Source organism: Taudactylus pleione, unplaced genomic scaffold (genome assembly GCF_031769625.1).
Source record: "Taudactylus pleione unplaced genomic scaffold, aTauple2 ptg000129l, whole genome shotgun sequence".
NCBI lineage: Eukaryota > Metazoa > Chordata > Amphibia > Anura > Myobatrachidae > Taudactylus > Taudactylus pleione.
The window spans coordinates 10,132,744-10,275,061 of record NW_028284531.1 but is presented as its reverse complement, the minus strand read 5'-3'; the positions used below and the strand labels follow the sequence as shown (position 1 = coordinate 10,275,061).

General features: G+C 43.2%; 3 protein-coding genes across 6 annotated transcripts; 2 read left to right on the top strand and 1 right to left on the bottom strand.

Moving 5' to 3' along the window:
• The first annotated feature begins 36,052 nt into the window (after positions 1 to 36,052).
• BTBD1 (BTB domain containing 1) lies at positions 36,053 to 75,304 on the top strand. 4 transcript variants are annotated; one of them, XM_088472841.1, is made up of 10 exons: positions 36,053 to 36,262; positions 36,794 to 36,960; positions 37,068 to 37,170; positions 44,068 to 44,224; positions 55,632 to 55,737; positions 57,435 to 57,632; positions 69,187 to 69,379; positions 70,005 to 70,092; positions 72,827 to 72,973; positions 73,057 to 75,304. In XM_088472841.1, exons 1-10 carry the CDS (start codon positions 36,234 to 36,236, stop codon positions 73,213 to 73,215), a joined length of 1,347 nt encoding a protein of 448 aa, XP_088328967.1. In that variant the 5' UTR covers positions 36,053 to 36,233; the 3' UTR covers positions 73,216 to 75,304. The 4 variants fall into 4 exon arrangements, with proteins under 4 accessions (XP_088328967.1, XP_088328966.1, XP_088328965.1 ...); XM_088472840.1 differs by having other exon boundaries at positions 36,794 to 37,170; positions 69,250 to 69,379; XM_088472839.1 differs by having other exon boundaries at positions 36,794 to 37,170; positions 70,005 to 70,080.
• Positions 75,305 to 83,081: 7,777 nt separating this feature from the next.
• On the top strand, positions 83,082 to 95,257 carry CUNH15orf40 (chromosome unknown C15orf40 homolog). The gene is made up of 5 exons (XM_088472992.1): positions 83,082 to 83,262; positions 83,691 to 84,154; positions 85,961 to 86,087; positions 89,048 to 89,175; positions 94,549 to 95,257. The coding sequence occupies exons 2-5, from the start codon at positions 84,014 to 84,016 to the stop codon at positions 94,642 to 94,644; spliced, it is 492 nt and encodes a 163-aa protein (XP_088329118.1). The 5' UTR covers positions 83,082 to 83,262; positions 83,691 to 84,013; the 3' UTR covers positions 94,645 to 95,257.
• Positions 95,258 to 106,947: 11,690 nt separating this feature from the next.
• Positions 106,948 to 122,629, bottom strand: RAMAC (RNA guanine-7 methyltransferase activating subunit). Its single transcript, XM_088472991.1, has 3 exons — positions 122,502 to 122,629; positions 111,875 to 112,032; positions 106,948 to 108,099 (listed from the first exon to the last, which is right to left on the bottom strand). The coding sequence occupies exons 1-3, from the start codon at positions 122,532 to 122,534 to the stop codon at positions 107,895 to 107,897; spliced, it is 396 nt and encodes a 131-aa protein (XP_088329117.1). The 5' UTR covers positions 122,535 to 122,629; the 3' UTR covers positions 106,948 to 107,894.
• Positions 122,630 to 142,318: the final 19,689 nt, after the last annotated feature.

Genomic DNA, 142,318 nt, shown 5'->3' with positions numbered 1-142,318 from the left:
GGGCCACTCCATCTTCCCGTCTTGAGTCCTTCGCGGCGTGTGACGCCGACAGCATGATGGGCGGGGTTTAAATAGACTGCCACTGGCCTCTTTTCTCGAGAGAGAGAGAGAGAGAGAGAGACTAAGGCAGAGGCAAGACAGAGCTGACAGGCAGCTGGCTGCCTGTGAAAGTCTGTACAGGAGCCGGTGTGTGATGCAAATAAGGGGCGGGGCCTCACAGAAAAGCGGCCCCACAACCATTCGGCCCACCGGGAAATAGCCACCAATCCGTCCCTGCCCACAGGACTTATGCTCTGAGTAGTGCAGGACACTGCAATTAAACAGGAGACTAGAAACAACAGCTAAATTAACTAGATCACAGGTTCTCAAACTTGGTCCTCAGGACCCCAAACAGTGCATGTTTTCCAGATCTCCTCACTGATCACAAGTGAAATAATTATCTCCACCTGTGGATCTTTTAAAATGTGTCAGTGAGTAATGACTACATATGTGCTCCTGCTGGGTGACCTACAAAATGTGAACTATGTGGGGTCCTGAGGACCGACTTTGAGAACCACTGAACTAGATAGATGCAACTGGTAACCAGGAGAAACTGGATAATATGAAGGAATGCTGAGCAGGTTTTCTGGATACCCAAAGCAGCTGGATGCCATAATAATTTTCCCAAACTTCGCCATTACAGTCCAAGTTTTAAGGACATCTATGCTTAAGCACAGGTGACTTAATTAGTACCATCTGGACTCAAGCATGGATATCATTAAAACCTGGACTGTAATGGCAGAGTTTGGGAAACTCTGCTGTACAGGTATTCTGAATGATGCAAGTAGTTGAATGCTGTACCACAGGTAAGCAGGTCTTCTAAGGCACAAGTAGCTGAATGCTATTGCAATGGTGACCAGGTATTCGGGGGTCTATTTACTTAGCCTTGGATGGAGATAAAGTGAATGGAGATAAAGTCCCAACCAATCAGCTCCTATCTTTTTTCAAAGACAGCCGGTGACATAGCAGTTAGGAGCTGATTGGTTGGGACTTTATCACTGTTCACTTTATCTCCTTCCAAGGCTTAGTAAATTGACACTTCAGTATGACACAAGTAGCTGGATGCAGTAGCAATGCTTGAGTAGGTATACAAGTGTTCATTAGGGCAGACAGGAATAGACTGATTACAAACAGCAAAGGTGAGTCAGAGAGGAAACCAATACAGGCTGAGCAGCCAACCACTAATAGCTGAGCACAGCTCTAAACCCGGCTGCAAGAAGCATCCTGAGGAGTCCAGGAGTCAGAATGCAGCCCAGTGTGGCAATGCCTAGTTTGCACAGATAGCTGGTTGCCAGGAGACAGACTGATGCTAATAGACCTAACTTTACCAGGTGTTTCTGAAGTGCTTACTTCTGATTCTAGCACACAGAGAAGTGAAGCAGGGAGGGTGAAAATTAAGGAGACATCTACTTGTGATTGTTCCCAGCGTTCTATAAATATGCCGATAGTCTCTCATATGTGATGTTAATGTTTCTTTGTGGATAGATTGTTTTACTTTAATGTGCATATGTGTGTATATTATAAAGTATATAATATTATTCTTATGTTTTTTTTTACTCACTATATATTTTTATTAGAGATTAGCAGTTTAGATCTCAGAAAGCAGCAAAACAACATCTTTCAAGAACAAAATGTCATCTTTGTCCATGATAGATGACGACCTGCTCATCTATAATTTCGATAGATATCCATTATATGCTTTGGAATACTGATGAGTTAGCTATGGATATACAGATGCGTCCTCTTGCATAATTGCCGATTGCGCTGCAAACGTGCGTACGCATCGCACCATGAGAACGTGCGCTACGCCATGCCGCGCGCTGCCTTTGCACCATGCAATCCTCAGGAGTCACGAGTGCGAACGCAGTGTGGCAAATATGAAAGAGGACACATCTGTAAATATTAATATTCACATAAACTGCAGGATATTTTATTTATTGTATACCTCACAGCAGATTCCTATTTTGCAGTGCATCTCACTAATCTCGGGGCATTAAAAACATTTCTTGGAGGGACATTTTAAGGAAAAGACTAAAAACAGGGGAACACAACATTTTTTTCCCAGCAATTAGGTAAGAATTCTTTGCTAAGTAAATCTCATTGTAAGAAACACTAAGGGCCTGATTTGAGTCAAATGCAATGCCGATGTTCACGGAGTTCAGCGATTATTTGCTACTGTTCAAAAAAACTGTATGCGTTACACTATGGGGCCAATCCAATTAGGTGCGAGTTGGGTCCTGCGAGGCATTCTAATGGTGAACTCACACAGTGAATTTCGGGCCTGATTCAGAGCCGGACGCAATTAGCGCTCGCTCGTCCTAAAAATAGGGGTGGCTATTCAAATGAACCGTTCGCTGTTTGCGGTCTGTTCACGCCTCTAGGTCTGAACGAGCGAACGAAACTTGCGGTCGTTTTTTGGGAAACTACGCCCCCTGGCCGCTCGCATCCTACGTCATGTCCGCTATTTATTAGATTAATCGAGTACATCGACCAGGGTATGAGCTGCTCGCTATTCTTGTGGTTGGTTTTTGCTACCACAATTTTGCGAGCAGTTCTGGCTTACAAAAAACCCAGTGACGTTGTCAATGGCGCTGATGTTTTAATTATGCACACCCATAAAACGCCCGTTTTGACCTTTAAGCACGCCTGCGATCGGATCTCCACTCCCCGTTTTCAAGCACCTTCCCCTGTTACCATCCACATACGCCTCATTCTGTCACTCAAAATAGCAGGCCTTCGCTATTTTGCGAGCACATGAATTTCGGCCGCACTGACTGGTTCGCGCATGCGTATTACGATCCGTACACATGCGCAGTTGGGCAAACATCGCTCGGAGCGAACGAGCGGCCGCTTACGAGTGGCTCTGACTCAGGCCCTTCATTTGCAATCCAATACCAAATTCACATTACTTTTTCAGAGGGAATTCACGTGGGCTATTTTTGTGCACACCCCCTTGAGCAGGTGGAAAGGTAATAAAAATCTTTATTTTAAAGTACAAATGTCAGAACACTGGGCCTAGTTCAGAAATGTACGCAATGGCGATTTTTACGCAGATCAAGCAATTGTTTGCCATTGCGCATGCGTGTGAGCTGCACTACACATGTGCAGCAATTGTTTTGCGATTATGTATGCACAGAGATCCATTCGCAAAGTGATTGACATGTAGTCAGCATTTGGGGATGTAACATGGGTGGCTTGGCAAACGCAGGCGTGTCTGACCGTTTAAACGCTGTTTCATGGGCGTGCATGAATTACTGCGTGTTGGGAGAGACGCAGTGTTTGAGACAGGTCAGACTTGCCGCATATGCTACATGGCTGCCCGATCTGCATCATTGTTACCGATGTTTATACTGTTGTACGACGTCGGACGAATATGAGAAGGCAGCAGTGGGTGTCCCTATGTTCGGCTATGCTTTGGAAGGCATTAGCATATTTCAGCAACTGCGATCCATGAGAGAATCCAGTTGCGAATGCATTAGCATACATCTATGAATCAAGCCCGCAGTGCGGAGTCTCTGGTACACCCCTCTCAATGAATAATCACGCACTTGGAAGGGTTTAAATAGCATAATTTGGCCAATAATGACATGTCAGTTTTCAGGTGAATTTCTCTAAAAAGCTCATTAATAGGTTAAATGATGTGGGACAGGTACGTGGAGGTGTAAATGATGAGGGACAGGTACGTGGAGGTGTAAATGATGAGGGACAGGTATGTGGAGGTGTAAATGATGTAGGACAGGTATGTGTAGGTGTCAATGATGTAGCACAGGTATGTGTAGGTGTAAATGATGTGGGACAGGTATGTGTAGGTGTAAATGATGTGGGACAGGTATGTGGAGGTGTAAATGATGTGGGACAGGTACGTGGAGGTGTAAATGATGTGGGACAGGTACGTGGAGGTGTAAATGATGAGGGACAGGTATGTGGAGGTGTAAATGATGAGGGACAGGTATGTGGAGATGTAAATGATGTGGGACAGGTATGTGTAGGTGTAAATGATGTGGTACAGGCATGTGGAGGTGTAAATGATGTGGGGTAGGTATGTGGAGGTGTAAATGATGTGGTGTAGGTATGTAGAGGTGTAAATGATGTGGTGGAGGTGTAAATGATGTGGCACAGGTATGAGGAAATGTAAATTATGTGGGACAGGTATGTGGAGGTGTAAATGATGTGGCACAGGTATGTGGAGGTGTAAATGATGTGGGACAGGTATGTGGAGGTGTAAATGATGTGGGACAGGTATGTGGAGGTGTAAATGATGTGGCACAGGTATGAGGAAATTAAAATTATGTGGGACAGGTATGTGAAGGTGTAATTGATGTGGGACAGGTATGAAGAAATGTAAATAAGGTGGGACAGGTATGTGGAGATGTAAATGATGTGGGACAGGTATGTGGAGATGTAAATAATGTGGGACAGGTATGTGGAGATGTAAATGATGTGGGACAGGTATGTGGAGATGTAAATGATGTGGGACAGGTATGAGGAAATGTAAATTATGTGGGACAGGTATGTGAAGGTGTAATTGATGTCGGACAGGTATGAGGAAATGTAAATAAGGTGGGACAGGTATGTGGAGATGTAAATGATGTGGGACAGATACGTGGAGGTGTAAATGATGAGGGACAGGTATGTGTAGGTGTCAATGATGTATCACAGGTATGTGTAGGTGTAAATGATGTGGGACAGGTATGTGTAGGTGTAAATGATGTGGGACAAGTATGTGGAGGTGTAAATGATGAGGGACAGGTATGTGGAGGTGTAAATGATGAGGGACAGGTATGTGGAGATGTAAATGATGTGGGACAGGTATGTGTAGGTGTAAATGATGTAGCACATGTATGTGTAGGTGTAAATGATGTGGTACAGGCATGTGGAGGTGTAAATGATGTGGGGTAGGTATGTGGAGGTGTAAATGATGTGGTGTAGGTATGTAGAGGTGTAAATGATGTGGTGGAGGTGTAAATGATGTGGCACAGGTATGAGGAAATGTAAATTATGTGGGACAGGTATGTGGAGGTGTAAATGATGTGGCACAGGTATGTGTAGGTGTAAATGATGTGGGACAGGTATGTGGAGGTGTAAATGATGTGGGACAGGTATGTGGAGATGTAAATGATGTGGGACAGGTACGTGGAGGTGTAAATGATGTGGGACAGGTACGTGGAGGTGTAAATGATGAGGGACAGGTATGTGTAGGTGTCAATGATGTAGCACAGGTATGTGTAGGTGTAAATGATGTGGGACAGGTATGTGTAGGTGTAAATGATGTGGGACAGGTATGTGGAGGTGTAAATGATGAGGGACAGGTATGTGGAGGTGTAAATGATGAGGGACAGGTATGTGGAGATGTAAATGATGTGGGACAGGTATGTGTAGGTGTAAATGATGTAGCACAGGTATGTGTAGGTGCAAATGATGTGGTACAGGCATGTGGAGGTGTAAATGATGTGGGGTAGGTATGTGGAGGTGTAAATTATGTGGTGTAGGTATGTAGAGGTGTAAATGATGTGGTGGAGGTGTAAATGATGTGGCACAGGTATGAGGAAATGTAAATTATGTGGGACAGGTATGTGGAGGTGTAAATGATGTGGCACAGGTATGTGTAGGTGTAAATGATGTGGGACAGGTATGTGGAGGTGTAAATGATGTGGGACAGGTATGTGGAGGTGTAAATGATGTGGCACAGGTATGAGGAAATGTAAATGATGTGGGACAGGTATGTGAAGGTGTAATTGATGTGGGACAGGTATGAGGAAATGTAAATAAGGTGGGACAGGTATGTGGAGATGTAAATGATGTGGGACAGGTATGTGGAGATGTAAATAATGTGGGACAGGTATGTGGAGATGTAAATGATGTGGGACAGGTATGTGGAGGTGTAAATGATGTGGGACAGGTATGTGGAGATGTAAATAATGTGGGACAGGTATGTGGAGATGTAAATGATGTGGGACAGGTATGTGGAGATGTAAATGATGTGGGACAATTATGTGGAGGTGTTGTATTAATGGGAGAAGAGTTTTTGAAGTGGCAAATGAGAGGTAAAATTATTTATTCCACCTTTTTACAAAACGGTATTAAAACACTGAAAAATCACTTTACAGACAGTTTTCTGTACCCCAAAATGCTGGAAAGACTTTAATTTATTGAATAACACTTGCACACTATCAGTTTTTTAACCATTAATAAAAAGTGCATAAATCAGCCATTTGATAAAAACCTCCAGTATGGTCACTTATGGCCACTAACAGCTATTTGGTCCTGCTTTCTCAGTTGTCACTTTTATGGGGTCAAGGATGGTTTTCCCACTTTTTCGTGCATTCCCCCAGGTTGCATTTTGTAGGATAGTCGCACAACCTTACCGCAAGTCATACTTGCTTACTGTCTCGTTACAGCCGGGAGCCTCCCGAAAATCGAGCGGTGCTCCCGGCGCCCCCCCCCCTGAAAAGCCTGCAAGTCTCCCGGCAGGCATCCGACACACCAGGACCTCCGCAACTCCCACACAAACCCCGCAGCAGGGGGTGAGGACGCGATTTGCGCTGAATCATGTCATCTTGACCCTGCCCCCTGCTTTACAATGCCAGTAATCTAGGCATTTTGTAGCGGGGCCAAAATTACGCGATCACGTGGTCATGCCCCCTCTCTGCCCCTAATGTTGGGTAATATCTCTGGCCGCGTCCCCCAAAGCAGCGCCATTCCCCCCCATTATGCCAACCTGGCTGCCCCCTTCCAGAGGGGGCAGCCAGAATGTTGGCAAGCATGCCGCACGTACTACGAATTAGCACTTCTAATTGGATTACACATTTCTCAGGTGCGCAATGTATGCGGCTTTCATGGTACAAACTCAAACCTAATCGAATTGACCTCTATATGTAAGCAGTTGCAATTGAGACGTTTGGTATCAGAAGCGTATTGGAAATGTATTGGGCGTTCCTGGGCAGTGACTGGGAGGTGGCTATTCAGATGCATGAAAATCACCTGTCTTATGGATCTGCTATGGGTGTGTCGCGGACGAGTCTCTGAAGTGGATGCATACACAGATGCTCACACGGGAAGCCATACTCATAAGGAGCATACACACTAGACGATATGCTCCCTGAGCGATGTCGTCTAGTGTGTCCCCGGCAGGGTGTGCTCAGCGTCGGGCTCTCTCCCCCATTCCCCAACATGCAGCAACCTGACGACGTCGTCAGGTTGGCCTGCATGTTTACTTGATGAACGATAATGACAAAAGACCCGCGGGAACGCGCGTCGTCGTTATCGTTCATCATGTTAAATGTTAAAAATGGACGATAAAGTGGACGACTGAACAATAACGATATCGTTATCGTTCAGTCGCCCACTTTAATCGCCCAGTGTGTACGCACCAATACAGAAAATCTGCACATACCATAGAGCTAATGCAAATTTTGATGGTGTGGCCAATAGTGGCGACTAAAGATTCACCAAGCGGTATTACAGTGTGAAAGTTGGCGTATTAGCACTTGCACATACAGACGCACACTTGTACACTAGGGGAAGAGCTGATTCTAGGGTTAACATTTAGTCACAGACACGACTAAGGCAAAAGATGCTAAAGCAATCACAGCCCCTAAAACTAATGAAAGTATCTTGAAATAAACATATTTTGAATGATTTTACTCACTGTGATGAGATGCTGTATTCATGTGAATAATGGAGTTGTTACTTTGACTCCATGATGCACGTGATGTCAGGCGAGAGATTTGTGGTTGCAAGTCACAATACGTGATGGAGATGGGCATCAATTATGTTTGGTCTCAGGCGATTCTTATTAAATTATTACAGTGATATCCACTTATATGATAAACAGTTGGCAGTATACATAGGAGAGAGGCAGTAAGGAGAGGAGACTGGGCATTAGGGATAGGATTTTTGGCAGTATGAAAAATAAACACTATACCTAAGCGCCGTCAGAGAGCAGCTGGAAAAAAAGGGGATGTCAGCCCCTTTAATGTATAAACAAGAAATAGAAAAATAACCATCGCTACTAAGTATAGAAAAATAACCAATGGACAGTAGGTATCACAAATATAAAAAAAAAATTAATATACCATAACACTAATAAAAACACATGCATAGATGCATATACAAAAAAGCAGATAAAATGCTGAAGAAAAAGCCACACATTAATATAAATGAACCATGTTTCTTAAATGATCCTCCTTCCAAATAGTACATAGTCATACTGATTACTGGCTGATGAAATTGTAGACTTAAGTATCCCTTAGGCGAGAATATTACCAGTGTTGGATAATTGTTTGTCCACAGTCCTTGGCAACATTCAGTGGCCGATGCAGATGATAACAGGGCTGTAGTATTCCAACGGAAAGTGACTAGATCGCCAAAGTCAACAGGGGCTCATGAAGTCCAAAAGTAAATATAGTCAGTAAATGGATAGGAGTGTCTCAGTAAATCTGTAGGCTAAACGCATTTCACTGGCTCAAATCGCATCCAGCTTCCTCCTCAGCTGTGTACTATTCGGAAGGAGGATCATTTAAGAAACTATCAGACATGGTTCATTTATATTAATGTGTGGCTTTTTCTTCAGCATTTTATCTGCTTTTTTGTACAGTCAGGTGCATAAATATTGGGACATTGACAGAATTTTCATATTTTGGCCTCTATTCACCACCACAATGGCTTTGAAATGAAACAACAAGATGTGCTTTAACTGCAGACTTTCAGATTTAATTTGAGGGTAATTACATCCAATTCAGGTGAACGGTGTAGGAATTACAACGGTTTCTATATGTGCCTCCCACTTTTTAAGGGGCCAAAAGTAATGGGACAAACTAAACAACCCTAAATCTAACTTTCACTTTTTAATACCATTGGTTATTTTTCTATACTTAGTAGCACTGGTTATTTTTCTGTTTTTTGGCAGTATAGATAGGAGAATGAGGAACCGGTCAGTAGAGTTGGCAGTGAGTGGGCAATAGGGACACATATCTGCTTGAACTGTAAAGCTTTTAGTCCAGACAGGCAGCCTGTCTGTCACCCATGTCACTGCAATAGCTGCACCCTAGACCTCGGTAATAACCCCCACTAAGTGCTCACTTACCGGCAGCAGAGGCACTGTGATGTCCAAACTGAGGTCGGGATTGCAGCAGTTGGCAGGCTGCATTTGGCATTTGTTTACGTTGGACTCCCTTGCCCTAATCAATCCAATTGATTTGGATGGGGAGGTGCAAATCACGTCATCGCAGAACTGCCCCTCACAATATTTTGTTACAATTCACCGCACTACTTAGCTGGGAGCAGGACCACTATGGCGAGATTCCTAGTGAATTATGTCATCACATCACCCCCACAGCCCTGTCCACTTCACCTGAGAAGGGTGGCACTGGCGGGATGCAGGAAAATTGCTCAATATCCAGGGAGCCCACAAACTCTATCCCCAAATCCTGGTGTCTTCTGGAAATTCTAGAAGAGTAGGCATGCAAATAAAATAATTATCTTTTAATAGTTCATGATTACTTTCCAATGTATTAGTGTGCATAGGCTTTTTAGGAGAGCCTTGCCAGTAGTCTTTTCCATTCATGAGGTTACTGCTCTTAATTACACTAAATAGTATTCTAGTGTTAAATTGCAACTTGCATCTCTCTCTCTTTGTGTTACTAGTTGGATGAGATCTGGAAGCCAGAGATGAAATGTTTGTGGAAAACACATGTTGTTTTTCCAGTGCTGGAACCAGCTTGCACCAGACATGATGCTATTTATCTTGTTATTTATATGAGCAGCAATTTTGGGTGCTTGTATTGCTTTCACATATGTATGGCTATTTTATTAACCAGAGGATTATGGGCCCACAAAAAAAAAACCACTGGAAAGTAGGACAAAGGTAACATGTTGGCTTGAAGATTACTGGTGTCCAGGTTTTCAAATGCAAGCTGCTTCTTTATTATTAAATCAAAGTTAATTTATTATTGAGATACATAACATGTGTTGGACAGCAATACCTAACAGAGGACTGCTGCTCTCACTATAATAGAGCCTGGAAAATGATTTTTCACAATAAAATTAATACATTTGTAAGATATAAAATTATAGACAAATCTAGTTAACAAATAAAGGGCGCAAAATTATTGGGGGTCATCCGACTACTAGACTCTGGGCCTGATTCAGAGATGGAACCAATGGCAATATTTACGTAGTACACTGCGCATGCGTCTAAGTCGCACTGTGCATGTGTCAAGGTACATTACCGTCATCACGCACTGAGACTATTGATTGACAGTCAGGGAGCGTTTGGGGGGGTGACAGCAAAAACGCAGGTGTGTTGAGGCCGTTTTTGGGGCATGTCGCAGCCTGTGTCTGCGATCCCATATGCATGTACGCATGTCTCCGGGGTCTCAGTACACGCGGCCATTCTGCATGATCGTAGAGTTACTCAGAAGGCCGATGGAAGCATTTGTGACCGATGCTGCGTCTTTGTACACAGACGTTTGGATTTGTGAAGGCGCCAGCGGGTGTCTCAATACTAATCTAGGCTCCTGCAACATTTACATATATTGTTACAAAATCGCAGCTATGGCAGCATTAGTGTGCATCTCTGAATCATGCCTTTTAAATGATTGCCCCTGTAAAACACCGTGCAGACTCTCTGAGAACTCACAGATTGCCTGCATTGCGCAGACTATTTACATTTACCCTATGGGCTGTCACTGCATACTAACACTTGTAGTTCCCCAAGAGCTTGTACTATATTTTTACTGTTATCCTGGCACTCAACAACCAGGGGTACAAGGAGGGGTACAGTGCTACTGGATATTGGTCTCGCATGTGTTACACAGAGTGTGCACACAAAGTCACTGTTGCCATCTAGATGCACAGTATCAGTTATGTTGTGGAAAAGTTCAGGGCGTTCCTGGGCGGTGACTAGTAATGCATGTAAAAATGGTCCAATCATTGAGCATGTTATGGGAATGTCACAGGCGTGTCATTGAAAGTGACTGCGTGCACAGCCGCAGACCCGCAGACATAGGAGGCCATAGTCAGATGGTGAAACTGCAAGTTTCGATAGTGTGACCGGTGGTGGTGTCTAAGGACACACCAATCAGTATTACTGCATTTACAGATGCTGAAAGTGGGCGTCTCAGTCCTTACACAAGGGAAATGGCATTTGTATAAAGTTGCCCAAGGGAGCCCGCCAATAAATGCTGCTGTGCCCTTCTGTGTCCACCTTTGAATCGGGCCCAATGGGTGTCAGTTTCCAAATTGCTGCTTAGTAAATTGATGAAGCAATTTTCATCAGCTCAACAAATTCTCACCCAACTTGCAGGTAACTTGAAAGCAGGGGCACAGTTAGAGAGGGGGGGCACAGGGCACGTGCCCTAGTTGATGGAGATGGGGGCACCAATTTTTAACATTTGTGGCTGGCCCATTATTGTCTCATTCCAGCCTGCCACAGGACAAAAGCAGTACATAAAAAAAAAATAATAATAATCCTTGACCTCCAATACTGTGTTGCCCACTATTAATGTTCTGAACAGGTACGTGATCTAGATATACCTCCCTTATGTCAACATGTGGTTGTAAAAGTCTGCAGGTTTGGGGTATGCCAACATATTGGAGGAATGAAGTTAGAGGATCATCTCTCCTCTACCCATTCTATTCTAAACTCATGATGGTTTCTATATCTCCCAAATTGGAATCTGCACAACCTTAAGCTGCATTCATCCATATATAACAAGTTTTTTGGTGCAGAAACTGTGTTAGAATAAATAAAAAAAATTATAGCAAGTAAAGATTTATTTCAAATAAATTTGTGATCATTTTAATAATACATTTATCTGGAATATTCCACCGTGATTTCTGTGCATTATCCCTCTGTGAAAAAAATCCTCTATAAAATCCAGGAACATATTAAAGTGCAGTTGTTGCCAGGTTAATAGTCATATGGACTTGAGTGCAAAAGGAGAGTTGCTTTTTAAAAAGTAAGTTTTTTGTTGGCTTGATATATGTCTATATATTCATGACCTACATATGCCACTGGAATAGTGAGGAAAGCCACTCTTATATATTGGTCTCAGAAGATAAGATCACCCAGTACCCATCTCACTTTGCCATATCTTGGTCAGTAGTTTGATACTTTAAGCTTTGTGTGATTAGGGTCAAGGTAGGCGTACATATGCATGGATTATTGTATTTATGTTCCAGGTATTTTTATTCACTGATGGAAGTACGGAGATTATTTAATTAGTGACAAACTACTCTGTATTTTAAGGTGTTCACTGATGGTCTTTGTGTTATATGATAATCACTGATACTATCTATATTATACGGTGGTCACTGTGATGCTCTCTGTATTATACTGCGGTCACTGTGATGCTCTCTGTATTATATGGTGGGCACTGTGATGCTCTCTGTATTATACGGCGGTCACTTCAATGCTCTCTGCTTTATATGGTCACTATGTTGCTCACTGATGCTCTCTGTAGTATATACCAGTCACTGTGATCCTCTACTGTATGTATAGTATGACTATCACTGCAATGCTCTGTGGTGAGTGAGGTAATGTAGCACAGGTAGCAATTCTTACCTTTGAGTCTTGAGTCAGTGGACCCTGCATGTTAAAAGTTAAGACACCCCAGAACCACAAAATAAATGGAGTACAAAGTGTATGACAGGTGAGGCACTGCCTCCCCTGTCTACCTGTTTCGCACATCTCTGATCAAAACTCACCAAATTTCCAGCACTATATAATGCTGCACATTTGTATAATGCCCACATGAATCCTCAGGTTCAAATATGTATCTGTAAATGTGGCTCTGATACTAGCCAGTGCCTCCCCAGCCATTTACCTCACCGCACATCACTGCAATGTTGACATCTGTATTCAAGCAAATCAAGGATGACTACTATTCACTGAAAAGGGGGATGCCGAGCTGAGTCTTTGTCCCGGGTGACAGAAAGCCAAACTTCACCCCTGCTTGCAAGTACACTTATAAGAGAATTACAAGCTCTCTCTGGAATCTGGTATGGTTCCCCATCACCTAGAAGTCTTAAAGATATTCCAGGAGAAAAGGAAACTATGGCCCGTATTCAATTAGCGGCGAAAAGCCGTAATCTGCGGATTACGTCATTTTGCAAGGTGGAAACTTTTCGCCGTATTCAATTGCAAAGACTTTTCACGTACGTGGAATGTCAAAGCAATGTAACAGGCAAAAAAGTTTCGCCTATGAATACCTGGCGGAAAAAAGTGCAGAATTGCGGTTTTGGGGTGCAAAAGTGCGGAAACCACTCTGCACCCTTTGGACAGACCCCCAAAGGATAACTGAATAAAAAATAAAAATAAAAAAAGAACACCACAAAAATGCACTTTGAAAATGGGGGTGAATAAGTACAAAGTGGGGGTACAAACGCAAAAACTAGCGAAATAGACTTTTGGGGGTCTACAAGTATGGGGGAGGGTTTTTTTTTATTGCTGGTGTTTGCTGAAGGTACGTTTTTTGCAGCACTTAAAACTTGACTTTAGTGATTTTTAACTATGCTTGCACCCATTTTCAAGTACCCCAAATTTGACAGGAATACTTATTTTCATCCAAAATACCTTCTTAATGCTATTTTTCACCACTTCTGCAAGGCCGCTATTTTGGAGCAATTGATAGCACTTAAATACCCCAAATTGCTTCAGTAGGGCTAATCGGGGAAATGTACTTTGATCCCCAATGTTAATACATCTTTTGGGAGGTGTCAGGCTGATTTCTCCAATTCTGCCAACACTTTTTGTATGTTAATGTTTTGCCGGGACGCGTTTTCGCATCCTTTGGAATTGAATACGGCGAATAGCGGGGGCGTGCATGATAAGTTCTGCGGCTAAAACATGTGAAAAGTGCGGCATGCGAAAAAGTATCGTGGGTGCTAAATTAATTGAATACGGCTCTCTGTGGTAATCTAATAATTTTTTTTCTTTCTTTTTTTTTTTTAAAGCGTATGATGCAGCATGAAATAGCTAATTTAATAACAGGCCCAGTGGGTTAGGTACAGCTACTCCAGTTCATCTCAAGCACAATGTTGACTTATAGCCAGGATACAGAAACTAGATGAGCACATCTCCTTATGAAGTGGCAGTTTGTTACTGGAGTCACTAAAGCAATTTTAAAGCTGGTGTGAATACCCCCTGGCTCTCACCCAAGGGGTTTCAAAAACAAAAGGCTACAGCAGGGCAATTATCATAAAATTTGTGTACCTGTCATGGGTGGGTTACTACTATAAACTAATAATTGGGAATTAAGCATAGGACGTAAGAAAAATTAATAGAACATAGCAGTCAACTTCAGAGAGCCAGAAATTGCAACAATACAAAAACAGACAAATACGTAATATAACAATGTATTAAGTATTTGCATTTCTATTTATTTCATGTGATTGTTTTGAGGTGTGCTTTTTTAATGGGCACACTGGGGCATGAAGGGTCCACCTTGCGATACAGTGGTAGGGGCCCATGCTTAAGGGGTGTGGTCACCCACCAGAGGGGGTGTGGCTAGCCACCACAGATGCTTGGCTAACCATCAGGCAAATCTTGGTGTAGTTTCTATAGAAAGGAACCAAGCCTCCATGTTGATCAGTGGTCATGCTTCAGCAAGTAACTGACTGTGTAATATAGTAACAATCTATAATTTGAGGTCTGGAAACTGACACCTAGAGGAGGGGGATGGGCCCACAGGCAGTGGGTCCACCGTGGATTTACCCTGTACCCCTGTGGACCAGTCCAACCCTGGTCTGGAGGACTCCTGGATTATAGTGAGCCCTCCAGGGGGTATACGTTTAAGATGCCGGTAGTCACTATGCCGACCGCTGGCATCTAGACTACAGAATCCCGGCGTGGGTTAACTAACCTACACCGGGAGACCGGTGCCCAGCATCCCGATCGAAGGGATGCCGAGCACGGACAGCCGCGGGGGGGGAGGGTTAGGTTTAGGGTTCCCAGGGGGGGACTTAGGGTTAGGCACCCCCCCGGGAGGTTAGGTTTAGGCTAGGGGGAGGGAGTGTTAGGGTTAGGCACCCCCGGGGGGAGGTTAGGGTTAGGCACCCCCCGGGGGACTTAGGTTTAGGCAGCAGGGAAGAGGGGGTTAGGTTTAGGCACTTAGCGGGGGGATTAGGATAAGGCACAGGGGGGGGAGGTTAGGGTTAGGCACCCTAAAGGAGGGTTAGGGTTAGGGGGTATAGTTAGGTTAGTTCATACTTACCTTTCAGACAATCGTGATTTCCTTCCACGTCGGGCTGGCGCTACTGAATCCTTCCAGGGATCTTGGGAAAGCAGATAAGTCTACCAGAAAAGCATGCAAGATACATAGGTAAGGACATCCACCTTTTCTTCTCATACCTTACCTCTGCATCTCTCAGAAGCAAGACAGGAATATATTAGGGTTACTGGATTTCAAGGTTAATTATGATCAATGTAGCAACAACATTCAACACACTAAAATGACATATAATAATGATCAGCCAAGTCTCAGCAGCCAAGTGTCCCTTGAAACTATTTTTAAATATTGGCAACTATGATTTCTGAAGTCAGATTTAGAAAGGGAAACTACAGTGAGAAAGTATGAAAAAGGTACTGTAGATGAGTATCGAAAGCATGAACTCTTGCATGAAGCAGTTCGTGTTTCCATTCCATTTCCAAATATAAGTGTGTAAGCCTGTCTAATAATGGCATATATGATTCTCACAATGAAGGTAAAAATGGTAGTAGTGATAAGCTTCTAACACTTACTTCAGATATAAGAGTATTTAAATCTATCTACAGGGAAAGTCTAATAAGTTTAGGGGTTTTCTGTGTTCAGATTACAAATGTCTTTGCTTCTACATTGCTTTCTTTTATTAATTCATTTACCTTCCCTATATTTCTGTCTTTCATATATGATTTTTAGCCATGACTTTATTTTATCCTAGGTCAAGAAAAATTAAAAACAGTGGCCCTGATTCAGAGCCGGACGCTCTGACAGAGCGTTCGCTCTGAATCAGGGCCGTCCTCTTTTTTTAGAGCGGCCTACAGGTCGCTCGCATAGCTGTGGGTGACCACCCACAGCTATAGCGAGCGGCCAAAAAGATGGTCGCGATGGTCAAGACCATCGCGACCATCGGGCTTGAGATGAGACCCTTGTGGTAGGGTCTCGTTGCCGCAAGCCCTGGAGAGCTTTTGGCTCTATCAGAGCCGAACGCACTCCCACTGACATCACTTGTGATGTCAGTGGGGCTGGCCCAAGACAGTAGGCGTACCCACACCTCGGCACACCCAACAAAGGGGGCGTGCTGTCACTCACCATCGACAGCATGCCCCCTTTGGTACGAGACCCATAGCGACGGCTTGGCCGTCGCTATCCGGGTCTCGCGCATGCGCACGACGGCCCAGTGTCCCTCTGAGGGAATTTACAATCTGTGATTGTCTGTACATTGCAAGAGAGTTCTCCTGACAGGCTAATCGGCTATTACATATCGGAGCTTATCTCATTTTCCATTGCATACTCCTTGGAAGCCGACCATCCTGTCCATAAGGGGTTCATTTCTGTTCAAGTATTACAAAATTCTCAAGGATTACAGGGGAACAAAAAAACCAAAGGCGATTTTAGGTAAGTATTTTAATGGGGGCAACAGGAGCTAATAATGGGAAATAATGATGTACTTTTATTATGTATATTTTATACCACGGGGCACTTTTTTTTTTGACTATTGACGTGCACCATTATTTTAACAATATCGGGGGCACCATTACTTATTTTATTAATACCAGGGTTATCACTATGTATTTTATTAATGTTGGGTGCATTATTATTTTTTGTTATTTTAATAGGGACAAGGGCCGTCATTCAGAGCCAGACGCAATTAGCGCTCGCTCGTCCTGAAAATAGGGGTGGCTATTCAAATGAACCGTTCGCTGTTCACGCCTCTAGGTCTGAACGAGCGAACAAAACTTGCGGTCGTTTTTTGGGAAACTACGCCCCCTGGCCGCTCGCATCCTACGTCATGTCCGCTATTTATTAGATTAATCGAGTACATCGAACAGGGTATGAACTGCTCGCTATTTTTGTGGTCGGTTTTTGCTACCACAATTTTGCAAGCAGTTCTGGCTATAAAATAACCCAGTGACGTGGTTAATGACGCTGCTGTTTTAATTATGCACACCCATAAAACGCCCGTTTTGACCTTTAAGCACGCCTGCGTTGATTTCCACTCCCCGTTTTCAAGCACCTTCCCCTGTTACCACCCACATACGCCTCATTCTGTCACTCAAGTTAGCAGGCATTCGCTATTTTGCGAGCACATGAATTTAGACCGCACTGACTGGTTCGCGCAAGCGTATAACGATCCGTACGCATGCGCAGTTGGCCAAACATCGCTCGGAGCGAACGAGCTGCCGCTTACGAGTGGCTCTGAATCAGGCCCAAGGTGTGTGGACTTTATTAAATCTATACCGCCGAGTATTTACCCTATTATTACACTTTCCAATTAATCAAATTCAAATTTTGGATGGCGTGGGTACGTTCCCATGTTCCCTTCTCTCAGGGGTCCCCTGCACATTGTTACCCTGCACATTACCCGCCACTGACACCCCAAATATATGTCCCACTGTGCTGCATGACATGTAAATAAGAGAACATTCCCATGTCCAGAGCACCGCCCCTCACAGCAACTATCACTCCATGTAAACTTAACTCCACTTTCCACAGAGTCCCACACTCTCACAGTGTTAAAAAAAAAAAAAAGCCAGAAAAATAAGCCCTGATTTCTGTGCTTGGCTGTACGGTGCAAGAAAGTTCTCCTGACAGGCTAACTGGCTATTAAATAATGGAGCTTATCTAATTTTCCATTGCATACTCCTTGGAAGCAGACCACCCAGTGCATAAGGATGGCACATCCCCTTATTATATATATATATATATATGTGTGTGTGTGTGTGCGTCTGTGACCATCGATGATTTCAAACCATCAATGGTTAACCACTGATGGATGATAGTTTTGCCATAGATGGCGGAGATTGCAGGTTATCTTCTATCATTGATGGTTTCATGCCAATGATTACACACCATCAATGTCAACCACCAATGATACCATCGATGGTTAACCCTCCAATGGCCATCGCTCTGTGTGGAAAGTGCCACGATGTGCAGGAAGATCAAGATGGAGGCATGTGTGCCGGAGCTTCCGCTCCTGATGATCATGCTGTCTGTGAGAATGTCCCCGGGGGAGGCCACATCCAGCCTGGCCACAGGGACAGCGCAGGGGCTGGCTGAAGGGGGGGGGGGTGTCTCCACACACTCAGGGCAGATTGTCCTGACACATGGGGTAAGAAGTGGGGCACTTCCCAGACATTGGTTTCTGTGCCTCCCCGCATCCACCTGTCAGCACAGACTCCTCTCCTACTACATAAAATTATCCCAACTCTTACCTATATTGTGGGATTTCCAGCTTGTTGCCCTCATATTACTGTTACATTATTAGATCACTCATTAATGTAGGAAAATATCTGACAGCAGAGTCTGGTGCACAGTTATCTGCTTGGGGACCAATACGAGGTCATTTGATGACATCTATAAAGTCCAGTAGGGTGTCACTCTTCTATCTAGCCTCTTTGTTCCAGGGAATGAGTCCTGTTCTTTATAGCAAAAGAGGGCAAAGAACCCTCTTTGCCACATCCCTTCCCCTTAGCTTTGCCATGCTTGAAGCATACCCTTTTAACTGAATAGAATTTTCCTTTTCCCACCTCCCCCTGACTTAGTTTCACCAACTTTGGCGACTTAGCTGGTCTGTGCAGCACAAACTTCCATGAGCAGGCATCAACATTATTTTGGGGAGCCCCAGTTTTGATTTTCCAATTGAGAGCTTTCTCCTCTCCCAAATACCCCCCTTGTGGTGTACATGGGCCACTGACAATATCAAATGAACATGTACCCGTGGCACCAAGAGCTGTTTAACTCATTTCCCTTGAACCACCACTACCATAGGTCCCCTTATTTTCTAAAGTATGGCTCTCTTTCAGTCAGTCCCTCAGCCTTTCACACTCCATTTATTCTACAACATTTTTATATGCATTTGGCAATGTGTAATCCTTTAATTGGTCTCTAGTAAAGTCTTGGAGTGTTATAGTCCTGGACACAGGAGACCAGTCTATGCCACCAGGTGGCCAGGTTCTGGTTCCTCCCATCCTTTTCTGAGCAGGTCTTTTCCTTCACACCTTCTGGTAGGTGACGCTGGTCTGATTGCAGCTAAAGCCTGGCACTCAGGCTCCAGATCTTGCTGCTTTCTGATTTCTTTCTCCGGTTCCGGAAGTGAGCAACAGGATCATGTAGGGTCGGACGTCCGGCCAGTAATTCAGTTGCCGGCATGTCCGGAACAATCTGGTCGAGTACAATCTCCCGGAACAGGGGAATGTCTCGCCCCAGAATAAGGGAATATGGCAACCTTGGTGCTGTTGCCACTATCACTTGCACCATTTGTCCCCTCACAGTCACGTGAAGACAGACACGGTCATATTCTTCAGTGTCCCTGTTGGCCACACAGGACTATTACTGGCGGCAGCCGGTCCATCAGTCCTTCTGGTACACCAGGGTGACTTCGCTGCTCGAATCCATCAAAGCCAACACTGCCTGTTGCTCTATCAAGACTGGCACTCGGAGCAGCAGTGGGCTACCCAGGGATGAGGACATGGTCACACAGACAGGAAATGTGGAGCCCCATCGCCCCACTGAACAATCCATTGGTTCCTGCCAATTTGGACAACCTCTAAAAGTGCCCCAGTTCGCCACACTTAAAGCACACCTTCTGGGGTCAGCCTCAACACTGTGCCCACATCTTGTGCTGATTCTTTTATGAATATAACCCTGACAACCTTCTTTGCTGTCTGGGCCATATTACCCAGGGCATAATATCGGTCAATGGCTACCGCATGATCCACAAATGACTTTGAATTTCTCTGCAGGACCCATTTTTGCAGCTCCTGCTTAAGGTTCTGCACACAATGGTCAATTGCCAAGATTTCCAGGATCCTGTCTGGTGGGTTTTGTTCGGGCTCTAACCAACTCTGGGTTAACTTTGCCAGTCACCTGTCAAATAAGGAGCCAATTGTGCCACCCAAACCTCCATTGGCCATTTAAGCCGAGTTGCCGTCCTCACAAAGAACAGAAATGCCTCGACATTGTCTAATGGTGTCATCTTCTGCGTTACGACAGGCCTGCATTCACCCAGTCGCAGCTGACTGAGCTCTGCCCGCAACAGTTTGTTGCTCTCCAGCTGGGCCTCTGCGACTGCTAGCATGTGGGGTTGCTGAACCTGTTGTGCAGGAGCTAGATTAGTTAAGGCTCAGAGGATTTCCTCCATCTTGCTGTATGAGCTGACTGAGTAGCAAAATTGGGCTTCTCTAGCCATTGTTTTGGCGCCAATATAAACTAGTTAGCAGCTGAAACAAGCGAATGTGACACCCAGATTGGATAAGCATCTCAGATTGTAGAGCAGGAACTGAACAAGTTATATGTGAGCTTAAAATGGAAAGTTTAGGGGCTCTGAGATTTAAGCATTGGATGGGAACAAGAGAGAGGACTTTAGGGGTTGAGCTTGATATTCAAATGAGAAATCAAGTATCATGGGTGCATTTGCAGACTTCAAGAGAAGGAAAGCTCAAAGTCTTAATTAACCTAATGTTCGAGTCGGATGCCTAAAAGTGTGATGATGAGAAGCTGATGTGAGACTGAGGGGCCTATTTATCAAAAATATTTGCAGGATATCCCCCAAAACCACCAGTTTTCTTGGGGTACCCCCAAATATTAGGGACATACTTGCCTAATCTCCCGGAATAGCTGGAAGGCTCTGGAAATTGGGTGGCGCTCCCAGCCGCCCAGATGAGTGGGCAAGTTTCCAGTCAGCGCCACCCGGCCCCAGGCACCTCTCCTGCCGGTGTCCACTTTCCCCCTGCAGCCACTCATTTATACAAGTGGATGTTCTGGAGGGAGCCGATGACGCTATTTACACTGAATCGTGTCATCATGCCTCCGCACCCTGCTGCACAATGCCGGTAATCTTGTATAGCAGAGATGGGGCCGCTTTGATGCGCAGTCAAAGGGACTCTTGCTTGCCCACCTTGACCCACATGATCCTTCTTGGAGAGATGAAGCTACCATTGGGTGTTGTTGAATTAAGAGTAATATCAGTAGAAGTCACGAATAAAACATTACCACAACTCATCCGTACAAACAGGGCTAATGCTAGACAATTCTCACCACAAACAGCGCCAACAAACAATACAAAATGTATTCAAAATAGAAAATGTATTCAAAATACACAAAGGAACAGACAAGCCCAGTATGAGGTTTGCTTCATGCCAGCACAGATGACAGTGTAAGGTGTGATAAAGCGGCAGTATTATGTTTGGCATCTTTCCTGACTTTTTACTCTGTGCCATATTCAAGCTGTGAAGGAATTGTGATGATTTAAAGCATCATCTAGCAGCAGAGTAACCTTCAAGTATGTCGCTTCACAGCAATTCCTCATGTGTCAGCAGAGGGACGGCCATTCACAAAGAAAGTGTAATGACAGACTGGCCAAGACAACTGTGATACTAAGCGGAGGGATAAGAATAGCAACAAAAGGATTCACAAGGTGAATATTGCAATTTATGTATTTCTAAGTCTCAAATGACATGTTGTTGCTAAGTTGTTTAATGTTTTGGTGGTTTGGCACACGCCTCTTTCAGATGGTTATTTAGGCATATAACCAAAGGAATATGGTCTATAGAGGATCACAAAATAAATAATCCCAAAAAGTGTTTGTTTTTATGTGTCTGTTGTGTATCCACTCCTTCTAATTTCACACTGCAACTATATTTTTGTAAGTGATGGAGTATTTCCTCTTCTATTCACCATAAACTGCAAAGCACACATACGAGTATTATGAATAAACTGAAAGGGGTCAAACAAAAAAGAATAGTCCAAAATATAGAGAGATCATGCCGTATGCCGTATCCTTTAAATAAGTTGAAACTATACATGTCACCTGTTGCCTAGGAGATGGTAATACCAACAATTGAGTCTATGTCACTGTAGGTTTATGTTATCTCCCCCACATTATGGGGGTCATTCAGACCCGCTCGCGAGCGGCAGGACGACCGCAAGCGGGTCGATGTTCCCCACTGCGCATGCGCACGACGGAGGGAGCTCCGTCGTGCGCATGCGCGAGACCCGGCGAGCGACGGGCTCACCATCGCTCCGGGTCTCGCACCCAAGGGGGCGTGCTGTCGATGTTGATTGACAGCACGCCCCCTTTGGTGGGCGTGCCTGCCAGACGGAGGCGTTCCCATGGGAACGCCTACCGTCTCAAGCCGGCCCCACTGACATCACTAGTGATGTCAGTGGGAGTGATTTTGGCTCTGATAGAGCCAAAATCACTCAAGGGCTTGCGGCAGCGAGACCCTACCGCGGGGTCTCCGTCGCAAGCCCGATGGTCGCGATGGACCATCATCATGGACGCTCGCTATAAAAAAAGGTAGCAGGACGCTCCAAAAAAAAGGTAGCAGGGCCCTGATTCAGAGCGAGCGCTCTGGTCAGAGCGTTCAGCTCTATATCCTTATTTTACTGAAGTAACATAAAGAAAATCAAACAAACTAGTACTGTAAATGAAACAATTGCTCATTGTCCTCCCTTTGGTTATCATACCTCATGAGTTACATAGGTTCATGGCCACAACCTTGATGAGAGTGGATGCCAGCTCTGTACCAGCAGGATATAGAATGGCATGTGCAGAATAGTCTGCTGTAAACAGCTCTTCATAGTATACACAAAATGGGTTTGTGAAAGCCCTCCTTCACCAGTACAGTAAATGCTTTGGAGCACGAGTTCCTAAGTTAGAGGCACCTCTATAACACATTGTATTGAGCATCCATGTCACACAAACTGTTGACTTCATATAGGTTTCAACGGGAGGGCATAAATCCAGGATTCTCAATATGGAGGGGCAGGGAATAACTTAGCATCCATATACAATCTAATGTCCAGTTAATCTGCCCAGTGCAAATGTCCAATCTCCTAGCACCGTAGAATTGCACCTTTCAAAAAATTTAACTTTTCTGTGCAAAATGAGTCCTATTAAAGTATAAAACCAGACCCATCAGCTCAAAACTGAGGCAAAATTAAAGCTCTATTGGCAAGTGAAAATGACTATTAACGATACTGCCTTAGAACCTCTATACACTCCATCCTATACCTTCTAATATCCTGCCTATACCTTCTAATATCCTGCCTATACCTTCTAATATCCTGCCTATACCTTCTAAGGATGACGCTAATTTGCGTACACAGTCATACGGTAAATAAAGACTTCAGACCTGGAATCTGTGGTTCCAATGCACAAGTATTATTCAAGTAAAAGTACAGTCAGTTACACGCTATTGATCCAGACACAATTAGGCGCAAAGGAATTATACAGACCCAAGTACAGTATACATACGCAGCGCTTCCGGACCAGATGTTAGGCATCAGCAAGAAACCCCTTGTCAATCAGCATTCAGCACGAAGACCAAGACCCAGTGTTGGAGCACACATATTTATACCCCCCAGAAATAGACAACATAATAGAGAAGATTGTTGCTGATGCCATTGGTTCCCAAGGGGGATACATCTGTTACAGAGCATTTAACAGGCTGATTCAAATAGACCTAACCCAGCCTCTAAAAACTGGGGGTCTCTGGATTCCCGCCTCATGCAACATCCTAACAGTTGTTCATATAATATACATTTTGTTGCTTGAAGTCTCTGCGGTCCATAAGTTGAGAATGCATGATGCGATCTCCACGCCGATGATACCGGAATACTGTGGAAAGAGTACGCATCAGTACAAAACCAAACACGGCTTACTTAGCAAGTATAAAACCATAGTTACCAAATAATCTTTGTTTCACAGCATTTATACTAAATGAACAAACTTAAATCTTATACCTTAAATCTTATGGAACCTTGTATGTGGATATGTAATGTGTGAGTATGCGGGGTTTGGTATAAAGACACTAGTTAACTTGGAGCAGATGCGTGCGCATAAAGCTAATAAACAGCATTTTCATATAGGATCTTATGCATTCGCTAATATGCGACTAGTTAACAGTGCAATTGTGTGTATTAATGTGTATGTGAGAAACAGTGAAAGATGCAATCGTATGGTGCTAATAGTAATATCGCCATATGTACTTAATTGTGAGTTTATCTAAAATGGCGCTTGGACGGCCATTCGCAAAATGGCGTCTTGCAATCTCATTTCCAAGATGTCGTCTTGCGGCCAGTCGCAAGATGGCGTTGCTGCGATCCAATTTTAAACTGATCTTGTCTCAGCCAATCATCCAGCTTCGACAGTCCACCCTTTGATAGCGAACAACATGCTATCACAATTTGATTTTAAAATATATTTTAGGCTTACATTTACATATTATTTAATGTTATTATGGGATGGCACAAGGTGGTTCTTAATCCATCAATAATGTGTCTTTGAGTGGGGACATAAAACTACTATTATACGCACACCGCAGATCTTGGAAGATCATGTGAAAAGTGTGGGGATGCACCAGTCTTATAAAGGCAGTCTTGAAGGGGAATTGAGACTTTACATTATCTGAGGTGTTTTAAAAATAACATTTCAATAATACATTCTATGCACGTCTAAATATAATACATTAAATGATGGTATTTCCTAGTTCAGGGTTGTAATGCAGTTCTATTTACCTTGGTATTCATATTGTCATTACTGACCACCATCATAGTTTCGTTCTTGCATTTTACTCTATTTTTACATTTTCCACACTTCAACACAATTGGAACACACTGGACGCATATGCCAATCATTATGATGACAATCAGTAAAAGGATCAAGAATTTGCCTATGCTGGCGATCACTTCCTGAACCCATTCCCCTAGACCTGAGAACCATTTCACTGGGTTCAGCCATGAAACCCATCCTTCTATCTTTTCCCCTACTTCAGCCACTGAAGCGTTATGGTTCTTACGAAACTCCCATTTTAGCTGCAGAATTTCATCCATCTTCCGGTCTATCACCTCCTTGAGGTCGCTGGTATCATTGGTGACATAGGTGTAAAATTTTACTCCAAATTGGGTGGCTAATGTTACGCAATACCCTTCAGTAACAGCAGTTAAATAATTCAACACAAGCCTTTGTTGCACCAGTTCTTTCTTGTATGCTTGCAATTCTCTCCCTGTATACCTGAATGTGTCATCGTACATCTCGGTTATATTATCTATCAATTTAGCAAGTTCCTGAATATATCTAAAATTTAATGTACCCCGAGCAATCCTGGTGGGATCCAGTGCGACTAAAACTTGAAAGCCAATTGTCTCACTAATTAACTGAGTGGCTTTATGCACGTCACCAGGTATATTTCTTTTGCCTCTGTGTTCATATTGTGTGTGAAGATATGGTGACGGTGTGTTTTTATGTATACCAAGCATTTCAACATGTGTGAGGGTCATAACTTCTGGGACTACTCTTCCCAGGTAACACAAACCTTCGGAACTCGGGGAGAGCCACTTATATGCTTTTCTTCCACATATAAAATATACATTATCAGGGAGAACATAAGGAATAGTATGCATTATTATCATTAAGCACATTTCCCTTGCAAACAATCCTATTTCTGGGTCTTCCATCTGGTTCATGCAAGTCTCTGGCTGTATTATTTTAGCACAATAACCATCTGGCACCTTACCAATAATTTCTTTGGTGGGACTCAATGTATACCGATACCTAAAATGTTTCCCACCAGATTTAATTGAGCGTAACAGATCATGGTTTATGGACTCATTATCAGCTCTTTGTGAGAAGGTCATCGTCTGATTATTCCCCGTCACTTCCCAACTCCCGGGTTTATTGGGGTTGGTTATGTTTAAACACAAAAGTAATCTATCTACTTGGAATTGATAGAGTTTGAAATGAGGTGGTTTGGATAGAGAAATTTTCCATCCAATGTTTTCCCTTTTTGTAATTCTAAAATTTCTGTGATGTTCAGCAGAAATGGCACCAACCCTACATTATGCTGTCCCTGTGGCACATGTGAACACAGCGGAAATGGCACCAACCCTACATTATGCTGTCCCTGTGGCACATGTGAACACACCCAGCAATCAGTTTGATTTAACACTTTGCCTACCATGCTATGATAATCCTCTAAAGGATACCCACCCCAGTACGGGTTATATTTAGGTTGGCACCATTGGATACAGTTCTCATCTACTAGGGACCCACAAAGCTCACAAATATAGGAATCTTCAGACGATAAACCTCCACACCGTCCTCGAGTATCCGGAATGACAGCTCTCTTAACAATAACAGTACTAAGATTGGTCAGACACTCCCCTGATTGGCATTGCACTCCTCCTGACTCCACTCCATCAGCTCCCATTTCCTCAATCGGTCTCCCATCACAAAAACTGGATATTCCCGAACCGACCAGGATGGTGAACACTCTAAAAGAGAATATGAAAATGAACACAGCAGGCCCGTCCATTGTCACAACAAGACCTGCAAATTTCTCTTAGTTCAGGTATCTCACTACGACCTTTTCAATCCTCCCGGAACAAGCTCGCGAGCGACAGGTTCACGCTATCAGCCTTGTCTCCGACTTGTTTCTCCACCGGTTGATTGCCCTTTTTGCAATGAGTGGAATGGACTCAGGTATCTCTCTCAGCCACCTTCAAAGATGTAGTACTTGTCAGCAGCACCTGGTACGGACCTTCCCACCGATCAGTCAAACAACCTGAACGCAAGAAATTTCTGATCATAACATATTCTCCTGGTTCAACATCATGACAGTTAGTTTCAGGCATATCATGGGAGAACAATTTCAGTTTCTGCTGCTGTTGCTTTAACTGCTTACTCATTGATATAAGATACTTTACAGTTACCTCGTTGTTACCCTTCAAGTCTTCCTGTGGACTTATAATCAAATGAGGTTGTCTACCAAACAGTATTTCAAATGGGGACAGATTTAGAGGAGGTCTAGGAGTGGTCCTTATGCTATGTAGGACCAAAGGTAAAGCTTCAGGCCATCCTAGTCCAGTCTCTGCCATGATTTTACTTAACTTATTTTTAATAGTCCCGTTCATCCTCTACCTTGGCACTGGCTTGCGGTCGGTAGGGGGTATGAAGTCGGCTATTAATACCCATCAGCTTACACATATTTTGGAAAACATCATCTGTGAAATGAGTACCCCTGTCACTCTCGATTATTTTAGGGATACCGTACCTGCATACAAATTCCTGAACTATTTTCTTGGCAGTAAACGCAGCAGTATTAGTGGCCGCTGGGTAGGCCTCAACCCAATCAGAAAATACGTCAGTGCACACTAATACATACTTAAGGTTCCTGCAGGGTGGTAATTGGATTAAATCAATTTGTATCACCTGGAAAGGTCCATCGGTCTGTGGAATGTGGGACGGTTCGGTAGGGATCGCTTTCCCTTTGTTCTTCCTCAAGCAGGTCAGACAGGACATTGCTATCTTTTCTGCTTGTGAAGAAAAACCTGGTGCACACCAGAATGCTCTCACCAACTAGCACATACCTTGTTTTCCCAGATGAGTCAGACCGTGTGCTGCCTCAGCCAGGCTGGGGTAATATGCCTTGGGGGCTACTGGTTTACCTTGTCCGTCCCTTCAGAGCCCGGAGGACTCTTGCCCACATCCCTTGGACTTCCAAATGGATTTTTCCTGAATTGAACACAAATTTTGCATCTCAATTAATTTCAGCATATCAATTGTTTGGAAATACATAATTTTTTCAGTTAGGGAAAACATTTTTAACCCTGCTGCCCATTTTGCAGCTTCATCGGCTCTGTTGTTGCCCAGTGACACCGGATCATCCTCACATGTATGGGCTTTACATTTAATTACTGCCACCGCTTTGGGCAGTTGGATTGCTTCTAAAAGATGTTTTATGTGTTGGGAATGTGCAACTGGTGTGCCTGCTGCTGTCATAAAATTTCTCAGACGCCATAGAGCCCCAAAATCGTGCACCACCCCGAACGCATACCTCGAATCAGTGTAAATGTTAGCAGATTTGCTTGCTGCCAGTTCACACGCTCTAGTTAGTGCTACTAACTCTGCCACCTGGGCTGAGTGAGGAGGACCAAGAGGTTTAGCTTCTATGATGTCTGTGTCATTTACAACAGCATAACCTGTACATAATTCACCTGTGTCTCTTCCATCCGTATAAAAAGTCACATCCACATTCTCTAAAGGTGTGTCATGTATGTCAGGTCTAGCAGTAAAGGTCTGATTCAGATATTTCATACAGTGGTGCGTATCATTATGTCCGCTGAACCACCACCAGCAACTCGCCTCCTTCCACCCTTTGTACATCATGTTGTACATATGGTAAATACGTTGCTGGATTTAGTGTGCAGCAACGTTTAACAGTGATGTTTGCGGGTGCGATTAGAACTAGTTCCCATTTGGTAAACCTAGCCGAAGAGACGTGTCTGGTTTGAGCTGAGTTCAACAGAGCAGATACAGCATGGGGAGTGTAGACAATCATATCATGGCCCAGTACTACGTCCTCACTTTTACTCACCAATAGAGCGGTAGCTGCTAAACTTCTCAAACAAGTGGGGAGTGATCTTGTTACAGTGACCAATTGGGCACTGTAGTATGCTTACGGGCCTACTGGCATCACCATGTTTTTGTGTAAGGACACCTGCAGCACAACCATCGGCTTCCATACAATACAAATCAAAAGGTTTTTCATAATCCGGTATTCCCAATGCAGGAGCTTTTGTCAGACTATCCTTAAGATTAAGGAAAGCCTGCTCTGATTCCTCTGTGTGTATGACACGATCGGGCTTTGAGGAAGAGATTAATTCCTGTAAAGGCAAGGCCAAAATAGAAAAACCTGGGATCCACATTCTACAGTATCCACACATTCCCAAGAAGGTACGAATTTGCTGTTGATTCTACGGCAGTGTCATGTCTTGTATGGCCTGGATTCTATCATTTGTAAGATGTTGTAACCCCTGGGTGAGGCAGTGTCCCAAATATTTTACTCTGGATTGGCACGGCTGTAGTTTGTCCTTAGCCACCTTGTGTCCTGTATGCGAGAGATGAAGAAACAAAAGTTTAGTATCATTCAAACATGACATAAACGACTCAGAACATAGCAATAAATCGTCTACATATTGAATTACAACAGATCCATTGACAGGTTGAAAAGATTGTAAACAGTCGTGCAATGCCTGGGAGAAGATACTGGGGCTGTCTATGAAACCTTGGGGTAACCGTGTCCATGTATATTGTACACCTCTGTATGTAAATGCGAATAGATACTGACAGTCAGGGTGGAGAGGCACAGAGAAGAAAGCAGAACAGAGGTCAATGACAGTGAAATGGGTTGCATTTGGTGGGATCTGCATCAGAATGACAGCGGGATTTGGCACTACAGGGAATTGGCTCTCTACCACCTATTAACACCTCTAAGGTCTTGTACCAGCCTATAACCCCTCCCACCACTCTTCTTCACTGGAAAGATGGGACTGTTGGCTACACTAGCTGTACGAACTAAAATTCCCTGTTGCAATAATCGCTCAATTATTGGAAAAACCCCTAACTCTACCTCCTGTTTTAGTGGGTACTGGGGAATATTTGGAGATTGCCTACCGCTTTTCAAATTTACCATTACAGGTCTTACGTTGGCCATTAATCCAGTGTCCTGTCCATCCTGTCCAAAGAGAATCTGGAATTTGGGACAACATTTCATCTAGCTGAGATGGTTTTTCATTTAAACTTGTAGAGTGATACATTATCCTTTTGGGAGTGTCCAACATATCCTGCACCTCATGTGCAACTCTCTCTGGGATATCTAAAAATACACCATCAGGGGTGCAATATATAACACATCCCATTTTCCATAACAAGTCTCTACCCAGCAGATTAGTAGGAGTCGCAGCAGCCAGAAGAAAAGAATGCCTGGTATGCAACGGCCCAATAGTAACCTCTGTGGACTTTGTTAAAGGATAATGTTCCACTTTACCTGTTACACCCATTGTTGGTATTGTCTCTTTGGTCACCTGTAAATTAACGGGAGATTTTATCACTGACCTGGTCGCCCCTGTGTCTACAAGAAAAGGATATTCAGTACCAGCTACATCAACCATCATGACCAGTTCTTCCCTAGTACTTCCCGTTAACTATTCTGTAGACTACAGGTATGACCTGACCCCTAGCGTTGGCTACCATTCTCCAATAAAGCATTTACGGCCACAATTGGAGCTGATGCCTTCTGGACATTTGCTGGTCTCTGTGCATATCCCTTATGGGGATATCCAGGTCTTCCCTGATTTGGGGTTCCTACTCTTTTTACTGTACAGTTTCTACTTAAGTGTCCTGTTTGTTTACAATTTAAACATGTTCGTGGATCGGGTGAAGACATGTGTTGTTGTGAGGTTTGAGCAGAGGGTAAAGGTGGTGGGTATGGGTAAGGATAGGGAGGGTAAGGGTATTGTGGGGCATATGAAGTTTGTGAGTAGTATGGGACCTGTGGTTGTATTGGGTTAGTGGAATAGAGCTCTGCTTGTTGTTGCGTGGGTTTAGTGAGGGCATATAACTGTTCAGGTGTAAGTGTGTGTGTAGGTGCGAGTGTGTCTGTTGGCTGTGATATTACCATCGTTCCCTCCAGAGCTTGGATACTGACAGCCATTCGTTTTTCGCTCTGGGCCTCTCTCTTCTTTGAGATGTTTTTATCATGTTCTATGGCAGATTCTATGAGGGTATCTATTGTGTCCCCTCCAGCCAGTCTGTGAGGTCTGAACCCGGGTCTTTAAATTCTCTTTCAGACCGTCCATGAGTACCGTGACTATCATTCCCCTGTGGTGAGTGCTATCTTTAATATCTTCTATCCCAGTGTACTGGGTGATAGCCTGCAGAGCCCGGTCGCAATAATCTTCTGCAGATTCACTCTCCTTTTGCTTAATGGTGAAATTTTTTTTCCAGTTAACTACTACTGGAAAATATATACCGAATTGAGTTACAATGCGGGAAATGTTAGCTTGGTTTACTTGGTCTGTTAAGGGAACGTCACCATCCAATACACAATCCGTGTTAAATTTTGTCATGTCGGTATTGCGTGATAGACAGGCCCTTAACACCACATGCCAATTTTTATTAGTTGGCTCATGTGAACTACCCAAATTTCTCAAAAATCTTTGACATTTGGCTAGTTCATTTTTGGGATCTGGGAAATCATTTATGATGGAATTTAGTTCTGCTCTTGTCCAAGGACAATGCATTACCACTTCCCTCGTGGGCACTACACCGTTCGCATCTGCATTTCCATTCCGGATGCAGACCGGTAGCGCTGCTACCTTTGACCTTGTTACCTGGCTGGGGGTTTAATCTGTTGCTGCTACGTATGATATTAACAACTTCCTCTATGGGTGCAGAGGGTGTTAACACTTCCCTTGCTGTTACCGATGGAGATGGCGGCACCACTCGTGATTGTGGTGATGCAGCATTTATCATTTGCACAGCATGGGAAATGGCAGACATTACAATAGGCTCATCATCCACATCATTTTCTTTATGGTTGCTTAAGAGAGGGTACAAATTGCTTGTTACATTTTTATGGGTATTTTTGGTAACTGTACTTGCACCTCCATCCACATAAGGTGGGGGAGGTGAGCGTGAACTGCTGGCAATACTCTCCACAGCGCTACCTTGCTGCATGTGCGCGCCATTTTGAGGCCCGCCCGCATTGCAAATTCAGCGTCGCGGATGTATTCTCTGGCAATGCGCTCATAACGGTAGTTTGCGTTGCTTGTGCATTTTTAAGCCAGGCATCTCCTTCATGCTGCCACAACTTTAAACATTCATAATATTTGACCTTTTTCTCTCGGGAGCGCATCAGACTGATGTGATCCCGGACATTATCTAGTACATTTTTATCAAAACTACCAATTCTGGGAAACGGTCTAACTCTTCATCGTCATTTTAAACCATACATCACAATACCTTATCGCATACCGTACTTAGTATGCATTATACGATGGGCCGATCCAATCGGCGCTTCCATTAGCAGCACATCATTGTCTAACATCTCTACTGTTTGTGCAGCTCCCATTCTGAGACAAATCCTACGCTTTTCAATAAAGATTTAAACTGGTGAAAGACAATCAAGATACTTTCACTTACCTGTGGACGATTTAAATCGGCAGCGCCCACACACCTGGATAAGATTTGAAAAAGGCAACTTCCACACTCAGAGAAGATTTAGTAAGGCAACTCCCACATCTATGGAAGTTTATGTCGGCTACTTCCACGCACCTCTCTACAACAAAGACAACATGTACACCTGCTACTGTTTATAGAACGGTAAAGCTGTTTACCGAGCGACTAGCACTTAAAGGTCATACGGTACCTCTAACTGTAGGGAACAAGTTACCCCTACCAACAAATACTCACTGTTACACACTTTTTCCTGCGCAGAAAAATACACGTTAACCCAGATATTGATAACAATTGAAAAATGTAAACCTCAACGGCTTTGTTTAAACACGTGGCAGCACAACCGGAAGTACATTACAGGGCTTACCAGTCACATACACAATAACGCGACTACCACACAACCGTATGACAACTTTTTAGCTGCGTACGCAAAAGTGCATCTTTGCTGTGCGCAAAACTGCGACTCAGCCGAGTACTCAATACTGCGTCACCCCTTTAAACATTAGGTTCCATCAACAAAGGAAAACAAACTTTTTCCTCTCTTGTCCCTGGATTCTAGTCAGCTTCCTTGGCTCACACGAAAGCGGATAGCGAACTTTCAGCACAAAGTGGTTGCAGATAAAACCTGCATGTGGCCACTCCACCCTTTGCTGAAATATCGATAACCGTATGTGCCGTGTGAGTAGGTAAGTGACTTCACAACGAGACCCCAACTAACAATACTGCCTTAGAACCTCTATACACTCCTTCCTATACCTTCTAATATCCTGCCTATACCTTCTAAGGATGACGATAATTTGCGTACGCAGTCATACAGTAAATAAAGACTTCAGACTTGGAATCTGTGGTTCCAAAGCACAAGTATTATTCAAGTAAAAGTACAGTCAGTTACACGCTATTGATCCAGACACAATTAGGCGCAAAGGAATTATACAGACCCAAGTACAGTATACATACGCAGCGCTTCCGGACCAGATGTTAGGCATCAGCAAGAAACCCCTCGTCAATCAGCATTCAGCATGAAGACCAAGACCCAGTGTTGGAGCACACATATTTATACCCCCAGAAATAGACAACACAATAGAGAAGTTAGAAGACGCTAGTTAACTTGGAGCAGATGCGTGCGCATGTAGCTAATAAACAGCGTTTTCATATAGAATCTTATGCATTCGCTAATATGCGACTAGTTAACAGCGCAATTGTGCGTATTAATGTGTATGTGAGAAACGGTGAAAGATGCAATCGCATGGTGCTAATAGTAATATAGCCATATGTACTTAATTGTGAGTTTATCTAAAATGGCGCTTGGGCGGCCATTAGCAAAATGGCGTCTTGCGATCTCATTTCCAAGATGGCGTCTTGCGGCCAGTCGCAAGATGGCGTCACTGCGATCCAATTTTAAACTGATCTTGTCTCAGCCAATAATCCAGCTTCGACACTATGTACCCCTCTGCACAAAAATAAATACTACTAAAAATGTGCCCTATGTCTTTATTTTATCCTGGATATCACAAGATAAAATCTCTTTTCTGTACCACTCTGCAATACTAGGTGTTCGAGTTTGTTTCATGACACTTGCATACATTGCACAAATCCTCAGACCTCAGAAATGCGAGATGCAATTAGAAATGCCAATTTGTAGTAGTCGTGGTAAAGGTGCTCGACTTTTCTATAAAATGCGACCTGGGAGAGGTGCTGAAAAAGTGGGGAAACCACCCTGGACCCCCTCAACTGAGATAGCAGGTTCGCTGTGAGCAGGCAGGACCCTACTGGCACATAACTGGATTGACCCCGATGCTTAGCAAGGATTGGCCACCTTCTCAGGCTTCTTAATTCCTCCCGTCAACTGGTGCAAACTTCTGCTGCACCACAAACACTGCCAGCTTCCTCTGCAATCTGCTTGGTAGTACCGATGGCCATCGATCATCAATGATGCAAAACTATTGATGGTCTATGGCTAATGTTGAAAACCTTTACCATCGATGGCAGAGAACTAGATTGTTTCTTGCTACCGATGGTAGCCGCGGACCTAATGTTTTTTTTTTGCCATTTCCAGAGTGGTGCTGTCAGCCAGCAGCCATGCGCTGCCTCCAGCGCTTACACACAGTGGGCGAGTATGCAGGAAGGGGAGAAATGCGGTCAAACCCCGAAAATGCGGGTTTGACCACATTACTCATATGCCCTGAGCACTGCACTCCTGGACTTAGTTGCTGTGGGTAACGCCATCTTCCAGACAGCGTTACCCATAGAGGCCTATGGGCTTTTTTTCTGCAGAGGGCTGACAGAGGGATCCAATCGGATCCCTCCCAGCACCCCCCCGTGGCATGCACAGAAGGACGCCGGAGGGGCTTCTGGGTCATAGACCCGGAAGTCCCTCCATTTCAAAGGGCCGCTCTTACCAATGGAGCGGTCCTTTGAGGGGATCTTCATGCATAACGACGTTACCAACGCCGGCATGCATCCGATGACTGGTGGAATGCATCGCATCGTGAGTGTGATGCGTCATGCATCCCGCCCACTGTGTTGTGCCGGGAATGGGACGGCCCACCTCCCTGACAGGCTCGGTGTCAATAAAGAGTATGGCGGTAACACCATCTATTTAACATAATGAAATTATAGGTGGTATAGGGAAGTATATATTACATATGTTTACATTTTATGTAATGTTTATACTTTTTTTTTTTTTAAAGAGAGGGAATAACAACAGAGTCAGATGACCAATTAGGGGTATAAATATGGCTTCCTTGGCAATCCTCCTGTACACCTTGAAGAAGGATTGGAATCTGAAACGCGCTAGTGGAGGAGGTGATTGCCTATTCTGTGACCCCTGAAGATTTCGTGAAGGTCCATATTATGAGGAGTTTATGTACCAGGGTGCAGTTGCCATAGCTTCTTATTCATATGTGTGCCTTTCTCAGAAGGCCTCTAGCAGTACAAAGTAATCCTGCTGTTTTTATGGAGTGTATAAATAAAAATTGTTGAACTTTTAACCACTATGAGAGGCATTTTTGTTTAGACTCTATGTGTGGAGGTTTACGTCCACGATCCTGTTAAACAGCGGATTTGATCACCGGTCCAGTTGAAAATCAAAAAAATCTTTCAAGGCACGTTTTCACCTATTAAAGGTGAGCTGTTATACAGGATACACAAGATAATCCACTTTTTCACTTCTTCCATTTCTCAAGAGTTTTAGAAACAGATACCGACGCTTGATGGCCTCCCTGTTTGTTGCTTTATAGGCTCAGCTGTCAGTCATAGCCCAGCCCTGCTCCCAGTTTTTACACAGAACAAAGCAGCAGTGCCAGCCGCCACGCATGCCGACTTTTTTCTGTGCATGTATGAAAACACAGATGGTAAATTCTTTGATGGTACCACACAGAATAGTTACCTAATATCGATGGTCTTTGTCACCATCGCCATTGACGGTAACCATTGATGGAGGCCACACCGATGGCCATCCCTCAACATATCTGTGCAATGAAAGAGTACAACATCACCACTCATGCAATTAGCAAATAAGGCCCAATAAAGTGGAGAAGGATTGGCGTTATGATAGGACAGCACAATTTATCACCAATACAGTCAATGATTTAGAATCTAAACCCTTTTATTAAGTAAAACATTTCAGACACTTCTGATAGCAAATAAGCTATTTAAAGTCAGCCAAGCTAGCAGCTGGTTTACAAGTATCAGGAGCAAAATGTAATAAATCTTAGCCAACCCTCTCCGGCAGATTCCAACATTATAAGACTACGAGGGGTGTTTATGTTGCCTTCTAGTGTAAAATATAGAGTAACCATGTAAGAGGTGAGCCACTGCAACAGCTCATAACGTGTATTTCATAAGCTAGTCATAGTGATTAAGTCTGGAAAACAATACTGCTATCTGCTTCCATGGAAATGAAATATCTGTACCTACATACCCTGCCCTAGTATGTAGCCTGGAGAAATCTTACAAGGTTCTGCTTGCTGAGGATGCCAAAATGCACAGACAAGACAGAAGGGTAAGCACACTGCACTTCTCTGGTGGAAGGCAATAAACAGCTACATACAGAAAATGCAGGCTATCAGCTACCTATCATGAAGTCTATTTAGGTCTGTGCTGTGTGTTACTTATATAGACGTAGGAGACTCAACACATAAGGGTTACAGTATAATCTGGCTTTCATTTGAATGTTCAGGAAGATTAATGATCTGCCCAAAACACACACAGAAAATTATAGAGATAATATAGCATCTATTTATGTTGTATCTTTACTAATGTGATAGCAGTTTCCAAAATTTCACGGAAATTCAGGGATGATTGGTTCATATTGTTTGTGCTGTAGGTATTAATTGTACAGCACATATGAATGTATTGTACAACAGAGTATATTCTTATAACGTGACACAATATGTAGAGAGTGCACATTACATTTGTTGAGGTATTGAAAAATAATTATTACACTTGTATGGGGTAACACATCCCATTTCCCCAATCCTGTATTTTAACTTCCTGTAACAGTGACATGTATTATTTATTTATGTTACCCTAGGACATTATGGCTAAATCAGGAAGTGCTTCCAATGTGTCCATTAATGCTGTGCAGAAAAACATGGAGAGAACGTCTGGACTGCACACCGCAACACCTCCACTGCCCCAGGGCCTGGACCGGAATCCTGCATATAACTGGCAAGCTACTAAGCGCTCCCTTAAAGAGAGGTTTGCTTTCCTCTTCAACAATGAGCTGCTAAGTGATGTGAAATTTGTTGTGGGTAAGGGCATGCAGGCCCAAACGATACCATCCCACAAATTTGTCTTGGCTACAGGGAGTGCTGTGTTTGATGCAATGTTTAATGGTGGGATGGCCACCACCTCGGCAGAGATTGACCTACCAGATGTGGAGCCGGCAGCTTTCCTGGCACTTCTCAGGTACCCAATAATGTTGCCAACATCACCAAAAAGATGCCTGGATCTTTGGTTTTAATACTTTTAAGTAATCTTAAATGAGCTACAAACTATTTTTGTTTACCTCATTAATTTACCAATTTAGTGAAGCTAGTGATCTGTAGTGTTAGTAGTAATAAAAAAGCACAGCTGGAGACAGGTTTATGGCTAGAATCATTAACCATAGGTTTAATGGGTACTAAGATTTTTGGGAACAGTGATATCCATGTCATAATCTGCAGCTGTTTTATTAAAGTACTTGGTCACTCGTTGGCCACTTAATTCAAAATATCCCAGAGTCAGTACCTAGTAATCCAAATCTTTAGAGTCACAGAATGTGTTTACTGTCCCAGATATCTGCCCAGCTCTGCAGTGTCAGTCAGCATCATGATCTCAACAACAATCTATCTACACAGTCTAGCTCATCTAAACAGATTTTTACTTTATTAGCATCAACATACACATATGCGTTAAAGAAACTAATACAAAATAGAAAAATGCATGAATATAAATGTGATAAAGCATACTATTAGTAGATTTAGGGGTCTATTTACTAAGCAGTGTTAAGAGACAGGGTGAAAAGTTATAAGGTGCCAGCCAATCAGCTCCCAACTGTCATTTTTCAAACACAGTCTGTGAGATGGCAGTTAGGAGCTGATTGGCTGGCACCTTATCACTTTTCACTTTGTCTCCTAACACTGCTTAGTAAGTAGACCCCCTTACATTCAATCATCATCATCGTCCTGTGATTACGACACAGTAGATACATTTGTGTATGTGTATTCAGATTGCTTACTTTACATACTCTTGCAAAGAATCATTTTGTCTCTGAACACTAAAAATAAATGTGACACCGCATATATAGTGCAAGATTTCCTTTGCAGATTGGAGTCTTTTTAATATTTTTGATTTGTACCATATAAAAAAATAATGATACCTTTATAGTACTGGCTGATGATGTTTGGTGCTGTGACACATCTGTTCACACAGATAACACAACTCATTTTTTCCTGGTACAACAATGTGAATATTTGGCCATAAACAAAACAAGAATCCTGGATAAATAGGAGTATGTTTAAAGGGGTTGGGTACAATATCCTGGCGGTGACCATCCAGACGATCAAAATACCGGCAGCGGAATCCCAGATGGATTTTGGTGAGTATACTAACCCTAACCCACCCCTCCAGCATCCGGACCGTAACTGTCACCATTGGCAGCCTAACCCTAACAGTCCCCTTCAGGAATCTAACCCTAACCATTCCCTTCAGCAACCTAACCCTAACCATCCCCTACCGCTGCTTAACCCCAACCCTCCCCCTAGTGCCTACTCACCATCGGGATTCATCTGCATTTTGACCTGCTGGGATTATGCTGCCAGTATTAAGAGAGGAGGGGGCCCGTGTGCACTCCCCGTGCAGGGCCCCCTCCTCTCTTTCCGGTGGCCGGCAGCCAACTGACGCGGCTGGCCAGCCACCGGAGCATTAGTAGACTAGAGTGTGCCCGAAGTCTACTGCACATGCTCAGAACACCAGAAAAATGGCAGCGGTGGCCATGTTCCGGTGTTCTGAGCAGCGCTAACCGCGGGACCACGGTCAGGTAAGTTTAAAATAATATGGGTGCAGGGTGTGCGGTGTGGTGCGGTGCCCCCCTGGACCCCGAGACCCGTGTGCCTCGCACACACTGCACCAATTATTGATACGCCACTGACCGTCAGAATGGTCACCACCGGGATCCTGACTACAGTACATCCTATTTGAAATCCATGGTTAAATACAAGTAATCTAATTATTTAGTTAAATCAAACATAGGGCCTGATTCAGAGCCGTTCGCTATTTGCGGTCGTTCGTTCAAAAACAAGGGGTGGCTATTCAAATGATCCGTTCGCAAATTGCAGTCTGTTCACACCTCTAAGTCTGAACGAGCGAGCAAAACATACGCTCGTTTATTTGTTAAAAACGCCCCCTGGCCGCTCGCACCATACGTCATGTCCGCTATTTATTAGATTAATCGAGTACATCGACCAGCGTATGAACTGCTCGCTATTCTTGTGGTTGGTTTTTGCTACCACAATCTTGCGAGCAGTTCTGGCTATAAAATAACCCAGTGACGTGGTCAATGACGCTGCTGTATTAATTATGCACACCCATAAAACGCCCGTTTTGACCTTTAAGCACGCCTGCGTTCGGATCTCCACTCCCCATTTTCAAGCACCTTCCCCTGTTACCACCCACATACGCCTCATTCTGTCACTCAATATAGCAGGCATTCGCTATATTGCGAGCACATGAATTTCGGCCGCACTGACTGGTTCGCGCATGCGTATAACGATCCGTACGCATGCGCAGATGTGCGAACATCGCTCGGAACGAGCGTACTGCCACTAGCGAGTGGCTCTGAATGAGGGCCATAGTTCATGCACACTATCGCTGGCAGGTATTCAACTTATTTGACCTGTTATCTGGACATTCATTGTGGCACATTCATCCCGGTACATGGGTTCCTAGCACACACATTGTGAATTACTGATATACAGATATATAGGGGTCTATGTACTAAGCAGTGATCAGTGACAGAGTGAAAAGTGATAAGTCTGTGATAAGTGCCAGCCAATCAGCTCCCAACTGTAATTTTTCAAACACAGCCTGTGAGTTGGCAATTGGGAGCTGATTGGCTGGCACTTATCACATACTTATCACTTTTCACTCTGTTACTGATCACTGCTTAGTACATAGACCCCATAGTGACAGACTGATTTTCTTCCCAAGCCAAACAATATAAATTCTCTTACAAATACCCATCTGAGGGCCTGATTCAGTAAGGATCGCAACTGCGAATGCAATAGCGATCACGCACGGTCTCACTGCGAAGATACGTATGATAATCCACTGTGATCGCTATGCCGTCGCAGCACAACATAAGGACGCCCAACTTAAACACATCCGTAATTCTTAGCAAGATTGTGAAACTATTGGTTTCATCGAGTACAATCGCAACCTCATGCACACTTGCACAAGCTCTGACCTTACTCAGAAATTGCTAACTTCATCGCACTCTATGAGTACTCAAGCTGCAAATGGCATCGCAGTGCTTAATTTCTGCACGCCCTTGCAATGGCGGTCAAACGCACTGGCACGCCTACGTTTTGCCTACCACCCCTTCGTCACCTCCCACAAATGGTACTTCCTGTCAATCACTCTGTGATGGGTCTGTGTAGTCACCGCGCTCGCAGTCCCGATTGCAGTGGCTGGTTCGCGCATGCACACTGTGATGCGTACGCATGCGCAGAAAGCAACAATCAGCCGTTTCCGTGTGTAATCGGAGTTGCGATCCGTACTGAATCAGGCACTGAAAACATAATGAAATATCAAGTAAAAATAAATACATAACAGAAAATAGAGTTTCCAACTGCTCCTAATTTCTAGTGACAGTCCCAGACTTTTCCTCTGGAAGTTTGTGCAGTCAGGGTAGGCAGGGAAGGCAGAGCATCCCCTGTCATACTCCAGAGTTTTGATATAAAATCGATTAGGGGTGGGGAACCTTTTCTCTGTCGAGCGCCATTTTGATATATACATTTGCAGGCCACACCCCCTCCGTGTGATGTCACAGGGGCGGGGCCACAATTGCTGGTGATTACAGCAATGCCCGGAACATCCTGTGGATGCTCCAGGAGCTGTAAGGGCAGCGTTGTGACCGTCTGAAGCATCTTAAGGATGCTCCTGGCAGCACTGCTGCATATATTCTGGCTGCAGGGTGCTGTTCTAGGCACCCTGCTAGCCAGATGAGGCTGTCAGAAAAAGTTCAGAGGGCCAGACCAAATTATTCTGGGGGTCTTATACAGCCCCCGGGCCTGAGGTTCCCCATCCCTGGATTAGAATAATACAAAGAAGATATTTATAACGTATAAACATTTCTTTGTTTATTGTAATCACTTTTTAGTTAAAACTGGATTAATAGACACTGAAGCTAAGTGCAGTGAGGGGAGAGTTACAGTGAGTAGGGGGTGAGACAGGCTCCCGGCACTCAGACCCACCCCCATGTGTGCTTACCCAGCCACTGACCTCACACCACGTCACTGGTCTCTAGAAGTCTCAACTGTTTATTGCTATTGACCAACTGAACAAAAAAAAAATCATAGTATTTTGCATATTATAAATATTTTCAAATATTGGCAGCTCAGTCACCTGAAGCAGCTATTGTCAAGCAAGTAAACAGAGCATGACATGAAAACCCTGTTTACATACCCACAACACACAGAAATGTTCCACCTACCGGAGGCTGCATTTGCTCATTGGCACAGATCAGCAAAACCAAACACAAAGGGGTCTATTTACTAAGCAGTGTTAGGAGACAGAGTGAAAAGTGATAAGGTGCCAGCCAATCAGCTCCCAACTGTCATCTCACAGGCTGTGTTTGAAAAATGACAGTTGGGAGCTGATTGGCTGGCACATTATCACTTTTCACTCTGTCTCCTAACACTGCTTAGTAAATAGACCCCAAAGTTGCTGAATGTCATCTATTCTATCGCCGTGCCAGATATTTTTATGCCATTTTCTCTTTGCTGATCTGACGTTAGCAGCTTCAGTAACAGATGCTTTGGCTGTTTTGGCAATAAATATATAGGGCCTGATTCAGAGGTGGACACAGTGCCGATGGCGGATGTAGTGTAGCAATTTTTTTGCTACTGCGCATGCCTCCCTATTGCGCCCATGCAGAGCCGCAGTTGCGATTTCAGATTCACACACAGAGAAGTGTATTGAAAATGTAGTGGGGTTTCCTGGGTGGTGGCAGGGAGGAGGCTCAGCACACGCATGGAGATGGTCTGTCTTCTGAACATGTCAGTAATAGAGGTTGTGGGCACAGATACTGCAAGTTTTGATGGTGCGACTAAAGGCATTACAGAGCCTGCAGACACTTACAGTGGGCGTCCCAGTCCTTGCACACGTGGACACATAGATGTACACCAGGGAAGGACTTTGTAGCGCCATTTGCATAAAGCTGCAGGCGGATGGCCGCCAGTAGACGCAGCCTCTTCTGCGTCCATCTGAATCAGCCCCACACTAACAAATCCTTATGATTGTGCATTCTCTACTCTTTTAGATTTATTATCTAGTTGGAACAATATTTTACAATTTACCTCAATGTCATTATTAGAGCAGTTTGTGCTGGTTTTGCATTGCTGAATATCACATAAAGAACAAACAATTAATCATTTGCAATTTATGTAAATTTGGGTTATCAGATATTGGACCTCATTCAGACCCTTGGCCCGTTTTGTAGGCGGGGCAGGGGGGGTGGCAACACAAACGGAGGCATTCCCAAGCGAACGCCTGCCGTTTTGTGGGCGGCCGCACTGACATCAGCAGTGATGTCAGTGAGGAGCTTCCTGCTCGATCAGAGCAGGAAGCTCCCTGAGGCTTGCGGTTGCCGAGATCCAACCTTAGGGTCTCATCGCAAGCCCCGATGGTCGCAAAGGTCTTGACCATCGCGACCATCAACCTGGTCGGTCGCTAAGCTGTGGGTGGTAACCCACAGCTTAGCTAGCGACCAGGAGGCCGCACTAAAAAATAGAAGCGGCTGCCCTCATTCAGAAGAAGCGAGCACCTCTGAATGAGGGCCATAATCCCTAATCTTTAAATGTACAAATTCCAAAAATATGATACACTGCGAAGAGCAGCGGAGTTGTGGTGCAAAATCCGCTTTGGACCTGATATGTCCCTGGAGTAGAGTTGTGTTGTTAGATTTCCACATAAGTGCATAGATTTGCGGAGGAGCTACTGAAGTCAGTGGCTTCCCACAGGCTGCTGATCAGAAGCGACATGTACAAAATTTGATTTTAATAATTTTTGCCCTAAAGAGCCAGCGAATCTTACCACCAGATGACAGTATGGTTTGGCAGCTTTCATCAGTGAACGCTTCCCTCTATCTGCTCTGCCCTCTTATCTTATCTTGTCCAGACAAACACACTTGGTTGCCTTTTTCCCTTCCCTTTGCACAATTTTTTGGGCCTCTACCACTGCATTTCCCCAGCGGACACTTCATGCAACACATTTCTTGGGGGTGGGGAGTTGCGCCATAGATTGCACTTGCTTCTGGCTCAATGCGAAGCATCAGGGCTACAGATGTAAATATTCCACTGTTTGATTGGTTCCGACCACTTGTTTATCTGGAGCAACAGTCTTATTGGGCCCTTCGTACCTTGCATGGGATGAATTGCAACCAATTAGATGTAAAATAGCATCAATACTGGAGCATGTATAGCGCTTACAAACATTCTGATCCAGTTCTTCTTACACATCCCTGAGTGAAATAGCACGGTCCATTTTGACAACACTTATAGATAAGCTACTCATTTACAAATACAGAAATTCCCTGCATAGCATTATTTTGTTCCTGAAAACTGGAGTGCTAATCGAAAAAGCACTAAAGGAAAATTTCCCATAAATTAAATCGGAGATTGTTTCAAAATGCAGTAAAAAGGAAGGTCCACATTTTCTCTCCATCTCCATTTCTAATAACTGCCAGCATTCACCTCCACAGCTCTCAGCCCATAAACGGTGTCTCTGTTTGCTTCAAATAAGATGTCTTATACATCTCCAGCCATGTTACCAGCAGTCTCCACATCTAAAATAAAATCCTGCTCCAGTAGAACATTCGTATGCATGTGCAGCCCAAGGTTAATATAAAAAATGAAAGTATATGACATAAAATAAAAAAAAGCCTTACATCAAAAAAGTGCTAAGTGACTGGGGAATTATTGTAGAAACAATATACATTTTGCATTTTTAATATCCTATGTATCTGAAACATATTTCTATTTTTACATTATTTGCGTGAATACTACTTCACTTGTCACAAGAAAAGTCCATCTGTTTCCATGTTAGATTTCTTTACTCTGACGAAGTGCAAATTGGCCCAGAGACCGTGATGACCACGCTATACACTGCTAAGAAATACGCTGTTCCAGCTCTGGAGGCTCACTGCGTGGATTTCCTCACCAAGCATCTGAGGGCGGATAACGCTTTCATGCTCCTCACTCAGGTAACTCATGGATACAATGCTACTAGATAAAGACATTCACTTTATTTGTCAATTTGTCAATAATTGTCACCTGTTATACCTATAACCACTGCAAACATAAAAACAGAGAGACAAGGTGCCTTGCGAATCTAGTAAAATCTACCTAAACTATTCTCATCATCATTTTAATCACCCTGCTATCACAACCTACAGTACTGTTGCCATTGCTAGCAACATCACACATACAGTCAGGTGCATAAATATTGGGACATTGACAGAATTTTCAGATTTTGGCCTCTATTCACCACCACATTGGCTTTGAAATGAAACAAACAAGATGTGCTTTAACTTTCAGACTTAATTTGAGGGTAATTACATCCAAATCAGGTGAACGGTGTAGGAATTACAACGGTTTCTATATGTGCCTCCCAATTTTTAAGGGGCCAAAAGTAATGGGACTATCAACTCAAAAGCTATTTCATGGACAGGTGTTGGCTATTCCCTTGTTATTTCATTATCAATTAAGCAGGTAAAAGGTCTGGAGTTGATTCTAGGTGTGACATTTGCATTTGGAATCAGTTGCTGTTGACTCTCAATATGAGATCCAAAGAGCTGTCACTATCAGTGAAGCAAGACATCATTAGGCTGAAAAATCAAAACAAACACATCAGAGAGATAGCAAAAACATTAGGTGTGGCCAAATCAACTGTTTGGAACATTCTTAAAAAGAAAGAATGCACCGGAGAGCTCAGCAACACCAAAAGACCCGGAAGACCACAGAAAACAACTGTGGTGGATGACAGAAGAATTATTTCCCTGGTGAAGAAAAACCCGTTCACAACAGTTGACCAAATCAAGAACACTCTCCAGGAGGTAAGTGTATATGTGTCAAAGTCAACAATCAAAAGAAGACTTCACAAGAGTGAATATAGGGCCTGATTCAGAGCCGCTCGTAAGCGGCCGCTCGTTCGCTCCGAGCGATGTTCGCACAACTGCGCATGCGTATGGGTCATAATGCGCATGCGCCAACCAGTCAGTGCGGTCGGAAATCGAGCACTCGCAAAATAGCGAGTGCCTGCTAATTTGAGTGACGGGATGAGGCGTTTGTGGGTGGTAACAGGAGAAGGTGCTTGAAAACGGGGAGTGGTGTGCATAATTAACAAAGCAGCGTCATCGGCCACGTCACTTGGTTGTCTCTTAGCCTGAACTGTTCGCATGATTTCGGTAGGAAAATCCTACCACAAGCACTGCGAGCAGTTCAGACGCCTTTCGATGTACTCGATTAATCTAATAAATAGCGGAGATGACGTAGGATGCGAGTGGCCAGGGGGCGTCTTTACAAAATAGCGAGCGCATGTTTAGTTCGCTCGCTCGCTCAGACATAGAGGTGTCAACAGACCGCAAAGAGCGAGTGCTCAATTTAAATAGCCGGCCCCTTTTTCTGAACGAGCGAGCGCAAATAGCATCCGGCTCTGAATCAGGCCCATAGAGGGTTCACCACAAGATGTAAACCATTGGTGAGCCACAAAAACAGGAAGACCAGATTAGAGTTTGCCAAACAACATCTAAAAAAGCCATTACAGTTCTGGAACAACATCCTATGGACAGATGAGACAAAAATCAACTTGTACCAGAGTGATGGGAAGAGAAGAGTATGGAGAAGGAAAGGAACTGCTCATGATCCAAAACATACCACCTCATCAGTGAAGCATGGTGGTGGTAGTGTCATGGCTTGGGCATGTATGGCTGCCAATGGAACTGGTTCCCTTGTATTTATTGATGATGTGACTGCTGACAAAAGCAGCATAATGAATTCTGAACTGTTTCGGGCAATATTATATGCTCATATTCAGTCAAATGCTTCAGAACTCATTGGGCGGCGCTTCACAGTGCAGATGGACAATGACCCGAAGCATACTGCAAAAGCAACCAAAGAGTTTTTTAAGGCTAAAAAGTGGAATGTTATGCAATGGCCAAGTCAATCCCCTGACCTGAATCCGATTGAGCATGCATTTCACTTGATGAAGACAAAACTGAAGGCAAAATGCCCCAAGAACAAGCAGGAACTGAAGACATTTGCAGTAAAGGCCTGGCAGAGCATCACCAGGGATGAAACCCAGCGTCTGGTGATGTCTATGCGTTCCAGACTTCAGGCTGTAATTGCCTGCAAATGATTTGCAACAAAGTATTAAAAAGTGAAAGTTAGATTTAGGATTGTTCAGTTTGTCCCATTACTTTTGGCCCCTTAAAAATTGGGAGGCACATATAGAAACCGTTGTAATTTCTACACCGTTCACCTGATTTGGATGTAATTACCCTCAATTAAATCTGAAAGTCTGCAGTTAAAGCACATTTTGTTTGTTTCATTTCAAAGCCATTGTGGTGGTGAATAGAGGCCAAAATATGAAAATTCTGTAAATGTCCCAATATTTATGCACCCGTCTGTATAGTGATTTAAGAGTACAATTCTTTCTTCGAAAACTTACTGAAAAAATCACTTTGAGGTTGTTTTGCAGAACCACTAATCGGGAAAACTAAAGGTACCTATATTTTGCAGATCTAGACATGCAGTTTATGTCCAAGTTGGCCTGACTACTTGCTCTCCCTGCACTAGATAAGCGATATACGCATATAAACACTAAACACTACACTTCCTGATTTATCTGGCAGAAGTGTCCCAGAAACCAACTTACAAAGGTTAACTCGGTGGCTTTCTGGGCATCCCTAATTTTAAACATTATCTAGCTATGTGGCTTGCTCACTGCGTGCTTGGGAATTGTTTCATATTGACGACAGTTTGGTCTTGATTGAAAACTAAAGTGTTGGTGTGGGATTGGTCTATGTTCTTCTCTGGTTGTCAAGGACCATGTGTCCTAAACAAGTCCTGAGGCTCCCTACTGTCTCCCCAGTTTTTACGACGTCTGAACTTTCTGGACTCCATCAAACTTTGTTTATGAAGGGATCGCTCTCCCCCTGCACATCATAAAGCTAGAGAGAGGATGGACTGCTACTGCTCAGCTGCAGCAGCCTCCTTGGATCCTTCGCTGCCCAGCACACAGCAGAGTGTGGAAGGCTGGGCTGGGCTGGGGTGAGAGACTGCTGAACAGCAGCAGTCAGTCCTCTCTCTCTCACCCCAATGTAGCACTGCCTGTTAAAAGGGGGGGGTGCAGATCTGGGCCCCTCCAACAAGCCCGGGCCTGGATAAAAGAGTACTGCCCCCCCGTCAGCGCCCTTGGTCAATAGAAACTCCCATGAACTGGTTTGGGAGAGGGGTCTGGGAGAAAGTTAGAACAATAAGGTCCAGGAGACAATCTGGCAAAATAATGCTTCTAGTTACATATGTGTCAAAATAAAAGAAAATACCTACTTCTCAGGTGGTACCTGGTTTCTACCGGTGTAGTGGGTTTTTGGCCGGCGGTTCAAATCCCTACAGTGGCAGCCCGACAAGGGTGAAGATCCCGATCGTCCCTAAGATAAGTATCGCTAGCCTAATTCCCCCCCCTAACCCTTCCTTAGGGATGCCTAACCCTAACCTTCCCCCCAAGTGCCTAAACCTAACCCCCCCTTCCCCGCAGCCTAAACCTAACCCTCCTGGAGGGGGGTACCTAACCCTAAGCCCCCCCCCCCCGGAGCCCTAAACCTAACCCTCCCCCCGTGGCTGTCTGCGCCCGGTGCCCGGCTTACCTTCGTTCGGTATGCCGGGCGTCGATCTTCCGGCGTATGTTTAATGACAGGCGTCGAGTTTTCGACGCCTGTCATTAGTACCACACCGGGATTACAAAGTCTGGAAGCTGGCGGTCGGCATTTAGACCGTCGGCTTCCAGACTACATCCCGTTTCTACTGTACTGCATTATATCTCTTCAAGCTTCTTACCAAGAGGCTGGACTGTAGATGAATCCTTTGGCCATAACTGGTTGCACTAAAGGCGCAATCCAGGTACTTGCTATAACCACCTTTGCGAGGGCACATAAAGTGAAAACAAATTGAATAGTGTACTTATCTAATACATCAGGAGGTAGAATTCCAAGAACCAGGGCCGGCGCTAGGTGTCTCTGCACCCAGCGCCATCCTGTGCTTCTCCTCCACCCGCTCCTTCCCTGCGTCCTCCCCCTCATAATTATACCTACAGCAGGTGGGTGGAGGGCGGGGATTTTCTCCCTTTACGGACCAGGCGCCCCTGTGCGGCCGCACTGACAGAACGTGTCAGGAGCCGGGCCTGCCATGGATACACACTCTGGACCTTAATAGAGAAGAGAGGACTCCAGCATTAGCAATGACCTGAGTAAGCTATTCCAAAATATCTGCTTTCTGGTCATATGTTAGGTAACTCTTGTCAAACCCTACTGAATTTAGATTCCCTTTTCTCCCAGTTTCCTCCACCTCCCAATGAACGTCCCTTTCACCACCAAACATCAAAACAAATTAATTTGTCATATTGTCTCGGCAGCTACTTGTCAAATAGCTTCAGACTAGTTGTAATCATCCTCACATAACTTTGCAAGGAGAATACACACATTATTACATTTCTACACATTAGTCTGCGTTACTGTACATCTGACACATTATACTACACCCCCTCCATTTTATTACACTCCCATACTCTGCATTTCAGTCACAAAAATATGGACGGACGGGTCCCTGTACATGAAGGCGAATGAGAGTGTTTGCATGCAGCACATGCGCAGATGTGAATCTATGAGTTTTTGCCTATGTCCGTCCTATTTTGAGTTTGAAAAAACTTGGCCAGATCTGTCTTTCCATGAAATTGGGCTATTTGGGGTGGGAACTGGGAGGTGACATTGCCAGTGCGCGTAACCACCCACATTACTGGGAGTGACTTGGAAGTGTATCTTAAGCTCCAATGGAGTTGTGCATAAAAAAAGGAAAGCCTGCATCTCACAGATCTCTTGCACGATGATGACACATGCAGCAGCCGACATTAAATAAATGGGCAAAGCTTGCACATCTCAGCATTAGCTGAATGGAATCTTGCATCTGCATAAGGTATTTAGGGGTATATGTATCAAAGCTTGATGTGAGATACAATTGTACAAAATATATCACCAACCAATCAGCTCCAAACTATCATTTCTTAAACACAGCCTGCAAAATGTAAGTTAGAAGCTGATTGGTTGATGATATAGATCTCACAATTTTATCTCACATCAAGCTTTGATACATATGCATATAAATCTGGCTTACGCGGTTACCTGCTAATACAGCCACTTTATGTATAACTTAGAATCAGCCTTTATATCGCCAAGCACTAAACAGCAGCTATTTCACAATCCCTACAGTTCTTAAGATCCCACTTAAACATTGGTATATTTTATATATTTTACCCTGTATTAGAATTAAGAATGAAACTGGCAACTACACAATGTTTTAAGAGTCATGGCTATGCTCCTGTGGTTGCACCACTGAGTGCCAGTATTATACCTCCCAGATGTCATAATTGTCTTGATTCCATCCATTCAATGTTGCACATACCAGGAGCAAGTACGGGCATCACTGAAGGGGTGTTTTTAGAGGAGTCAAAGAAATGAGGGCACCCTAGGGCTTTGGAACTGCTATGCACACACCATGGGGGGATGTGACACCCCACGTAGTGACGTGGCCCCATTTAGTGTGACCCAAGCTCCCTTCTTGGGCTTTGCAGTGTACAGATACTATGCTACACTGGGACAACAAAAAGCTATGCAGTATTGTTTTTTTTACAATTACACTGTCCATACTAATATCCCTCCCAACTATCATCAAATGCCCCCCACCCCCCCAAACAAAAGAAAATATATAGTTAGGTTTCTCTGTAATCCAGAAACTGGAAAGACACAAATTACTTACTTGCAATGCAACTGGACATTTTGGAAGACATGTCAATTAAAAAAAATTAATAAATAAATGATAACAAAAAATTACAAAAGTATATATATGATTCAATATACACCGGGTTCTGTTAAGATACAGAAAAGTCCATACACAGTATTCAATAAAATAACATTCATGTATCTTAGCTGGCTTTCTGGGAAGTGAAGTTACAAGTTAGAACTCACTGAGGTAAAAGACACAAATTAGACACAGTATAGCACTGGAATTACAATTAAATCAATAATACAAGTGGAAATGATACATGTGAGCTCAGTATTTGGTGTCCTGATGATAGCTGAGAAAATAATTGCCATTGTGATTCAAAGCATGTGAGCTGCTTGTGATAAAATGGCTGCATAGCTTGGAAGTCAGGAGAAATGTACTAGTTTATTTCTGGACATGTTTAGTAACAGTGTATTCCTGGCTGTAGCCAAGAGGTATGTAAACTGAGTGCCATGCTTAACAGTTTATAAATAAGTCATAAGTCACACGACCCCTTATAATATCCACATACCTGGGAACAACATTTCAGAACATTGCAATAAACTGCAAAACTTGTAGTGAAACACAGCAATCAATCAACAATTGTTGTAATCTGGTTCTGTGAAAGTATACAATGAAAGCAATGCTGTAGTTTAATGGGAAAATGTGTAACATCACTACAATGTACACTCAGCTCACAGCTAAAAGAGCTCAAATGTGACAAAAAAAACTATTTTATACGCAGGCTAGGATGCAGCGAAGACAACATTAGGGAATATTCAATGAAAAAAAGATTGCTTGGCCAGCTAAACAGCAATATAAATGCACTATACTGCATGAATACAAAAGTAACAAAGTTATACCAAATGCTTATCAATACAACTGTGTATATAGCTAACACAACAGAAATATGTGGCACTGGTTCATACTTTAAACAAAACATTAAGGGGGGTATTCAATTAGGCTGCGAAAAGACGGAATCGGGTATAATTTATCACCGATGATGTCATTTACGCCTATTTCAACTATCCCATATTCAATTTCAAAGACTTTTCGCAGGTTCAAAAAGTCTTTGAAAAAAAGGGGATAACTTTTCACTAGGTTTTACATAGCGAAAAAAAGTGCAGAATTGGGGTTTAGGGGTGCCAGCTTAAAAAAAATAGCCTGCACCCCTGGGAATGGCCCCTAAAAACAAACTGTGTAAAAAAAAGTTTTAAAAAAAATAGGGACACCCCCCAAAAAATGTAAAGTTGGGGTAAAAAAAAAATGGGGAACAGTGTTTAAAAATAATGAAATAGGTTCAGGGGTATTCTGTAGGTATGCGGCAGGTGTTTTCTAGAGTAGGCTGTTAGCAGCAGGAGCATTTTTGCAGCATTTTTTTTAAATTAGTTTAGGGAATTAAAAATATAAACCAGAGAAGAAAAAGGAAAAGGACTCTTTGTGGGGGCACACAGTAGGTACAGAGATTTGGCAGAATCAGCCTTATAAAAATTAACTTTTATTAAGTATGTGTTAAAAAGAAGAGCAATTTTTAAAACAATGGACAAACATATATACAAACAACATATAATACATGAATCAATGGAGATGCATATCTCCCATAGGGTTCTAAAAAGCCAGGCGAGATAATCTATATAATATGCTTTAGGCAGCAATGTAGTGTGTCGCCGGTTATTCACAGACTAGGCATATTGTATAGTAAATGACAATGATTGTCTCATATATCATGATAGTTGCTATGACAAATCAGATGATATACTGATGCCTGCATGCACTTTGAGGTCATATATAACATATAGGACAATAGTAACTGTCAAATAATAGTATAATTGTATATATATTAACCTAATTAGTCAATGAAATAGTTGGAAAATAATTAATTATTAATTACAGTCAATGGTCTCTCTGAGATGGTATTACATGTGCTGCGTTTCGCCGTTGTCAGTCTTGATCACAGTCTCAACTCTGGGTGGAGATTGTGATCAAGCCTGACAATGGCAAAACGCGCGTCATACTTCCGGGTCACGTGGTGCGCACACGTGACTCCGGCTTCCCGACCACACACAGCGGCATGCACTCATTCCACTGACATCTCCGCAGACTGTATTGCTGGACTGCTCGCTGATCAGGTAAGTGGTGCACACCCCCTGCACTGCCAAGCGCATCAGGGCAGACGGCCACAAATCCTATCAGGTGTTACACCTAACTGCAGCACATGTAATACCATCTCAGAGAGACCATTGACTGTCATAACTCCTTTACCTCTGCAGCATGCAATACATGAATAATAATATTACCATTTGACATCATGCTACATGTATTGCAATAATTAATTATGTCCAGAATACCTGTTTTTTTGCTATGTCGTTTTCAATTTTCTCTAGGTGGGACAAATGAGCAGTAACATTCATTGACAGTGAATGTTCAAACTATTTAATTGACTAATTAGGTTAATATATATACAATTATACTATTATTTGACAGTTACTATTGTCCTATATGTTATATATGACCTCAAAGTGCATGCAGGAATCAGTAAATCATCTGATTTGTCATAGCAACTATCATGATATATGAGACAATCATTGTCATTTACTATACAATATGCCTAGTCTGTGAATAACCGGCGACACACTACATTGCTTCCTAAAGCATATTATATAGATTATCTCGCCTGGCTTTTTAGAACCCTATGGGAGATATGCATCTCCATTGATTCATGTATTATATGTTGTTTGTATATATGTTTGTCCATTGTTTTAAAAATTGCTCTTCTTTTTAACACATACTTAATAAAAGTTAATTTGTATAAGGCTGATTCTGCCAAATCTCTGTACCTACTGTGTGCCCTCACAAAGAGTCCTTTCTCCTTTTTTCTTCTCTGGTTTATATGTTGTAAACTGACTCTGGGGAGCACCAGGGACTAACCAATACATAGGTCTGTTGGACTGAGGTCTTATGATCATATTTTGGGAATATTGATACCACATGAGTGTATTAACATATAGGGCCAAATGTAATAGGGTGAGAGTTTAGAAAAGTGAGAGTTTCTGACACTTTTTAAACTTTGCCAATGTAATAGTGTCCAAAAACAAAGTAACAGAGCGAACTTGCATGTTTTTTTAGACTTAAAAAACTCTCAAGATTTAAAATCTCATTCAGATGTTTTCCCATTTTGAAGATAAAACTCAACCAATGTGAGAGTTTACTGCTAAACTCTCACATTTTCTAAACTCTCACCCTATTACATTTGGCCCATAAAGTCCTTTAATAGGTCCATTCTAGAGATACATCACTGTTATTATTACAGCAGAATTTTTTCAGTGCGGTTTCCAATTTCTGTTTCTTTTTGGACTTAGAAATATGCTAGTACCCATTTTCATGTACCCCAAATTTGATGTGAACACTTTTAAAAACGAAAAAAAAAACCTAAGTGCTCTTCTGCACTTGGGAAAAAAACACCCGCCGCGGCTATTTATAAATGCAGAACACATTCTGCAAGGCTAAACGGGGGGTACCCACAGTGATCCCCCATGTCTGGACATCATTAGGGGGGTCCCAGGATGAATTCCTGAAAATTCCCCTATTTTTCCCGATACTTACCTTTCCACAGGCTCCTGTTTTCACTGGCTCCAAATTGAATACGGGGATAAAGCGGGCACGCGCCCGATACTTTATCCTCAGAAAAGCTCCAATATTGAATACAGGCCTATGGGGCATATGTATCAAAGCTTGATGTGAGATAAAATTGTGAGATGTACAGTATATCACCAACCAATTAGCTTCAAACTTACATTTTGCAGGCTGTGTTTAAGAAATGATAGTTTGGAGCTGATTGGTTGGTGATATATATTTCACAATTTTATCTCACATCAAGCTTTGATACATATGCCCCTTAGGGTGAGAGATGTATCAAGTAGTGAAAAGAGTGGCAAAGTGACCAGTGGAGAAGTTGCCCATAGCAACCAATCATCTTTGAGGTAGCATTTATCAAGTACATGAAAAACACATTAAGATGAATGTGAGATAAATGGTGTCCAGAATGTATCCTTAATGGTACAAATCAGATAGTGGAAAAACCTGTTTGCAGGAAATACCACCAGCCAAGCATGTAAAAGAAACAAAGTTCCACCACAGCTCTGGTAGGTAATGAACTAATATCCAATGTTATTTGGAAACAATGTAGAACATTGTGGATGTTTCCAGTGTTAGCACCATGGACGATTGTATATAAATTGCCTGATATATTCTTGGGGGAGATTCCAAGCACTACTGCAGTACGGTATTAAAAGATGTTATGCGATACCATTGTATTTCTTCCTTAAATATAATAAGCGCTTATAATTGATCCTCCACAAGTGTGGTGTATGGAGGAAAAATATTTGAATACTGATAATCAGTAGGACAACAATGTGGGGCACTCACAATTGTTGTAAAATCCTTTAGCCTCAGTGCTTCTATGGGAGACGTGACCAGGAATCGCCGGTGTGATTTCATGTATTCTGTTATTCAATATGTGCATTGATTAATTATATAGATAGCACTTCAATATCTATTTTTTATATTCTCTTGTTATCTCTTGATAAGTTAGTATAACTTACCCTGACTTTGGAGCAGCAGTCAGATCTTTTATTCAACATTCTTTTTATTTAACTTCATTATTAGCAGCAGTGTGCAGATCCAGGGTCAGATTGTTTGTGTTTGATTTATCAAGTACATTTCTATAGAATGATAGGTAGATGCTGATTGGTTGCTATGGGCAACTTCTCCACTCTTTTCACTGCTTGATACATCTCCCACTAAGTTATCAACAAAACATCTAAGGTCCTTATTCAATCATATTATCAGTGGCTGCTTACAATATTGTTAAATTTAGTAACTCAGGGCCTGATTCAGCAAGGATTATGCACGCAATTGGCCGATTGTTGCGTTCTGCACATGCTTATGCATTGGGGGGGGTGGCGAAATGCAGGCATGCAGTGCATGTGCACGCCGTTGCAGGGGCGTGCATAAGTTAGCCACTGAGATGCCATACGCAGCTTGTGTACAAACTGTCTGTGATGAGGTTAGCAATTGTAAGGTCAGAGCTTGTGCAAGTGTGTGTGAGGCTGCGATTATATTCGATGTTACCAATGGTTTTGCAGTCTTGCTAAGTATTATGGATGTGTGTAAGGTAAGGTGGGCATCCTTATGTTGTGCTGCAATGGCATAGCATTGCAGATATCTTCGCAGTGAGACTGCATGCGTAATCACTATTGCAATCGCAGTTGCGATCCGTACTGAATCAGGCCCTCAGACAGTAACATTATAGAAGCCTTTTAGAACAGAAAAACTATGTGGAACACAATCACACTCCCAGGTACAAGTCATCATTACACTACACCAGTGGTTCCAAAACTGGATGCCGTGGTACCCTGGAGTGATGCTGGCCAATTGCAGGGTTACCCCAGGTTGGTGGTCCAGGGACATATTATTTGGAAACCACTGCACTAAACAATTAAAAATGCATGCTTACCTTTTATACATTTGTAGAACTGCTTTAGTCCCCCTGTGTTTACATATTACTTTTACTCCCAGGCTCGGCTTTTTGATGAACCTCGGTTGGCCAGTCTCTGTTTAGACACAATAGACAAGAGCACAGCAGATGCCATAAGTGCAGACGGCTTTACTGATATAGACATTGGTAAGTTTTCTTTACATGCAGAGTATATACAAAAATGTAAATATGTTATATGTTATGGTATACTATTAATATGTATGTAATGAATAATTTATTTATTTTCAACTAGGATACAAACTATACATATATGCTTATATATGTGAATCAACTTTGCAACAAATGAATCAGGTCTTTAAATGGTTTATTTTAATTTAATTGCTTTGTTGGTTTCAACTATAATTTTTTTTTTTACCAAAAATTTAAGACTAGAAAATGAAAAATAAAAAAATGAATCTATTAATTGTTACGCATAAGGTGCAATTATCTTCCACTAACTGTATTTCAGATGATAGTTCTCCTAATGTGTCAGGTAACCTTCATAACATCCTTACTCTAAGCACACAATACAACACACTGTTCATTGTATTCTGATATTCTGATGTAACAATATACATCTGCATTTGATTTTGTCCTCATTTACCCCTTCTGATGTGCTAGATAGCTCTTCTTTTTTTTTTTTTTTTTAATCAAGTGTTTATTGAAACTATTCTAAAGTTAATTTTTTTTTAGTTTTTTGTTGTAACTAGTATGTTTAATTGCTATAACAATGTCAGAAAATTATAAATAAACCTAAATAACTATAATAAAGGTATAAAATTGATGCAATAAAGCAAAATTAAAAAATCAAAAACAAAACAGAACTCCTGGTTTAATCATTTAAACTTTTCCAAAACTTTTGCTTTGGATATACACCTACTGTAAAACAAATGTTACTTTTGTCTCCTACAAACCGCCAACAACCCTAGGATAATAGAATGTCATCTTTGGATTTTGCACAACAGATCTGGAAATAATTCCTTTACCTTGACGTTGGTATCTGTAGTGGAGAATGGAGCCTTGAGTTCTGTTTACCTCCCATATGAAGTACTACAAGTTGTCTACCACTTCGAAATTCATAGCATTATAAGAATTGTTCTCGATAAATTGTAAGGACATTTTAATTAAAGGGGTTGAAGAAATTACTGAGGCTGTTTGACCGGGTTATGTATGGGATGCCGGCGGTCAGAATCCCGACGCCGCCATCCCAACCAGGTTAGAATACTGACACCCCTGGGTAAGTAAGCCTAACCTAACCCCTAAACCTACCCCTCCCTCCCTGGTGCCTAAACCTAACCTCACCCCCTAGTGCCTAAACCTAACCCTCCCTCCCCAAAGCCTAAACCTAACTTCCCATAAACCCAGTACTTACCTTCGGGATACCGCCACTGGTATTTTGACAATTGTCGGGATTCCAGTGTCGGCATTCTGACCACATCCCGTTTGACCTAAGGCTGTGCTTATGTACAGGTGAACATACTGTATTTAGGTATATATACGACTCGGTAAAAGTCATGGGAAAAAGCTGCACATTAAATACTAGGGGGTCTATTTACTAAGCAGTGTTAGGAGACAGAGTGAAAAGTGATAGGGTGCCAGCCAATCAGCTCCCAACTGTCATTTTTCAAACACAGCCTGTGAGATGGCAGATGGGAGCTGATTGGCTGGCACCTTATCACTTTTCACTATGTTTCCTAACAATACTTAGTAAATAGACCCCTTGATCTGCTAGGGGTAATACAATTATTTGTGGTTTGTGTAGAAAATATATCACATTAACTGTATTTGCAATTGGATGTGTTTTAGAAAGAGGTATTCCATAGCTGGTCTCATGCTCCCTTTAGATACACTGCGTGCAGTCCTGGAGAGAGATACACTGAGTATTCGGGAGAGCTGTCTTTTTGCAGCAGCTGTACGCTGGGCTGAAGCAGAATGCCAAAGACAGAAGATTCCAGATAGTGCCGAGAACAAGACGAAGGTCCTGGGAAAAGCCATGTCATTACTCCGCTTCCCTCTCATGACAGTTGAAGAGTTTGCTGCTGGTAATTTTACAACATGCACTTCAATTGGGCAGAGATGATTTTCCATTATAAACTTAAAGGAAGATGTATCAGGCCTCCTAAAGAATGGACAAGTGCCCATAGCAACCAGTCAGCTTCCACCTATCATTTTATTGAATGTCCCAGGCTAGAAGCTAATTGGTTGCTATGGGCAACTTATCCAAATCTCCACTCTTTAGTAGGCTTGATACATCTCCCCTTCATAGCACAATGAATAGAATGCTGAGGGTTATTCCAAATCAGCAGAAGGGGGGAGGGGGGGTGATTTATCAAAGCTTGGAGAGAGATAAAGTGGAGAGCGATAAAGTATCATCCAATCAGCTCCTAAAGCTGGGTACACACTGGAGTGATAGTGGCCCGATATGTCACTTCCGGCCAAATTGGAACAACACATTGGCGATCCGCTCAGTGTGTATAGCCAATCTGCGCTTCCGTGGTCGTTAGAGATATCTACCGGACAGCCGTGCTGCACGGCCAACCAGACGATCTCCCATACAGAGCCGTGCAAGGTAATAAACGATGGAAGGAGGGATCATGCCATCCTTTATTACATCGTTCTGATGTGTACTGTGGATATGATATGTCGGCCCGCCGGCCACCATATCTTCTGGGTACACATTGCTCCAGTGTGTACCCAGCTTTACTGTCACTTTACAAGCACAGCCTGTAAAATAACAGAAGCTGATTGGTTAGTACTTTATCTCTCTCCAAGCTTTAAAAAATCTTCCCCAATGTGCTGTTTTTTCTTTATATTCATGTGCACAGTCATTCGTTGGCAAGGATGGGCATCGTACCTACAAGTAAGCCTACCAGCCATATCTTGGATCAAAATTATGGGGCACATCCACTAGTAGATAGTGGAACAATTACAACATTGTAATCGTACAGTCGTTCCTCTTCCCCTGCAGTGCCTACACTTAATGATATATTGTTCAGTGTAGGCACCCTCCCTCATTCCTGAACATGGTCAATCTGTCGTTATCGACTAGACAATGATTGATGTCGGAAACGACCAGGAGGTGGGCGCATCACTGGTCATTTCCGACATTATAGTGCACGATTAATGATCGATTGAATTATAACGATATTGTTATCGTTCAATCGCTCATTAATATCGCCTAGTGGATGTGCGCCTTTAGAATCATCCAATTGTCAGCTTTGGCAAAACAAAAAGAGATGTTCCTATGCGCTCCAAATCGGAGTAACTCTTATAGAATATTCACAATGTCCCTGACATTGAAGTCCATAAAAATGAAGCACTTGTAATGTTACTGTGCAAAAAATCCACTGATATATATAGGTGGCCAAAATATCCAACTGTGAAAATATGTAGATCCAAATCCTCAAAAATAATCAGTCACCATAGGTCTTTTACTCCAGTAATCTTCGTATATATTCCTTAAAGGTGGTTTCTCTTTAACGTGCTGGCATGTAAGATAAGAAAGAGAATTGCCACCATAGCAAAAAATCTTTCAAATTTTATTAGAATATATAAATAGACAAATGGAAGCATACCTTTTGTGACCTTTTGAGAAAGGTAAACGTTTAACACATATAGGGGTATTGTTGTGCTCCCCCTATAGAGCGTTACTTTCCTGGTCAGCGTGCGCTCCCAATATATAATCAACGCGTTTCAACCGCAGTGTGGGTCTTTATCAAGGTGTACATAAAACTGGAGTGACTAGGTATTTATAAGATAAGAAAGCCCGCCTTATGTGTAAATTGTTATTATTCAATTTACCTTAACAGCACGGAGCTGTCTGTCATCCTGTTGGTGCTGATCAGCGGTAATCCCCGCTACATAGAGCGTTCCACGTGACTTACACTGTTATGCGGAAGCGCCCTGATTCCGGCGCTGGTGTGTCACGTGATGCGTTCCACGTGTGTTACCTTCCGCATCACGTGATGCGACTATGCGTTCCACACGCTGAGGAGCGGCTCAGCATTGCATTTCCGCATCACGTGGTGCTGCTTTGCGCTCCACATATCCAGCGGCAGTTGGACATTACTCTGCTGCTAGTAAATTGATTGAATTAGCACAGCACCGCGATCTGGGTTCAATCAATGTCCCAATGGGCCTCATATAATAGTCTATAAAGTGTGTTATGGTCAACCAGTAATGGGAACATTGCTACTTGAACCTGCAATTATGCTGCACATGAGAAGAATTTACATAAATAATTTTACAACAAAAAACTTATAATAATACATATAAAAAACTAATGGTAATGCATATAAAAACCAGACAGTAAAATACTAAAAATATGACAATATAACTCTAAAATCGTACATAAGAGTTAGATCAATACAGGACAATATTTTGGGTTAAAATTAATATCACAATAAGCCTCATCTTGTGGTATATAAGGTGTGTTTAAGATCAATATGCAATGGGAACACTGTCATTAGAATCTACAACTATCTGATATTACATATATCCACAAGGAAAACATTTTTCATAAATCGGTTTGCAATTAAAAATAATAGCAATACATGTCCATGCCGGACAGTAAAAACCTTAAAAATATCACAATATTATATTTAAAATCGTTCTAAAAACAGATATGATAACATAAAATCATAAAAAACCATAAAAGAAATCAGTGTGATATTAAAAAACATTGAAGGGACCTACGTGATAGTTTTTCATAGGAACCACTTGAGCTCAAAATCTATGTTTAACCCATGGGGTTCTAATGTTTTTGCATCATAAATATATTTCATTTCTGCTTTCGCTAAGAATGTTTCGATTCCCTTAGTACGCCAGTTCCCTTCTACTTTTTTGATGCCTGTAATTAATCTTATTTCACTGACTGAGTTGTTGTGTTTTTCATGAAAGTGATTAGAGAGGGCATGGTTCGTTACTCCTCTCCTTATATTACGTAAGTGCTCACCCCATCTTTCCTTAAGTTTCCTTGAAGTTTTGCCTATATATTGTAAACCACAACTGCATTCAATCAAGTAAATACAATTTTTATTGTTACAGGTCATAAATTCTTGTATACTAAAATTGTTAGAATTAGATTTAGATTCAAACATTTCCATCTTCGGTTTTTGTTTGGTGTGTGTAATGCAGGCTATGCAAGAGCCACATCTGTGGAAGCCCTTTGTTTTAATCCTTCCAGTTCTTTTTTCCGGTATGGCGCTTTTTACTAGCCTATTTTTAATATTAGGAGCCCGTCTATATGTAAAAATTGGTTTCTTGGGTATCACATCCTTTAATATGGGGTCTTGTAGGAGAAAAAAACAATTTTTCCTAATTATATTCTCCATCGTTTTATATTGGTCATGAAACGTGGTTGTGAAAGTTATAGGTTTTTTTTCTTCATTATTTTTTTCTTTATAAGTCAGGAGTTCATTTTGTGATATACCTTCCATCTCCTTTATAACTTTCTCTATGTTTTCGTTATCATATCCTTTGTTTACAAATTTATTTAGCAAACTATTTGTTTCCTCTAGGAAATTTTTTATCATCCGTGCAATTCCTCCGAATACGTTGGACTTGGCTTTTCGGGATATTCCTTAACCATTTAGGGTGATGGTGACTTTTTTTATTTATGTACGAATTGCTGTCTGTGGGTTTATTATAATTTTTTGTCTCTATTCCCTTATCTGTGCAATAAATGACTAAATCCAGGAAATTTACCTCTTTTTTACTGATGTTAAAAGTGAGATGGATGTTAAATTCATTATTGTTTAGAGTTTCACAGAATTTCTTTAGATCACCTTCATCACCTTTCCAAATGAAAAATATGTCATCTATGTATCTGATCCACACAATGATGTTATCTATAGATGAATTATTTTCCCAAATATTCAAATCCTCCCATAATGCCATGAATAAATTCACATACGATGGTGCCACGCGACTTCCCATCGCGGTTCCCTTCCTCTGTATGTAGTATTGTCCATCGAACCAAAAAAAGTTATTATTAAGAATAAAGTCAAGTGAATCCTTAATAAAATCAATTTTATCTTCATTAAAATCATTAGGATTTTTTCTCAATGCGTGTTCTACAGCTTTAATGCCTAATTCATGATCAATAACAGTATATAGTGCTGTGACATCCGCCGTGATTAAAAAGCACTATTGGGGTATGGGAGTTTGTTTAAGAATTCTAATGGTGTCTATAGTGTCCTTTATGTACGATTTTATCTTTAAAACTTCCGGTTGAAATTTAAAATCAATAAAATGTGCGAGATTTGAGGTAATAGAGTCAGTGCCTGCTATGATAGGCCTTCCAGGGGGGTTTATGGGATCTTTATGTACTTTTGGCAGTATGTATATTACTGGCAGAACAGGATGTTCTTTAATCAAGTATTCTTTTTCTTGTTTATTTAAAATCCCTTTTTCCTCATATCGAGAAACCAAATTAATGAAACTTTTCTCAATCCGTTCTGTCGGGTTTCCCCTTAGTAAAGTGTATGTCTCTCTATCTCTTAATTGTTTGGATATCTCCTCATTATACTTGTCGGTATCCATAATAACTATCCCCCCCCTTTATCTGCCGGTTTTATGGTAATATTTCTGTTTTTCTCCAATTCCTGTAGCGCTTTAGATTCCATCTGTGATAAATTGTGCTTTGTATTATTGTTGGTTCCTAATTTTTCTACTTCTGCACATACAATTTTATTAAAGCTTTCGAGGAAACATCCCCTGTTAAATGTTGGGTTAAATTTGGATTTAGGTTTGAACTGATTAGTTGTATTTACATTATTCGGGTGTTCCGTGTCTTTATTTTGATTAATAAAATATTTTTTCAGGGATAAATTTCTAGTAAACTTTTGAATGTCGATGTATGTGCTAAATTTATTCATTTTATTAACCGGAGCAAATTTCAGGCCCTTTTGTAACAGAGTGATTTCATCTTTTTTTAATATGTAGGAACTAAGGTTAAAAATTTTTGTAAATTGGTCGTCATCATTTTTCTCCAACAAAGTTTTATCTTTTTGGGATTCCTTAGGTTTTTTTCTTTTATTCCCTCCTCTTTTTCCCCTGTGGACACGTTTTTTCCTTAGTTTATTTTTCAGTATTGTTTCCGTCTCCCCCTGTCTCTCTCCAGAAAAACCCCTTCTTCTAATGTTCTAAATCTGTTTTGAGTGGGTATTTGATATGTTGTGCGTTGTTTGAACGGTATCCTATGTTTTTGTCTTACTTTATCCCATTCTGTGGAGTCTTTCCTATACTTTCTATTGCCATTACCATAATCAAGTTGTCTTTCTTTATCATATTTATATCTATCTCTTCTATTATTTTCTAGATATACTTTTGGTGTATAATCCCTTCTATGGTAGTGGTATCTGTTTTCTGGTCTATATTGGTTCCTTGTCCTGTTTCTAGGAGTTCTATTGGTCCGTATGAGATTGTGTGTTTCTGGTGTGTGAATCGGACATTCATTAATTGTTTCCTGTTCGGGATAGAAACTAATGTCTAGATTTTCTATTTCATCAATTCTAGATTCATCTCTTTTATCTCTTAAATATTTTCTCTGCTTCCTACTAATGATCTCTTTTTCTTTTTTCATTACTCTACATTCCATTTCTTTCTCCATTTCTTTGCATTCCTTTGTTGCCCTAAAAGGATTAATAAGTGAGGAGAACTCGTCAATTTCTTTCTCACTATTGGAAAGTTTGGTTTTCCTTTCTTTAATAATTAATTCCATAAGGGAGATAGAACATTTCCTTAATATTAATTCCCATTCCTGACTGAATTCAACATTTTCACTTTGAAATGTACATGGCTTCTTGATTTGCAATCCCTTAGTAATCAAATTATCTGCCATGTATCTTTCAAGTGTGGCAATTTCCCACCATACTTTACTTTCCTGTATGAGTGATTTTTCTAGTTTGATCATCATACTATTTACATCCTCATCCATTACTTCTATACTATCGTTCTCACTATTTACCATATCAAAAACAGCATTTACAAGCATTTTTCTCTTATCTCTATATCCCAACATGGTCTGCATTTGTCAGATGTGATACAAATATATGCAAAAAGAGAGGGATTTAAACAAATGCGATCCAAATTAAATGGTGCAGCACTGGAACTATGGTGATTATCACAAATCACCCCAACAATGGCAAAACAAAAAGAAATGTTCCTACCAACAATAATACAAAGCACAATTTATCACAGATGGAATCCAAAGCGCCACAGGAATTGGAGAAAAACAGAAATATTACCATAAAACCGGCAGATAAAGGGGGGGGGGATAGTTATTATGGATACCGACAAGTATAATGAGGAGATATCCAAACAATTAAGAGATAGAGAGACATATACTTTACTAAGGGGAAACCCGACAGAACGGATTGAGAAAAGTTTCATTAATTTGGTTTCTCGATATGAGGAAAAAGAGATTTTAAATAAACAAGAAAAAGAATACTTGATTAAAGAACATCCTGTTCTGCCAGTAATATACATACTGCCAAAAGTACATAAAGTTCCCATAAACCCCCCTGGAAGGCCTATCATAGCAGGCACTGACTCTATTACCTCAAATCTCGCACATTTTATTGATTTTAAATTACAACCGGAAGTTTTAAAGATAAAATCGTACATAAAGGACACTATAGACACCATTAGAATTCTTAAACAAACTCCCATACCCCAATAGTGCTTTTTAATCACGGCGGATGTCACAGCACTATATACTGTTATTGATCATGAATTAGGCATTAAAGCTGTAGAACACGCATTGAGAAAAAATCCTAATGATTTTAATGAAGATAAAATTGATTTTATTAAGGATTCACTTGACTTTATTCTTAATAATAACTTTTTTTGGTTCGATGGACAATACTACATACAGAGGAAGGGAACCGCGATGGGAAGTCGCGTGGCACCATCGTATGTGAATTTATTCATGGCATTATGGGAGGATTTGAATATTTGGGAAAATAATTCATCTATAGATAACATCATTGTGTGGATCAGATACATAGATGACATATTTTTCATTTGGAAAGGTGATGAAGGTGATCTAAAGAAATTCTGTGAAACTCTAAACAATAATGAATTTAACATCCATCTCACTTTTAACATCAGTAAAAAAGAGGTAAATTTCCTGGATTTAGTCATTTATTGCACAGATAAGGGAATAGAGACAAAAAATTATAATAAACCCACAGACAGCAATTCGTACATAAATAAAAAAAGTCACCATCACCCTAAATGGTTAAGGAATATCCCGAAAAGCCAAGTCCAACGTATTCGGAGGAATTGCACGGATGATAAAAAATTTCCTAGAGGAAACAAATAGTTTGCTAAATAAATTTGTAAACAAAGGATATGATAACGAAAACATAGAGAAAGTTATAAAGGAGATGGAAGGTATATCACAAAATGAACTCCTGACTTATAAAGAAAAAAATAATGAAGAAAAAAAACCTATAACTTTCACAACCACGTTTCATGACCAATATAAAACGATGGAGAATATAATTAGGAAAAATTGGTTTCTTCTCCTACAAGACCCCATATTAAAGGATGTGATACCCAAGAAACCAATTTTTACATATAGACGGGCTCCTAATATTAAAAATAGGCTAGTAAAAAGCGCCATACCGGAAAAAAGAACTGGAAGGATTAAAACAAAGGGCTTCCACAGATGTGGCTCTTGCATAGCCTGCATTACACACACCAAACAAAAACCGAAGATGGAAATGTTTGAATCTAAATCTAATTCTAACAATTTTAGTATACAAGAATTTATGACCTGTAACAATAAAAATTGTATTTACTTGATTGAATGCAGTTGTGGTTTACAATATATAGGCAAAACTTCAAGGAAACTTAAGGAAAGATGGGGTGAGCACTTACGTAATATAAGGAGAGGAGTAACGAACCATGCCCTCTCTAATCACTTTCATGAAAAACACAACAACTCAGTCAGTGAAATAAGATTAATTACAGGCATCAAAAAAGTAGAAGGGAACTGGCGTACTAAGGGAATCGAAACATTCTTAGCGAAAGCAGAAATGAAATATATTTATGATGCAAAAACATTAGAACCCCATGGGTTAAACATAGATTTTGAGCTCAAGTGGTTCCTATGAAAAACTATCACGTAGGTCCCTTCAATGTTTTTTAATATCACACGATTTCTTTTATGGTTTTTTATGATTTTATGTTATCATATCTGTTTTTAGAACGATTTTAAATATAATACTGTGATATTTTTAAGGTTTTTACTGTCCGGCATGGACATGTATTGCTATTATTATTTTTAATTGCAAACCGATTTATGAAAAAAAATTTCCTTGTGGATATATGTAATATCAGGTAGTTGTAGATTCTAATGACAGTGTTCCCATTGCATATTGATCTTAAACACACCTTATATACCACAAGATGAGGCTTATTGGGATATTAATTTTAACCCAAAATATTGTCCTGTATTGATCTAACTCTTATGTACGATTTTAGAGTTATATTGTCATATTTTTAGTATTTTACTGTCTGGTTTTTATATGCATTACCATTAGTTTTTTATATGTATTATTATAAGTTTTTTGTTGTAAAATTATTTATGTAAATTCTTCTCATGTGCAGCATAATTGCAGGTTCCAGTAGCAATGTTCCCATTACTGATTGACCATAACACACTTTATAGACTATTATATGAGGCCCATTGGGACATTGATTGAACCCAGATCGCGGTGCTGTGCTAATTCAATCAATTTACCAGCAGCAGAGTAATGTCCAACTGCCGCTGGATATGTGGAGCGCAAAGCAGCACCACGTGATGCGGAAATGCAATGCTGAGCCCCTCCTCAGCGTGTAGAACACATAGTCGCATCACGTGATGCGGAAGGTAACACACGTGGAACGCATCACGTGACACACCAGCGCCGGAATCAGGGCGCTTCCGCATAACAGTGTAAGTCACGTGGAACGCTCTATGTAGCGGGGATTACCGCTGATCAGCACCAACAGGATGACAGACAGCTCCATAAATTGAATAATAACAATTTACACATAAGGCGGGCTTTCTTATCTTATAAATACCTAGTCACTCCAGTTTTATGTACACCTTGATAAAGACCCACACTGCGGTTGAAAAGCGTTGATTATATATTGGGAGCGCACGCTGACCAGGAAGATAACGCTCTTTAGGGGGAGCACAATAATACCCCTATATATGTTAAACGTGTACCTTTCTCAAAAGGTCACAAAGGTACGCTTCCATTTGTCTATTTATATATTCTAATAAAATTTGAAAGATTTTATGCTATGGTGGCAATTCTCTTTCTTATCTTACATGCCAGCACGTTAAAGAGAAACCACCCTTAAGGAATATATACAAAGATTACTGGAGTAAAAGACCTATGGTAACTGATTATTTTTGAGGATTTGGATCTACATATTTTCACAGTTGGATATTTTGGCCACCTATATATATCAGTGGATTTTTTGCACAGTAACATTACAAGTGCTTCATTTTTATGGACTTCAATGTCAGGGACATTGTGAATATTCTATAAGAGTTATTCCGATTTGGAGCGCATAGGAACATCTCTTTTTGTGTTGCCATTGGGGTGGGGTGATTTGTGATAATCACCATAGTTCCAGTGCTGCACCATTTAATTTGGATCGCATTTGTTTAAATCCCTTTCTTTTTGCAATTGTCAGCTTTGACAAGTTGATTTGCTGGTTGCTAATGATTCCATAGGTGATCATTAATAAAAAGAAAAGAAAGTGTATCTATAAAATGAATAAAACTTCTGGGTAAAGGCGCACATCCACTAGCAGATATTAATGAACGACTGAACGATAACGACATCGATATCAATCAGTCATCCATTAATTGTGCACTAGAGTGTCAGAAACGACCAGCAATGCGCGCTCCCACTGGCCGTTTCCGACATCAATCATCCCCCGAACATGCCTGTCAATCTGCCGATAACGACAGATATATCATTCAGTGTAGGCACTGCACAGTTTAATGAACGACTGAACGATAACGATATCATTCAGTCCTTCACTAGTCGTCTAGTGGATGTGCCCCTTAATAGTGTGCAGAGATAATGTCTACTTTGTATATTTACATTTATCTACAAATGTATACGCACTAGTGACACAGTCACTTTATACCTGATTTATGCCATTCACACATATAGGCAGGGAATAAAAACATAAATTCCCTTCTTTATTGGCAAAGGCACATCCATAGTATGCTACAATAGCAAAGCTTTACACACATTCTTGTAAATATTTAACGTTTCACATCTAAAAAGTAGCAACTGCAACATAAGTAATAGTAATCCTTCAAATGTAAAGGCAGGAGGTGTTAAGGCTGCATTACCCCCTAGGAACATATATTAATGTGTCCCTGATGCTTAGCTGGAGCTCTGCCAGTTTCTGCTGGGGCTATGAGAGGAACAGAGGAGCCTAGGAGTACAATGGGGTTGCGGTTGCCACTAGTGGGCATGTTGGTAAAATAGTATTCCTAGGTTGTAATGCAGCATGTTATGGCTGTGTCATGCCTACTGGCTTTATTGTTCTTAGTCACTGTTATTTAAACTGTCTTCTTCAGGGGCTGAGAGAAACACAAATCACAAACATGAAAAGGATACAGTGTACATTTGGATGCCCATTTCCTACTTTATTACACAGTCCAGGATGTATTTCAAGTTTCTAGAAAACCCAGAGACATCATCACCAGGGAGATTCTGGACCTCATTCAGAGTCGGTCGAAGCGGCCGCACGGTCGTACGCCACCGATGTTCGCTATACTGCGCATGCGTAAAGTTCGGAATGCGCGTGCGCAAACTAGCCGCTACGATCAGAAATTTCTCTCTCCTTGAACACAGCCAGGTCGGTAGTTTGAGTGGCAGAATGAGGCGTTTGTGGGTGGTAACAGGGGAAGGTGCTTGAAAACTGGGGAGTGGAGATCCGAACGCAGGCGTGCCTCATTATGCGAACGGTGTTTTATTGGAGTGCATACGGATTATGGGAGTGCATAATTAACAAAGTAGCGTCATGGCACATGTGACATGGGAGGTTTTTACACTGACATGATCGTAGAGCTTAAGAGAGGGTATGGTCAACCTTAAGCTCTACGTCCAGTTCCGATGGTTCCCGATGGTCTCGATTAATCCTTATATGCCCGGAGATGACGTGCAATGCGTACGAGATGGGGGCGTATTTTTTTGTCTTCCGACCGCTTCCTCCCCCTGGTCGGCCAACTACCGATCCGAACTTAGGGACGCAACTTGCGAGAAAATCATTTGAATATCCGGCCCCTTTTCCCGTATGACCGACTCTGAATGAGGTCCTCTGTATCTTAGATACATCATTAGAGACATATTTCAAGCTTGTTATATAGTTCTCAGAGTATGAATCTTGTGAAACAGGCAACACATTTTCCTTCAGCACAGCAATTTCTAAATGACTAAAATGGCTGCATTTATGTTTTCACGTTTCACAATCAGTATCGCCAGGGAAAACATGGCTGATCAACACATCAAAATGATATAGAAGCATCTAATCCCTAGAGACATTCCTATATTTGTTTTTGTCTGGCAGGTCCCGCCCAGTCTGGAATTTTGTCAGATCGGGAAGTGGTAAACCTCTTTCTGCATTTTACAGTGAACCCTAAGCCTCGCGTAGACTATACCGACCGGCCGCGGTGCTGCCTCAGGGGGAAAGAATGCAGCATCGCCAGGTTCCAGCAAGTGGAGAGTCGCTGGGGCTACAGTGGAACAAGTGACAGGGTCAGGTGATGACACAGATAGTTACAGTTCCTCAGATGTATAACACAGTCATAATTAAATAGAAACATATATGCCCTATTATTAATAATACACAATAATGACAGTTCCGCATAATATAATAGACTCATTCTGCCCATAAAGCATACCAGGCCTATTCACAGTGAAGTCATTCAGCTTGTGTGCTAAATCACTATTCAGTCTATCAATTCCTTACAAAATTGTAACCGCATTGAGCCACGAGGCACTGCATATTAGCATTTAGTAACATAAATGTGACTTGGCATACTCTAGGTAACACTAGGTATTACCCACAAGATATGGAAAAACTATCCATAAGGCAAGAATATTAGAGTTTCGTTGGTTCATTGATTATATCTAGGGTGCTAATACATGCTAATATGCAGGGCAGAGCCTCATATCTCACAGATGTCAGCAGTTTATTGTTATGCTTGGCACTGCGTACAATAGGGCTTTGCCATACTTTGTAGCACCATGTATAGAATCTAGTGATTTACATTTGATAATGACCTCTGGTTCTTCAATTGTCTACCACACTTGGTGACCATTGCTGAATATTTGTGTGTATTATACACATCTATATGTTTATGATTCTAACTTTATCCCCTCTAGATTTACAGTAAGTAGAAGTATATCTATAGTCGGTTTTGGACTTTATGGCTCTATACATGGACCCACAGATTACCAGGTCAATATACAGGTACATACTAGTTCTAACTATGTATAAAGGAGTCTAAAATGTTCCAGTGCTGCACAGGTTATGTTTCCATACATTTATACTAGGCCAATCGTTGTAACAAGAGTTATATAATTCTATAGATGGATAAATGAGGGACTGTCAGTAAGGTAGGCTGAAGGGCTGCTTTATACAATTACATTGGCTTGTCATCCCCACATAAACCACACTAGTGTTATTGAAACATCTAATAAATTTTTTTGTATTGGAAATAGCTGTAAATTAAAGATAAAAAGGTATTTTAATAATGACCTATTCATTACTCTCCCAGTGATGGACATGGGCAGGGAATCTCCTTCTTTATAGTCAAAATGAGAATATAGTAGCAAATGGGAAGGCAGAACCAGAAAAGGGGCAAAGTTACTGGTAATTTGGACCTCCCTCTGGTAAATTCCCTCTGGGAGATCCAAAGGGATAAATGATGAAAGCGTGATGATGCTTTTTGAGTTATTATGGTTCTAACATCTCTGCTGCACAATAGTGAATTTTGATCTCAAGGCCCCACCAACTTCACTAGAAAGTGGGTGGTAGGAGGGAGGTCTAGTCTCCCTAGAGACCAGGTAGTCTTCCTGAAACTCGGGAATCTACTGGAAGTAGACAACTATTGAAATGGAAGTAAGGAGCCATCAGAAATTCCTAGCCAGAGGGGCTTCTCTGCATAGATAGCATTGCGAGCTCTGGGGGTCATTCAGACCCGCTCGCGAGCGCAGGACGCTCGCAAGCGGGTCGATGGTGCCCTACTGCGCATGCGCACGACGGAGGGAGCTCCGTTGTGCGCACGCGCGAGACCCGGCTAGCGACGGGCTCTCCGTCGATCCGGCTCTCGCACCAAAGGGGGCATGCTGTCGATGTTGATTGACAGCACGCCCCCTTTGGTGGGCATGCCGGGGGCGTGGCTGCCAGACGGAGGCGTTCCTATGGGAACGCCTACCGTCTGAAGCCGGCCCCACTGACATCACTAGTGATGTCAGTGGGAGTGATTTTGGCTCTGATAGAGCCAAAATCACTCCAGGGCTTGCGGCAGCGAGACCCTACCGCAGGGTCTCCGTCGCAAGCCCGATGGTCGCGATGGTCATGACCATCGCGACCATCATCATGGACGCTCGCATAAGCTGTGGGTGGTCACCCACAGCTATGCGAGCGTCCAGGAGGACGCTCCATTTTCATGTAGGAGGGCCCTGATTCAGAGCGAGCGCTCTGGTCAGAGCGTCCGGCTCTGAATCAGGCCCTCTGTGTGTACAATAACATATTGTATATAGATTTTATGTTATTTTCTTGACCCACTAAGATGATATACTGTAAATGTAATTTACAGTGTCCTCTGTGTCATTCATGTCATGGCGCTCACTTAGGTTTGCAGGTTATTGGTGGACCATCTTTTAACACCACAGCCAGTTCAAGGCTGCTGCTGAAAAACATACATTCAAAGGGGGATGTAGTCTGGAACCCGACAGTCTAAATGCCGACCGCCAGCTTCCAGACTGCTTTATCCCGACTAGGGATGAATGACAGGCGTCTAAATCTAGACGCCTGTCATTTGCGTGACATCTGGAGACCGCCACCCGGCATCCCGATCGAAGCGGGTGCCGGGCGCCGCAGCAGACAGCTGCGGGGGGGGGGGGGGGGGTAGGGTTAGGTTTAGGGCTCCCGGGGGGGGACTTAGGGTTAGGCACCCCCGGGGGAAGGTTAGGGCTAGGCAACCTCCCAGGGGACTTAGGTTTAGGCAGCGGGGAAGGGGGGGTTAGGTTTAGGCACAGGGGGGAGGTTAGGGTTAGGCACCCCTAAGGGGGGTTAGGGTTAGGGGGGTTAGGTTAGGTTAGTAAATACTTACCTAGGGATGATCGGGATTTCCTCCTGTGTCATGCGGCCGGCGGTAATACATATCACACCCATTCAAAGGGGATGTAGTTTGGAAGCCGACGGTCTAAATGCCGACTGCCGGCTTCCAGACTTTCTAATCCCGGCGTGGTACTAATGACAGGCGTCGAAAACTCAACGCCTGTCCTTAACCAGACGCCGGAAGACCAACGCCCGCAAACCGAACAAAGGTAAGCCGGGCACCAGGCGCGGGCAGCCGCGGGGGAGGGTTAGGTTTAGGGCTCCCGGGGGGACTTAGGGTTAGGCACTCCCCGGGAGGGTTAGGTTTAGGCTAGGGGAAGGGGGGTTATGGTTAGGCACCCCCGGGGGGGACTTAGGGTTAGGCACCCCCCCGGGGGACTTAGGTTTAGGCAGCGGGGGAGGGGGGGTAGGTTTAAGCACTTAGAGGGGGGATTAGGGTTAGTCACTTGGGGGGTAGGTTAGGGTTAGGCACCCCTAAGGGAGGGTTGGGGTTAGGTGGTAGAATTAAGTTAGCGATACCTTAGGGACGATCAGAATTTTCACCCTTGCCGGCGGTAATACCTACTACACTCATTCAAAGCTATTAAAATCTAAATACTGTTCAGCAATTTTTATTGTACTCCAATTAAGAACAGAAAATCTGTAATGTTGGAAGATAACTTAAACTTTTAGTTGTGAAGGCCATTGTAATAGTTGTTCTGCGGAAACATTTTAAAAGTCCATAATAATGAGCACTTTGTGACTATTATTGAAAATAATCTTGAAGCTGAAGCTTGTCCATTCCGTGGTACAAATTACAGTTACACAAGTAAATCATTCTTTTAACAACATATAAGTCATATCTTATACATCATTGCAGATTATTGAATATGAAAAGAATCAAACAGTGGGACAGAACGATACTGGATTTAGCTGCGATGGAACAGCTAACATATTTCGGGTTAGGTTCAAGGAGCCTGTAGAAATTTTGCCAGATGTCTACTACACAGCATGTGCAACATTGAAGGTGAGCAAGTATACTTATAGGAGTCCTGTGTTTTTTCGTCTTATTTATTGTACTTTATCTGCTATTTTGCTTCTTTATAAAAGGGACCGGATTCTCATTATGGCACAAAAGGACTAAAGAAGGTGATTCATGAACTTCCAACATCCAGTCAAACGTGCTTTAATTTCTTCAGTTCTCCTGGTAACAACAATGGCACTTCCGTGGAAGATGGACAGATACCAGAAATAATATTCTACACATGACAGTCTTTAATATGGCATCTAAACCTAAGTGCCAGTCGCATGGTTTACCTACGTGGCCATCCAGCTGTACCAGCTCATCGCCATACCTGTGCCCGGGGGACCGGACTTATGCAGAAGCCTGCAGGCACTGCTAATTAGGACCCCATATTCCTATTGGACATTGGACCTGGTAATTATTTGGCTTGGACTATTAATACAGCATTTGAGCACTGATACTATTGGATTACAATTAAGCTCCTGAGCACCCATGGACTAGCCCTTTGAATGGTGGATTGGATGATGCTTTTTATTCTCATAGGTCTATATTGATCCTATTCATTTACATGTTTTTCTGCAATTGCTATTAAATATTTCCTATTTTGTGCAAATTGCCTAGATCTTAGCGCTGTTATCTTTGTTGTATTTAATATGGCATCTAAACCTAAACCTTTAATATTTGGTTGATATATTAAATACACATTTTATTTTTATTGGAGTTATTTTTTTTAATGTTGCTTTGTATTACAATGCTAAACTCGCAAGTCATGGGGTTTTACAGTGGCAGGTCAGCTCAGAGGCAGATCTACTGTGAAACTAATGAAGCTTCAGGACCCCTAACCCCCGAGGGTTACTGAAGCTAATTTCTTTTAAATGAGTGAATTAATATAAATGTATATGAATTAAATCTGAATTTAAAAAAATCATATAAATCACCAATGGGTATGTACTGTATGCTTATATGATATAAAATATGAATAGTTTAGATTTAACTAAACATGTCCCCCATGCTCTATTTTATTTCTGTGAAGAAGATTGCCAAGCTGAGAAAAAGACAAATACAATTTTTTGGTAAGCGAGTATATTTTTTGGCGCCCCCAGGCATATTTTTGCGCATGCCCAAACAAATTAAGGGGCCATGGTCTCATGGAAAAAGCCATAACCATGACACACACCCCTTTGTCGTCACTCTGGGAACAGTGATTTCCATTCCATATGCACCTTAATGCAATCCCCCCAGTAGTGTCCCTTATAAAGTACCCCCAGTATGCAATGTCCCCCAGTAGTGGTCCCTCTTATGCAGGCCCCAAGTAGTGCCCCTTATACATTGCCCCCAGTAGTGGTCGCCATTCTGCAGGCCCCCAGTAGTGATCCCCCCTATGCAGTGCCCCTTATACAGTGCCCCCAGTAGTTGTTCCCCCTGTGCAGTACCGTTTGTGCCCCAGGAGTGGCCCCCCTTATGCAGTCCCCCACTAGTGCCCCTTATATTGTGCCCATAGAAGTAGTCATCCCTATGCAGTGCCCCTTGTAGTGGTTCTCCCTATGCAGTGACCCTTGTGCCCCAGGAGAGGTCCCCCTTATGCAGGACTCCAGTAGTGCCCCTTACACAGTGCCCCCAGTAGTTGTCCCCCTGTTCAGTGCCCCTTGTGCCCCAGGAGTGGTCCCCATTATGCAGTCCCCCAGTAGTAGTCCCCCTTGTGCCCCAGGAGAGGTCCCCCTTATGCTGGACTCCAGTAGTGCCCCCAGTAGTGATCCCCCATATGCAGTGCCCCCAGTAGTGGTCCCCCCTGTGCAGTGCCCCTTATATAGTGCCCCCAGTATAGTCCCCCCCATGCATTGCCCCCAATAGTGGTACCCCTTATGCAGTGCCCTTTAAATAGTGGCCCAAGTTGTATTTCCCCCCCTATGCAGTACCCCCAGTATAGCCCTTTATATAGTGCCCCCAGTAGTGGTCCCCTGTAAGTGTGCTCACAGTAGTAATACCCCTGTTAGTGTGCCCCCAGTAGTAATGCCCCCTCCTAAGTGTGCCCCCAGTAGTAATGCCCCCTGTGAGTGTGACCCCAGTAGTGATGCCCCCTGTTAGTGTGCCCCCAGTAGTAATGCCCCGTTAGTGCCCCCAGTAGTAATGCCCCCGTTAGTGTGCCCCCAGTAGTAATTCCCCGTTAGTGTGCCCCCAGTAGTAATGCCCCATTAGTGTTCCCCCAGTAGTAATGTCCCCGCTAGTGTGCCCCCAGTAGTAATGCCCCGTTAATGTGCCACGCCCACACACAACCCCCCCCCCCCCACAATACTTACCTTTAGCCCGATCCTACGTCCGCTGCCGTCGGCCTCTCCTCGGAACTATGGGAGAGATGTCATGACGTCTCTCCCATAGTGCCCGCAGGGGCAGCCGGACGCCGGAGGTCAGGTGTGAGCTCCGGCGTCCGCCGCTCATCGGAACTATGGGAGAGACGTCATGACGTTTCTCCCATCGTGCCCGTTGGGGGGGAGCTGGAGCTCAGCAGTGAGCTCCGGCTGTCGCGGCCAGGGTTGGGGGGAGTGTGGCGGCAGCGAAGGGGGGTGGGGAGAGGAGGAGGAGTGTGGCGGCGGCACTAGGGTGCGGGCAGGACTGTGGCGCTGGGGACCGCCGCCCTCTGCTGGCTGGCGCTCCATGCAGCTGCGTAGTTCGCGTAACGGACGGGCCGGCTCTGACTAGAGGCTGTATGTAGGGAGCAGTGGCGTCACTAGAGTTAGTGTCACCCAGTGCAACTCCTCGCGTACACTTTCAGAGTGTGCACGTGAAAGGGGGCATGGCCTTGTGTCCGCGATGCCATATCCTCTGGTGTATGATGTTTTAGAGGCGTGAACGCATGTCATGTCCCCGTTCTCATCACACTTGGGGCTTGCCCAACGCTCTGGGAGCTGCTGGGCAGCCCCCAGCCTTCCGGCACAGTGTGGGTGATGCACTCATAAGTGCGTCATCTTTCACCGCTGCTCTGCAATATTGGTGTCGCCCGGTGCGGCGACAACCCCCGCACTACCCAAGTGATGTCACCTCCATCCAATCTAATTTGCATGAAAAAAATCAAGGTATATGGAGTTCTCCAATATTGTAAAATGCGCTACTTTGCACAGAATGAGGAGTGCGCTTTTAAAATATTTTGGAGTCAGTTACAGGTATAGCCAATATATTCGTAGCCTATCCACGGGACAAGAGTAAAAAGTTAATCAATTCCAACATGCATAATGTTTTACCTGCCTCCCAAACCTTTTATGTAATAACAATGCCAAAGAGTGCTATAAAAAGGCTTGTATAATAGGACATTTTAAACAGATGAAATTGTTATGTCAACAGCTTGGCATCAGGAGAGGACAAATAGTCTCGGTAGATCCTGTATATCATCTCTCTATGGGGGAGATTTCTTAAACTTTCTAAGGAGGACAAGTGGAGATATTGACCAGAGCAACAAATCAGATTCTTGCTATCATCTATATATAATACATTCTAATGATAGCTGGAATTGGTTGCTCAGGGCAACATCTCCATTGTACTCTTTAGTTGGTACATTTTAATCAATGGGAAAGAGTTTGTAATATCAGAGGTGTTTGGAGGTCAATGAAACCTCTTGCTACTTAGCATTGCCTGTGGTAAATTTGGCATGTCTTGCTTTGAATAGTATTGCCATTTACATTTCCTGCTTAAATACACAGAGATGTCAAATTGTATCAGATCAACATAGACAGTAGTATCACCTGAACTCAGAAAATCATTGCTGCACATTTGTCAGAGTTCGATATCAGAGGGAGGACGCCCAGAAAGCCACTGCCACATAAAATGGATGATGTACAATTTGTATGACTGTAGATGGCACTGGACAAAAACACAGAAGAACATTTTATTTGTACAAGAATTAATTTCATTGACTTAAAAAAAATAAAAATGAATTGAACGCACATTTGAGAAAATTTATTTTAGAATGCTTGTCTGCTCTCCGAGATCACAAGGCAATCAGAATTGCGAGGGGCATTGTGCATCAGGTTACGTGTGTCGAAGTTCTAAGCCTCTTTCTTGGGCGAATAATGGTGTATGTGAGGAGAGGTGTATGTGTGACAAATAAAAACAAACCTGAGTAATACTGCAAAGCTAAAGAGGAAAGAATGCAGGGCCTGATTCAGAGGTGAAGCAGGAGCCTCCGCAGCTGCATCTAATGGTGGACTTCTGTCTGCAACTTCATGCAAATGCTTATACAAAGACCTTCCCTGGTGTACAGGGGCATCTTTAGAGAGGAGGAGGCCCGTGTGTATCCCTCGTCACGCGCCCCCTCCTCTCTCTCCGGTGTCCGGCAGCCGACTGACGCGGCTGGCCGGACACCGCAGAATCAATAGACTCTGGGCACTAGAGTGTGCCCAGGGTCTATTGTGCATGCGCAAAACGCTAGGAAAATAGCCGCGGTGGCCATTTTCCGTCGTTTGAATAGTGCCGGGAGACCCGATGCGGGACTTCGGTAAGGTAAGTATGACAAAGTATGGGTGCAGGGTTTGCGGTGCGGGCCCCCCCCCTCGACCCAGGGGCCCGTGTGCACCGCACACCTTGCACCCATTATTGATACACCCCTGCTGGTGTACATCCATGTGTATCAATGTACTAAATGTAACTTGCAGGGACAGCAGAAGCGTTATCCGCTGTCCCTGCAACTTACATTCCGGAGGTATCGGAGAAGTCTTTCACATTTTTAAAAGACTCCTCCTGGGAAACTCTCCAGAAACGTTCAGTTTCCGGAGGCTGCGGAAGAGGAATACTAAGATCTCTTTCCCCCGAAGATACCTCCATAGGCATAAAGCTGATAACAAACCAACGTGACCAACCACAGAAAAGCTTCGCTTTTCGGAGTTTGATACATAGGGGTCAGCACATAGACCTCATTGACAATAATGAGGGCTACAGTCTGCAGTGCTAGTAAGCCTGAAATCTCCTGTATTAGGCTGTTACATAGCCGGGAGACATTAAATTATTAAAAAACTCTTGTTTCTGAATAATTTGATAAAAAAAAACCTTGATAAATAGGCCCCTTAGTTATTTTTATTTCACATTGAAGTAGTTTTTGTTTAATAGTGGGAATAAGTGTATTTTGATGCCATGATGTAATAAAACACTCTTTATAGATACTGTACCAGGTTGGTAACACCCCTCACTGCCAGCAATAACCCGTTTTCTTGCACGTGAAAAGCGCAGCAACTCAGATAATAGCTCAGTGTGAAAGGGCCAAGTTGAAATAACCCGGGTTGAGCGACCCGGCATTTCAAACCGGGTAACGTGCAGGGTTGAACACGTATTCAAGCAGGCTTGCGGTGCAGTGTGAATGGATAACCCGGGTCAATGTGAGTATCTCATCTCCAAGCGCCGGCTCAGCATTTGATGGCAGTGATGTCATCGACCCGGCAATTAGCCTAGTCGGGCCGCCAGCCTTAAAGGGGTCTCAGCCGAGTCGCACCCGTACAAAATCCAGGGTGCGACCCGGCATTATGATGTGAAAGGGGTATAAGCTGCATGCCGATTCTATACAGTTGTTTGTATGTACAAACAGAAGCAAGTGGGTTGTGTAGTTACGCTTATAAAAATATGGGGAAAATGCAAAGTAATATAATGTAGATAATAGAGGAGTGTAGGGTGATTTTTTAACTCCCACTGATTGCTGGTGCAAGTTACTAATAATGGCAGGATGAATATATTTTTCCACTAGTGTCTGTCTATATTATGTTACTGACGGATGACAGCTAAAAATGTGACAAATTTTTTTGCTGTCATTAAATTTACCGGAACTTTGAAACCATTGTTTTGTTGAACCATGAATTGTTGAATGGCATGTGGGGGGCATGAAAAGAGGCCTGAGTGACATGTGGGGTAATGTCAGAGTACACGTGGGATCTCATGGCTTGTGTGAGTATTTTGCAGCAAATAGTGGTATGAGTGCATGTTGGGCATTTTGGAGCACATGGAAAGTCCGTGTGGCATGTAGTGTAATTTTGGAGCAAATGAGGGGATTCCTGGATGAGTGATGTGGTGGTGCCATGGTAGTTTTGGCGCTGTTTTTTCACTCTTGAAAAGTAAATGAATGGGGATGATCCAGAGTTGCACACTGCTGTGACTGCGTTAGCATCAGATGCCGTAGTCACATCTGTGACTTTATGCTAATGAAAGCAAAAGCCCTTCCCCTGGTGTACAAGTGCACATCTGAATGTGACACAACAATCCCACTAGGTGCGTTTTTAGACGCTACCATCAGACGCACCATTGAAACTTGCACCTGCCACATGCTAGCTGCAGAATCTCCATTGGAGTATGGCCTCCAATGTAAGTGATGAGCGCCTGAGTTCGCAACATGCCTATGATACTCTTATAACACGCCCATACAGAGGCGTCACTAGATTTGGTGTCACCCGGTGCTGTAATGCACGGTGACACCCCCCCCCCACACCAAAAACAAATCGGGACCATGGTGCGCAGCTCCGCGAACTCTTCCCCCTTACCAGTCCAGCAGTCACACTGTGCTCCTCACGGAATGCCAGGCACACCCGGCAGGCGTGTCGATGCCACGGCCGATATTCTGGGTAGCAATGCTTAAAGTGGTCCTAGAGATGTGGTGGAACGACCCCCCCCAGCGATTTATCAATAAAAGGACAGCGCGCGCCTAAGGCGTGTAGCGCAAAAAAGGGGCGTGATCTTGAAAGAAAGGGACAAGGTCATACAATACTATCCCCAATTCAAATTACGCCACACAGTAGCACATTACACCGCACATAGTGCTAGAGATTCACATTACACCATAAAGTAGTGTCCATTATTTATGTTCTGACACACGGTAGTGCCCATTTCACACAATGACCACATTATTGACACTTATACACAATGCCCACAGTAGTAGTGCCCCTTATTCAATGCCCCCAGTAATAGTGCCCATTATGCAGTTTCCCCTTTATTAATATCCCTTTATGCAATGCCCCCTGTAGTTGTGCCCAATATGCAATGCTTCCTGTATTAGAACCCATTATGCAATGCCTCCTATATTAAAGCCCATTGTTCAATGCTTCCTGTATTAGAGCCCCTGATGCTGTGCCCCCAGTAGCTCCCCTTATGCAGTGCCCCCTATAGTGCCCTTATACAGTACCCCCAGTAGCACCCCTTATACAGTGCCCCCTATAGTGCCCTTATACAGTACCCCCAGTAGCACCCCTTATACAGTGCCCCCTTTAGTGCCCTTATACAGTACCCCAGTAGTGCCCTTATACAGCACCCCTTATACAGTGCCCCCTATAAAGCCCTTATACAGTACCCCAGTAGCACCCCTTATACAGTGCCCCTATAGTGGCCTTATACAGTACCCCCAGTAGCACCCCTTATACAGTGCCCCTATAGTGCCCTTATACAGTAGCCCAGTAGTGCCCTTTTACAGTACCCCCAGTAGCACCTCTTATACAGTGCCCCTATAGTGCCCTTATACAGTACCCCAGTAGCACCCCTTATACAGTGCCCCCGTAGCACCCCTTATACAGTGCCCCCTATAGTGCCCTTATACGGTGCCCCCTATAGTGCCCTTATACAGTACCCCAGTAGTGCCCTTATACAGTACCCCCAGGAGCTCCCCTTATGCAGTGCCCCCAGACAGTAGTGCCCCATATGCTGTGCCCTCTATAATGCCCTTATACTGTACCCCAGTAGCACCCCTTATACAGTGCCCCTATAGTGGCCTTATACAGTACCCCCAGTAGCACCCCTTATACAGTGCCCCTATAGTGCCCTTATACAGTAGCCCAGTAGTGCCCTTTTACAGTACCCCCAGTAGCACCTCTTATACAGTGCCCCTATAGTGCCCTTATACAGTACCCCAGTAGCACCCCTTATACAGTGCCCCCTATAGTGCCCTTATACGGTGCCCCCTATAGTGCCCTTATACAGTACCCCAGTAGTGCCCTTATACAGTACCCCCAGGAGCTCCCCTTATGCAGTGCCCCCAGACAGTAATGCCCCTTATGCTGTGCCCCCTCCCCTGTGCAATACTACTTACCTACCTTCAGGATGTCCAGGCTGGCTTCCACCAGGAGGGTTCTGGGCGCGCACCTCCTTCTTCCTCATGCCGCGCGCATGATGACGTCACCGCGGCCGGCGTCCAGAGCAACACACAGGCACATAGAGATGCTCTGTGCCTGTGTGTGGCTCTGGACGCCGGCTGCGGTGAGAGAACCAAGTGACCCCCGGCGGCGGCGTGCAGGACCTCGGTGGTGCAGAGGAAGGGGGTGTGCTAGCAGTAGGTGCGGCCCGCGGGTCTGTATGCTGCTCTTTTTGGTGTCACCCCCTTGAAGGGTGACACCCGATGCGGGCCGCACCCCCCGCACCCCCCTTCTGACGCCACTGCGCCCATAAGACAATGAGACTCTGTGCGTCTAAATAGCCACCACTCAGGAATGCCCAATACATTTTAGAGGCCGTATATCTCAATAGCTATTGCGACACTGTGTGTAAAACATACTTGCCAACTCACCCTGATTGTCAGGGAGACTCCCTGAAATAGTAGCAATCTCCCTGACTCATCTAGCAATCTCCCTGATTCCACCTTACCCCCATTATGAAGCTGTTATATAGTAAACAGAGATTTATACAGTACATTCAATGATCCCTATGGCTACATGCATTTTCTGAAAAGTATCAGTGTGTTTTCATCAACAAGTAAATCTCACTAAGGGGCCCATTTATCATTGTATATTCGTGGTTTATTCCCAGAAAACACCCATTTTCGAGGGTTACCGCAAATATTAAGTTTCCCCCAGATGTATAACAGAGGGGCCGCATAGATATCTCCGATACCTGCTGTGATCCCTTCATTTCCGCTGGCAGCCGCATCCACCATAGGTTTCTATGGGGGATACGATCCTGCCAAGCTTGCTTACCTCCGGAATGTGATGCATTCCAGAGATGGCCCCCGCAGCTAACGCCATCTGAAAATTACGTTAGCTACTGTAGCCTATGGACTACACTTTGCATATTTAGCCGTGAGAGGGTTCCACCGAAACCTTCCCCGGCAATGGCGGGCGCGCATGTGCAGTCAGCGGAGCCCCTGTCCCTGCATGTACCAGTTGATACATTCCACCGGTATGATCGCGTCTTGTAATGCGATCATGAGTTGTAATGTCATGCCCAGATTGCATTGCAAATGTGATCATTATTAAATAGGCCCTTAAATGCCTTGGGGCTCATTTACATTTAGATGTAATTACATTTTATGACACTCCTCTCAGATGTAGCAGTACAAGTCCACTTTAACGCATGCTCATAGGTGTTGCTTTGGGATGCGGTTAAATTTCCGCCTCCTGGAATGTCGTCCGTTGGAATCCTGATGGTGGAAGGCCGACCCGGGTCTAAAGATAGACATTGAAATGCTGATGCCTACCTTTAGCCCCACGCTGAAATCCCAACGCCCGGCACCCCGAACGAGGTAAGCCTGGAAGAGCTAGCTTGTAGCCACGGTGGTGGGAGGGTTAGGTACAGACACCCCCACGGGGACTTAGAGTTAGGCACCCCAGGGGAGGGATTGGCTAGGGGAAGGGGGGGTTAGGCACCCCTCCAGGAGGGTTAGGTTTAGGGTGTGGGAAGGGGGGGGTTAGGTTTAGGCACCCCCGGGGGTACTTAGGGTTAGGGACCACTGGGGAGGAGGTTAGGCACCCCTAAGGGAGGGTTAGAGAGGGAGATGGGAGGGTTAGAGTACTTACCGGAAGCTGTCGGGATATCTTCCTTTTGGGCTTCCGACGTTGGTATGAGAACCGGCGGCTATTCAGCCGTCGGTATTTCATACAGATTCCGTTGCTTTCACAGTGTCCCTGAAATGTTTTTTTTAACAATAGGCTACTATGGGTTCTATTCATGTACAACATGAAGTGGTTACTAAAAGATATCACTATATATCGCATCTCATTGATGCGATATATAGTGAAGTTTAGTAGCCATTCATGTAGACTTACCTGTCCAGCGTCTTCGGCCCTCCACGATCCCTGTAGGCAGTGAGAAGACATATCGGGAGCCCAATATGCCTGCTCCTCACTGTGCATGCGCCAGCATCCGAGAGCAGCATATCAGGTCAGACCTGCTGCAATGGACGGTGGCTAAAAGGCGGCGGGCCAGAGCTGTGTGCCGGACAGAGAGCAGGGAAGTATGCTACTTCCCTGCTTTGTTCGGCTTGCAGTACAGGTAACGCTGTCCTCATATGGTGAATCTGTACCGCAAGAGAGGATCCCTTCATGCATCGCACGCACCATACAAAAGTAGGCATGGTTGTAGGCATGGGGCGGGGGGGGGGGGGGGGGGGGGGGCAGCTGGATAAATAATAAACTTCTCCACAGTAAACTTGCTCCATGAATGGCATGAAGCAGAGAAGAGCCCTGATTTCAGCTAAACAGGGCTATTTTCTGCTTCATGAAAATATCCCTATGGCGTACACACTATGGGATGCATGCGCTATGCAAGTTTTTAGCTAGCTAGATGCATGTGCAGTTGAAACATGGACCATTTGGGTGAATGTCGGCATGGCACTGCGGCTCTTCTGTCAGTTGGCCATGCACTATATTGGGTTGCCTATCACTGAGCCAAAGTGAATGTCTTTGTAGTTTCTAGGATGTACAGACATACTACACACATTTCAGCAATATTAGCAAAACTCTGTCTCTAGTTCATTTATTTCCGTATATTATAGGTTCTGGGTGGGGGAACCCTCAGTACTGTCCTCTTATATCATTGGACTGAAGTCTGAATAAGCAGCAGTGGCCCGTGGACGAGTAGTCGGGAAATAAACTTCCTGGGAATGGTGTAAATAGCTTGGAGCAAATGGAGGCAATACGAGTAATGTGATGTACCAATGATTCGCGTATTACTCACGTCTGCTGCTGAGAGACCTGTATAGAAATTGAATACTGACGTGCAGCAATAGCGACGTAATTCGGGCCTAGCACAGAGCCGAGCCGGGGACTTTCCCTAGCTGCCCAGCCGGCTGTGATACGGTGCTCTCTGGTGACTTCGATGCTGGGGCCCGGTGCTGGACTTATGCGCGCCCGTGCCTGCTGCCACACGTTTCCGAGCTGCTTGAGCTCCCTGTCCCGGGCTGCAACTGGCACCGTGACAGGCCCAGCAATAATGCCGCCACGGAAGAACAGCAAGGAGGTGATTGCTGCTGCAGAGTTACCGCACTGACTACTGAAGTAGATATAGATAACATAATACTATTATACAGACTAGTGTGATATTCATACGAGCGCAGACTGTACATGGGGTTGTGCGGTAACAATATGATTACTATACTTGTCTTAATAGCATACTGTATACTGTACTTCACCAAAGGATTTTTGGAGGAACTTATGCTGGAAGTGTGTTTTACTTATTCGTTGGTGTTTTTAACAAGTTTAAGGGGCCTATTTATCAAGTCTTTTTTTCATAACTTTAGTCCCTGTAGCCTATGGGCTACACCGCGCACCATTAGCACGCAAAGGGATCTGCCGGGACCCTCCCCGGCTATGGTGGATGTGCATGTGCAGTCCATGGGACTGCGCATACGCAGCACCCCCTGCACTGGCCGGCAGCTCTCCGGAGACATCGCAGGGGCGGGATCCTTTTGGATGATGGATGATGCATCTGGCCAATAGGATCGCTTTTTGCAATGCGATCATGGACGTTAACTGGCATGATAAATTGATAAATGGGCCTCTATGTTTCAATAGCCTAATGGGAAATATCCTGCAAAAGGCTAAGGGGTCTATGTATTAATAATTGCGGTACTACCGCAATTATTAACGGTCCAACTCGCTGAGGATATATTAATAAAACTATCCCAGCTATGTACTATGGGGAAGTCGCAGGGTTTCGGTTGCGGTAATCGATGTCTCTGCGAGTTATATCCCCAGCATTTAGGAGAAGTCTTTCACAGGGGGCTGCGTGGGAGAAATTTAAAGATCTCTCTCCTTCCCCTGGAGACCCCAGAGACATACAGTAGTTTACATCATCTGAAGATGGTGTAAACTACTGGTGCTAAACTCCGAAAAGGTTTGCTTTTTTTGGAGTTTAGTACATAGGGGTCAGTAAATAATGGGGACTGCAATCTGCAGTGCTAATTAGCACTTTGCCAGAGATTCAAGTGAAATACATAATACAAATAATTATGCAGAAACTGCAGTTTCTGCATAATTTTATGTAAAGACCAGCTTGATACATCAGAAATCATGACCTTTGGGGGAACAGAAGCTGAATACTAGTGCTGCAGAACGCAGTCCCTCTTATTATCAATGGGGACTACGGTCTGACCCCTATGTAGCAAACTCCAAAAAACATGGCTTTTTCTGAGTTTGGCCCTGTTGGTTTATGCCATCCTTAGATGGCATAAAGTGGCTTTATGCCTATGGGGGCATTCTCGCAGGAGAGGGAGCTTATGATTCCCGCAGACACCAGCAAGCTTCGGTAAGTGACTGTGCGCATGAGCAGTGTCTTTCCCTACTCAGGAGGAGTCTTTGGAAAATGTGAAAGCCTCCTCTGATATATGCCCAGGATGTAACTTGCAGGGACCGCGGTTCTCACAACCACTGTCCTTGCGAGTTCATTTTAATTACACAGCCGGGATAGTTGAGTTTAACATAAAAAAAAGTATGCCATGGTTTCCGCAATTATTAGTACATAGGCCCCCAATTATTTCTATGCCCTGCTTAGCGGATACAATATTGCAGGACATCTATAGGTAAATCTATCTAATTAACAGAAATATTAGCTATTTGGTATGTTTTCAATCAAAGAGGCATTTTAATGAGCCCTAAAACCCTAAAATAGCATTTTTGAGGGGTGGTGAGGGATTGTTGCTAATTTCAGCACATAAAAGGGAATTAGTTGGAATGTGGTAAACAGTACATCCACTACCTATAGAAATAGAAACACCACAGATTAAACACACTAATATAATTCAACAGAAAATGTTTATCCTTGCAGGTAAAAGGACAGAAGGAAAAGCCGGCACAGACTTCCCATCCTACAGGTCCTGTTGCAAGAGACAAAACTGGATCTGTTACTATAGCTATTCATGCCAAACCAGGTTCCAAGCAAAATGCTATAACAGGTAAATATTTGTAACATCATCTCAGTAAGGTCCACAATATCATCATCTCAGTAAGGTCCACAATATCATCATTTATTTATTAACAGTTTCTTATATAGCGCAGCATATTCCGTTGCGCTTTACAATTGTAAACATTAATAGAACAAAACTGGGTAATAACAGACAGATATATAGGTAGGAAGGCTCTGCTCGCAAGCTTACAATCTATAGACATCATCTCAGTAAGGTCCACAATATACTGTACATGGATGCATATTGTGCATGCAGGGCCGTCTAATGTGTGAAATGGAGATTTTGTTCCACATGGAGAAGAGCTGTATGTGTAACATGTCATGTATGTGATACCATAACCCTACAATAAAATTACTGACTGTGTGCACATCCGCCATAGCCGGGGAGGGTTAGGGCGGATCCCTCCGCCAGCTAATAGTGCGCAGTGTAACCCATAGGCGTTCAGATGGCATTCGCTGTGGAGGCAATATCTGGAATGCATCACATTCCGGATATTGGTAAATTTGGCAGCATCGCATTCCCCATAGAAACCTATGGAGGAGGCGGCTGCCTGCGGCAATGGAGGGATCACAGTAGGTATCGGAGATACCTGCTGCAGTCCCTCCTTAATACATATGGGGGATACTTAGTATTTGAGGTAAACCCCCGAAAATGGGTGTTTTCTGGGATTTTACCTCCAATACACTTTGATAAGTGGGCTCCATAGTAACAATAAATAAAATGATGCGGAAACTGCAGATTTTCATAAAGTGTTATGAAAAAAGACTTGATAAATAGGCCCCTTAAACTTGTTAAAAACTTATTGGACGGAAAACACCAATGAATAAGTAAAACGTACTTCCAGCATAGGTTCCTCCAAAACTTTTGGTGAAGTATACAGTATATTAAATGTAGTAATCCTATTGCTGCCGCACAACCCTATGTACAGTCTGAGCTCGTATGTATTATGTTATCTATATTTACTTTCAGTCACTACTTTGTTTTACGTGACTCTGTTTTGTCAAGTTACCAATCAGTAATGGCAAATAATGATTTACTGAATTACTCCCCTTTTGTTATTTGTGAACACTTAAGCTGCGTACACACATAACGATGTTAGTAACCAATGATTTTAGTGAACGATTTTCGTCCAGATTTTCTCTTGAAAAAGTGAACGAAAATCGTTTATAAAAATCGTTGGTTACTAAATTAATGAACGATTTTCATGCACAATTTTTTAATCATGCATACAGTGAATGGGCATCATTCATCGTTCATTCTGTACAACATGAACGATTTTCTGAACGAAAATCGTTTGTTGGACAGTCAGAATGGACGATAAACTACAAACGTGAACGCGCATGAACGATTATCGTTCATCGCTCACCTTAAAAAGATGAATGATTTTATAAACGATTTAACGATAGCGCCGTCGTTCTAGTTAAATCGTTCAAAAACTCATTATGTGTGTACGCACCTTTATGTATTATATCATGGGTTTCCAACCACGGTCCTCAAGGCACACTAACAGTCCAGTTTTTAAGGGTAGCCATACTTGAGCACAGGTGACTTAATTAGTACTTCAGTTATTTTGATCTAACCATCTGTGTTTAAGCATGGATATCACTAAAACCAGGACTGTTGGTGTGCCTTAAGGACCGAAGTTGGGAATCAGTGTATTATATGTTTATGGTGACCCTCTTTAACTTTCCTTTTTGTGGGTTTCAGTTTTAATGCATGATGAACCAAGTTACGTATTGTAGTGTTCCTCTCCTGGAACCCTGCCCACAGAGATACAGAATGCAGATCATAGCATTGGGACAGCCATTAGCAGCCACTATCTTGGTAATGACAAGGCTTTCATCACAACACTCACCTTCAAGAAGAAGGTGAGTGTTGTCATGAAACAGTCCTGATGATGAACCAATAATCATTACACTGTTATCTTATTGAAAGTATTTTTGTGTGTGAGGGAAAAACAGCACCTGCTCTTAATTCCACCACATTTTCCTGGTCTGAAATAATCCCATACTATGGGCCATATTCAATTAGGCTGTGAAAACCGGTTATCGGTGATACTTTATCGCCATTGGCATCTTTTTTGCTGTTTTCACTTTTCCCCGTATTCAATTTCAAAGACTTTTCGCAGGTGCGAAAAGTCTTTGCCAAAAGCCAGGGATAAGTTTTCCCCATAGAATAGGTGGCGAAAAAAAGTGCAGAATTGGGGTTTTGGGGTACAAACTAAAAAAAAGTACCCTGCATCCCTTGGACTGTCCCCGAAAGGTATTCTGTGTAAAAAAAAATGTAAAAAAGTTACACAGGACACGGCAAAAATTTACTTTCGTTTTGGGGGCGAAAAAAAAAAATTGGGGGACAAGCTTTTGAACTAGCGAAATAGACTGTGGGGGAGTTCCCAAGTATGCCCCAGGTCTTTTTTTGAATGTGGTTGGTTGTGGCAGGTGGATTTTTAATAATTTTTAAAAGTTCACTTTAGGGATTTAAAAATATGCTTGCACCCATTTCCATGTACCCCAAATTTGATGGGACTAATTATTTTCCCCAAAATTTTTTTGTTTTCACCACCTTATCAAAGCTGCATAAAACAACTGTAGAGACCGTTTAAATACCCCAAATACCTTTAGCAGGGTTTTTCAAGGGTACCCATAGTGATCCCCCATGTTAGTGCATCTTTTGGGGGGTGACAGGCTGAGTTCCCCAAAAGTGACAGGACTTTTTGCTACTTACCTTTTTGCCGGGTCCCGTTTTCGCCTATTTAAAATTGAATAAGGGGATACGCGGGCACGTGTCCAATACTTTTTCACTTCCAAAACCTCCAATTAGGACGAAATGTCCGGCAACGGACTTTTAGCCTGAAATTTAATATGGCCCTATGCGTTGTTCACAAGTAAAATTGGCCATTTAGTCTGTATTTTTACTAGTGCATTGATATTAATATATTTATATGACAGATGTGACATCCGAGTCTGTTGGAGTTGCGATTGCTGCACCACCATCCGAAGGTGAGGCGAACGCTGAGCTGTGCCGATACCTTTCCAAGGTCCTGGAAGTAAAGAAGAGTGAAGTCGTCCTTGACAAGGCAAGTGACTTAGGGGTCTATTTACTAAGCAGTGTTAGGAGACAGAGTAAAAAGTGATGAGAAAGTGATAAGGTGTCAGCCAATCAGCTCCCAACTGTCATTTTTCAAACACAGCCTGTGAGATGACAGTTGGGAGCTGATTGGCTAGCACCTTATCACTTTCTTATCACTTTTCACTTTGTCTTCTAATACTGCTTAGTAAATAGACCCCTTAAATAGTAATATGTAGCAGTTTAAGCAACAAACAAAAGGGGATGGTCTCTCCCTTCATTATAACTTGTACACCAACTAGCAAATGTGGAGGCGTTCCTCCTACAGGACCATCCTCTTTACATGATCAGTACATTGGTAATGAGGAAGACTGGATATATTAATTTTACAGCACAAAATGGATCTGGGCTTCAGATAATTGTGTGGGGAGTCCAGGAAAGGATCCAACTATTTGCTAAATAATATGGGCTGGTCAACTCAATTTAAAGTAGTTGTTCACCTTCAGATAACTTGTACATGTGACTGTCCTCTTACATCTTCTATGTAAATACACTGTTTCTTTCTGTTGCCATTGTACACAACACAGCTGTTCTGTGCTCTCTGCATTGCAGCTTTAGGTTATGTTGGACAATAAAAATAAACAACTCTGTCTTGTTTGCATACATCTCCGATGGTTACTGTTCTGCACATTTGTAATGCGAGATCACATGCAATGTCCCCTAAGCCAGCGCTGTGTGGGTGTGGCCAGTGCTGTGTGGGTGTGGTCACCCCCTACACTCTCAGCCCCACTGTCTCCCTAAATACATAAAAATAGAAAAATTGCAGAATTTTGTGAAAAAGAAATGGAAATACTATTTTAATTAGGGGTGAGCGGGTTCGGTTTTACTCGGATTTACTCGGATCTTTAAACTGCATTTTATTGGCTATCGCGTATCATGTGTTTTGGATAGCCAATATAATAAATCCGAATTTGCGGTAAAGTGGCGATAAGAACCGAGTAAATCCGAGTAAAACCGAGCCTGCACATCCCTAATTTTAATAAGTCTTCTTGCCAACTATTTGATGCAGCTGGTCATCACCATGCTCCCATGCTAATGGGCCTATTATTATGTGGAGGCCTGGAGTTGTAGCTCCATCCACCCCATAGTTAATTTGGCCCTGCTGATAGGAGGAGAACAACCGACCCACATCCAGCAGTGCTGTTCCATGAGCTCCTAATCCAGAAGTACATTCAGGGCCGGTGCAAGGTTTCCAGGCGCCCTAGGCAAAATTTCACCAACTGCCCCTGCTCCCTTCAATTCATAATGAGCCATGAGCTCCTAATCCAGAAGTGATCAAGCTACAAGTCTGGGGTGCTATGTACATTATGATGTACTGTATGGCATCACCTTTATGCTCGATGTACTGTATGACATTCAATGGAATGCTGTCTGTATATTATGGCAGTCACAGGGATGCTGTCAGTGCTGTATGTTGATTATGGGATACAGTCTTTGCTGTATGGTGGTAACTAGGATGCTGTTTGTGCTTTGTTGTCACTATGATGCTCAATTTAATGTGTGGCAGTCCCTGGCATGATCACTACTTTATGGTGGTAACCAAGCTGGTCTCTATACTTGTGGTGATTGAGAGAGTCTCTGTACTACATGATGATCACTGGGATCAGGGGCATAGCAAGACCTATGGGGCCCCATAGCAAAAATTTTCAAAGGGCCCACCCCCTGTGCAAATTATCTAGTACTTTTATCCATTTTGATAGTGCAAATATTAGATCATTTACAATCTGCCTAATTAGCTGACATGCAGGATTAAATAAATGCTGATTAAGCATTATAAATGAAAAAATATATTCTTTAAAAAAAACCACACAGCTGCCAGCAGCGGCTGTCTGTTTGTTATACAGCCAGCCAATGAGAGTCAGACAGACTCTCATCGGCTGCTGCGTCCATGGAGGGAGCCGGCTGTAGCTCACTCATGAGCTCCGCATTCCGGCTCCCCCTCGCAGCAAGTGATAGGAGAGATGTCATAACGTCTCTCCCATCCCATGGTGCAGAGTGGGAGTGGGCCTGGAGGAGTGGACAGCGGCGGTCATCGGCAGGAGCAGGGATTAGGTAAGTTGCATTTTTTTTTTCTAGCACAGCACACTGGGGGAGTGTGGCTACTAGGGGGCACTGTATAAGGGGTGGATGCTACTGGGGGCACTGTATTGTGGGGGCCGCTACTGGGGGCATGTTATGGGGGGGTGTAGCTGCTACTGGGGGCACGTTATGGGGGGGTGGCCGCTACTGGGGGCACTGTATAGGGGGGACTACTACTGGGGGCACTGTATAAGGGGACTACTGAGGGCAATGCATAGAGGGGACTATTACTGGGGGCACTGCATAGAGGGGTCTACTACTGGGGGGGCACTTCCTGAAATTATGGGGGGAGGGGGGCGCCAGTCCATTACCTTGCCAGGGGCGCTCAGTTCCCTAGATACACCCCTGATCTTAACTCATGCAATGTCACATCAGATGAATAATTTGTTTTATCCATTGTTTCTAAATTAAAAACTGCAGGTAAAATGGAGACAGGTGTCTAAAGGGTGACGGGCCAACATTTATTATAAAGTCCTTACCTGAAGATGTTATTCAGATTCTTTTTCTGAACATGTTGCTGTTCAGGACCTTATTTGAAGATCTAATCCAAAGTTCATATCAGTAGTCATTAACCAAAGTCGCCTAAATAAAGCAGGAACTACTCAGAGTATCAATGTAGGATAAAATATCACCACAAATGGCTGCCAGTAGCTGGACATCCTTTATATAGGGCTGTGACCTGCATTGTGACATCACAATGCATGCGGGCAGCAGCTAGAGATGGCTGTAGCTTGGATCAGCTCTGGGCCCAGGTGCCCTGCAGCAGCACTCTGGTGAGAATAGAAAAGCCAGGGCTCAGGAGATGGCAGGGAGGTGGTCGGGCCCCAGAGGCGGCGCCTACAGTTTAAATTTGAGGCCACTCTCAGAAATTTTTCCAGGACCACTTTAAGTTCCCAATCCGCCCCTCTAACAACACAAGCAGGTTTCATATTGCCAGCACAACAAACAATTTTCAATGGTCGTTTCAAAACCACTGACAGATAATCATAACACTGTAGTATAATACAAGATTATGGGGCCTATTCATCATAACTAAAAAAAAATCGATGGAGGTAATTAGGTTTAGAACTCGCATGGAGTTCTACCTAATTACCGGAGGAATTAATCATTCCTCGTCCCCATAAGTATCTCTTCCGAAAAGCTGTCATTTTTGCGATGACAGCTTTTCAGGAAATAGATAGTTATCCCTCTCTACATTAACTTACCGCAGCTGTAATCAGTGCTGCGCATGCGCCATTAAATTCACAAAATCGGTGCGTGCGCAGCACTGCCTACAGCTATGGTAATTCTGTGTGTGTCCCTCCCCTCCGCTCACCTCCCTGTCCCCCACCTACCTGGCCACTGCATCCCGCGGACCCCGACCTCCCGTCTGAAGAGTAGAAAAATGTGGTTTTTTTTAAACTTTATTGTGTTCTGCTGTGAGAACAACAGTCAGAGCAGCAGCTGGAGGAGGGACGAGGGAGGGAGCCGGAGGAGGACCTGCCCAGCTGAAAGCAGGTAGGTGGAATCGGTTATATGCCATCTGAGAGTGGCGTATAGTAACACCATCACATTCCGAAAATACATCATTTTCGGAATTTGATGAATGGCCTAATTTCTAAATCCCCATATTAATGTATGGGGAGTGTGGAAATTAACGCAGGCAGAATTAGCCAGGAGATATCAGTGATATCTCTTGTGTTAACTGTGTGTTAATGAATACTAAAATAACGGTAATTAAGTAAAATGTACTTAAAACCGTTATTTTAGTGTTGATGAATAGGCCCCTGAATCGTGATAGGCAGTAGTCCCTGTAAGATGTGCACTGTGGGGATCACTGTTATTATTGGAGCCAGCTGCTGTAACTATTAAAGTACAGTGGTTTGGTGGACCTCTTTGTTATGGGTGTGGCAGTGAGCATTTTCTGTAAAGCATAACACCATCTTTATCTTGACAATAAGGGGACACATGATACCAGCCAGCTAGTTAGAAGGGATGTAGCTTATATCTCGGCTGTCAGGGTGCGAACGGCCAGAATGCCAGCGCCGGAATTCCGACACCAGTCCGAAACCTGGCTCCAGCATCCCGACAGTAAGTATTGGGGTTAGCAGGGCCATCTCTTCCATTGGGATTGTTGCGCCAATCCCCTCCCCCCACCCCGCAGCCAGTTGGTTAATTTGTGATATTTTTATAAGTTGGCCACCGGTGCACTGTATCTTATCTAACCTCCCTCACCCCATGCCCCTCTGGTGACGAGTACTCACCTCAGTCCCAGTTTCACTTCATCTGCCGGCTTTTCAGACCAGTCAGACAGAGTCTCTCTGCATGTGTGGGAGGTCTGATGGACATGCAGGAGGGTTTAATTTTATTGACAATTTCAATTTTTTCCCCGTGAATGGGTGGGTAGGGACCCCAGTGCATTGCTTTGCCCAGGGCCCACTCTGCTAAGACAACCCTGGGGGTTAGGGTTAGACACTAAGGGGAGGGTTAGGCTGCATGGGGCAGAGGTTTAGGCAGCAGGGAGGGAGGGTTAGGTTTAATGGTAGGGTTAGGATTCTTACTGACAGGTGTCGGTATCCTAACCCTGTTGGGATACCGGTATAGGGATTCTGACTGCCGGCATCTCGTACCCAACTCTTTAGAAGACATCCAATATAAAACTAATGCCTATATTACCATACAGAGATAAATAATACATACTTTTGAATAGTTTATGTAAGGGTTGACTGGTCTTATTTTAAAATCACCATTAACCAGAATATAAAGTATTCAGCCAGTAATAGTAGGTTGATCTCAATTAGAGAGACCATAAATAGCAGCGGCTTAGTAAATTTAAAACAACAATAATATTAAATGTAAAACCGTTGAGTTTTGTATTTCATATTATTGCTGTTAAATTTCAGGGTTAGAACTGCTGTTGCCTAGTAAATCCAGCCCTCCACTATTCAACAACATCGTTGGGTATATCCTGCCTGACTGTCACCATTAGGTAGTGCTATTACCTATTCATTATATTTTAGTTTGGCCATTACAGTATCGTGGATCTTTTATGTGTCACTGTGTCAGGTGCAAGCTTGTTCCTGTGAGGTTTCTTTTTTTTCCACCTGAACTAATGCTAGGAATGTTGACGTAGTTTTTATTTTTAGTATGTTTAATATCCTAAACTTGCTGTATTTTTTTCTTTTGGCTTCTTAAACCTTGTAAATGTACATGAAGATTGATTAAAATCATGAAAATGAGATGCTGACTGTTGTTGTCCCAACAGGGTGGAAAAAGTCGAGAGAAAATTGTGAAGGTTTTGGCTGTCATCACTCCAGAAGTTGTTTTAGAGAAGCTGCAAAGTGAAGCATCCAGAAATTAAATCCGGGTGTGATACTGTTGCTTTGCGTCAGCTGTGACAACTGGAGAGCTTTTTGTAATAGCCAAGTTTCCCAATGCTGATTAAAAAATGAAAAATGTTTCAGAATTAATGTGTCAATTTATGCAAAGAGAAGCTTTTGTCACAGTGATTTCCTGAGACATTGCAGACTTAATTTGGATCTCAGGATTAATCCGGACATTTGAACAGCTACTGTAGGTGTTGGAGAAACAATTTGGTAGAGTTTTGTGTCTATAATACTAGCAAAGCAATTTTAGTAAAGGACAAATAAAGGCACGAATAGACTATATAATCTTAAGAACATGAGACCCACACAAAAAAATAGTTCATTCTTATTTTATAGGCTGGTGCATCGCTTGATGCATACAACGGGACACAAACAGTACGACTAGACATTGGGCGGGGAAGTTTGTATAACATTTTGGTATTTCTATTACAACTTCCAGAATTTGTTGAGTGCACTGTGATCAAACATTATATGTGGTTTTAGCAATGTGATTTTAATTTGTATATTGATATAGTCTGTGTGGTCATTGGTCACTTAGAGGTCTATTTACTAAGGGGTGTTAGGATACAGAGTGAAAAGTGACAAGTCTGTGATAAGGTGCCAGCCAATCAGCTCCCAATTGTCATCTCACAGGCGGTGTTTGAAAAATGACAGTTGGGAGCTGATTGGCTGGCACCATATGACTTTATTATCACTTTTCAATCTGTCTCCTAACACTGCTTAGTAAATAGACCCCTTATTAATTGTTTGATTGAGCTTATTTTTTTTTTTATTGCTTACTATGATGGGAAAAGCTGTAAAATGCTGAAATATCCATTCTTGATGCTATAGTAAACTTCGCTTCCATGTATTATTGATCTCCTGCCACGAAAGGGTGTAACTTAAGTCTCGTACACACCGGACGATATTTTTGAACGATGCGCGCTCCTTCGGGTCGTTAACAATGTCCCCAGTCGTCTGTACATGCCGCTCAATCTGGGGGTATCATTAGCGATGCAATACTGCCGAATGCAGCATGCCCCCCCGTCCTTCGTGTTTTGGGCTGGAGAGATAGATACAGGCTGCTCACAGATACCAAAGTGTCAGGAATCAGGATTACACATAAGTAGCTGGATGTCAGGTTTTGTAGAACACATAGGTTTTCCCTCTGATTACAAGGTTTACAGATCTGTGGGATTGCCAAGTCAGTCAAAGGCTTGCAGATACATTGGATAGACCGGTCTGAAACAAGGCTTGCAGATACACTAGATAGCCATGTACGTTTGAAGATGTGGAAAGAATCCGCACTGATCCTTATAAATTATTCCTAAACCTTTTTTTTCCACCCTTTCTTTTCTGTATTCTATTTGTGGTGTAATTATTCACCTATTCCTAGTCATATTTGTCTTTCCATTTCTAATGGAAAGAAATAAAGAAAATGGTGCTACCCTGCTCACGCAATATACACTGATTAGAGAAAATAGAGAGTCTGTGAGACTCGTGAGTGCACTCGGGTGATTATGGGAAAAGAGAGGGGAGGCTGGGCTCTCGTAATGTTGATATTATCATAGCATAATAATAAAAAATACTTTTTGATTTTTAATGTATAAAAGTCATTGTAACAAGGTTATTAAAATTTAAAGATAAAGTCTGTAAAGTAGGAAAAATTGTTAATAAAAATGTTCCTGAAAAAGCTGCTGGGTCATTTATTATTAATATAGAAGTTTAACTCTATATTGAATAAGACAAAGGGTAAGTGCCTCTGCTCACTTATTCTTAGCTAGGATTTTGCTATTTCCTAGAGCAGAGTTGATATATTGTGTCATACATCAGTAGCAGCACTTATTAATGTGTTGATACATTGTAATTGTTCTTTATATGGTGAATGCTTTAACTGTATCAAAATTCATTTCACAGGAGTGATTCGTTATTCTGCCTGTGGATATGTTGTACAGTTAGTATCTAATATGACTGGCTTCACCATTAATTTGTATACTGTTCATTAATGATGTATTCACTAAATCTTGTTCTATTTTGCTAGGAATTCATTTAATGTGATTTTATTCTTAATTTGTGGATCCCTAATAAACCGTCAACTGTGCATATATTTATGGTATTTAATTGAAGCACTCTAATAACTGTACCGTCTGGTATATTAATCAAATATGTTCCAGAACTAAAGTGTTCTGTGTTATTTATCTGTGATTGTAATCACATTATTAAGTTACTCATATATATACCCTGACGTTGGTCCCATGCTTTTGGAACAAGACTGAGCCTGTATCTACAATGTCTGTTTGCTATGCCAATCGTTGTATGACTTGATTACTTAATATTCGCTGGTACAGTGTTGCAGGCATATAGCAAACCTTAATTAATACTGTTCAGTGTAGGGTTGTTCTTACCAACGATAAGTGTGTGTGGGTGGATGTATTCATTCTGACATATGATCAATCTTTATTAGTACCACTCGTTATAGCTCTATAATGAGCGGTACTAATAAAGATTGATCATATGTCAGTAATTGAGCTGTCTTAATACTGTGGTGACAAACATTGTGTAGAAACACACGGTGTATGATACAAGTGTTTGGGAAAATGGTCTATATTTAATTTGTCATAATATCAAATCTATATTGCAGCAATGTTAAGGTGCGTATCCACTTACAGACTGTGAAACGATTACGACATTGTAATTGTGCAGTCGTTTCACAGTCTGTGATGTGCCTACACTGAACGTTCAGTGTAGGCACATCAATCATCCCCAACAAAAAGAGAAAAGTAGGTGAAGAGGGTGCGCAAAACCTGCCGCCTTCCTGTACCCAGAAAAACGAGTGTTGCCTTACTCAAGACCAGAATTTTTCAAAACAATCTGAGAACAGGATGGTGCTGGATATACAATGAAAGAATAAAAAATAATGAGATAAAAAATAAACGTTCAAACACAAATGAGACTACTTAGTCCTCAATCCGGTGGATGGCCTTCTTTTACAGATGATCAAAATCTTCTAGAATACTCCATTTTCATATGTACCGAGAAAGAAGAGAATACAAAAAAAATCCTTTTAAGGAATATTTCTTATTGAAAAAATTTCCTAGATTCAATACACAATAGACCTTCACTGAAAACAGATGTTGTACCCCAACTCACAATGAAACTAGTGGGGGATATTCCTATCTGGGTATCTTTAGGTCCTCCTCCTCCCTCTTGATCTTATTCCCCAATGACTAGGAAATAAAATATGACAAATGTAGGCTGTGAAAAGATGCATACCCTACTTATAGGTAAGGGCTCATCTTGAGGCTCATCAAAGTATCTTTATCCCGTCCTTCTGTATATTCCTATGACAGGATGTAGAGTTTGTTCTTCCCCTTAAGTATTCCAGAGCAATGACGAGTGGAATAATGTTCTTATATGCAGATTTAATGAATTAAAACCAAATAACAAAAAACATGATCAAAAATCCATATAATAAAAAATGTATTGACCTGGTGATTGGAGTCCGGAAATCCAACAATTTATTCACCAAAGTCAATCCCAAAATATCCAAGATGTCAATCTGGATCACAGTACAAAACAAGTCCCAAAGAACCAACGCGTTTCGATCTGCTTGCCTGCAGATCTTTTTCAAGGTGTGTGGGACAGGTCCAAACAGGCGTCTAGATATAGACGCCTGTCATTTAACCCACGCTGGGATAAAGCAGTTGGGAAGCCGGCTGTCGGGATCATGTCAGCCGGTTTCCCGACTGCATCCCTGTACAGTACATGAAGATCTTGTGTCATTTAAAACATAATATAGCATCTGGACAGCCATGGAATTCGGGAGGCAGTCAGGATATCCCGCCCGCCGATATCCCGACACTGCCAGCCCAACAGGGGACTAAAGGTAGGCGTCGAAATCCTGACTCCTATCATTAGCCCCACAACAGAATACCAACACCCGGCATACCGAATGAAGGTAAGCCGGGTGTCTGAGCGCCTAGCCGCGGGGGGGAGGAGGGTTTGGCTAAGGGACCCCTGGGGAACTTAGGTTAAGGCACCCCCCAGAAGGGTAGGGAAAAAGGGAGTTAGGGTTAGGCACCCCCCCCCCGGAGGGTTAGGTTTAGGGAGCGGGGGTTTGGTTTAGGCACTAATGGGGGGAAGGTTAGGGTTAGGCACCCCCAGATGGACTCCAAGGAAGAGATTTTACTGTAAGTAAAAATCGTATTTCCTTTTTCATCCATCTGGGGGATGCCTTACATCTGGGTGATATACCAAAGCAAGCCAATTAAGGGGGGGAGCGTCTGACCCGACTGCTCTAAGAATTTTCCACCCAACACTGGCATCCCTTTCACCGAATGCATGGAAGCTGTAAAATTTTGTGAAAGTGTGTATGGATGACCAGGTAACTGCTTTACAGAGCTGCTCAACCATGCCGTACAGTCCAAGAGGCTCAGACAGCATCCGTCGAGTGAGCCCAAATTAAAACTGGGACTGCCACATTTGAGGACCAATATGCCTGCCTAAGGCAGAAGTGACTCATCTATCGATGGACCCTTTTGAGGCAGGCCAGCCTCATTTTGGTGCATCAATCAACGCCAACAGGGAATCCGTACACCTTAAAGTCGTAGTGCAGTCAAAGTAAACGCATCATGCACGAACAACTAACAGTTCTAAGGAAGAAGCTTCACTAGTCACTGAATCCTGGCGAAAAGCTGGAAGGACAATATCCTGGTTAATGTGGAAAGCCAATACCCCCTTTGGCAGAAAGGAAAGTTTAGTGCGTAACACTACCCTATCCTCATGAAAACTAATAAGCAGAGCTTTACAGGAAAGAGCAGCTAATTCAGATACCCTTCTGGCCGAGGCAATGGCCAAAAGGAAAACAATCTTCAGAGTGAGATATAGCAATTTGTCAGACATCAAAGGCTCGAATGGTGCCTTTTGTAGTACCTCTAAATTTAAGTCTTGAGGAGGAATCGGTGGGGCATGAGGCTGTATGCAAAGAACGCCCTGCAAGAAAGTCTGAACTTCTGGAATGCTGGCCAATTTCCTTTGAAACAGGATCGATAAGGCCAAAATTTGTCCCTTAAGAGAGGACAATCTCAGACCCTTAACCAACCCCTCTTGCAGAAAAGACAAGATGCGAGACACTCGGAACCTTTCCCGTTTAAACTTGTGTTGTTCACACCAAGAAATATATATCTTACATATCCGATGATATATCTGGGAAATAACTGGTTTGCGTGCCTGTATCATGGTTTTCATAACAGACTTTGAAAACCCATTGGCCCTCAAAATTTTGGATTCAAGAACCATGCCATCAAAGCCAAGCGATGCAAATTGGGGTGACGGCATGGACTCCGAAGCAACAGATCTGGACACAGAGGCAGACTATACGGAATGCCTGCCAACATCGTCCGAAAAATTGTGTACCAATGATGGCGCGGTCAGTCTGGAGCCACCAAAATGACCGACCGTGCCACCAGTCGAATCCACTGAATTATCCTTTGTAACATTGCCAGAGGAGGAAAGATGTAATCCAGCTGGAACACCCAAGGCGCTGTCATGGCAACCACCAGAGATGCCTGAGGGACCGAGCTCCATACCTTGGCAGATTCTTGTTGAGACGAGAAGCCATTAGATCTATGTCTGAAGATCCCCATCCGGCAACTATTTCTGCAAACACCTCCTAGTGTAATTGCCATTCCCCTGGATGCACGCTGTGGCAACTTTAAGAAGTCCACCTCCCAGTTCTCCACCCCTGGAACGTAAACTGCGGAAATAGCTGGAACCCAATTTTCTGCCCAATGAAGGATATAACAAGCTTCCCTCATTGCTAGCCAGCCGCGTGTGCCACCCTGCTTGTTTATGTAAGGATTTATACTGGTAAATTCTTTAGATAGCATTGAGCCTGACTCAACGTATATCAAATAGTTCCAGTATATTGATAGGAAGAGCAGTTTCCTGGACAGACCAAAGACCCTGTAAGTGCCTGTCCAGAACACTGCCCCAACCTGTTAGGCTGGCATCTGTGGTGACAATGGTCCAGTTTTTTACTGACAATTGGCAACCCTTATTCAGATTTGCATTCTGCAGCCACCACCAGAGAGGCTGCCGGGTCTGCAGTGATAATCTGAACATCTGCATGTTTCATCGAGGGTCTGGTTTTACCCATCAATGAAGCAATTGGTTCTGTAGAGACCAGGCATGAAATCTGAAAAAAGGAACAGCTTCGAAAGAAGCTACCATTATCCCCATTATCCGCATAGCCCTTAGAACTGAGATATGAGAAATCTGTAAAATGGTCCTTATTTGGGATTGCAGATCCTGAATCTGTGTCTGCGGGAGACACACTCTGTGACACCGAGTGTAGAAGAGAAGACCCAAAAATACCATCCCCTGAGATGGAATTAAATTTGATTTTGGAAAGTTGATGATCCAACCGAATCTCTGGAGCATGCCTAAGGTAATTTGAAGATGTTGTTGCAATAGAGCTAATGAGGGAGCCCTTAGCAACAGAGAAGCCAACACATTTATTCCCCCTCTTCTGAGTAGGGATATTATGTGTGCTATAACTTTTGTAAATACTCTGCGGGCAGTGGCCAAACCGAATGGCAGAGCCTGAAACTGAAAATGTCGATGCCCTACTACAAACCGCAGAAGATGCTGATGACCTCTCCAGTTAGGAATATGGAGGCAGGCATCCTCGATGTCTATGGAAGCCAGAAAATCCTCTCCCTCCATTGAACAAATGACTGACCTTAATGACTCCATCTTCAATTTTTCCAAGTGAAGGTAAACATTTAACCCCTTGGGGTTGAGAATGGGACAGAATGACCCATCTGGTTTGTCTTCTAAGAAAAGACTGGAGTAGAACCCCAGGCCTTCCTGTAGTACTGGAACTGGAATAATTACTTCAGAGTCTGAAAGCGCAGAAATTGCCTGCATGAGAGCCGCCTTTCTGCAACCACCCACAGGGAGAGGAGTGGAGAAGAATCTGTTTGGAATAGGATCCTCCAAATCCAAAATATAACCCCTGGTGACTATTCGACTTACCCAAAAATCCGGATTGGAAGAACTCAATTTTTCCAGAACCTGAAAGAGCAACCTTCCACCAGAGGACGGGTCCCAGTCCAGTGACAGTCATGTGGATCTACCTGCTGACTTAGCCACAGGCTGACTGGTGCCAGGGCCACCCCGTCCCCTAAAGGTCTCTTTTTTGGGGGGGCCCTAGACGCACCACGGAAAGCCTGAAAGCTTCCTCTGCCTTTATACCGAAATGAATGAAACCTAGGAATTTTTGTTTTAGGTGTAGGTAAAGGAAAGTTAAGGACTTTTTCCTCCTGTAACCTGAGAATTAATTTTGGTTAACTCTGGACCAAAGAACTTCCTTCAAACGGCAATGCCTCTAAAGCATGTTTTTATGCTATGTCTGCTCTCCATGCTTTAAGCCATAGCGAACGCCTGGCAGAAACAGCTAAGGCTGAAATGTGAGACTGTATCTGAATAGAATCTAATAAAGCATCACCTATACAGGTTAGAGCTTCCAAAATCTGAACAACTAAGGAGTTAGCTTCAAATTCATCCCCTGATTGAAACCAGTAATCATCTGATTCATCCGTTGACTGATAGCCTTTATCACCCAGGCGCTGGCCAAAATTGGCCGCATCGATACTCCTGATAAGGTGAATAAAGATTTTAAAACAGCCTCATTCTTTCTATCCATAGGATCTTTAAGAGTTACAGACTGATTTGTGGGAATAACTGTATTTCTGACCAACCTAGCAATAGGAGCATCCACCATGGGTGGAATTTCCAAAAGCTTGGTATCCTCTTCTGAAAAAGGATAAAGACACATTTTTGTGGAATCTGAAATTTTGAATCAGGTTTTAACCAGGCTTCTTTTAATATTTCCTCAAAATGTGAAAATTCTGGGGAAACCTAAGCATGTTTCTTCTTACGTTTAAGAAAGAAACTGCACTAGTCTCTGGCATAGCTGCCTCCTGTAACTGCAGAGTTTCCCTGACCGCATCTATCAACATAGAAACTTGATGGTTTGAAGGAAGACTGTTCCTTTGCTCGCCTCTGAGGGTGAAAGGAAAGAAAAGAAAACTGCCTAGATTTTATTGTACCCGTAGATGGCACACCTGCAGACTTTGAAGCCGCCAGACTAGCTACTATCTTATTTAACTCTGCTCCAAAAAAAGTATATTTCCATAGAAAGGTAAGGATTCCAGAGCCCTCTTTGATCCTGTATCAGCTTTCTGGGATCTTAACCAAAGGACCCTGCGTGCCACTACTGAAGCTGCTGAGGCTTTAGAAGCTAAAATTCCAGCATCTACTGCAGCTCCTCCCAAATAAGAGGCCGCTTCCTGTATGTGGGAGATATACATCCCCTGATCTCTGGTAGCATTTGGTAGAGAGTCTTCCAATGCCCCCATCCATTCAACAGCTTTGGCTACCCAGGCTCCAGCCAAAGCTAGACGGGTAACAGCTCCTGATGATGAAAATATTGCCTTAAAAGATGTTTCAATCTTCCTATCTGTCGAATCCTTAAGAGAAGATGCTGACGGAATAGGCAACTAAGCATTTCTGACTAAGTGCGTCACATGAGCATCCATGGTAAGAGGTACCTCCCGCTTAGTACATTCAGAAGCTGGGAAAGGATACAACGATGTTAATCATTTAATGACATAAAACAGTTTATCTGGGTTACCCCATGCCTCTTCTATAAGCTCAGTGAGCTGCTCTGAATTTAGAAACTCCGCTTTGGCCACCTTCCGGTGTTTAAATACTGGAGCCTTCTTACTAAGTGCTGGTTCATCATCCTGAATATCTAGGATTGATTTAACTATCCTAACCAAACAAGGATCATCCACTGTGGACGGAAGGGTCCTCCTCTCCCGAGCTAGACCCTGGAGAAGAACCCTGTGCGTTATCCGATTCCTCTTATGATAATACGTCTGAATCCATATGCTGAGCAGACCGATAAAAAGATAACTTACGCTTAGACGCCTTAGTAACTACCAGTCTGCTTGCACCAGATGACTGATCCATACTCTGACATGAGTGGGCATAAGCATCCATCCAGGAAGGATGTATAGGAGGTGCAAACATAGCATGCTGTCGATACCCCATGCAAGAAGGCGGTGTGAGAATAGCCATACAATCCACAAACTGTTTCATAACCTGAGACAACGAGGACACCCAAGATGGCACTTGTACAGGGACTGGTATACTGGACTGGTGAGGTGGTTCTTTATAACAGGCAGCACACAAACCATCCTTTATAAAGTCCTGAGAGAACAAGTTCCCCAAACAGGCTTTACATGAAACCGTCACAGGGGCCTCCCCCTCCTGATTCCCTTTACTTTTTGACATATCAGTTATAAAGGTAACAATGTAATGTAATGTGACAACCTTCACAAATAACAAATAAATGTGAAGTATAAAGTAAAACCCCACACACCTGCAACAGAGGGATGAGAAGAAATACAGTGATAGTTATAATTGACAGTTAGAAATAAAAGGCAGTATTATCACAGCAGCTAGCAAACAGTCACATACAATGCACATGCAAATTTAGTTGCACTGAGCTCTGAATCAACTACTCAAAAACACAATGTTTTACTTGGCCCATGGGAGAGGTATAGAGGGAGACTGACCCAAAACTTTCTGAGACCAACAGCTACAGCAGCACACCGATAGTGGACTGAGCATCATATACACAAGGCGGGAAGGAGGAGCAACATAGACGTGCAAAAATCTTTGAAGGGACTGGGTCGGGGGAGGAGCTGCCGGGGGAGCGCCTACCTCCCCTAAGCTGCATCAACCGGCCGGGTATGCTGGCCTCGTGGCAGCAGAAGAGTCTGCTGCCGATCCCCGGCATCAGACGATAAGGCTCCAGTGGTCTAGTGAGGACGCGGACACTTTGGGCCCTGACTGCAGAGGCTTTTGGTGAGTCTCCTACGCCGAAAGCAAGGACCGCCACGCGCGATTCCTCGTAAGCGAGGAGTCACCTTACCTGACATCTCCGTATGTCCGGTTGCAGTCCGGGTCCCAGCATCGCTGCTATCTAGCTCAGCCGAAAACTGCTGAAAGCACCAGCCCAGTTACTGATGTTGCGGCCCGGCGGAGGTAGATGGAGTAGCAGTACATGCGTCTTAATTCAGACGATCAATACTGCCAACCCAAAAACATAGAAAATAAAACATAAATTGAAAGCTTAGAACTGCCTGAGCAGTCCCGTTACAAAAGTGCGTCTGAATCCTGCCGCACCAAACAAACTACTGAAGACCTTAGCTGGGGTATATATGCAGGAGGACCTGAGGCATTCTGGGAGCTGAAAGCTTTAACTGTTTGGTGCCTGGATCTCTCCAACCACATTACCCCATGGTATCCCTGTGTATCTCTATGGACCCTGAAGAAGAAAGAAAGACTAGTGTACTCCAGATAGCTACTTAAATTCCCTTAGAAAAAAGTGTAGCCCTGAATGAACAGAAAGAAGAGAGGTTAATCAAGACTCTTACTCACCCACCTGTTTAAATGCAAAAAAAAAAACCCTGGCCCTTAAAAGACAAGTTTTTTGCCAATAAACCAAAAGTAAAATAAAATGTCACACACACCTCTGCATGTTACTGCCTAACTTTCAGAGAAAACAGTGCAGTAAATATGCTTCTATATCTATAAGCCCAGAACACCAGGTTAAATACACAATAGTAATAATCCTAGTTCTACTGCTTAGCTTGTCAGCCTCCATCACCCAGTGCTTGCTATGGATTCTATCCAGACTTCAGCTGCTGTGGTTTTGTAGTAGCTTGTATTAATCAAAAATACCAGGGGGAGTGGAGTCATAACCGCCGCGGCGTCCTGTTAATTCAGGACATCTGTGAATCCTAGCCTCCAGCGTCCACTCACCTATCCGATGACCTCACATGCCACATGTGCAGCGGCACCCTATTGACTCCGGCCACCTGTTCCCTTAGCCCCTGGCAATCCTTGGAAACTATTTGTGGCCGGCCTAATGACGTCACTGCTGCAAAGCCTCTCTCTCCTTTAAAGGCAGCAGCATGTTGCCGCTTCTGTAACTCTTCCAGTGGTCCAAAAGTAAACCCCCTGAGGATTGAAGCAGTGTGGTGCTGATCAGCCCATGGAGGTGCGAGACAAGCCGGCTCTACAGTATACTGTGAGTAATCACAAGCCCCGGCCAATCTGCTCAAAAGCAGTGTGTCAGGAAGCAGTATATATTATAAGTACTGTATATAATGGCAAAAATTTTTTTTTATACTTTGTATCAAATCTTACCTTTTTGACTGCGGCCCCCTCAGATGTGTGTCTGGCATGGAGAGAGACCCAGGGACTATTAGTTTGGTGACTCTCTCAGGGGCCGTCTTTAATGTGTGATACAGGTTTACACAAACCTTCTAATCTATATAACTCCCACTCTGTTGGTGCTTGTCGCCTGTCTCCAGGAACTAAGCACCCAAATCCAAAACATTAAAAGGAATAAAACTAAAAGCTAGGACCTATCTAGCTCATGCCTTACTTCAAAGGCACTAAAAAAAAGACTGAGCTTACAGTGGAAAGGGAGGGGTTATATAGGGGGGTGGGAGCTAGTTTCATTTAGCTAGTGTCCAACTCCACCCTTCACTATACATAACCCAGATGTAAGGCATCCCCCAGATGGATAAAAAGGAATGGGGCCAACAGTTTCTGCATCATTTATATATTCCCACTATGTACTAACAAGCCTAATGCATGAGATTTCACAGAAAATTGCAGAAGACTAGTTACCGCTGCAGATGGTGGGGATTACGGTCTAACCCCCATGTACCATAGGGACATTTTCAGAGAAGAGGGATCTCCTTCTAGCTCTGGTAACTGACACTGACACAGTGAGCAGGGGTAATACAGTGGATGTTAATTTAAAAGTCTTGAATTTCATAAATTATGTCTACTTTAAACAAGATGGGCACGGGATCCAGATTGGGTTGGAACACTGACACCTGCCGGTAAGTACCCTAACCCTACCTGCAGCCTAAACCTAACCCCAATACTTACTGTTGGGATGTAAGCAGTCAGGAGGCCAGTGCTGGGATTCCGGCACCGGAATGTCAACTACATCCCCTTTAAACTGTGCCTACAAATTCTATATAATATCTGGACAGTTTTCTGCATATACTTCCCTGTAACGTATACACACTTATCTGCAGTAGATTTAGTAACCTCAGGCGGTTTGTACATAACATGTAATGAATGTTGTGACACACTTGTGTTAAATAAAAATGGAAACACAAATAAACATGAAAAAACTAACGTAGATCAGCGACCGTTTTTTTAATTTTCAATCAAAATATGTCAGATATTCCTATTACATATTTTTTATCATTTTCAACACATTTTACCTAGCACATCTAAATTCATGTGTCACACGTCTTGAAATATTCATTAGGAATCTGGCAGAATACAAAAGGAACAATCATAATTAAATGGTTTTCAACAAGTAGCTGTAATTTAAATATTCCACATGTACCTGTGCATAGATACAGATCATAAAACAATTAGAAGCAAAGTGTCCAAAAGACATGGGGCTATATTAATGAAGCAACGGCTTACAAAGTAACTCTTTTGGGTGCCATTAAGCACAACCCCACTTTTTACTATATCTAGAGACCTTTCAAGCCTATCCCAAGAGCTAGGTAATTATGGGGCTTGTGGAAGACAGGGACGTGTGGAAATATTTATCTCTTAGCCAAATTGAATGGAAAGATCTCAAAAAAAAAAAAAAAAGGAAGTACTGAAGGCAATAAGCAACTTTCGCCAAGTATCTAACCAACAATTATTGTTATGGCAATTAGCTTTATTAAATCCCCCCAAAATGTCCTCCAAGGTGGCCCTATACTTTAGCATATTTTATTTCTTTATGTGAACATACAGTATATTTATGGACAATGAAGTGTTTAGTAGACTACTCAATTCTAGGAGTAGTAATAGCTACTCTTATATTTACAATGCCATTTTCTTTCAATTATACTTTGATTCCAACAATACTTACATCATTATGTTGGCACACACAACTCTGCTAGTAGCCACATTACAGCACAGTTTTAAATAAACACATAGCAATACAGGGAACATGCTACAAAAATAATGTACTATATATGTAAACAGTACATGAACAGTTTATATATTTTATGATTATATGTGTAAACAAAAAGCTGTTTTTATTGAAGAAAAAAAAAAAAAAAAAACACATTTAATTTTATTAATAACTATCAGGGTAAAATCTCTGTTTGCCAGAATTATAGCCGTAGGATCCTCCCTGTTGCTGGTAAGAACGTTCTTGTCTCTGTTGGTTATAGCTGCTACCCCAACTTCTATTGCTACGGTGCTGGTTATACTGGTTATAGCGGTTATTGGACCAGTCCCGTCTTCTATCCCAGTCTCTTTGATGTCTATTATCTCGATACCTGTAATATCAATTGAAACAATTCAAACAGGAAAGTTTATTATGGCCTCTTAAAAATCCATTACCTTCTTTACATGAAATTAAAAAAAAAAAGCAATGTTCACTAATGCACTTTTTACAGCATATCATTGCAACTATCAACATGTATAATTCAAGGATTTCTTTTATAGTTACATGTGGTGGGAAAACAAAAACAGCAGCAAACACCTGCTGTTGTAAGGGAAACCATATATATTGAAAGCAATGGCTTTCATACAGGTCTGGCTTAACAGTCATAGGATGGGCCCATAGGATGTGGATGTAGTAGGGGAATTTAGACTAGGCTCCACTGAGGGTGGGGACTTTTGTGAACTATGAATTATTCACTGAACATAATATGATTACAAATATTAATGGCCTGGGTGCAATAGTTTCTGCAGTTTTTAGAATGGAATTTCAATGCTAAAGCTGGCCATACACTAAGATTATCTGTCCAACCATTCTATCTAGTTGACTGGTTGGAATGAAAATCTGGTAATGTATGGGAGCAAATGACAATGGACCATTTGCTCCCAAACACTGGAAAACAGACAGTTGTTCAGACAAATTGGTTAAATCAAAAGGATTTAACCAATTTGACAGAATGACAGTCTTTGGTTGTTTTACCGTGTTTGAGAGCAAATGGTAAATTGTTATATGCTCCCTTACATTACCAGATGCTTGTTCCAACCAGCCAACAAGTTGGATGGTTGAACAAATCATCTTAAAAAGTGTATGGCCATGTACTGTGTAATAATTTTCATTCCACGCTGCAGTGTTTCTTTCCTGATGGGACAAGAGCCTTCAAGGACATCAATGCCTCCATTCATAATAGTTTGATTAGCAGGACCCTATTTCATGGGCTTCTGTCACCAGCTATGAACCCAATCTATTAATTTGGAACAATGGGCCTGATTCAGCAATTTAATTAATCAATTACGTAAGCAGATCGATCGATTGTTTAACAATGTGCATGCAGTGCACAGCGATCACTCTGCCATTACGGACGCACTGAGGAATCCATTGCAGAGTGAGTGACAGGCTGTGAGCATTTGGGGGGTGGTGATGAGGGGGAATGGTTGGAAAAATGCAGGAGTATCCTTTTGAATGCCGCTTCCTGGGCGTGCATAAAATTAGTCACTACAAATGCATACGCAGCTTGAGTACTCATTGCGTGTGACGAGACTTGTAGTTTCTGTAGCTGGTAAGACCTAGATAAAATGCGTGACGGGCCGATGTGCGTCGATGGAACCAATGTATACGCAGGAGTGCGAGGTAATGCAGATGTGAGAAAGGAACAGTGGGTGTCGCTATGCCGGATGAGCTATGGCAGGCATTAACATACATTTGCAGCTGCGTTCCGTACGAATTCACAGCTGCGTACGCAGTAGCGATCCTTACTGCATCAGGCCCTATGTCTGAAACAGCACATTCTACTACATCAAGGACTTCCCAAGAATTGGTACAGCACTTATTTTGCATGGTTCCAGACATTGGTTGGCTCGGGACCAAAGAGGACACAAGTGGCACATGGTCGTCAAACAACTGAACAAGTATCTTGGTATTTCACTAGTTTATCCACTAACTGTATATGCCCAACAATGTAAATCTTCATACAGTGCATCGGAAAAGTATTCACAACGCTTCACTTTTTCTACATTTTGTTATGTTACAGCCTTATTCCAAAATGGAATAAATTCATTTTTGTTCTCAATATTCTACACACAATGCCCCATAATGACAATGTATAAAATTTTTTTGCGATTTTTGCAAATTTAATTAAAAAAAAAATAATAAAAAAAAAAAAACCTATGAAATCATAGGTACATAAGTATTCACAACCTTTGCTCAATACTTTGTTGATGCACCTTTGGCAGCAATTACAGCTTCAAGTATTTTTGAATATGTCGTCACAAGTTTGGCACACCTATCTTTGGGCAGTTTCACCCCTTCCTCTTGGCAGCACCTCTCAAGCTCCATCAGGTTGGATGGGAAGCGTCGGTGCACAGCCATTTTCAGATCTCTCCAGAGATGTTCAATTGGATTCAAGGCCGGGCCACTCAAGGACATTCACATAGTTGTCCTGAAGCCACTCCTTTGATATCTTAGCTCTGTGCTTAGGGTCATTGTCCTGCTGAAAAATGAACCCTCGCCCCAGTCTGAGGTCAAGAGCGCTCTGGAGCAGGTTTTCATCCAGGATGTCTCTGTACATTGCTGTATTCATCTTTCCCTCTATCCTGACTAGTCTCCCAGTTCCTGATGCTGAAAAACATCCCCACAGCATGATGCTGCCACCACCATGCTTCACTGTAGGGATGGTATTGGTGTGGTGATGAGCGGTGCCTGGTTTGCTCCAAACATAACATCTGGCATTCAGGCCAAAGAGTTCAATCTTTGTCTCATCAGACCAGAGGGTCCTTCAGGTGCATTTTGGCAAACGCCAGGTGGGCTGCCATGTGCTTTTTACTAAAGGAGTGGCTTCCTTCTGGCCACTCTAATATACAGGTCTGATTGGTGGATTGCTGCAGAGATGGTTGTCCTTCTGGAAGGTTCTCCTCTATCCACAGAGGAATGCTGTAGCTCTGAAAGAGTGACCATCGGGTTCTTGGTCACCTCCCTGAGTAGGGCCTTTCTCCCCCGATCGCTCAGTTTAGACAGCTGGCCAACTCTAGGCAGAGTCCTGGTGATTCCGAACTTCTTCCATTTACGGATGATGGAGACCACTGTGCTCATTGGGACCTTCAAAGCAGCAGATATTTTTCTATACCCTTCCCCAGATTTGTGCCTCGAGACAATCCTGTCTCGGAGGTCTACAGACAATTCCTTGGACTTCATGCTTGGTTTGTGCTCTGACATGCACCGTCAAGTGTGGGACCTTATATAGACAAGTGTATGCCTTTCAAAATCATGTCCAATCATCTGAATTTACCACAGGTGGACTCCAATTAAGCTATAGGAACATCTCAAGGATGATCAGTGAAAACAGGATGCAGCTGAGCTCAATTTCGAGCTTCATTTCAAAGGCCGTGAATGCTTATGTACATGCGATTTCTTATTTTTTTTTGTATTAAAATTTGCAAAAATCTCAAAAAAACTTTACAAGTTGTCATTATGGGGTATTGTATTTAGATTTTTGAGGAAAAAAAAAATTGGAATAAGGCTGTAACATAACAAAATGTGGAAAAAGTGAAACATTGTGAATACTTTCTGGATGCACTGTATATGAAGATAAAAATCCCTGCTCTGTCTAACCTTGACTTTTATTACAGTTCTGTAAAAAGAAAAAAGTTATTCCCCTTCCTTTACTTGAAACAAACTATGCCCCACAATATATAAACACATGGGAAGGATACTAATATTAAAGAAAGGGCAGAAGTGAAAGCCTAAAATGTCTGTTGTGAATGCTACAACATCACAGTTCACATGCGTGTGTGTGTTTCTTCACAGAGGCTCAGTATTAGTGTGTCTCACCACTAAGCTGTACAAAGCATTATAGTAGTGCAGAAGCTCTGCTTCTCAGTGACTAATAGAAACAAAAAACACACACTTTCAAAATTACATACATAGTAAAAGGTTGTATGATAACTAGATATATACTGTATTTTGATATTGGTTAAGATTGTGTTTTAGGTTTAGTTCTCATTCACTGTAGAAGGTCGCTTTGATACAGAAATGGCATAGGTGCCTAATTTAGGACAGTGGTATCGACAATGCACTTAAAATCTTCGATGTAAAGTACACAAATTAATCTCAAGTACCTATCTTGATTTCTTTGGTGTCCCACTCTCCAGTCTTCAACAATTGGAGGCTGACTTTCTGTTTTTTTCAAATATTCTTGGTACTCTTCATCCTGGTCTGTGAAGCGATGAGCAAACATGTCCTTATACTTCTGTTTAATATCAGATGACTCCATCACCTTAAAAAAATATAAAAACAAGACTTCATGTATAATATTAAAAAAAAAAAAAAAAAAAAAAAAAAAGACAAAAACAGCTATACATAATTAAATCTGAATACTGCGTAATTACATAGCGACGGAGAGAGGGCTCTGCTCACAAGAGGTTACATTCCAGAGGCACTGTGGATAGAGACAAAGGGGGAGTGGTGAGCAGAGATGGGTATTGTAGTAGCTGGATAGTTAGGTTGAGGGGTGGTGGGTGCTAATAAAGGGATGAGTTTTCAAGGAAGGGAGGATGCGTGAAAATCTGATTGAACGTGGGCAGGCACTCCGGGGCACAGGAGAAATCCAGGAGTCGGGTGTGGGAGAAGTTGAGACAGCCAGCAGTCATTGGAAGAGTGAAGAGGGCTGGAGTGTGAATGGGGGAATGGGTATGAAATACCGCTGGCCGCATGGCCGGCGGTTCGATTCCCGTCAGCGGCAGCCCGACAGGAGCAGAGTGCAACGCAGCGGAAGCCCGACAGCGCTGGAAATCCCGATCGTGGATAGGTAAGTATCCACTAACCCAACCCCCCTAACCCTCCTTAGGGGTGCCTAACCCTAACTCCCCCCCCCCCCCCCCAAGTGCCTAACCCTAATCCCCCCTCTAATTGTCTAACCCTAAGCACCCCCTTCCCCGCTACCTAAACCTAAGTCCCCCGGGGGGTTCCTAACCCTAAGTCCCCCCCCCGGGGGTGCCTAACCTTAACCCTCCCTCCCCCTAGCCTAACCCTAACCCTCCCGGGGGGGGGGGTGCCTAACCCCAAGTCTTCCCCCGGGAGCCCTAAACCTAACCCTCCCTCCCGCGGCTGTCCGCTCGCGGCGCCCGGCATCACTACGATCGTGATGCCGGGCGCCGGTCTCCCGACGTCAGGGAAATGCGGGCATCTACATCTAGACGCCCTGCATTTCACCCTTGCCGGGAAAAGACAGTCGGGAAGCCGGCTGCCGGTATATAGGCAGTCGGCTTCCCGATTGCTTCCCTGAATGGGGATGAGGCAGAAGATGTATGAACAGGTGGAGTGATTGAAGGCTTTAAAAAGTAGCAAGAAGAGTTAAAATTCAATTCTGAGAGAAACCGGGATGCCAGTGCTTCACTTAGAAAAGGGTGGCAAGAGCAGTGGATTGCTGCATTTAAAAAAAAAAAAAATGAGGCGTGCAGCAAAATTAAGGGGGGCAGATTCAATTAGCCGCAGTGAAATCTTTGTTTACTGCGGCTTGACTTAACAAGCTTATTGAGCAGATATTTTGATTACTGCATGTATGCGCATTCCCGCATAATGCACAATTCAATTGAAAAAAGTCTTATCCCTGAGTTTAGAGGTCTTTTAATAACAGTGAAAAATAGGATTTTGGTACTTACCGATAAATCCCTTTATCGGATCCCACAGGGGACACTGGAGTCTCAATACAATGGGTTGTAGGAGTGAGTTAACCGGGAGCTGGCACCTAAAAAAAAACAAAAAACAAAAAAAACCTAACAGTAGCTAGCTCCTCCCCCTCTATACCCCTCCCCCCCCCCCCTCCAAGCCAGTCTAAAAATAACTGTGCCCAAGGAGAGCTGGAAGTAAGGAGAAGGAGACAGAAAAGCTACAATAACTACATCCATGTACTAACACATCATACACAGAAAGAAAAACGGTAACAGACCAATCAAACGACCTAATGCAACAACTGTAGCATCTTGCAGAAAGAACAGCGCAGGGAGGGCGTCCAGTGTCCCCTGTGGAATCGGAGAAAGGGATTTATCGGTAAGTACCAAAATCCTATTTTCTCCTTCATCCACTAGGGGACACTGGAGTCTCAATACAATGTGGACGTCCCAGAGCTTACATCCCGGGTGGGAGTGCGCTGAGAACCCTGCAGTACTGCACGACCAACATCAGAAGCGGAGGCTGCAAAAGTATCAAATCGATAAAACTTAAGGAAAGTATGCTTTCCCGACCAAGTAGCTGCTCTGCAAAGTTGGTTTAATGAAACCCCCCGAGCAGCCGCCCATGAAGGACCTACCGAGCGCGTTGAATGAGCGGTAATGGTACTAGGTGGTTGTCTGGAAGCCACCACATAAGCCTGTCTGATAGCCAGGCGAATCCATCTTGAAATGGTTTGTTTGGACGCCGGCCAACCTGGATGGGCCAAATCAAACCTAATAAATAAAGCGTCAGACTTACAGAGGGAAGCCGTTCGGTCCACGTAAATCTTAAGAGCCCCGACTACATCCAATAACTTTGAATTTGGAGAATAGTCTTTGAAAACCGGGACCACCATCGGTTGATTTATATGAAAAGCAGTCACTACCTTGGGAAGAAAGGATTTCTGCGTGCGTAATTCCACCCTATCCTCATGAAAAATGAGGAAGGGGGGACGACAGGATAAGGCACTGAGCTCCGACACTCTCCTTGCTGAGGTGAGCGCCAACAGCAGAACCACCTTCCATTTTAAATACTTCATTTCTACCCTGTGTAAAGGCTCAAAGGTTTCAGACTGAAGGAACATTAAAACTAAATCCAAATCCCAAGGTGCAGTGGGCAGTACGAAAGGAGGTTGAATTCTGATGACTCCTTGTAAAAAGGTCTGAACATCTGGAAGCAAGGCCAATTTCCTCTGAAAGAAAATTGACAATGCAGATATCTGTACCTTTAAGGAACCTAGACGAAGGCCCGCTGTTAGACCGGCCTGAAGAAAAAGGAGGAGACGTGATGTCCTAAAAACTGCTGGAGGGTAATTACGTCTCTCGCACCAAACATAAGCCTTCCATATGCTATAGTAATGCTGAGAGGTGACATCCTTCCTGGCCCGCAGCATAGTGGGAATCACGCTGGACGGGATCCCCTTGCTTCTGAGGACGGCCCTTTCAGTAGCCAAGCCATTAAACAAAGCCCCCATAAGTTCTGATAAACGAACGGCCCCTGCAGAAGAAGATCCTCCTGAAGGGGTAGGGGCCAAGGTTCATCTATTTTTTCGTTCGATTTTGTATTTGCGAGTACCACGCTCGCCTGGGCCAATCTGTTGCTACTAGTAGTACCTTGACTCTTTCTCGCTTGATTCTCTGGAGCAAGCGTGGAATGAGAGGAAACGGAGGGAAGGCGTAGATGTAATGGAAGGGCCACGGAGCTGACAGTGCGTCCACCGCCGCAGCTTGAGGATCCTTTGTCCTGGAGTAGAAGACTGGTAACTGGTGATTTACTCTTGACGCCATGAGATCGGCTTGCGGACAGCCCCACCTCAGAGTCAGTTGATGGAACACCTGAGGATTCAGGGACCATTCCCCCGGATGGATGTTCTGCCGACTGAGATAGTTGGCCTCCCAGTTCTCTACTCCCAGTATGAATATTGCAGAAATTGCTACTGCACATTCCTCTGCCCATATCAAAATCCTGCTTACCTCCCTCATAGCGACTCTGCTTTTTGTGCCGCCTTGTTTGTTTATATAGGCCACCACCGTGGCATTGTCTGACTGAACTCGGATCGCCTGACCCCTCAATATGGGCTGCGCCTTCTGAAGGGCATAAAACACTGCTCTCAACTCCAGCACATTTATGGATAGACTTGCTTTCCGTTGCGTCTAGAGCCCCTGAAAATGCTTTCCCAGGGTCACTACTCCGCAGCCTCTTAGGCTTGCGTCCGTGGTGAGGAGTATCCAATCCCACATCGTAAATCTTCCCGCCAACAGGTGAGAGGGATTCATTCACCATATGAGGGATGTTCGTGTTTGAGACACCAAAAGAACTCTCTGATTTAGAAACAGGTGGGACCCTGACCACTGGGAAAGAAGATCTAACTGAAAGGTTCGGGCGTGAAATCTTGCGTATTGTATCGCCTCGAAAGCTGCTACCATTTTCCCAAGAAGACTGATAGAGATGTACCGACACCCAGCGATGCTGTAAAACCATGCGCACCAGGTGCTGAATGGGGGCAAACCTTGTTCTGGGGCAAAAATACTTTTTGTTCCCTTGTGTCTAGTATCATTCCCAGAAAAAGCAGGCGTTGGGTGGGGATCAGGGAGGATTTCTTGAAATTTAGGATCCATCCGTGTTGTAAGAGAACACTCTGCGTTAAATGAATGTCCTTTAACAGGCGATCCCGTGACGAGGCCTTTATCAAAAGATCGTCCAAATACGGAACAATGACAATACCCTGACAATGCAGCAGGGCCATCATTTCTGCCATAATCTTTGCAAACACCCTTGGTGCTGACGAAAGACCGAAAGGCAGGGCCTGAAATTGAAAATGCGAGTCCAGTATTGCAAAGAAAAACCTGATGAGGGGGCCTTATCGGTATATGGAGATAAGCATCCTTTATGTCGAGGGACACTAAAAACTCGTCTTTCTCGAGACTCGCAATCACGGATTGGAGAGATTCCATTTTGAATCTGAAGACTCGCAGATAGGGGTTTAATTCCTTGAGATTCAGGATGGGCCTCATGGAGCCGTCCGGCTTGGGCACAACGAACAAACTGGAATAAAACCCTTGACATTTCTTGTGGGATGGAACCTTCACTATTACCTGAGACAATAACAATTTTTATATTGCCTCCTGGATAGCTACACGTTTTTCCGTAACCCGAGGTAAAACTGTCTTGAAAAAACGAGAGGGAGGCTGTATTCTGAAATCCAGCTTTATTCCCTGAACAATGACATCCTTAACCCAGGCGTCCTGACAAGACTGGTTCCAAATGTCCTTGAAACGTAGGAGCCGAGCCCCTACTCTGGGGTCCCCCAAATGAGAAGGGAGAACGTCATGCGGTAGGCTTTGCAGCTGCTTTATCCTGCAGTGAGCTGGAGGCAGCTGAATACAATGCTTTACCCCAGCCTCTGGTACCCCTGGAGAAAACTGGGCCTCCTCTGGCACGCCCTCTAAATCTCCCAGGGGCACGAAAGGACGGACCTGCAGAGGGTCTTTTGGTAGGAGGAGGGGTAGCAGATGGTAAATAAGTGGACTTTCCACCTGTAGCTTGTGAGATCCACTTATCCAATTCTGAGCCGTAAAGAACCTCCCCCGTAAAAGGAAGAGCCTCGACTGCTCTCTTAGACTCTGCGTCTGCTTGCCACTGACGCAACCACAGAGCCCTTCTAGCTGACACAGCCAATGCTGAAGATCTGGCAGATAGACTGCAAATGTCCTTTGACGCTTCCCCCAGGAATGCAGCTGATTCTGCAATCTGCTCAGCTAACTGAATGAGGTCATCGGGTTGTGCACCGAACCTAATCCCTTCCGCTAGCTGCAAAGCCCAATTCTCAAAGGCTTTTTTCACCCAACAGCAGACTTGAGCCGGACGCATCAAAACCCCTGCTACAGTGTATAGAGATTTTAATGTCTATTCCAGCTTCCTGTCCGAGGTCTCTTTAAAAGCAACAGCACCCAGCACTGGAAGTACTGTCTTTTTAGAAAGACGGGCTACTGATGGGTCTACCGCAGGAGGAGTTTCACACAATCTCCTACTGTCCTGCGGAAAGGGGTAATAAGAGATTTCAAATGAACAAGAAATATCTCTCTTATCTGGGTGTTTCCATGCAATAGGGAGAATATCATCCAGCTCCTCCTATGCTGGAAAGGTAACGGACTGCTTAACCCTTTTTCCAAAAATAGACGGTTTTGCAGTTACCTCTACATCCTCCTCATGTAACACCTGTCGTACTGCTGTAATCAAGGCCTCTACCCCTTGTGATGCAGGTTCAATTTCCTCAGTAATCTGAACCTCCTCCTCCTGCACTTCCCCCTCCTCTTGGTCCTGAACATCCTCTTCGTCTGATTCATCCCAATGTAGGGGATTATAAATCAACCTTTTACTAAGGACCTGAGTAGATGCAGAGGCAGTCTGGAACACTGCCTTTGTAAGACCCTCTACCGATCTTGCTAGAAATCGGGCCCAATCTGGTTCAGATGCTGTCTGATTCAGCCTCTCCCTGTCTCTGCGAGCAGCTTCCAACTCAGATGACAGGTTGGATATAACTGATGTTAATTGATCCGACCACATGGGCTGGCTCACATTATGCAATTATCACACAGTAAGGAAGCATTAGGCTGTCCCTGTGTGAATTTTTCCCCACAAGTCTTGCAGGAAAAGGCCTTTTGGGCTGCCTTAGACCCCTTGGTAGACATTACTGTTACCACACACACACAGAGACAGAGAAAAACGACAGTAGTAATCACAATCGCACCTATGACTGACTGAGAAGGGGCACAGAGGGGGATAAGCAATGCACTGTACAGCGCTAGTTGAATAACGCTGCAACAATAATAGCAAGGGCTGATAACTGAGTACTAGCCTGCTCCTTCACTTAGTAGTGCTCCAAAATGGCCCCTCAGCGTTCTTTAGAAGCGCTGAGGCTGATGGGAGGCAGAAGAAAAACGTAGGTAGCTTAACCTTTGTGCAGCAGCGGTGAGGCCTCCCCCAGCAGCATCCGTCGGTGTAGACAGGCAGGGGCAGTGGGCTGCCTGTCCATCCTCCTGCTGATTGGAGGTCATTCTTTCTATTAAAATAAGCCCTAAACGGGAGATCAACGTCCAGCTCCCAGGGGACACTTTTTTAGACTGGCTTGTGGGGGTATAGAGGGGGAGGAGCTAGCTATTAGTTTATTTTTTTTAAAGGTGCCAGCTCCCGGTTAACCCACTCCTATACCCCATTGTATTGAGACTCCAGTGTCCCCTAGTGGATGAAGGAGAAAAAATTATAACATTTGGGGTGCATACAAATGACTGAAAGTTAATATTTGTGTCATTTTAAGCCACTTTTAAAAATTGGTTAAACACCTGTAACTCCCACCTGCAAGCTTAAACAACTGTCCCATCTATATAGAAGCCCCATATATCTATCTGTTTTACATTTTTTAACTGATTATTCTGCATATTGCAGAATATCACCCCGAAAATTACATGTCATTACTGGTCGAATTATGCTAATCAAAGACTACTAAGTGCCTAATTAATCAATAGGGGGAGCGGTGTCCTAGTTGTTCTGAACTAATTCCCTGACATTTTTAGCTTAACATAGGGATTTTCCCCAACGTTCACCTGCTCAGGGGCTGCAAACGAAAAAGCTGCATTGAATGCTATGGGAAATTATCTTACGTGGCTAATAGCAAAAAATTCACGCCTGGCCACATTAAGTTGAATTTACCCACATTAACCTGTGTAAACACTAACCCTTAAAAGCAGAACAAATGGGAATCCTTTAATTGAAACTCCTGATCATTATGAAGATGAGCATCGATAAAGATTCTACTTTTCAGGCATAACGAGAAGATGGCACCTATCCAACTGCAACCACCCCCGCTCTCATAAGGAATTCCCATCCTCCTTGTTACACACCTCATCAGTTTAGGTAATTGCTACGACTTACAAACCTAACGAAAGAACCTGCTTTATGACCACTGCCACGCTCAGCAGTTAGCGCTTCCATGGGGAGCGGATAACCAAATCTCTGAGTTGACTGGCGGACAGAGTGGCCCCTCCATAACCTCAGGAATAATTAACAATTACCATATATTATTTTAACAGATACAGTGGCTATCTCAAAATCTACAGCCATTAAAGCGGGGTCGGTATGAATGACCGCTGGACCTATGTCTGATGGTTCAAATCCCGACAGCGGCAGATCTGAAAATTCAGAAGGTAAGTATTTTAACTATTGGTAAAATACTCTCCCCTCCGGGCCACCATCGACCCGGTTGCGAGCACTTGCGACCGGGTCTGAATCAGGCCCTCTGTCAGTCACAGGCAGCAACTTGGCTGGCAGAAAAGTGCTAAAAACATAAATTACTTGAAGTTGTCTCAGTCTCCGTCCTATCTGTCACCCGTCCACCACACGCTCATTGGATGAGGTCCAATCGTGGGGGTGGGACAAACTTTAAATGACAAGGTACTGGACAAATGATTGCCTGTGTAAGGTTAAGTGACTGGACTTCTGCTGTGTGTACACAGGAAGGGAAGTAGAAAGGAATTGTGCGTTCCACCTGCACATGGATTATTCTACTTCCCTTTGCTGAGTCTGCATGCTGCATCTGATTAGACAAGCAGCCTGCCAGCCAGGGAAACCAACAACCAGCACCAGCCAGGGAGCCCAGCAGGCTGCTTACCAGTGACAGGGAGCAGCAGTCTTCCAGCCCACCAGAGACCTGCCAGCAATCTGCAACCCAAGTAAGTGGAGTGGGTAGCCCCTGATAGCTATGTTCATATAGGGCGGTATTCAATGGTTACGCCCCTCGCAGCCACCCCAGCGGGGTACAAGTTGAAATATGCGAAAAGTGACCTGTTTGGGCACCCAAACATCATTTTTTGCGGTCGCGCCCAGCACTTTGGTCGAGGGAAGCTGCTTTACGCGGCTAAACCCGACCACTTTGGGCGCGATCAGTGTGAAAAACTGCAACAATTGAATAGCGCCCCGCGATCTCCCGTCACTTTAGATGGGAGTTTGGGCGCTATAACAATTGAATACCACCCATAGTGTAGTAAGGGGGATGAGCAGGAGGGTAAGAAGTTTGTGCAGTAGTTCATTTCCTGTGTGCCGGTTACTCATAGCAGCCCCAGATAGCTTCATAAAGAGTTTTGGTTCTTTCAAAACTGATTACTTTTGTTTTTATTCGCAAATATATATTTTTTAAGTTTTATAAATCAAAAGTATAATTATTACTATAAAAAAAAAAAAAAAAAAAAAGAGGGGGGGGGGGGGGGGGAGAGAGGCAGGGTCGGTGGGGGTCTCCGGTCCCTTACTTTGCCAGGGGTGCTCGGACCCCTAGATACACACCTGCGTTCATGTACGAAAGATATGCATGCTGTTTCATATGTAGAGCTGGGTACACACCTGTACAATCACACTTTCAATGTGATGTTATAATCTACTTCACTCCCATTCAGAAGTCCCAATCACAGTTCCCATACGCACGTACACACACACACACACACACACACACACACACACACACACACACCTGCACAATGGGATGTAGTTTGGAAGCCGACGGTCTAAATCCCAACCACTGGCTTCCAGACGTTCTAATCCCGGCGTGGTACCAATGACAGGCGTCTAAATCTAGATGCCTGTCATTAACCAGACACCGGAAGACCGACACCCGGCATCCCGATCGAAGTGAGGCCGGGCGCCGATAGCTGCTGGGAGGGTTAGGTTTAGGGCTCATGGGGGGACTTAGGGTTACACCCTAAGGGTTAGGCACCCCCCCCCAGGGAGGGTTAGGTTAGGGCAGTGTTGGCTAACCTTGACACTCCAGCTGTTATGGAACTACATAACCCAGCATGCACTGCTACAGTTTTGCTATTAGGGCATGCTAAAACTGTGGCAGGGCATGCTGGGATATATAGTTCCACAACAGCTGGAGTGTCAAGGTTAGCCAATACTGGGCTAGGGGAAGGGGGGGGGGGGGTTAGGTTTAGGCACCCCTAAGGGAGGGTTGGGGGGGGGGGGGAAATTAGGTTAGCGATACTTACCTTAGGGACGATCAGGATTTTCACCCTTGCCGGGCTGCCGGAATTTGAAACGCCGGACATGCGTACGGCTGTAATACCTACTACACCCCTGTACAATCTTACTTGCAATCTGAACAAGATATCAGAAGTAATGATTGTACCAACGTACACTCTACTGATTTCAGGCTACACTCATGGCAGATCTAAACAGAATTACAATATTGGGCTGAAAAGGACATAACTAACAGCACATCGACAAATATACAGGAAGTGAACTGGAAGCATTGTGTTGCCATTGTAAAACATGGCTGCATTTCATTTACGGATGTTGAAAAGTTCACATAACAGTACATAGAAAGCCACCTGACAGTGCTAACTAGGCACTCCACAATGGTGCCACCGCTGCTGGAAGAGCATTGCAAGAACGGTCGGCTAGAACGGATAAAGGGACGTACACACTTCACTTTTGGTCCGACATGGCACCATCGATTCGGATGAAACGTAAACAGCCAGTTTCTACCCGACAACACGTGATGGAAGGTGTGTACACAGTCATATAATATCGCGCCAATGGGTCAGTTATCACAAGAACAGACAGAGGATTGTACAGGTGTGTACCCAGCTTACCTAGCATGGTGACTACAGTATAGGTTTACTGTAACTAATCTAAAATAGAAATGTCACGATATACAAGACAAGAAATACAGAACGTTAGCTGCCATGGGAAGCAGCATGCCCTCACTGGAGGACAATTACCACTGTGCCCTCACTGGAGGACAATTACCACTGTGCCCTCACTGGAGGACAATTACCACTGCGCAAAGATTTTTTTGCCCGTAAATCTCATTTAATTATGCGGAAATAAATCAGCACTGAAGACTCAGAGGCTACTGGAAAGCTGCATTATCATGAGTATGGTACAGAAGGCTACACGGTGTGTAAGGCGTGCATATAGAGGGAAGCATCATCCCTCCTGTACCCGCAGCGCTCGGTGTAATACCCGGGCAGATTACTGATCACTCACCGGAGCGGGCGCCGCAGGTAACAACTCGTTCATCCTCACTAGTAACCGCGCAGATGCTAGATCCAAGTGGACTAAAGGACCTTTAATGATGATGTCAGCAGCATGTGACCGGCTGGGGCGGAGTCAGTGTGTCGGAGTCAGTGCCGCTGCAGCAGGGAGCTGTGAGACACAGGCTGCGCGCATACAGTAGCTGCTTATTATCAGGTGCAGGTCCCCCCGGGGCCGGGTGACTGAGGCTGGTAATTGCTGTTGGTCGCGCCGGGTGTCAGTGACCGGAGAGAGTAGACGCACGTATTATATGTGTTATACCACAGGTTCTCAAACTATGTCTTAAGGACCCCAAACGGTGCATGTTTTCCAGGTCTCCTCAAAGAATCACAAGTGACATAATTGAAAAATGTAAACTGTGTGGGGTCCTGAGGACCGAGTTTGAGAACCACTGTGTTAAACTATGCAGAGGTCAGTCTCAGCCTACAGCTCCCGGCGCCTTCATCCCTTATCAATCTCACTCCTCTCCCTACACGCTGTGTCCCTGCCCTAGTTTGATTTTCACAATCCATGACTCACAAAAAATATACCATATGTGTACTTGTGTGTATATATATATATATGTGTGAATGTACGTGTATACATGTTTGTGTGTGTATGTATATATAGAGATATATATATACACGTTTGTGTGTGTGTGTATATATATATATAATATATATATATATATATATATATATATATATAGGTATCCAATGAGGTGGCACTCAGAGACTTCCAATCAGATTGAAAAAACTTCAGTTTAATGCAGTCAACGTTTCGGAGGACGAACCTCCTTTCTCAAGACACTGACATATAATGAGACATACAATACATACAAACTTAAATACCTGACAACAGAGCGTGATGTCCCCTCCCCAAACAACCAGAGCGCGTGTACTACCTCCGGCAGCGCTCAGAAGTGCGCTGTCAGATGACGCAGCTACACCATAGTCATCAGAAGGCGCCGCCCTAGTGACGACAGCAACGTAGCAAGTCCGTCAGGAGTGTTGGCATGGCAACTCTAAACAAAGCGGCAGCCAACGTCAATAAACCACGGACCGCAAAATAACTAGTAAACATAGCAATATAAAAGTCACCAATTTCATAACCACAGTGCATAAAAACAAAACAAAAATACATAAATAAAAATAAAATCAATAATGCTGAACACAAATCTAAATATGAAACATATATACATAAACAAAAATGCCCAAACAAATCATAATGGCTATCAAAAAATATGAATTATATATGAAAAATAATAATAAACAAAAAATGAGTGAACCAACACTGAAAATAAAAGGACCAGCAACAGAGAATACTCGCAAATAAAGCAATTTGCAAAACAAGATACTGGACAGGGCAAAAATGAGCACAGAAATATTATTGCACCAATTATAAAAAAACAATTCAGGCCCAAAGACTCATTAAGACCCCTTGGTGCCAAAGTGTCCAGTAAAAAAATCCACTTCGATTCCAATTGTAGCAGACGTTTAGGTCTGTTACCACCCCGGAGAGACAAAGGGACATGATCATGCGGTAGCGCAAAGTGGCCACCCCATGTTTGGCCAAAGCAAAGTGGCGAGCCACTGGCTGTTCGCTACTGCCCAAGGTGATGGCCGCCCTAATCGCAGAGCGATGTTGGGCCATGCGCTCCTTGAACTGTCTTTCTGTCTGTCCCATGTAGTGTAACCCACATGGGCAAGACAGAAGATATATGACGTAGCGGGAGCTGCATGTCAAGGCATGATAGATCTTAAAACTAATACCTGAATATGGATGCATAAAGATGTCACCTATAACCAGAGAACAACAGGTGAGGCATCCAATGCATTTATAACAACTAGCTTTGCACTGCAAAAAATGCAGAGGAACAACACGTGAAAACCCTGTGATGTCAATCTTGACAAGATAGTCACTCAGATTCCGACCCCTAGTATAACAGGGACGAATCCTAGAATTTGACAGAAAGACAGTGATGAGCAGGGTTCCCCTCCAGGGTCTAGCTCAGAGGATGAGGACCATCTGTCCACAGTGGATGTTCCTTCTTTGGTGAGGGCGGTTAAATCAATCCTAGTTATTTAGTTATTTAAAATGATGAACCAGCTCTTAGTAAGAAGGCTCCAGTGTTAATAAAAGAATAGCTAAAAAAAGAATAAAGTACGCTAAATGACTGAGTTTATTATACAATCAATCCATAGCTGCTGACTCAAAAAGGGATAGCTGCCTAATCCCTCTAGATCAGGGGTGGGGAACCTTTTTTCTGCCGAGGGCCATTTTGATATATATAACATTATTTGCGGGCCTGGTCTAGGCCATGCCCCCTCCGTGTGATGTCTCCGTGTGGGGCCTAGTTACTGCAGCAGATGTCTCCTTTTGTGAATTGCAGCAGTGGCTCAATTTGTACAGCTGAAATTAATGTACCTTAATACACCACAAAAGGGTAGATATATTGTTTTTGTCTGTAAAGATCATTAAATGGAGGCCCTGCTTTGCTCATTATGAAGGTGAAGCAGGACCAATTACTGACAGAATGTATTAAAGGTTTTGGCGAAATAAGAGAGTGTTAACTTACCTCTCCAGCGAATCGCACTCTCCCTCTTTCGGCGCCTGTGACTGGGTCTTGCAGCGATTCTGCGCATGCATTGGTCTAAACTTCCAAGCGGCATCTGCGGCCAGTTTTGCACACATGCAGGGAATAACTATGGCAACACAAAGAAAAAAAAATAAACTTAGTTGTTTGTATCCACAATACCTGACTGCATATTCCAACAGCCAGGAAAGGTGCTTCAGTGACAGCCGTAGCTGTCAAAATCTGTACCTACACACGTCGGGACAGTCAGTGCCACTATCTAGGTATAGCAGCACCGATAATGACGGGGTGCATAGCTCCTCCATCGTTCTGAATATTTTTCTGCTTTAATACATGCAGATAAGGGGAAACTGCTGCACATAATTTGCGCAGTTACCACAAATACATATAACATACTTTCTCACATCTGCTCCAAAGTGTGAAAAGCAAAAACCGAATAAGCTCATTGAATAGGTGTCAGGTTACGGTGTGCCATGTATAGCCAACAGTAATGTATTGGCACATAACTATATACACTCACAATAACTAGTATTAGCAAGAAGGGCAGATAGGCTTGTTGTTGTCAGTGCATAACTGTTATCAGTAACTATAGAAGACTGGTTACGTTATCAGGCGAATCAACCAGTATGTTTCTTCATAGAAGCAGGAGAGGCGCACAGACCACTGCTGCTCCAGAATTGCTCACTGCAGCACCACAACAACCAGCACACAACATGCACCACATACTGACACCATCATCACCCACTTTGGTCTGTCCTTAGCTGCTATATGCTGCAAATTGCAATGCATGCACCAGTTACACTGTTCCAACTTCCCAGAGTCAATCTCAGGTCATGTGATTTAAAGCTAGTTTGCGTGACGTCATTACCCTGCGCGGCATGCTTCGTAGCTACTAGCTGCTTCCGTGAAGATGAGCGAGTCGTTGTCTGCGGTGTCGGCTCCGGTGAGGGTTAAGTCTAAGATCTAGTGGGCTAAAGCACCTGGTCCTTCTGTCCACTTGAATTTAGCTTATTCTTGTAATTGTGTGAAAGAAAGTATAGTGCCACCTGGATCAAAGACATCCTTAATGGACATAATACCTTTCTGACTCCACTGTTTAAAAAGAGGATTGTCAAGAGAGGGGAGAAAAATTGGGTTGCCCCACAGAGGGATATAGGGGGATGAGAAGGTGTTTTTCTTTAAATGTGTGTTAACCTTCAGCCATGCATTGTAAGTGTCCCAAAATAAGATATTGGCGCGAAGCGTCGGAGGAATGTTTGCTTTTGGTGAGTGCAGCAAAGCTGCTGGGGCATAGGGATGAGATAAAGCTTCTTCCAGGGCAGAATTAGTATAGTGTTTGGTGTGTAATAGCCAATCTGTTATATATCGGAATAAAGCAGACTTCGGAAAGGCAGCAATATTTGGAGCGCTTTTTTTCGGTAAATAGGCTTGTGAACGTATCGTCCTGGGCTTCTGGTACTTTCAGATAAATTTGAAAAATATTTGCGTATAACTCAATACATCTGCTTTTGTTAGTGTAATTGGTAAAGTCTGTAGAAGATATGCTAATTTCGGGAATATCACACTCTTTATTACAGTTACTCGTCCAAGAAGGGAAAGTTTAAGATCTATGCAATTCAGAAGTTGAGAATTTAATTTATTCAGTAACGAGGAGAAGTTGATAGCATGAATAGAAGATAGTTGAGCAGGAAGTAGATGTTTAAAATTTTCCTAGGGTGATTTTCTTCACTGTTTCTTTAGAATGAAAGTCCATCATAATAACCATAGAAGAGGGAGCTTGCAGGATTATATATAAGCATCCATAAAGGGTATAAAAGAGCGTCCATACATAAAGTCCTCCATAGTGTTCATATAGAATCCCCCAAAACGAATGAATAAATAATATAATTAAAAACACATAATTAAGAATCACATTAAAAAAACGATAAAATATGTAAATATTAGTAGAAGTACAGAAAGTGCCAGAAGTGCAGGATTATGCATAAAGTGCAAGAAATGCTTCAAGGTGCAAAAAACATGTCCATAAAGAAATTCAAGGGATACTATCAAGTAAGGGAACATTTTAGTGAAGAAAATCACCCTAGGAAAATGTTAAACATCAATTTGCTGGTTGCTGGAACGTAACTGGAACGCATGGCGGCCATCTTGTTTCCGTTTTTCAGGAGCCCGATGGATGATGGGAAGGACGCCGATTTGCGGCGCCGTTTTGCACCTGTGAGAGCATTCAGGGTTTAAATAGCGCGACCTCAGAGCCAAGTACACGCTTCTGACGAAGGACTCTAATAGTCTGAAACGCGTTAAGCGTGGCTCTATTTGTTTTGCCTTAATCCATGTCCTGCTGCACTAGCTGCATTGGTTGAAACTATCTGGTTTCTGGCTGGGGTATCCGGAGCTCCGACCAGGCTGTATCCCATTGTCACCAACCTATGGACTACCAGAGTTCCTGCCTATATTGCTACCTGTGTGCCTTTCTTGGATTGATGTGATATGCCTTTAATTCATCTATGTTTGTAAGTGTAACCTGTATTAAAACTTGTGTTAATTTTAAAAGGTTTTACACTATGTTCTGTTTTTTTCTTTAACCCCTCTGCACCTGTGTAATTAAGCTCTATACAGTGAATTGAGAGAATTAACCCTATAGATTATGCATCATTAAGGAAAGAGCGCTAATCCTGCTACCCTGGCTGTTTGTACAGATGAATAAAAGTTTCTCTTCAAAGAGTATCCTCTTTATAGGGAAACGCATTTAGGGTGAATATTTTATTCTGTATTCATCACGTTTGGGTGATTCCACTCCGTGGAGCGCCTGATTTTCAGTGTGATTAATTATCTTTCTGTGTGCTATCTTCTAAGTAAAGTAGTGGATGTTTACTTTTCACACTAATTGTGGCTGCACTTTGTATTTTATTGCGCATATTTGGTCTATACATAGACTGGGTAATTTTACTAGCAAGGCTCTCTGCCTGTGTGGAGGAAATCTGTGGCAGAGTATGTGATTCCCAAAAGGCATTTTTTTGAAGGGTATCTATTGAGTCTTGGGAGTAGAAGTTTTGGTACAGGTTGAGTCTCCCATATCCAAATATTCCGAAATACGGAATATTCCGAAATACGGAATAATTTTGGCATGACTGAGATAATGAAATCTTTGATTTTTGATGGTTCAATGTACACAAATTTTGTCTAAGGCACAAAATATTAAAAATATTGTATAAAATGACCTTCAGGCTGTGTGTAGAAGGTGTATATGAAACATAACTGAATTTCATTTCTGTACACAAACTTTGCTTGAGCCACAAAATTATTGAAAATATTGTATAAAATGACCTGCAGGCTGTGTGTATAAGGTATATATAACACATACATGCATTTTGTGTGTATATTGGGGTCCCATTCCCAAGACATTTCATTATGATATGCAAATATTCCAAAATACGGAATATTCCGTTATCCAAAATACACCTGGTCCCAGGCATTTTGGATATGGGAGACTCAACCTGTAATAGCGGAAAAAGATGTTCGCTATATCTTCCCCTTTGAAGTGTGTGATGGAGTGTTCATCTTTGAGTGCTGCAATATTATTATGTGACTTATTTCCCTGTAACATGTTCGTAAGGAGCCGGCTAGGTTTATTGCCATGTCTGAAGTGTAGTTTACCTGAGTAAATGTATTTGTCATCCATTTGGGTAAGGGTTTGGTCAAAATGTAATTTGGCACTCGTACGTAGCTCTGGTCATTGGTGAGGGCAAAGCCTTTAAGGCTTGAAAGGCAGACATTAAAGAGGTTTGTGCATATTTATAGGTAGCATCCTGCTCAGTCCTATATTTTTTCATAAAAGAAATTGTCTCCCCTTAGCAGTTTGCCAATATAAACATGGGATATCTTTATGTGCATGGTTATTCTTTTCATATGTAGCCCAAGCGGACTCCAGCATTGATTTAAATTTAAGTGAAGAAGCAAGTTTTGCTGGAAACTGCCACTGGATATGTGATCCCAAGAGAAATTTCCCTTGAACATCTATCCAGACTGGGGCATGGTCTGATATGGATATAGGTTAACTAGATGTATCAATAACCAATGGGGACATTGAATTAGAAAGTAGTAGCCAAGCCTGGAAAACGCGTTGAGAGTGGCTGAGTAATATGAATATTCTAGATCAGTAGGGTGTCTCGTTCTCCACATGTCTTATAGATGTAGTTCCGTGGCCATATAATTTAAGCCTATTTTTGGTTGTTTAGGAGAGGAACGAGATGAGGTTTTCCTGTCTAAAACCGGAGAAGCCACGAAGTTAAAGTCGCCTCCCAATATGATCTTAGAGTCAGCAAAAGAATATAACTTATTAATCAATCCTAACAAAAAAGATTTGTCATATACATTAGGAACAGTATCTGGTGCCATCCAAAGTGCCATTTTGATCCACATCAGTAGAGTGGATATCATATGGAATGCCTTTAAGTAATAATATTACTACACCACGTGACTTAGAGCCATAGGATGATGACGCCAACACCTGGTGATGTAACATATTTAGTTTGGCATGTTCTGTGGGAGTCAAATCGGTCTCCTGCAGGAAAGTAACATCAGATTTAACTTTATTAAGATATGTCAATATGCGCCTTCTCTTCACTGGAGTATGGATCCCCCTAACATTCCATGTGCAAAATCTAAGGTGGGAAGACATCACATGATATAGAAATTAGATAATGCAGATAGTAGGAAGTTAGAAAATAGGTAAACACAGTCTCTTCATAATACCAGTAGGTGCTAAATATGGCCATGATGACACAGGCAGTCAAATCAGTGCAAGAAACATAAATAAACGTGAGCCAAGGCATCTGTGACTCACACAATGCTGGAAATCAAACATAAAAATCAAAGGAAAATTAAAACAAATATATATACGTAATAAATGTGGGTCAGAAATGAACATAACACAAGAATCTAAACTGTACCCACAGCCATTTTGACAATCATTCAATTCTGACTGAAGCAACATCACAAATAAGAGTCATAAACCTGAATTAAAATTCAGACGTATCTTAAATATATAAAGAAAACCTGGTATGAGTATCAAAGTAGATAAAGGATATTTTTCACAGGATCAATCAGTATGGTCCATCGCGGAGAAACCAGAGGCCTCTGTTTCTTCATTAAGGAACACCTGGGCATCAGCCACTTCTGTGAAATCTTTAGGTCCTTGAGAAGAATATATGCGAAGTCTAGCTGGGAATAGGAGAGCGAAACGAGTTCCTGATTTAATGAGTTGGGAGCAAACAGGAGACATGTTTCTTCTTGCTCTGGCGACCTCTGCAGAGTAGTCTTGGAATAGGAGGATGCGTTGGCCATCCCAATGAATGGGACCCCTTTGTCGAGCAGTCGACCATATGAGATCCTTGTGTTGGAAATTTAGGCATTTGAAAATGACAGCTCTAGGACGTGAGGTGTTAGAGTCTCGGAAGAGTCCCAGCCTATGTCCAGTTTGAAGGTATTTAGTAAGATTAGTGCCTTTAATTGTTTCCTTGAGACCCAAAAGTCGCAAATTGTTGCGTCTGGACCTGTTGTCCAGATTGTCTACTTTGGACAATAATTGTTGGCTAGTCGACATGGTGGAGACTTGTTGTTTTAGGTCTGAGAGGTTGTTTTCATTTTCATATACTGTACTTGCTGGGAAATAGAGGTAATTTGCATTTTGATATCAGCTAATGCTCCCATAAATTTATCTGCTTGACTTTGCAGGAGTGGTTCCACTGTTTCTCTTATGGCTCAGACAACCTCTGTATATGAGAGAGGAGCAGGTACGGATCCTGTTGTAATATGGGTAGCAGCAGAATCAGAAATAGGCGTAGAATGCATGTCTTCCACAATATCTGTGGGTTGGTCTATATGTTTAGTGTTGCCCCTGGCTCATTGGTGGTGGTGGAGCCATGAATTTATCCATGTATAAAATAGTTGCAGACTTCACCAGGATAAATATTAGTGTTATGAAGAGTGTTGCTTAGAAATGGTGATCACAGGTAGGGAAGATACTACATTTTAATTATGAGGAGACTTGAAGAAAGGAGTATCAGCACCATCTAGTGGGGGAATCCAATATTGAAACAGATCCTCTGAAGGGAGGAAATATATATATATATATATATATATATATAATATAGAATATGGAGTTCCAAATATGAAAACGGCTATATATTGTAACAATGGATGGGCTAATTACTCATAAGATTTCTGTGCTTGTAATTAGCGTCCCCTTTCTCTTATGTTGTAAAGGCTTGAGTAATAGGACACAGGACCTTGGCCCTGATTCAGAGCCGTTCGTCAACAGCAGTACGCTCGTTGCGTTCCGATGTTGACTAACCGCGCATGTGTCGGTGTTACACTGCGCATGTGCGTACGGCAGATTGCGAGCTTTTTTTGTCTCGTTCATCAAATAGCGTACAGGAAGTGACATGTCAAATGTGATTGACAGAACAGGGCATTTTTGGGTGTTGACGGGGGAGGAGATGGAAAAACGCAGGCGTGGCGAGGCGTTTTTGGGGCGTACATACATTAACAAATGCGAACGTCAAATGTGTTCGTACCAACTCATACGTCACTGGATGATCCTCTTTCCCTTCAAAATGCTCGCACAGCTTAGGGTCTGGATAACTCGACCACATTGGCGATGGCCTTCTCCTCCGTCCCGGCACTCCACGATGTTGCATCGATTAATCACGGCTTGTCAGAAAATCAATTAGTGTTGGATTGAAAACCGGCTTGGTATGTGTTTGGAAAGCAGTTTTTTTTGGATAGCACAAAACCGAACGCAGGTGGAAATCATAGCTGCTAATGTCTGGATTACACAATCAATTAGCGTACATTTGTGGGGGTTTATTTTGGCTGCAATGTGTTGTTTTTAAACTGTTGTAACAATAATGTCATCATGTTTAGGTTTTGTGCCTCATTTTGTTTTTGCAAGGTGAATTTGCATCCTTAGGTAATGTTTTAAACGTTCCTTAAAGAGCCCTTTTTTTCAAATGTAAAATTTTTTTGGTTGAACGTTGTTGGCTTGTGGGCCCTGATTAAATGTAACCCATTTTGTCAATAATGTCAGAATACAAAGTCGTACATTTGATGTAAATTTATTGGTATCCCAAAAACAATTAATGCACATATTTAACACAAACATTTTTGGCAGTGTTCATTCCACAATACTTATTAATTGTGCAAACAATAAATTGTTGGTAAACGTAAATGCAAAAATTAAAAACAATTCACAAGAAAGGAGAGGGAAGTTTTGGCCAGAAAGGAATATGAGGCAAGCACAGAAGGAGTGTGGGAAAAGTAGCCAATGCTGTCACCGTTTTTTCGGCCGTTTGGCTGGGGGAGGGAGGGCTCCAGACCGGGTCCGGGATGTCATCGGGCTGGCCTGTCCAGAGGCAGATGTTGTGGCCTCTGGACTAGGCCCAGGGCTAGGCACATTTGGAGGATTGGCTGATGTTGTGCCAGAGGTGGAGGATCCTGATGTTCCGGCAGGAAGGAAGGTCGGCTCCACCATGTGCTGGCGAACGAGCTGCTCCAGGGCATTGGCGATGCGGATGTTGGCCCTGGTATTTTCCGCCAGGGCCTGACCAATGGTCACGTTGGCCGCAGCATTTTGCTCCAGGGCCTCAGCCACCCGTACCAGACTGGCGTCCATCCTCTGCAGAATCTCCGTATGGAAATCCGATTTAAAATTGAGTTCTGTGAGGAGGGACACTGCCTGCGAGGGGGATTGCCCAGGACTGGCTTCTGCAGGGTCCTCAGCCGGATGTACTGGTTCATCCCCTGCAGAGCCTGCAGAAATTCTGCGGCCAAGGCTCCCCTCTGGAGCAGACTCATCTGCCTGTGTCTCTGTTGGAAAAATGAGAAAAGAGTCACATTAGAATCTACATATTGGCACAATAACATTTCAGAGTTGGTGACATCACAATATTTACCTGGGACAACATGAGGAGCCGCAAAGTCTGGCATGTCCGTATCCATGTTGGACACGCCAAACACCTCCACAGGCTGCACACACCCCTGTGCCAGCTCTTCTAAATCAGTCAACTCCAATGACACAGGGGTGGGACCCCCACCTGTCCCCCTTGCATGCCTAGCACTGTCCGCCAGTTTTTGCTTCAGGCGATATTTGAAGTCGGCCCATCTGTGGGTGAAATTGGAACCATTATCCTTTTGTTTAAAATGGGTTTTGGTTTTAGGGGGGGCAAGTGTTTACTTACCGCCGTTTTACATCCCGGGCTAGACGGACATAATCACCCACCCTATTGACATCAACGGCTACCTCTTCCCACATTCTCCACTTCTGGCTTGCACTCATATTCCTGTCTGCCTGTGGCAGGATGTCCACACACTTCTGAATCAAAACCTCCATCTCCATTCTTGTGAATTGTGGCTGCCTTTTCTTTTTGGCAGCTTTGCCCGGAATACTGTGCCCAGCAGCCTCTTCCATGTCATCCTCCTCACCTATTTGTGTAAATTTGGAGAATTCTCAACTTCACAACTTGCACAATATTATGTTTCTAATTAATCATTGAGTCAAAATGCCTGAAATACTTACCGCCAGACTGTTGTCCATTGTTTCCCTGGTCTGTAGCCATGTCTGAGCTCCAAACAAGAAATACACCAGAATGTTTGTTTTGGCTCGTGACGTATTTATACATGCGTCCTTATTTTTCGGCCGCATCATTGATTGTGCGTTCCTATGATCCCTCCTTAATTTGTGCGGGAAACTAAACACTATTTATGGCTTGGAGCGTCTCGAGTCGAGGTGGCGTTTTTTGAATGTTGGAGGTTACGTTGGTTGGAGTCGATTGTTGGCTGGTTTAGGAGTTTGCGTTGGTGGAAGTAGTTTTTTTGGATATATTCGCTTTTTTATTTCCGTTCGCTTTTTTTCGGTTGTAATTTTTTTTGGCGTTTCCTGTTTTGGTAAGTTTTGGGAAGTCTAACTTTGGTTCAATTTGTGTCTCCTTCTGTTTATGAATTTTCTAACGTTTTTTTGGCGTCATTTCATCTCTCTTAGGTTTTATTTTGGCTCTGCCCCAAAGACCTTTTGATCCGGAATCTTATATATTATCTCTTGGTAAGTTAATTTTTTAAATTGTTTTGTAAATGTTCTTGTTTGTCTTTACGCAACTTTGGTTGGCCTTACACTTGTAACCTTTGATTTTCTAATTCCGAAATCTGTGTTTTTTTTGTTTGTTTTTAGCTGCGTTTTTATAACTTGTATTTGCGAACTAATTAGTGCATTTTTATTACTTTCTATTGTGACTTGTATTTGCGAACTAATTAGCGCATTTTTATTACTTTCTATTGTGACTTGTATTTGCGAACTAATTAGCGCATTTTTATTACTTTCTATTGTGACTTGTATTTGCGAACTAATTAGCGCATTTTTATTACTTTCTATTGTGACTTGTATTTGCGAACTAATTAGCGCATTTTTATTACTTTCTATTGTGACTTGTATATGCGAACTAATTAGCGCTTTGTGAAATGCTTATTCATCCCGTAAAATTGTTTGTTTTCTCTTTAGCATTTGTTGCTTACATTTGGCCTCAATTTGACGTAGTGTGCGCAATGTCGTTTTGCTCTTTGCCCAAATGTGTGTTTCTCCCCTTTTATGTTTTGTCTTGCTCAAAATTTGGAATCAGAAATGGCCAGCATAAAATGATGTATATTTATGTTGTGATTATTTCCAGTTTGCACATATCATGACAATACCCCGGCATGTAAGCATCAATGGATGGTATCTTCAAGCTAAGTTCAAATTTTAATTTTTGGGGGGGTTAAAAAGCCTGACATTCAAATCTTGCCATTTCAGGTTGATCTGGGTCGGATTGTTCTGGCCATGCTCCCGGAAGCCGACCAACCTCAATCTCGTCCCAGGCGTAGGCATCGTAGGCGTGCAAGGCCCCAGATATTTCGAACACGTGTCACCCTTTTTGGAATGCCCGATGATGAGGTTTTAAGACGCTACCGTCTTCCTCCCAAAATCATCATAGACACTCTCTCATTAATAGAGAGTGATCTTGAGCGGGAAATTTACAGTCCTACAGCAATACCACCACTTACGCAATTTATGGCGGTGTTACATTTCTGTGCCTCTGGATCGTTCCAAACAACGGTGGGAATAGTGGCGGGCATATCACAATCCTCCTTTTCCCGGATCCTGAGGGCAGTGATGGAGGCACTTTTCAAGCACCTCCATCATTTTATTCAAATGCCTTTGGATATGGGTGCCCTTAGTGTGGCCAAGGCCAATTTTTACCAAATAGCTGGCTTCCCACACATCATAGGAGTTGTGGATGGTACTCACATACCACTTCAGCCTCCAGCACGGCTGGAGGCAATATTTAGAAACCGGAAACACTATCACTCCCTCAATGTAATGGTGGTATGTGATGCCTCCCTCCAGATCCTGTCCCTGAATGCAAAATTACCAGGAAGTGCACATGACTCCTTCGTCATCCGGCAATCAGGGATATGGCACAAATTAACCAACCTTCAAGCTGGTGATGCGTGGCTTCTGGGTAAGTGGAGACCTTTAGTACATAACAATGTTAAGCTTCATACAGAGTGATCCTGATGTTGTCTATTCTTTTTCACAGGAGACAGTGGCTACCCTTGCACACCCTGGCTGCTCACTCCTTATTTGGCTCCCACACCAGGGCCACAAAGTGAGTATAATTCTGCACTTACAGCCACCAGGCAAGTGGTGGAGCGCTGTATCGGCCTTTTAAAAGGCCGATTCAGATGCCTCCACCGCTCTGGTGGCGAGCTCATGTATTTGTCGGATATGGTTTCGAAAATTGTGGTCCTGTGTGGGATATTTCACAACATCGCCATAAGGAGTGGTGTCCCAATGCAGCCAGAGGATGCCTTACCTGAGGATGGCCCCCCCGAGGTTGGTCGGAGGTCAGTATGTGGGGGGGCCATACGCGATGATGTGGTGGCCAGATTTTTTAGGTAATTATTGTCAAAACAACAGTGTTTATACCCAATGTGGTACGGTGTGTTTGAGAACATCTAATTAATTTTTTTTATTTTCTCCATCTTCTGTTTTTTCACATAATCTTTGGCACTCCAACGATGACTACTTCCTGCTACCCTTAAAAAACCTGTATGTGGACATTTTGGGGATATATTATGGAACCCATATTGCAACGCCATATTTGTGGAATCATGTTGGCATGGTCCTTCGTCAACCAGTTCTTGATTTGTTGTGTATTTTTTTTGTTTTGTTGGTATGTGTTGTATTTGTGATTATCACTGTGTGTTTTGTTTGTGAGTGACCACTTTGATTTTTGAGTTATGTTGTGAATAAATGTTTTTTGAGAGTGAAATTTTGTACCTTTTTTTGAACGTTACAAGCAAGTGTAACCAGGTTCACACACGTTACATTTGCCTAAGGGGTAATCCAGTAATGACGCCAGTTGAGCTAAAATGTAATATGTTTTCAGGGTCCAAACCAACACCCAAAGGAATCCTGTACAATCAGTTGTCTTCGTAATATTGGCCTAAGCAGCTTGCACCCCAACTAGGAACCTGTAAAATGTAGTAATATCTAATTGTGACTACACCAAAAAACGGAAATGAGATTGTTACTGTTAGGTGTTTCTTGTGCCTGTTTTACATAAAAATACAACACACAATCTTAGTGACAAAAATTGCTAATCCTTGCAGGAAGAGTCTACTTATGTCAGGGTAAACAATCTCTGATTTTGAAAAAACGAATGAGCCAGAACGTTAGTTAGAAAATATTAATTAATTTAAATTTGGCCAAAAAACAAAAAAAACTAGTCCCTAAAGAGGACCGACATATGGTCAAGGACCACCAGCAGACCGATTATATTGTGCCGCATACGGGCCACACAGGCGGCTAATTCAGCCCGACGCCTCTGTTCCTCTGTGGGTGAGAAAAGTGTGGGGATTAATACAACAATAATGAAACCACATTAAAAAACAATCCAAAACCAAAAAAAAATTAAAATTAAAACCCATCCACCCAAAATGGTGTAGGCCAAAAATACAAGGCCAATCAACAAATTCCGACAGGTGTGATATGTGTATGTTGAAATCAGCAGTAACAGGTAAAGGCAATCTGCAAAATCACCAAAAGTCTAGCAAAAAACTCCAAAAAAGGGAATGACACATGATTACATACAAACAGTTTGTGGCGAAAAAGAAACCAAAACAAAAACATACCGGAAGAAAAAACGGCAGCTCCAGAAGGCCCTCGTCCTCCTCGGAGGTGCCTCCATTCCCCAACTATCTGGGCGGGGTAATTACCGATTCCGGGGAGGGGGTAATTCGAAGAGGGGTGGTTGGAGGAGAGGGGGAATTGGGACGGAGGGGAAGGAGCCCCGAAATTTCCCCCAGAGGGTCTTGGAAGGCTGGGAAGGAGTGGGGAATAGGGGAATTTGGGGTTGTGGAGGGTTGGCTGGGGGTTGGGGAGAGTGGCCGTGAGTGCCGTCTGGGCTGATGATGATGGCGTAGTCTTCGCTGGGCCCCTAAAAGATGTGAAACAAATTGTGGTTAGTTTCAACACAAATCCGAGAAAAACACCATTTTCTAACCCCCCCCCCAAAAAAAAGGCCATGCAGATATGAGTACAATGAATAAATATGACCTACATGGAAAACATGGCCATGCAGATATGAGTACAATGAATAAATATGACATACATGGAAAACATGGCCATGCAGATATGAGTACAATGAATAAATATGACCTACATGGAAAACATGGCCATGCAGATATGAGTACAATGAATAAATATGACCTACATGGAAAACATGGCCATGCAGATATGAGTACAATGAATAAATATGACATACATGAAAACATGCACACGCAGTTAGGGCCACAAAGACAAACATGAAAACCACAGTCCCTAAAACTTACTTTCTGCGATCTGCATGCGAAAGCATGCCAGCAAGCGGGGCGTCCGCCGTTGCAGGTCCGACCACCTGCGCTCCAGCTGCCCGATCTGGCGGCGTGAGCCGAAGGAGCGCAGGCGGGCCCGTACCTCCGCATATGCGGAACGCTTTTCGCGGTTGGTGATGGGTGGAGGCTGGCTGGTGATCCGCCTATCCATCACCTCCGTTAGCACCAGCAGCTCGCGCCTGGTGAATGCGGAGGCTCTCATGATGGCAATGGTGTATTTGTTAAAAATCATTTTTAATAAAGTGCCCAAAAAATTTTTGATTGGCTAATGTATTTGGGTAATTAACAGGACCAATTCTATTGGTTAGTGTATGAGTCATGTGTTCGACAGGGCCAGAAATCTCTTGAGAGTTATGATAGGCTTGATGCAGTGACATGCGTAAGCAAATTTAAATAAAGAAATGAACTCCGGGAAATATGCGGGTAGAAAAACAAATAGAACAATTGTTTAATTGGGGCTAACATGTATTTTGACAATTAAAAGCGAATGTTTAAGCCGTACGTATTCTGCGGGTAAACACAAACACGGACAAGAATAAAGTTTATTGCATTGTGTTAAAAAAATAAAAAAAAAACAAGCTAATTGATATATTGATTGGCATGATACGATTGAGGGAGGTAGGCAGAATAAATGAGCAGATAATCGAAATCTGACAGTCCCACTTCCGGGTAGTACTTGTGCGTGCGTTCCCTTCAAGCCACTTCGGGGATGTACACTCGCTATTTGGCACGCTCGTTAGTTAGAGGAGGGGTCGCTTGAGTTTGGGGAGGATGTTTGGCTGCGATCGAAAATACGAGCGAGTGCTTGAATTTAAATATTTTTTTACGTACGCCGAACGTACGAACGGCCACTTGCGTCCGGGTCTGAATGAGGGCCCTTGTCTCCTGTGGCTGCACAATGGCTCCGGCAGCTTGTACAGACACGTGTCTGGGAGGTCCTGTAGGGCATTAGCATAGGCTCCAAATTTAGCTTATTCTATATAAATATGCTAGAACCAAGAGGGGTAAAGGAACTGGTCCTTCTGTCCACTTGGATTTCGCTTATTCTATATAAATATACTAGAACCAAGTGGGCTAAAGGACCTGTTATTCTCCGAAAAACTTAATTAACCTGTATTATATATAGGTATACAGCAGCCACGTAAGCAGAAGGATCTGGTCCTTTAGCCCACTTGCATCTAGCCATTTTTATATAGTTAAGCTAGAACCAAGTGGGCTAAAGGACCTGTTATCTGGGCAAATTAACTAACCTGTTTTATATAGGTATACAGCTGCCAATAGGGTCAACTATCAAGGGGCTTGATTCAGATTTGTACACAAACTCAATAGGTTTGCAGACTATGTTGGTGAGAGATCGGCACTTGCACTGCTGATGTGTACATTTTGTTCTCACATGACCCCTCCACAGCAGATTCTTCTCATGTCCATCTGTGTGCCCTACATACAAACGGCTTTTTCCTCAAATGCCGTCACCACCGAATGAGCTTATGCCCTACACTGCACAGGCTCCTTACCTTAGCCTCTTTCATTGCAGCCTGAGAGCATGATTCAGAAGTGCACGTTATTCTAGCCGCGTCTGCGTACTTTTACTCAGCAGAAATGCATCTTTATGCTAATGCTGCAGCCGATGTGTTTCCTACTGAGACACCTGTCGGCTGCTGTGCTAATCCTCCGCTGTGAGCATTAAGACACGCTATTGGTGGCACCATCAGAGATTGCACCAGCTCTATGGGGGTGCAATTTCTCCTTCTGAACATGGCCTCCATGGTAAGTGCAGCTGTGTCTTGGCTAGCCACCCCGTTACCTCCCTGACATGATCATATCTCTGCATGCAATCATGATTAGCATGTTAGAGTGGTAAATCATAGTGAGAATATCGTCCAACGTGGTCATCAACAGTGTGCACCTGTGAAAACAGGCCCTGAGCCCGCCAGAACTATCATATTGTAGGAATGTGGAGCGATTGGCAAACTATAGTTCCTATTGATTTCTCCCATCTGATGGTATAGAAGAATAATCATCAGTGGTAAAGAATCAATAGATGTGGAGTATGGATGTGCCTCGATTTCAGATTATTCTAAATCATTCATGGTCATCTCCCCAGGACATGGTGATTTAGGATAGATTCTTTAGGCATGATGTAGTGATAAAATTGATCCTAAGATTACAATGCTGCAACAATAAAATTACCTTTCATGAATGATGGTCACGCACAGCAAACCAATGCTTTGTCCTCAGATGCAAATCACAAAAGTCAGCAGGAGGCATTTATTTACACAAGACACCTCCTGCAGCATTTAAATATTTGAGCGCTGTGTATAAAGATAAATCAGCTGTTCACTAAATAACAACTTACAATCAGCCCCAATGTCCTATCTTATATAGTTAAGCTACAGCTCGGGGCGTATTGTGCCTCTGTTAACACGGAACAGTTGATGCTGTGTGTGCACCACGCCTCCCTCAGTGGCTTACCACAGCCCTTGGACTCCCACAGTGATCCACAACTAGCTGGCCACAAGGCTTGAATCAGACTTGGGAAAACAGTAAGATAAGGCAAGTAACGGTGCACCTGGACAAACCATGTCGCACTGCAATGGGTGCAAATACATACATTGTTTTTCATGTGGGCTAAACACTGGCTGCTTTTGCATGTAGCCCACAAATCCTGCACAGCTTTATTATTACACTGCAATTTACATTTCAGTTTGGTTACATCCCTCCCAAATCTGAAGATGGTCGAATGCTCCCAAAGTCAAGCTCCAAAAATATAATATTTTCGGAGCTTGATGAATTCTGTCCCCATATTAGTGTATGGGGACAGCGGGCCGTTCCACAAGAGGAAGGTAAGTAGGAGATATCTGTGATACTAGTGTATGGGGACAGCGGGCCATTCCGCAAGAGGAAGGTAAGTAGGAGATATCTGTGATACTAGTGTATGGGGACAGCGGGCCATTCCGCGAGAGGAAGGTAAGTAGGAGAGATCTGTGATACTAGTGTATGGGGACAGCGGGCCATTCCGTGAGAGGAAGGTAAGTAGTAGATATCTGTGATACTAGTGTATGGGGACTACGGGCCATTCTACAAGAGGAAGGTAAGCAGGAGATACAGTATCTATGATATCTCCTGCTTTACCTTCTTGAGGAATGGCCCAAAACTTAATTTTTACAATTACTGGTGAAAATGTTAAGTTTCACCTGATGATGAATAGGCCCCTCAGGCTGCATGCATTAGCGGTGAGGGTAGAGAGGCACAGTGTTATGGTGCATACACACGGTCAGATTTTTCTTCAGATCTGAACGATAACGATTTTAAAAATCGTTCAGTCGTTCATATCTGAAGGAACATCTGACATATCTGACATGCCTGAACAATGGACGACGAACGATGCGCGTTCCCGATGGTCAGATAACGATATCTGACATCTGATGTGTTTGCAGTCAGACTTGGATGATTCCATTTATTTTAATGCAGTCAAAAATCATTCAATCGTTCAAATCGTTCATCTGACAAATCTGACCGTGTGTATGCTCCATTAGACCTGGCCCCCAGAGGAAGTGAAAACTTACTGCATGAACATCTTATATCGACTTGCAGTAATCTGGTAAAGGAGTATGCTATGTACTATAAGACAGTTTGTATGTAGGGTGACCGGCAATTTTGCTTCTGTAATGGTCCTGTAGCAGCAGAGGAGCTGAGTTTGTCAGGTTTGTCTCTCTATTATACTCCTTTCAGACAGAAGACACAGTAAATACACGGGTACGTCCCGGGTCTATCAACCCGGGAAATTCCTAGGTCTCAGTCTGAGATCCCTATTATACCCCTTTTACACCGGAGCTAAAACCCGGGTTTTTGAAGGGTTAACCCGGGCAGCTCCCTGGTGTAAAAGGGGAGAGAGTGACCCGGCAATCCAACCCAGGTAACTAGCAGGGTTTAACATGGGCGTAGCCCGTGAACCCTGCTGTGAGAACAGCGCACTCCGGGTCACGATGACCTGGAGTGCGCTGCTAGCCGGCCGATTGGTCCGGCGTCAGTGGCGCTTGGAGATGACGTCATCTCCAAGCGACCACTTTCACTCCGCAAAAGCCGGGTCTATGCAGACCCGACTGCGGTGTGAGCGGCGCTGACTCGGAAATATCCCGAGTCGGCGCCGGCAAAATTCCAGGTCTGATCCGGATAGGAACTTTGTTCCAACTCCGAGTCACACCCGGAATTTAGGTGGAAAAGGGGTATA

Coding starts and splice junctions, on each gene's coding strand:
- BTBD1 (XM_088472838.1), top strand. CDS start 36,242: ATGCACAGACAAGACAGAAGG. Junction 55,738..57,434: donor CTTTACTGATATAGACATTG/GTAAGTTTTCTT, acceptor TGCTCCCTTTAG/ATACACTGCGTGCAGTCCTG. Junction 57,633..69,186: donor AGTTGAAGAGTTTGCTGCTG/GTAATTTTACAA, acceptor TTTGTCTGGCAG/GTCCCGCCCAGTCTGGAATT.
- CUNH15orf40 (XM_088472992.1), top strand. CDS start 84,014: ATGCTGGGGCCCGGTGCTGGACTTATGCGCGCCCGTGCCTGCTGCCAC. Junction 86,088..89,047: donor CAAGCAAAATGCTATAACAG/GTAAATATTTGT, acceptor TTTATATGACAG/ATGTGACATCCGAGTCTGTT. Junction 89,176..94,548: donor GTGAAGTCGTCCTTGACAAG/GCAAGTGACTTA, acceptor TTGTCCCAACAG/GGTGGAAAAAGTCGAGAGAA.
- RAMAC (XM_088472991.1), bottom strand. CDS start 122,534: ATGAACGAGTTGTTACCTGCGGCGCCCGCTCCG. Junction 112,033..122,501: donor TACCTGCGGCGCCCGCTCCG/GTGAGTGATCAG, acceptor TATTTTTTTAAG/GTGATGGAGTCATCTGATAT. Junction 108,100..111,874: donor CACCAAAGAAATCAAGATAG/GTACTTGAGATT, acceptor TTGATATTACAG/GTATCGAGATAATAGACATC.